The 144179-nt window shown below is 39.3% G+C and overlaps 4 protein-coding genes and 1 non-coding gene across 13 annotated transcripts in view; all 5 read right to left on the reverse strand.

Moving 5' to 3' along the window:
• Window positions 1–20556: 20556 nt before the first annotated feature.
• On the reverse strand, window positions 20557–28255 carry LOC144529777 (small ribosomal subunit protein eS17-like). The gene is given in 6 exon segments (XM_078269106.1): window positions 20557–20681; window positions 22423–22488; window positions 22701–22806; window positions 27065–27216; window positions 28077–28196; window positions 28199–28255. Coding segments are annotated over 6 exon segments (564 nt in total). The 5' UTR covers window positions 28241–28255; the 3' UTR covers window positions 20557–20603.
• A 5401-nt stretch (window positions 28256–33656) lies between these two features.
• csnk1g1 (casein kinase 1, gamma 1) lies at window positions 33657–73735 on the reverse strand. 2 transcript variants are annotated; one of them, XM_078269334.1, is made up of 14 exons: window positions 73522–73735; window positions 66054–66485; window positions 65292–65332; window positions 62299–62368; window positions 53192–53343; window positions 48480–48714; window positions 48278–48363; window positions 47742–47826; window positions 46377–46525; window positions 46157–46264; window positions 44644–44754; window positions 41127–41233; window positions 36097–36181; window positions 33657–35898 (listed from the first exon to the last, which is right to left on the reverse strand). In XM_078269334.1, the coding sequence occupies exons 2-13, from the start codon at window positions 66238–66240 to the stop codon at window positions 36127–36129; spliced, it is 1386 nt and encodes a 461-aa protein (XP_078125460.1). In that variant the 5' UTR covers window positions 66241–66485; window positions 73522–73735; the 3' UTR covers window positions 33657–35898; window positions 36097–36126. The 2 variants fall into 2 exon arrangements, with proteins under 2 accessions (XP_078125460.1, XP_078125536.1); XM_078269410.1 differs by lacking the exon at window positions 44644–44754 and having other exon boundaries at window positions 33657–36181; window positions 73522–73732.
• Window positions 73736–75014: 1279 nt separating this feature from the next.
• Window positions 75015–86287, reverse strand: LOC144529851 (sorting nexin-1-like). Its single transcript, XM_078269228.1, has 15 exons — window positions 86147–86287; window positions 84599–84749; window positions 83868–84007; window positions 83200–83266; window positions 82924–82967; window positions 82646–82787; window positions 82489–82567; window positions 82243–82318; window positions 81937–82050; window positions 81468–81561; window positions 81102–81307; window positions 80762–80905; window positions 80492–80572; window positions 76453–76524; window positions 75015–76220 (listed from the first exon to the last, which is right to left on the reverse strand). Exons 1-15 carry the CDS (start codon window positions 86255–86257, stop codon window positions 76170–76172), a joined length of 1572 nt encoding a protein of 523 aa, XP_078125354.1. The 5' UTR covers window positions 86258–86287; the 3' UTR covers window positions 75015–76169.
• Window positions 86288–90489: 4202 nt separating this feature from the next.
• neo1a (neogenin 1a) overlaps window positions 90490–144179 on the reverse strand; it is a 180698-nt gene continuing 127008 nt past the window's right edge. Inside the window, exons 8-28 of one of the 8 annotated variants that reach the window (XM_078269845.1) lie at window positions 128451–128619; window positions 127056–127210; window positions 123880–124028; window positions 121614–121752; window positions 120710–120759; window positions 118040–118184; window positions 113441–113551; window positions 113075–113269; window positions 111622–111717; window positions 107695–107927; window positions 103910–104048; window positions 101762–101869; window positions 101081–101275; window positions 98592–98657; window positions 97033–97171; window positions 96590–96834; window positions 95892–95984; window positions 95196–95366; window positions 94267–94554; window positions 93457–93593; window positions 90490–92889 (exon numbers count right to left, since the gene is read on the reverse strand). In XM_078269845.1, coding sequence (XP_078125971.1) covers window positions 92737–92889; window positions 93457–93593; window positions 94267–94554; window positions 95196–95366; window positions 95892–95984; window positions 96590–96834; window positions 97033–97171; window positions 98592–98657; window positions 101081–101275; window positions 101762–101869; window positions 103910–104048; window positions 107695–107927; window positions 111622–111717; window positions 113075–113269; window positions 113441–113551; window positions 118040–118184; window positions 120710–120759; window positions 121614–121752; window positions 123880–124028; window positions 127056–127210; window positions 128451–128619 — 3176 coding nt within the window. In that variant the 3' untranslated portion in view covers window positions 90490–92736. Of the gene's footprint in view, window positions 93025–93456; window positions 93594–94266; window positions 94555–95195; window positions 95367–95891; window positions 95985–96589; window positions 96835–97032; window positions 97172–98591; window positions 98658–101080; window positions 101276–101761; window positions 101870–103909; window positions 104049–107694; window positions 107928–111621; window positions 111718–113074; window positions 113270–113440; window positions 113552–118039; window positions 118185–120709; window positions 120760–121613; window positions 121753–123879; window positions 124029–127055; window positions 127211–128450; window positions 128686–144179 lie in introns of all 8 variants that reach the window. The other 7 variants (XM_078269607.1, XM_078269522.1, XM_078270084.1 and 4 more) reach the window with 7 other exon arrangements.
• Window positions 134363–134556, reverse strand: LOC144523379 (U2 spliceosomal RNA). The gene has a single exon (XR_013502494.1). It is a non-coding gene; the product is annotated as a U2 spliceosomal RNA (small nuclear RNA).

The following is a 144179-nucleotide window of genomic DNA, read 5'->3' on the forward strand; positions in this document are numbered from 1 at the left end:
AGTATAGTATGTCGAAAAAAGTGATAAAAAAGCCATAGTATAGTATGTCGAAAAAAGTGATAAAAAAAGCCATAGTATAGTATGTCGAAAAAAAAGTGATAAAAAAGCCATAGTATAGTATGTCGAGATAGTGATTATGAAAAAAAGCCATAGTATAGTATGTCGAAAAAAGTGATAAAAAAGCCATAGTATAGTATGTCGAAAAAAAGTGATAAAAAAGCCATAGTATAGTATGTCGAAAAAAGTGATAAAAAAGCCATAGTATAGTATGTCGAAAAAAAGTGATTAAAAAAGTATAGTATGTATGCAAAAAAAAAGATAAAAAAAGCCATAGTATAGTATGTCGAAAAAAGTGATTTAAAATAAGCCATAGTATAGTATGTCGAAGAAAGTGATAAAAAAGCCATAGTATAGTATGTCGAAGAAAGTGATAAAAAGCCATAGTATAGTATGTCGAAAAAAGTGATTAAAAAAGCCATAGTATAGTATGTCGAAAATAGTGATTAAAAAAAAGCCATAGTATAGTATGTCGAAAAAAGTGATAAAAAAGCCATAGTATAGTATGTCTGATAAAAAAGCCATAGTATAGTATGTCGAAAAAAAGTGATAAAAAAGCCATAGTATAGTATGTCGAGTGATAAAAAAAGCCATAGTATAGTATGTCGAAGAAAGTGATAAAAAAGCCATAGTATAGTATGTCGAAGAAAGTGATAAAAAGCCATAGTATAGTATGTTGAAAAAGTGATAAAAAAGGCATAGTATAGTATGTTGAAAAAATTATGAAAACGGCATAGTATAGTATGTCGAAAAAAAAATATAAAAACGGCATAGTATAGTATGTCGAAAAAAAGCCATAGTATAGTATGTCGAAAAAAAGTGATTAAAAAAAGCCATAGATATAGTATGTCGAAAAAAGTGATAAAAAGCCATAGTATAATATGTCGAAGAAAGTGATAAAAAGCCATAGCATAGTATGTCGAAAATAGTGACAAAAAAGCCATAGTATAGTATGTCGAAGAAAGTGATAAAAAAGCCATAGTATAGTATGTCGAAAATATTGATAAAAAAAGCCATAGTATAGTATGTCGAAAATAGTGATAAAAAAGCAACAGTATAGTATGTCGAAAAAAGCGATAATAAAGCCATTGTATAGTATGTCGAAAAAAGTGATGATGAAGTCATAGTATAGTATGTCGAAAAAAGTGATAAAAAAGCCATAGTATAGTATGTCAAAAAAGCCATAGTATAGTATGTCGAAAAAAAGCCCTAGCATAGAATGTCAAAAAAAGTGATAAAACAGCCATAGTATAGTATGTCGAAAAACATTTTAAAAAAGCCATAATATAGTATGTCAAAAAAGGTGATAAAAGAGCCATAGTATAGTATGTCGAAAAACGTGATGATAAAGCCAAAGTACAGTATGTCGAAAAAAGCCATAGTATAGTATGTCGAAAAAAGTGATAATAAAGCCATAGTATAGTATGTCGAAAAAAGTGATAAAAGTGCCATAGTATAGTATGTCGAAAAAATTGATAAAAAAGCCATAGTATAGTATGTTGAAAAAGCCACAGTATAGTATGTCGAAAAAAGCGATAATAAAGCCATGGTATAGTATGTCGAAAATATTGATTAAAAATAAAGCCATAGTATAGTATGTTGAAAAATAGAGATAAAAAAGCCATAGTATTGTATGTCGAAGAAAGTGATAAAAGCCATAGTATAGTATGTCGAAAATATTGATAAAAAAAAGCCATGGTATAGTATGTCGAAAAAAGTGATAAAAAAGCCATAGTATAATATGTTGAAAAAAGTGATAAAAAAGCCATAGTATAGTATGTCGAAAATAGTGATAAAAAAGCCATAGTAAAGTATGTCGAAAATAGTGATAAAAAAGCCATAGTATAGTATGTCGAAAATAGTGATAAAAAGCCATAGTATAGTATGTCGAAAAAAGTGATAAAAATACCATCGTATAGTATGTCGAAGAAAGTGATAAAAAGCCATAGTATAGTATGTCGAAAAAAGTGATAAAAAAGCCATAGTATTGTTTGTCGAAAAAAGTGATAAAAAGCCATAGTATAGTATGTCGAAAAAAGTGATAAAAAAGCCATAGTATAGTATGTCGAAGAAAGTGATAAAAAGCCATAGTATAGTATGTCGATAAAAGTGATAAAAAAAAGCCATAGTATAGTATGTCAAAAATAGTGATAAAGCCATAGTGTAGTATGTCGAAGAAAGTGATAAAAAAAAGCCATAGTATGTCGAAAAAAGTGATAAAAAAGCCATAGTATAGTATGTCGAAAATATTGATTAAAAAAAGCCATAGTATAGTATGTTGAAGAAAGTGATTTAAAAAAAGCCATAGTATTGTATGTCGAAAATAGTGATAAAAAAGCCATAGTAAAGTATGTCGAAAAATAGTGATAAAAAAGCCATAGTATAGTATGTCGAAAATAGTGATAAAAAAGCCATAGTATAGTATGTCGAAAATAGTGATAAAAAAGCCATAGTATAGTATGTCGAAGAAAGTGATCAAAAGCCATAGTATAGTATGTCGAAAATATTTATTAAAATAAGCATAGTATAGTATGTCGAAAATATTGATTAAAAAAAGCCATAGTATAGTATGTCGATAAAAGCGATAAAAAAAACCCATAGTAAAGTATGTCTAAAATAGTGATAAAAAAGCCATAGTATAGTATGTCGAAGAAAGTGATAAAAAAAAGCCATAGTATGTCGAAAATAGTGATAAAAAAACCATAGTATAGTATGTCGAAAATATTGATTAAAAAAAGCCATAGTATAGTATGTCGAAAATAGTGATAAAAAAGCCATAGTATAGTATGTCGAAGAAAATGATAAAAAGCCATAGTATTGTATGTCAACTAAAGTGATTAAAAAGCCATAGTATAATACGTCGAAAAAAGTGATAAAAAAGCCATAGTATATATAGTATGTTGAAAAAGTCTGAAAAGTTATAGTAAGGCATATACAAGCCATAGTATGGCAAAAAATGAGATATATATGTTCATAATTGGTGCTTTTATGTTTTTTAGAAGTGCTCAGTGTCTTGCTGAAGGATGAAAAAAGTGATAAAAAACGCCTTAGTATAGTATGTCGAAGAAAGTGATAAAAAGCCATAGTATAGTATGTCGAAAATAGTACTGTACATTTGATAAAAAAAGTCATAGTATAGTATGTCGAAAAAAGTGATAAAAAAGCCATAGTATAGTATGTTGAAGAAAGTTATAAAAAGCCATAATATAGTATGTGGAAGAAAGTGATAAAAAGCCATAGTATTGTATGTCGAAAAAGTCTGAAAAGTTATAGTAATTGCAAAAAGCCATATCAAAGCCATAGTATTGCAAAAAATGAGATGTATATATATATATATATGTGTGTATATATGTATGTGTGTGTGTATGTGTGTGTGTGTGTATGTATGTATGTATATATATATATATATATATATATATATATATATATATATATGTATATGTATATGTTCATAATTGGTGCTTTTATGTTTTTCAGCAGTGCTCAGTGTCTTGCTGAAGGATGAAAAAAGTGATAAAAAACGCCTTAGTATAGTATGTCAAAGAAAGTGATAAAAAAGCCATAGTATAGTATGTCAAAAAACGCTATAGTATAGTATGTCCTAAAAAAGTCATCAGAATCATCAGAATCAAAAGATTTATTGGCATTGTACAAAATGAACAACGAAATTTTTAGCAGTATTTCACCTAGTATCATAAATCTAAAATCTAACAGACAAGAAATAAATAGTAAAACAACAAATTAGAAAGAAATATACACACAACATTCATATACACACATAATTGGAAAGATATAGAGATATATATATATATATACACACACAAAAATAGAAAGAAATATACACACTAAAAGTACTTATTATTGCACATGGTCCGTATGTGAATGTGTGTGCGTGCGGGGGGGGGGGTGCTAGTGAGTTTTTTGTGTTCAGTGTGGTGATGGCTTTTGGACAGAAGCTGTTCCTGAGGCTGTTTGTCCTGGTCCTGATTGACCTGTAGAGCCTGCCAGAGGGCAGCGGGTCAAACGGGGGTAGGCAGGATGGGAGCAGTCTTTGATGATTGCCTTAGCTCTGCTGAGGCAGCGCAATTGATGTCCTTCAGGGAGGGGAGGATGCAGCCGATGATCCTCTGAGCGGTGTTGACCGCACACGGAGCTTCTTCCGTTCTGCCTCAGTGCAGTGTGAGAACCACGCCGTGATGCAGTACGTTAGGGTGCTCTCGGCGGTGGAGTACATACTATATGTATTAGTATAGATAGTATAGTATAGTATACATAAAAAAGTCATAGTATAGTATGTTGAAAAAAGTCATAGGATAGCATGTGGAAAAAGTAATCTTATACTAGTTGAAAAAATCATAAAAAGCCATAGTATAGTATGTCAAAAGGTTTTAGTATAGTATGTTGAAAAAAGCCATAGTATAGTATGTCAAAAAGTTTTTGTGTAGTATGTTGAAAAAAGTCATAAAAAAGTCATAGTATGTGAAAAAAGTCAGTATACTATGTTAAAAAGTCATGGTATACTATTTCGGAAAAAAAAGTTATAGTGTGTGTCCATCCATCCATCCATCTTCATCTGCTTATCCAGGGTCGGGTCGCGGGGGTAGCAGCTCCAGCAGGGGACCCCAAACTTCCCTTTCCCGGGCCACATTAACCAGCTCCGACTGGGGGATCCCGAGGCGTTCCCAGGCCAGGTTAGAGATATAATCCCTCCACCTAGTCCTGGGTCTCCCCCGAGGCCTCCTCCCAGCTGGACGTGCCTGGAACACCTCCCTAGGGAGGCGCCCAGGGGGCATCCTTACCAGATGCCCGAACCACCTCAACTGGCTCCTTTCGACGCAAAGGAGCAGCGGCTCTACTCCGAGCTCCTCACGGATAACTGAGCTTCTCACCCTATCTCTAAGGGAGACGCCAGCTACCCTCCTGAGGAAACCCATTTCGGCTGCTTGTACCCTGGATCTTGTTCTTTCGGTCATGACCCAGCCTTCATGACCATAGGTGAGGGTAGGAACAAAAACTGACCGGTAGATTGAGAGCTTTGCCTTCTGGCTCAGCTCTCTTTTCGTCACAACGGTGCGATAAATTGAATGTAATACCGCACCTGCTGTGCCGATTCTCCGACCAATCTCCCGCTCCATTGTCCCCTCACTGCGAACAAGACCCCCAAGGTACTTGAACTCCTTCACTTGGGGTAAGGACTCATTCCCCTACCTGGAGAAGGCACTCCATCGGTTTCCTGCTGAGAACCATGGCCTCCGATTTAGAGGTGCTGATCCTCATCCCAGCCGCTTCACACTCGGCTGCGAACCGATCCAGTGAGTGCTGAAGGTCACAGGCCGATGATGCCATCAGGACCACATCATCTGCAAAAAGCAGCGATGAGATCCCCAGCCCACCGAACTGCAACCCCTCTCCACTCCCGACTACGCCTCGATATCCTGTCCATAAATACTACAAACAGGATTGGTGACAAAGCGCAGCCCTGGCGGAGGCCAACTCTCACCTGAAACGAGTCCGACTTACTGCCGAGAACCCGGACACAGCTCTCGCTTTGGTCGTACAGAGATTGGATGGCCCTGAGAAGGGACCCTCACCCCCGTACTCCCGCAGCACCTCCCACAGTATCTCCCGGGGCACCCGGTCATACGCCTTCTCCAGATCCACAAAACACATGTAGACTGGTTGGGCATACTCCCAGGCTCCCTCCAGGATCCTTGCGAGAGTAAAGATCTGGTCCGTTGTTCCACGACCAGGACGGAATCCGCATTGTTCCTCTTCAACCTGAGATTCGACTATCGACCGAACCCTCCTTTCCAGCACCTTGGAGTAGACTTTACCGGGAGGCTGAGAAGTGTGATACCCCCTGTAATTGGCACACACCCTCTGGTCCCCCTTTTTAAAAAGGGGAACCACCACCCCGGTCTGCCACTCCTTAGGCACCGTCCCAGACTTCCACGCAATGTTGAAGAGGCGTGTCAACCAAGACAACCCCCTCCACACCCAGAGCTTTAAGCATTTCTGGACGGATCTCATCAATTCCTGGGGCTTTGCCACTGTGGAGTTGTTTAACTACCTCAGCAACCTCCACCAGGGAAATTGATGCCAATCCCCCTCATCCTCCAGCTCTGCCTCTACCATAGAGGGCGTATTAGTCGGATTTAGGAGTTCCTCAAAGTGCTCCTTCCACCGCCTCTATTACCTCCTCAGTTGAGGTCAACAGCGTCCCCATCCTTACTGTACACAGCTTGATGGTTCCCGCTTCCCCTCCTGAGGTGGCGTAACGGTTTTCCAGAAGCACCTTGGTGCCGACCGAAAGTCCTTCTCCATGTCTTCTCCGAACTTCTCCCACACACGCTGCTTTGCCTCTTTCACGGCAGAGGCTGCAGCCCTTCGGGCCCTTCGGTACCTTGCAACTGCCTCCGGAGTCGTCTGGGATAACATATCCCGGAAAGACTCCTTCTTCAGTCGGACGGCTTCCCCTGACCACCGGTGTCCACCACGGTGTTCGTGGGTTACCGCCCCTTGAGGCACCTAAGACCCTAAGACCACAGCTCCTCACCGCAGCTTCAGCAATGGAAACTTTGAACATTGTCCACTCGGGTTCAATGCCCCCCAGCCTCCACAGGGATGCACGAAAAGCTCCGCCGGAGGTGTGAGTTGAAAGTCTGTCGGACAGGGGCCTCCTCCAGACGTTCCCAATTTACCCCGCACTACCCGCTTTGGGCTTACCAGGTCTGTCCAGAGTCTTCCCCCACCCCCTGACCCAACTCACCACCAGATGGTGATCGGTTGACAGCTCCGCCCCTCTCTTCACCCGAGTGTCCAAAACATATGGCCTCAGATCAGATGAAACGATTATAAAATCGATCATTGACCTTTGGCCTAGGGTGCTCTGGTACCAAGTACACTTATGAACATCCCTATGTTCGAACATGGTGTTCGTTATAGACAATCCATGACTAGCACAGAAGTCCAACAACAAACAACCACTCTGGTTTAGATCAGGGAGGCCGTTCCTCCCAATCACGCCCTCTCCATGTGTCTCCATCATTACCCACGTGCGCGTTGAAGTCCCCCAGCAGAACTATGGAGTCCCCGACTGGAGCCCCATGCAGGACTCCACTCAAGGTCTCCAAGAAGGCCGAATACTCTGAACTCTTGTTTGGTGCATATGCACAAACAACAGTCAGAGTTTTCCCCCCCACAACCCGCAGGCGTAGGGAGGCGACCCTCTCGCCCACCGGGTTAAACTCCAACGTAGCGGCGCCAGCCGAGGGGCTTGTGAGTATCCCCACACCCGCCCGGCGCCTCACACCCTGGGCAACTCCGGAGAAGAAAAGAGTCCAACCCCTATCCAGGAGTATGGTTCCAGAACCAAGACTGTGCGTAGAGGTAAGCCCCACCAGATCTAACCGGTAGCGCTCCACCTCCCGCATAGTTCCGGCTCCTTCCCCACAGAGAGGTGACATTCCACGTCCCCCAGAGCCAGCCTCTGCTGCCCGGGTCTGGTCCGTCGAGGCCCCCTGACCTTCACTGCCACCCATATGGCAGCGCACCCGACCCCAGCGGTTCCTCCCACAGGTGGTGGGCCCATGGGATGGAGGGATGTCCGCCACGTAGCTTTTTCGGGCTGTGCCCGACCGGGCTCCGTGGCAAACCCGGCCACCAGACGCTCGCTGACGAGCCCTCCATCTGGGCCTGGCTCCAGACGGGGGCCCCGGGCTTCCTCCGGGCAGGGTCACTTCATCCCTTCCTCGATTTTTCATAGGATTTTTGAACCATTCTTTGTCTGGCCCCTCACCTGAGACCACTTTGCCTTGGGAGACCCTACCAGGAGCACAAAGCTCCAGACAACACAGCCCTCAGGTTCATAGGGACACACAAACCTCTCCACCACGATAAGGTGTGTATGTATATATATATATATATTATGAATTTTTTGTGACTTTTTTTAACATACTATACTATTTTTATATAGTCATAGTATGAAACATACTATACTATGACTTTTTATGATTTTTTTGACATATTATACTATGACTTTTTTCGACATACTATACTATGACTTTTTTTCCGACATATTATACTATGACTTTTTTTTCGACATACTATACTATGACTTTTTTTCGACATACTATACAATGACTTTTTTCAACATACTATACTGTGACTTCTTTGACATACTATACTCTGACTTTTTCAACATTCTTTACCATTGTTTCTGACACAAGTTTTTATTTTTTTCAATATACTTTACTGTGACTTTTTCGACATACTATATCTTGTTTCTGAATTTTTCGACACCCTATACTGTATTTTTTACGACTTTTTTTCGACATACTATACCATGACTTTTTCGACATACTATACTATGACTTTTTTTCCGACATACTATGACTTTTTTTCCGACATACGATACTATGTCTTTTTCGACATACTATAGATAAAACCTTTTGACATACTATACTATGACTTTTTCGACATACTATACTATGACTTTTTCGACATACTGTGACTTTTTCGACATACTATACTATGACTTTTTTTTCAACATAGTATACTATGACTTTTTTTCCCGACAGACTATACTATGACTTTTTTATGACTTTTTTCAACATGCTCCACTATGACTTTTTCGACATACTGTGACTTTTTCGACATACTATACTATGACTTTTTCGACATACTATACTATGACTTTTTTGAGATACTATACTATGACTTTTTTTTTCAGACATACTATACTATGACTTTTTGATGCCTTTTTTCAACATGCTCTACTATGAATTTTTTCGACATACTATGACTTTTTCGACATACTATACTATGAATTTTTTCGACATACTATACTATGACTTTTTCGACATACTATACTGTGACTTTTTTTAAGAACATACTATGCTATGCCTTTTTCGACATTCTTTACTATTGTTTCTGACTTTTTCGACATAAGTTTTTATTTTTTTCAATATACTTTACTGTGACTTTTTCGACATACTATACCTTGTTTCTGAATTTTTCGACATACTATACTGTCTTTTTTACGACTTTTTTTCGACATACTATACCATGACTTTTTCGACATACTATACTATGACTTTTTTTCCGACATACTATGACTTTTTTTTTCCGACATACGATACTATGACTTTTTCGACATACTATAGATAAAACCTTTTGACATACTATACTATGACTTTTTCGACATACTATACTATGACTTTTTTATGCCTTTTTTCAACATGCTCTACTATGACTTTTTTCGACATACTATACTATGACTTTTTCGACATACTATACTATGACTTTTTCGACATACTGTGACTTTTTCGACATACTATACTATGACTTTTTCGACATACTATACTATGACTTTTTTTTCGACATAGTATACTATGACTTTTTCGACATACTATACTATGACTTTTTTATGCCTTTTTTCAACATGCTCCACTATGACTTTTTTCGACATACTATACTATGACTTTTTCGACATACTATACTATGACTTTTTCGACATACTATACTATGACTTTTTTGAGATACTATACTATGACTTTTTTTTTCAGACATACTATACTATGACTTTTTGATGCCTTTTTTCAACATGCTCTACTATGACTTTTTTCGACATACTATGACTTTTTCGACATACTATACTATGACTTTTTCGACATACTATACTATGACTTTTTCGACATACTATACTGTGACTTTTTTTAAGAACATACTATGCTATGACTTTTTTGACATACTATGCTATGCCTTTTTCGACATTCTTTACTATTGCTTCTGACTTTTTCGACATAAAAGTTTTTATTTTTTTCAATATACTTTACTGTGACTTTTTCGACATACTATAGTATATGCTATGACTTTTTTGACATACTATGCTATGCCTTTTTCGACATTCTTTACTATTGCTTCTGACTTTTTCGACATAAAAGTTTTTATTTTTTTCAATATACTTTACTGTGACTTTTTCGACATACTATAGTATGACTTTTTCGACATACTATAGTATGACTTTTTCGACATACTATACTATGACTTTTTCGACATACTATACCATGACTTTTTTTCGACATACTATACTATGACTTTTTCGACATATTATACTGTGACTTTTTTTCCGACATACTATACTATGACTTTTTCGACATTCTTTAGTATTGTTTCGACATATAAGTTTTGATTTTTTTCAATATACTTTACTGCGACTTTTTCGACATACTATACCTTGTTTGTGAATTTTTCGACATCCTATACTGTCTTTTTTACGACTTTTTTTCGACATACTATACCATGACTTTTCCGACATACTATACTATGACTTTTTTATGCCTTTTTTCAACATGCTCTACTATGACTTTTTCGACATACTATACTATGACTTTTTTTCGACATACTATTCTATGACTTTTTTCCGACATACTATACTATGACTTTTTTGACATACTATTCTATGACTTTTTTTCCGACATACTATACTATGACTTTTTTTTTCCGACATACTATACTATGACTTTTTTATGCCTTTTTTCAACATGCTCTACTATAACTTTTTCCGACATACTATACTATGACTTTTTTTCCGACATACTATACTATGACTTTTTTGACATACTATACTATGACTTTTTCGACATATAAGTTTTTATTTTTTTCAATATAATTTACTGTGACTTTTTTCGACATACTATAGCTTGTTTCTGAATTTTTCGACATTCTATACTGTCTTTTTTACGACTTTTTTTCGACATACTATACCATGACTTTTTCGACATACTATAGTATGACTTTTTCGACATACTATAGTATGACTTTTTCGAAATACTATACTGACTTTTTTGACATACTATACTATGACTTTTTTATGCCTTTTTTCAACATGCTCTACTATGACTTTTTTCGACATACTATACTATGACTTTTTCGACATACTATACTATGACTTTTTTGTCATATTATACTATGACTTTTTCGACATACTATAGTATGACTTTTTCGACATACTATACTATGACTTTTTTGACATACTATTCTGACTTTTTTTTTCAGACATACTATACTATTTTTTTTATGCCTTTTTTCAACATGCTCTACTATGACTTTTTTCGACATACTATACTATGACTTTTTTGACATTCTTTACTATTGTTTCTGACTTTTTCGACATATGTTTTTATTTTTTTCAACATACTATACTATGACTTTTTTTTCGACATACTATACTATGACTTTTTTTTCGACATACTATACTATGACTTTTTTTTTCCGACACGCTATACTATGACTTTTTTCAACATACTATACTGTGACTTCTTTGACATAATATGCTATGATTTTTTTTTCGACGTACTATATTATGACTTTTTTTAGTACTTTTTTTTCGACATACTATACTATGACTTTTTCGACATTCTTTACTATTGTTTCTGACTTTTTCGACATAAGTTTTTATTTTTTTCAATATACTTTACTTTGACTTTTTCGACATACTATACCTTGTTTATGAATTTTTCGACATCCTATACTATGACTTTTTTGCCTTTTTTCAACATGCTCTACTATGACTTTTTTCGACATACTATACTATGACTTTTTCGACATACTATACTATGACTTTTTTCGACATACTATACTATGACTTTTTTGACATACTATTCTATGACTTTTTTTTCCGACATACTATACTATGACTTTTTTGACATACTATACTATGACTTTTTTCTCTGACATACTATACTATGACTTTTTTTTTTCCGACATACTATACTATGACTTTTTTGCCTTTTTTCAACATGCTCTACTATAACTTTTTCCGACATACTATACCATGACTTTTTCGACATACTATGACTTTTTTCGACATTCTTTACTATTGTTTCTGACTTTTTCGACATATAAGTTTTTATTTTTTTCAATATAATTTACTTTGACTTTTTCGACATACTATACCTTGTTTATGAATTTTTCGACATCCTATACTGTCTTTTTTATGACTTTTTACGACATACTATACCATGACTTTTCTGACATACTATACTATGACTTTTTCGACATACTATACCATGACTTTTTCGAAATACTATACTGACTTTTTGACATACTATACTATGACTTTTTATGCCTTTTTTCAACATACTCTACTATGACTTTTTTCGACATACTATACCATGACTTTTTCGACATACTATACTATGACTTTTTCGACATACTATACTATGACTTTTTCGACATACTATGACTTTTTCGACATACTATAGTATGACTTTTTCGACCTACTATACTATGACTTTTTTGACATACTATACTATGACTTTTTTTTCGACATACTATACTATTTTTTTTATGCCTTTTTTTCAACATGCTCTACTATGACTTTTTTCGATATACTATGACTTTTTTCGACATACTATACTATGACTTTTTCGACATTCTTTACTATTGTTTCTGACTTTTTCGACGTTTTTATTTTTTTCAATATACTTTACTGTGACTTTTTCTGTCTTTTTTGACTTTTTTTCGACATACTATACTATGACTTTTTCGACATACTATACTATGACTTTTTTTTCCCGACATACTATACTATGACTTTTTTCAACATACTATACTGTGACTTCGACATACTATACTGTCTTTTTTACGACTTTTTTTCGACATACTATACTATGACTTTTTCGACATACTATACTGTGACTTTCTTTTTCGACATACTATACCATTTTTTTTTCCGACGTACTATATCATGACTTTTTTTAGTACTTTGTTTTCAGCATACTATACTATGACTTTTTTTTCGACATACTATACTATGATTTTTTTTCCGACATACTATACTATGACTTTTTCGACATACTATACTATGACTTTTTCGACATTCTTTACTATTGTTTCTGACTTTTTCGACATATAAGTTTTTATTTTTTTCAATATACTTTACTGTGACTTTTTCGACATACTATACTCGGAATTTTTCGACATACTATAGTATGACTTTTTTTCGACATACTATACTATGACTTTTTTTTCCGACATACTATACTATGACTTTTTTAACATACTATACTGTGACTTCTTTGACATTCTATACTATGATTTTTTTTCGACGTACTATATCATGACTTGTTTTAGTACTTTTTTCGACATACTATACTATGACTTTTTCGACATACTATACTATGACTTTTTTTTGACATACTATACTATAACTTTTTTATGTCTTTTTTCGACATACTATACTATGACTTTTTTTCCGACATACTATACTGACTTTTTTTCCGACATACTATACTATGACTTTTTTGACATACTATACTGTGACTTTTTTGACATACTATACTGTGACTTTTTTTTTCCGACGTATTATATTATGACTTTTTTTAGTACTATAGTATGACTTTTTTGACATACTATACTATGACTTTTTTGACATACTATACTATGACTTTTTTTCGACATACTATACTATGACTTTTTTTTCCGACATACTATACTATGACTTTTTTATGCCTTTTCTCAACATGCTCTACTATGACTTTTTCCGACATACTATACCATGACTTTTTCGACATACTATACTATGACTTTTTTCGACATACTATACTATGGCTTTTTTACGACTTTTTTTCGACATACTATACCATGACTTTTTCGACATACTATACTAAGACTTTTTTCGACATACTATAGACTTGTTTCTGAATTTTAGACATTCTATACATCTTTTCTACGACTTTTTTCGACATACTATACTATGACTTTTTTTTCGACATACTATACTATGACTTTTTTACCTTTTTTCAACATACTCATACTATGACTTTTTCGACATACTATACTATGACTTTTTCGACATACTATACTATGGCTTTTGACATACTATACTATGACTTTTTTGACGTACTATACTATGACTTTTTTTTTTCAGACATACTATACTATTTTTTTGATGCCTTTTTTCAACATGCTCTACTATGACTTTTTTCGACATACTATACCATGACTTTTTCGACATACTATACTATGACTTTTTCGACATACTATACTATGACTTTTTCGACATACTATACTGTGACTTTTTTTAAGAACATACTATGCTATGACTTTTTTGACATACTATGCTATGCCTTTTTCGACATTCTTTACTATTGCTTCTGACTTTTTCGACATAAAAGTTTTTATTTTTTTCAATATACTTTACTGTGACTTTTTCGACATACTATAGTATGACTTTTTCGACATACTATAGTATGACTTTTTCGACATACTATACTATGACTTTTTCGACATACTATACTATGACTTTTTTGACATACTATACTATGACCTTTTTTTTCCGACATACTATACTATGACTTTTTCGACATTCTTTAGTATTGTTTCGACATATAAGTTTTGATTTTTTTCAATATACTTTACTGCGACTTTTTCGACATACTATACCTTGTTTGTGAATTTTTCGACATCCTATACTGTCTTTTTTAGGACTTTTTTTCAACATACTATGCCATGACTTTTCCGACATACTATACTATGACTTTTTTATGCCTTTTTTCGACATACTATACTATGACTTTTTTCGACATACTATACTATGACTTTTTTCGACATACTATGACTTTTTTCGACATACTATACTATGACTTTTTTTTCGACATACTATACTATGACTTTTTTTCGACATACTATACTATGACTTTTTTGACATACTATACTATGACTTTTACTTTTTTCTCGACATACTATACTATGACTTTTTTTTCCGACATACTATACTATGACTTTTTTATGCCTTTTTTCAACATGCTCTACTATGACTTTTTCGACATACTATACTATGACTTTTTTGAAATACTATTCTATGACTTTTTTTCCGACATACTATACTATGACTTTTTTCGACATTCTTTACTATTGTTTCTGACTTTTTCGACATATAAGTTTTTATTTTTTTCAATATAATTTACTGTGACTTTTTCGACATACTATAGCTTGTTTCTGAATTTTTCGACATTCTATACTGTCTTTTTTACGACTTTTTTTCGACATACTATACCATGACTTTTTCGACATACTATAGTATGACTTTTTTTCGACATACTATAGTATGACTTTTTTGAAATACTATACTGACTTTTTTTCGACATACTATACTATGACTTTTTTATGCCCTTTTTTCAACATACTATACTATGACTTTTTTTTCGACATACTATACTATGACTTTTTTCGACATACTATACTATGACTTTTTTTGACATATTATACTATGACTTTTTTTCGACATACTATACTATGACTTTTTTCGACATACTATACTGTATGACTTTTTCTATCATACTATACTATGACTTTTTGACATACTATACTATGACTTTTTTTCGACATACTATACTATGACTTTTTCGACATACTATACTATGACTTTTTATGACTTTTTTTTCAACATGCTCTACTATGACTTTTTTTTCGATATACTATACTATGACTTTTTTCGACATACTATATGACTTTTTTCTGACATACTATACTATGACTTTTTTTTCGACATACTATACTATGACTTTTTTTTCCGACATACTATACTATGACTTTTTTGACATACTATACTATGACTTTTTTTCCGACATACTATACTATGACTTTTTTGACATACTATACTATGACTTTTTTATGCCTTTTTTCAACATGCTATTCTATGACTTTTTCCGACATACTATACTATGACTTTTTTTCCGACATACTATACTATGACTTTTTTGACATACTATACTATGACTTTTTCGACATTCTTTACTATTGTTTCTGACTTTTTCGACATATAAGTTTTTATTTTTTTCAATATAATTTACTGTGACTTTTTGACATACTATAGCTTGTTTCTGAATTTTTCGACATTCTATACTGTCTTTTTTACGACTTTTTTTCGACATACTATACCATGACTTTTTCGACATACTATAGTATGACTTTTTCGACATACTATAGTATGACTTTTTCGAAATACTATACTGACTTTTTTGACATACTATACTATGACTTTTTTATGCCTTTTTTCAACATGCTCTACTATGACTTTTTTCGACATACTATACCATGACTTTTTCGACATACTATACTATGACTTTTTTCGACATACTATACTATGACTTTTTCGACATACTATGACTTTTTCGACATACTATAGTATGACTTTTTCGACATACTATACTATGACTTTTTTGACATACTATTGTGACTTTTTTTTTTCAGACATACTATACTATTTTTTTTATGCCTTTTTTCAACATGCTCTACTATGACTTTTTTCGATATACTATGACTTTTTTTTCGACATACTATAGTATGACTTTTTCGACATTCTTTACTATTGTTTCTGACTTTTTCGACATATGTTTTTATTTTTTTCAATATACTTTACTGTGACTTTTTCGACATACTATACTATGACTTTTTTCTCTGACATACTATACTATGACTTTTTTATCGACATATTATACTTTTTTTTCGACATACTATGACTTTTTTCCCGACATACTATACTATGACTTTTTTCAATATACTATACTGTGACTTCTTTGACATTCTATACTATGATTTTTTTTCGACATACTATATTATGACTTTTTTTAGTACTTTGTTTTCGACATACTATACTATGACTTTTTTTCCGACATACTATACTATGACTTTCTTCGACATACTATACTATGACTTTTTCGACATTCTTTACTATTGTTTCTGACTTTTTCGACATATGTTTTTATTTTTTTCAATATACTTTACTGTGACTTTTTCGACATACTATACCTTGTTTTGACTTTTTTCGACATACTATACTGTCTTTTTTTCGACATACTATACTATGACTTTTTTTTCGACATACTATACTATGACTTTTTTAACATACTATACTGTGACTTCTTTGACATTCTATACTATTTTTTTTTCGACTTACTATATCATGACTTGTTTTAGTACTTTGTTTTCGACATACTATACTATGACTTTTTTCGACATACTATACTATGACTTTTTTTCCGACATACTATAGTATGACTTTTTTTTTGACATACTATACTATGACTTTTTTATGCCTTTTTTCGACATACTATACTATGACCTTTTTTTTCCGACATACTATACTATGACTTTTTTGACATACTATACTGTGACTTTTTTTTCAACATACTATACTATGACTTTTTTTTCGACATACTATACTTTTTTTTTGACATGCTATACTATGACTTTTTTACGACTTTTTTTCGACATACTATACCATGACTTTTTTGACATACTATAGTATGACTTTTTTCTCTGACATACTATACTGTGATTTTTTTTCCCGACATACTATACTATGACTTTTTTTCGTACTATAGTATGACTTTTTTGACATACTATACTATGACTTTTTTGACATACTATACTATTTTTTTTATGCCTTTTTTTCAACATACTCTACTATGACTTTTTTTCGACATACTATACTATGACTTTTTTCGACATACTATACTATGACTTTTTTGACATACTATACTATGTTTCTGACTTTTTTCGACATACTGTACTTTTGATTTTTTTTCAATATACTTTACTGTGACTTTTTCGACATACTATACTATGACTTTTTTCGACATACTATACTATGACTTTTTTTTCGACATACTATACTATGACTTTTTTTTCGACATACTATACTATGACTTTTTTTTCGACATACTATACTATGACTTTTTTTCGACATACTATACTATGACTTTTTTTCGACATACTATACTGTGACTTCTTTTCGACATACTATACTATGACTTTTTTTTCGACATACTATACTATGACTTTTTTTAGTACTTTTTTTTCGACATACTATACTATGACTTTTTTTTCGACATACTATACTATGACTTTTTTTTCGACATACTATACTATGACTTTTTTTTTCGACATACTATACTGTGACTTTTTTTGACATACTATACTATTGTTTCTGACTTTTTCGACATACTATATTATGACTTTTTTTCAATATACTTTACTGTGACTTTTTCGACATACTATACTATGACTTTTTTTTTCGACATACTATACTATGACTTTTTTTCGACATACTATACTATGACTTTTTTTTCGACATACTATACTATGACTTTTTTCGACATACTATACTATGACTTTTTTCGACATTCTTTACTATTGTTTCTGACTTTTTCGACATATACTTTTTATTTTTTTTCAATATACTTTACTGTGACTTTTTTCGACATACTATACTATGACTTTTTTTCGACATACTATACTATGACTTTTTTTTCGACATACTATACTATGACTTTTTTTTCGACATACTATACTATGACTTTTTTTGACATGCTATACTATGACTTTTTTTTTCGACATACTATACTATGACTATGACTTTTTTTTCGACATACTATACCTTGTTTCGACTTTTTTTCGACATACTATACTATGACTTTTTTTCGACATACTATACTATGACTTTTTTTTCGACATACTATACTATGACTTTTTTTCGACATACTATACTATGACTTTTTTTGACATACTATACTATGACTTTTTTTTTCGACATACTATACTATGACTTTTTTTGACATACTATACTATGACTTTTTTTCGACATACTATACTATGACTTTTTTCGACATACTATACTATGACTTTTTTTTCGACATACTATACTATGACTTTTTTTATACTTTTTTTTTTGACATACTATACCTTGTTTCAGAATTTTTTCGACATACTATACTATGGCTTTTTTACGACTTTTTTTCGACATACTATACCATGACTTTTTCGACATACTATACTATGACTTTTTTTCCGACATACTATACTGACTTTTTTATGCCTTTTTTCAACATGCTCTACTATGACTTTTTCGACATACTATAGTATGACTTTTTTCGACATACTATACTATGACTTTTTTTTCCGACATACTATACTATGACTTTTTTCCGACATACTATGACTTCTTTGACATACTATACTATGATTTCTTTTTTCGACGTACTATATTATGACTTTTTTTAGTACTTTTTTTTCGACATACTATAACTTGTTTCTGAATTTTTCGACATCCTATACTGTCTTTTTTACGACTTTTTTTCGATATACTATACCTTGTTTCTGAATTTTTCTACATACTATACTGTCTTTTTTACGACTTTTTTTCGACATACTATACCATGACTTTTTCGACATACTATACTATGACTTTTTCGACATACTATACCATGACTTTTTCGACATACTATACTAAGACTTTTTTTCCGACATACTATACTGACTTTTTTGACATACTATACTATGACTTTTTTTCGACATACTATACTATGACTTTTTTGACATACTATACTATGACTTTTTTTTGACATGCTATACTATGACTTTTTTTTCGACATACTATACTATGACTTTTTTTTGTACTTTTTTTTGACATACTATACCTTGTTTCAGAATCTTTTCGACATACTATACTGTCTTTTTTATGACTTTTTTTCGACATACTATACCATGACTTTTTTGACATGCTATAGTATGACTTTTTCGACATACTATACTATGACTTTTCCGACATACTATACTATGACTTTTTCGACATACTATACTATGACTTTTTTTCAATATACTTTACTGTGACTTTTTCGACATACCATACCTTGTTTCTGAATTTTTCGACATCCTATACTGTCTTTTTTACGACTTTTTTTCGACATACTATACCATGACTTTTTCGACATACTATACTATGACTTTTTCGACATACTATACTGACTTTTTTGACATACTATAGTATGACTTTTTCGACATACTATACCATGACTTTTTCGACATACTATACTAAGACTTTTTTTCCGACATACTATACTGACTTTTTTATGCCTTTTTTCAACATGCTCTACTATGACTTTTTTCGACATACTATACTATGACTTTTTTTCCGACATATTATACTTGTGACTTCTTTGACATACTATACTGTGATTTTTTTTTCCGACGTACTATATTATGACTTTTTTTCGACATACTATACCTTGTTTCTGAATTTCTCGACATCCTATACTGTCTTTTTTTTTACGACTTTTTTTCGACTTACTATACTGTGACTTTTTTTTCGACGTACTATACCTTGTTTCTGAATTTTTCCGACGTACTATATTATGACTTTTGTACTTTTTTTTCGACATACTATACTACATATTTGTGAACGTACAAAAGAGTTTTTTGCTAAGAATCAACCTTAAAAAATTACACAATGTAGGTTTAAGTAAATGTAGTGGGATTCTTCGCTGTGGTCTCTGAGCCTTACTGCCTGTCAAGGTAATACAGGTAGACTGACCGTATCAGGTGACAATGAGCAAGGTTGGTTGACACCACTTTGTGGAATGCTCATGTAACGACTGTAATGTATCATTTAGGAAATAGTTTTCACTTCCTGGGTAAAAACTAAAGAAAAAACACTTTTTAATAATTATGTCTCTTTATTAGGAGGATTATTACACATGATTTTACAGTCCTCTTGGTGTTTTGAAGTTCATTCCAATAGTCGGCTGAGTAACTTGAAGGTTGGATAGGCCACTGAAATCCTACAAGAGGAAGAAAAATAATTAATTATTCAAGTAAATAAAGGGTAAAAAAACAGGAACATTAGTCATCACGTGGTTATTCATTTTGTAATAGGTTGTAGGGACGGGTTTTATTTTGTGTGGTGTGTAAAATAAAATACCAAAATGTTGTAAGTAAATAGGTTAGGAATTATTTTTACAACAAATACATTTTTTGTTATTACAGAGGGAAAGAACAGGAAAAAGGTATCGTTAGGTACTGGCACCGAATTTCAGGTATTGTACCGGTAAACCCAATATGGTTTATCGTTTCGTGAGCCGAGTGTCTAGTCACACCCCTAGTTCATACCTTAAAGTGACTATATGTAACAGTAAAAAGAACGCTATTTTTATATAGCTTTTAGTTAGACCTCTGTCCGAGTTTGATTTTTCCCGCGCGATCACAGAATTACGGTATTTGCGGCAGGTAGACGACGCTACAGTAACACATTCTGACAGGTCACAGATTTCTTTCTAACACCGGAAAGCCTGTGTTAGCGTATCCAGCCTTTTGAACCAGGTAAAAGGAAGCAAGAGATTTCTTTATATAGGACTAATGTTATTTTACAAGTTATCTGTTGTAGTTATGGCTGATACTGGGGACAGGGCCATTCACAGAAAAGACGGAAATTAAACCAAGACCTAAAAGCTAAAAAGGAAAGTGAAAGAGAAGAGGCAATAACGCGAGCCGATTGGGCTATCAACAGATGGAGACAATTATAGGATTGTAAATGATTCAAAACCCACCCCGAATTAGCCCTCAAGTATGTAATATGTCTATTTCATTCATAAAATAACTTTTAAAATGCGCGATCTGGTTGTACTTCAGTAGCCGACATTACGTTACGCCCCCCTTCCATTTAGCGCGGACACTTTTAGTCTGTGTTTGTGTTGGCCTACTATTTTCTTTTCCCTTATCCCCCTGGGAAGCGTCCGTGGGTTTCATGAAATGCACTATATTAATCTAAGTTATTATAACATTGGTTGCTACAACAAACTCTTAATGCTTTGGCTCGTAACACAGTCACAATGTTACCCGGTTTAGCTCACGAGACATCCAAAGTAGGCTAAGTTACCGTACGCAACACTTGAAATGCAACGATGCATCTGTAACTTATTCTTTTATTGTAAATGAATGATTTTCTGTCTGAGCAAAACATTAATCGCAACTGTATGATCCCGTAACGCTAACTCGGTGGGCAATACAGCACCGTAAAGAAAAGACCTTTACGACAGCAGGTGTGGTAAAAAACACTGCCGCTAGAATCAACACAAACTTTAATTCATATACTGTATATTTAAATGAGAATAGGTACTGCTCTGCTTTCAGAGAGGGTGAGCAAATTAACTTTTATGTAACTAGAATCATGTCATAAGCTTTTCTGATTGGGACGTTCTGACTTGTCAAACACAGGTGAACCTCATAACTAATTAATAATGTCTGCATTGTTATTGCTATTATGTGTTGTCGCCAAGGCACTGTGGAAACTGGCTCAATAAACAACCATTAAACAGCCATCATTAATGTCATAAGTTACACATGGAATTCCCTGTGCAATACACCTGTTATGTTTTATCTGAATAATATGTGAATGTGCTAAATGAACAAATTGGCTTTCCAAGTCAGAATGTCTGCCATGTAATGAGAATCTTCAGGTCTAGAACAAAAAACTAATTATCTGTCACTAATAAAAGCAGAAAAATACATGTGTTTTACACTTACCAGCATTTTGAGCATTTCCTTTGTGTCTGGATCCACCTCGATGAGCTCCTGGTCCAGTGCAGAAATCTGAAAGACGAAGTAAAGAAACAACATATTAGCTGTCTGAATTGTCTTTTCTAACAAGTTCAATTCAACTTGAAAGTTAAAAAGGTGTTGGGTTCCCACTGCCGGTTCCACCATTCATTATCAAACTGATTAAAAACGGCAAGATGTGCGTGATGTATTTAATGTCTCATGAAACAAAGTCACAAACGAGAAAGACAAGCATGTGAACAGACCTCTGGGACGTAGTTGTCCCTCCTCTCTCTCTCCTCCTCCTGCAGCTTGATGGAGATTCCTCTGACTGGGCCGCGCTGAATGCGCTTCATCAGGTGTGTCACATACCTGAGAGACAAACAGGAGCACATGATTATTACCAGCATAAGTAACACGTCAACAACAAAAGACGTTGACTGATAATTTAGAGTTTGCTTGATGTATTACAATTTTGATGATTGCCATTTACTGTAGCAAGTAAAAGATGGTTACGGATTACAAACTGCCAATTCTTTCTTCAGTTACATAGAATGAATCGATCACTTAGTTTATTAGCAATTTTAACACACAATTTTACTTGGACATTTCTAACAATTCAGTCATAAAAATCTGCAATATCGAAAACACTAGGGAATTGTTACTACACTTAATGACACTAAACTATGACATGCTGCTTTGTGGATGCTTTTATATAGGCCTCAGTGGTCCCTAATACTGTATCTGAAGTCTCTTTCCCGAAATTCAGCCTTGGTGCAGAATTACAGCCAATAGAGCCAGTCCCACAATGAGCTTTACTTAGTATTTATTAGTAGCTTAGTAGCTATTGAGGAGGAGAGGGGGGGCAAGGTGGAGGGTGGGGGTGTGGCCTTGACCAACTGCCATGCTTCGCTTGTTTTCAAGCCATGATGTCTCTCTCTCTCTTATTGGTGGGCCAAATTCTCTGGGCGGGCAAAGCAGAGAAAGGGGAGGTAACCTTCCTCCTTATGACATCATAAAGGGAAGATTCCAGATCGGCCCATCTGAGCTTTCATTTTCTCAAAGGCAGAGCAGGATACCCAAAGCTCGGTTTACACCTATCGCCATTTCTAGCCACTGGGGGACCATAGGCAGGCTGGGGGAACGCATATTAATGTTAAAAAACCCCATAAAGTGAAATTGTCATGCCATGGGACCTTTAATAGTAATGGTTATTGTGCAACAGCTCTCAAGTTCATTATACACAGATTAATCGATAAATAAATATTGTGACTCCCGTTCCTTGAAACAACGAATAAAATAGGATAACTTTCTATTAGTAACCACAATAACCAACCCAATTCATTCAGCATTTTGCAACATCAATTGAAAGCATAAAAAAAACAATCAACTCAGCAATAACCATCACTTTGTGGTGTGCCACAGTTTGAGAGTACAAAACCGCCAAAACAGATTAATTCAACTGAAGTGCTCTGCCTTCGATGTCTGCTGAGAAAGCACACGACTGACCTCACTTTAATAAAAACACATAAATAACGGCAACGCACTGTAATAAAGCTAAACCAAGAGGCCAGCACCTCTGTTTCTTCAGGACAAGCAACAGAACAGTTAAATGTAGCTTCTCAATAAAAAAATAAATAAAAAATCCGTTTCAAGAATAACTTAATTAAAAGTGGGGTAGAATGTTTACTTTGGATGAACAGCTGCAGGAGACTACAGCAGTCAGGTCCTCTCAGTGAATTTACTGCCTGCTGACTCACTTTGACATTTCTATGCACTTACTTCCCCGGACTACAATCATCATCAAACAACAGCGAGTCTTCATTTTGACATCAACCCTGAAGGCTCCGCAGGCAACAGCAAAGAGAACATTGGTACATTTTGACAGCTGACCTACGAAGACGCATGTCTGGAAAATGTGAGAGATGCATCTGGAGGACTGCAACATCCAGCTGTCTGAAAGTGGGAGTCAATCACTATGTTTCCATTCACACTCATCATAACGATTAAAGACATGTCTGGATCAACTATTTACACTTTCTAGTGATCTCTCAAACTCCATAAATAATTAAACTACTCTGGGCCGGAGTGTTCCAAGTAACCTTACCAAAAAGGCTCAGGGTGTTGGTATAATATGAAAGTGGCTGGTGGATTTAAGACTCAAAACAATAATTTACTACTGAATGAATCAAATCTAAACATATTTGTCAGTGGCTGGTTGAAGTTCACATTGTTAAAAATGTATTTCCCATCCTGGCATGGGCCACACCACTCACTTACGGTTTGATAAAGTACTAATTGGCCTTTCATTTTTTATTGCACTTACGATAACGAGGGTAGATGCCCTCAACTTAAGTCATCGTCATATTTACTGTCTCATCTCCTGTTTCTTCTGCATCTACCATCTGTCTGTCTGTGTGTGTGTGTGTGTGTGTGTGTGTGTGTGTGTGTGTGTCAGTCGCGGGGAGAACTGAGCAGCAGCCCTGCCCGCTGGGCAGAGAGCAGACAGGATTGAAACAGCAGCAGCTTTTAGCCAGTGACAAATCCATCTTTCAGGGTAATTAAGCTATGATCGAGCAACAACGGCAAGCACCACTGCTCTCTACTGCTGTGACAACCAGACAAATATTTTTAAGTCCACCATAAACCAGATCATGAGAGTAACAACATAGACTCTTGCTAAAGGTACTCCAAAATGACAGATGACCCTCCTCTGTTTAATGCTGCTTCTGCTGAAGATACCCTAATGTCACCATCCCATTAGAGGTGAACTTAAGAAGCTGAACCAGGCTGCAAACAAACACAATCACTTGTGCTGGACAAATCATGTACTGATAAAAATGTTAACACTTTATAATAAACATCACTAATAAATGGTCAATCGATAGGTAATTAAACGTTTGTAACGTCTGGTAACAATGAAATGGGGCTGAAACGATTCCTCGAGTAACTCGATGAATTTGATTACTAAAAAACCTTGTTTAATTAATGTTACTAACGTTCTATCGCTCACGGTGTTTCCGCACGCAGGATTATTACTGTCGCTGATGCTGCTTGCGACACATGCCATGAAGACTGATTACAAAATGAAGAAAGAGCGTAAATAGTGAGGGGCTAAGAGAAGAGACAGGCTGGAGAAAACAGAAAGTGTCCAAAGTTTGGAATCAGTTCAAACATAATTAAAACGAAAATTCTGTACAGTACTGCAAAATCAAACTAGCTTACCACAATAATAGCACAACGTCAATATCAACAGAAAACATCGAGTCATCCATTCCACAAAGCGGAGCCGACAAAAGTAAATCACAGAGTCGTATGGACGATGAAACTACCCCAAACACAACAACTAGCAAAAACAAAGGCAAGAAAATACGTAGAGGTGACAACAATTTGATCTAAAGAGCCGACTTGTTGACTATCCCTTCGGAAAAATAGCTGATTGTTGCGCACCATTTTCTCTCCCTCTCTCTCTTCACGGAGAAACAGCTGATCAACGATCTACTAGCATAAGTGTGACAGAGCTGTGTGACATTGTAATCAAATATATATGAAAATAGGGTGAGTATAACTAATATTTACATATAGGCCTATATACAGATCAGTCTCAGGTTGAAACTTGTAGTTCTGAAAGTTAAGTTGCCCAACTTAAGGTCATGTTTATGTATGTTTAATGTATGCCTTAGTTTGAGGTTGTTATTGCATTTCAGAAAATGTTTTCTTTAAAAACAATGTAATATGATGCATGATAAATGCACTTATTAATATGTTGATATTGTTAGAAATGTAGGCAATAGGAATTTGCTTTTTCCAAAAATTAAACCAAACTATTGAATATTATTGCGCTTCAATAAAACAAAAGTATTTCTTATCTGATTACTCGATTAATCGATGGAATAATCGGCAGAATACGCGATTACTAAAATAATCGATAGCTGCAGCCCTACAATGAAATTACTAATATTTTTACTAATTATAACTAATGCTTTAATGTATAACAGTTTATTGTTGCACATATTATTAACGTATTTGTATTAACAACCTTGTAAACCTTAAGAAATAGGTTGTAAACTGTCAGTAAACATTATTTGGATGCTATTATAAAGTTGCAACTGATTATAATACCTTGTTAATGATTAATAAATACCTTTGTAAAGCATCTAGAAACATTTAGAAAGCATTTATCAGTTCACAAATAATCAATAATCATCTCTTTATTGGATTACCATAAAATCATGGGGCCAAATAAATGTTTTATGATGCTTTATAAACACTTATTAATTCACTAATTATTATAAGCATTAGTGGGAACTTAATGTTGATAGATGGTTTAGAAAAACAATTAACCATTGACAAAGTATTAACTATTTATCTAAATGTATGAACTAATTATTTTATATTACACTAATGACGAAATAACATCAATTATAACATCTCACAAACGGTGAAAATAAACAGTGAAATGACAATTGACTAAAGTTTAATTAACCATAAGTTTACCATTTATTAATGAGGGTTATTATATAGTGTTACCGATACAACTGATGGAACGCCAGCTAGCAGGAGTGCATGTTTCTGCACTATGCACACTCCAAAATAAAAGGCAAACAGTTTTGAAATGGCACTAAGTTACCCTGCAATTTTGTTGCGCAGAGGCTTGCTGGGGATAATGGCGATCTCCTCGCACACCCTCTTGTTGGTGTGGAAGTCACTGCCCAGGCGTGTGTAGTATTTCTCAATGATGACCCTGGCGGCCTTCTTGACTGTCTTGGTCCTGACTCGCCCCTGGAGAGAAACCAAACAGAGATGCTTCAGTGTTCATACAACTGAGAAATATTTGCCTGATATCAGACAGAATTGTGTGGGCAGATTCAAAGCTCTGGACAGAGGCAAGAGAAATACAGTAACGAAACATTCCAGAAGAATATATTATGTGGAGGAAAGTCACATGTGTCTAGTTGATATGTATTGCACTGGACTGCACAGTATTGGTCAAACTGGGAATATTTTCAGCAGGAATGGTATTTCAGAAATCATTTAGCGATACCAAAGATCCTCTATACCGTCCCTGGCAATACCTTACTAATCAATTGTTTTGTACTTAACTATCACTGCTTCTTTGACAGCCAGACTAACAAAGTTTAATTTGCCACTAACTGTAGGCTAAATCTAAAGTAAATATCAACAGCCTGAAATGAAAGCGGTGCATTTCCACCAAATGTATCAACTTTATCACATGAAGTCACTGTACTGAAGTCAACTGTACTGCAGAGGGCATTTTACTGTAGTTGTGGTACTAAAGGTGCCTGGAAGTGTCCTCAAATCCGTTTAAAGGCTAAGAAAAATGCACATTAACAGCAATTTAATCACTGAATATCAGAAAATGAAGGCACACTTAGTGTACCCTGCCCTTGCGCTTAATGTTTTTCTGACCACCAAGTCATAGCACCATATATATATATATATATATATATATACACACACACAATTTTTAAGATAAAATGTTGAGTCAAACTGTCATTAAGATTTCAGGCTATTGGTTTTGAAAGGATACTCCCAGTAAAAAATCCTGAAATAATTGTAAAATTTGACTTGTAACGTACTATCATATAACACTTTAGTCCCCTAACGACGGTTACACTGACCGTTGAGAAGGCAATGATTTCCTCTGTAAACAACAGCGACGACAGGTGACATTTGAAAAGCAGAGAAAAACATAAACCGGCAGATACTTCATATGAAGAATTGTGTACAGGTGATATTCTTGGTTATGTTTTTGACCGTTTGGTTGCCAGTAACCTGCGAACATTTTAGCCCGTGTTTACACATATTCAACGCCACTAAAGTGCCATCTATTCCAGCGTTTGTAAACGTTGTGCCGTTTGTGTGCAGAGTGATGCTTGTAACCGCTTGATGGACGGACAGACAGTGAGGATTGAACAGGATTGTGAGGGCTGGTGAGGTGAAGTGTTCTCTGTGTTACCCACCATGTTGACTCGGACCGGTGGAAGAGAGGCACCGGATGTTCATACAGGAAGTTTATAGTTTTGACGCGCTGTCACACATCACCACCGCGGCCAGCAGCGACGACTACCGGCGGGAGGTGGATATGAAGATGGTGGATCAAGTTCTTACATCCTCTAGCTACATAAGTAAAAGAATGAATGTAAGAATGAAAAATCACTTACAAGCAAAAATTCCTGCATAGTGGCCAGGTTGGGTCAGTGGGTAGAGCAGGCACACATATACTGCCTGGATGCAGAAGTCCAGGGTTCGAATCTGACCTGTGACGATTTCCTGCATGTCTTCCCCCCCTTTATCACCTAGCTGTCCTGTCAAAAAATAAATAATGAAAGGCTGAAAAACCCCCCAAAAAATCAAAATAAAATCCCTGCATAAATCATTTTACGTACACTATCATTTAATGTACAGTAAGTATAACCATATTCTGGTGTATGCTGTTATAGTAGATTGTACATACTCTGACATACACTGTAGCCTGCTTATATGTAGTGTGTGTGTGTGTGTGTGTGTATATATATATATATATATATATACATACATATGTGTATGTATTATATAAATATATGTATGTATATATATGTATGTGTGTGTATATATATATATGTATATATATATATGTATGTATATATATGTATGTATGTATGTATATGTATATATATATATATATGTATGTGTGTATATATATATATGTGTATATATATATATATACACACATACATACATACATACATACATATATAAACTTAGCACAAAAGGTAAGGAAATTTATGTTTAGTAGATTATTTCTCTGTGGTAACAATGCTTTTTGGCAATAAATCTTATACCGTTGGAAAGCCTGTTTAGTTCCCTTTCAAATGGTTCCCCATTTGTAAGGAACATGCATTTGTGAGATGAGCAGCAGCGCTGAGTCTTTGGGTTGCGTGACACCATGAAAAATTAGCCAAATCTTCTCTGCCAATGCCAAACAGCTTATTCTGCCATTGACTCGTTTGGTGGATTGGATGATTGAAGTTTGAAGAAACAAGACATATTGGCAATTTAACAATTGATTCATTTCACAAACAGGAGCCTCAGTAGCGTGTGGAAGAACCAAACACAGCCACAGCAGCCTGGCACCTCCTCCTCATGCTGGTCACCAGCCTGGTCACACACTGCTGTGGGATGGCATCCCATTCTTCAACCAGCATTTGTCGCAAGTCAGCCAACGTGGTTGTGTTGGTCACTCTGGCACGAACAGCACGCCAAAGCTGATCCCACAAGTTTTCAATGGGGTTGAGGTCAGGACTGCTGGAGGCCATTCCATCCTCTCCACTCCCACATTCTGGAGGTAGTCTCTTATAAACCCCGCCCTGTGGGGGCGAGCGTTGTCATCTTGGAGGATAGAGTTCGGTCCCAGACTGTGGAGATATGGGATTGCCACTGGTTGCAGAATCTCATCTCTGTATCTCTCTGCATTGAGATTGCCTCCAATGATAACAAGCCTCGTTTTTCCAGTGAGGGATGCCGCCCCACACCATCACACTGCCTCCACCAAAAGGTGTTACTCTATCGGTGCAGCAATCAGCATAGCGTTCTCTGCGTCTTCTCCACACTTTGACCCTACGATCCAACTGCCATAGGCAGAATCATCCAATCCACCAAATGAGTCAATGGCAGAATAAGCTGTTTGGCATTGGCAGAGAAGATTTGGCAAATTTTTCATGGGCGCAACTCACATACTCAGCGCTGCAGCAAAGTCAGCATATACATGCTGACTTTGCTGCTACTAACAACACCACTGTGTCACCTCGCTTGAGACGCACAAGTTTAAGTACAACACTGCCCATGCATGTGTTGCCTTGTAATTTTGATTAATTGCTCTTATATACTTTCTATTTCTATATGACATACTCCTATTATTATTTTTTGCTTTTCTCTATTTATCCATACTTATTTTTCTGTCCTTACGCCGCTGCAACACCTGAATTTGCTCATCGTATCTTATGTAAACAAGTTGCAATAAAATGTATTCAATCTTCAAATGTGTTGTGTATTCATTGCATTACATATTTGTTTTCATATTGACATGTTTTAAATTAAATAAACAAAATCTATTTTTACATATAGTAGCTATATACAGCTATATTTAATAATGTGTAAAAAAAATATTTTAAGACAATATACAATAATGAATTTAAGTCTTATTCTGCAAAGAAACTATTAAGTACAACTGTTAAATACAGTAAGTGTTGTAGGAAATGTACAATATATTACCTCTGACATGTAACATGTAGTGGAACATTATTTGTGGACCCCAAAATGACGAGCAGCCAATCCTATACAATGCACTGACTTAAATCCTAGTTACTCACTACCCACCTCTGAAAAACGTGACCACACTCCTATATATATATATGTCCTATATATGTATAAAGTGTGTATTTCGCAAGAATTTAAAAATGACAAAACATTTATTTTTGACAATTTGAATCGATGTTTTTAAAAACCGGTGAAATGCAATTCCATGGGACTAAGATTATGTTAGCTTTAAGATGCTTTTGGAAACAAGGCTTTAGTGAAATTATGTCGTACATTTTTATCCCAATATTTACTTTTACTTATATTACTTGCATCAGCAGTTTTCAACCTGTGGGTCAGCTGTTTACTTTGTCTTACTTTTTTCTAAACTTTTTTAACTGTGAAAGACTGGATAGTTTAGCCTGACATGCCAGACCCACATCAAGGTGGCTGCAAATTACATTTGCTGCTGCTAGGGTGCATCTAGATTTCTAGGCTACTGTATAGTTAGACCTCATCCGGCCTCTAAAAAATATTCAAATAAAAAAAGAAATATATATATATATATCACAACTCACTGACATACTCTATGTAACCTGTGACAAGGGGACATTGCATTAATTTAGAGGCATGCACAATCTCACCATTGACTGTGGTAACTCATATTGGAGTGCAACATGTGCTGTACACATTTATATTAACTATGATAATACGTTATGTTGTTAAATTCCTAATAAAAGTGGAGAGAAAAATCCGAGAATATCCTGCAAACCCTGCAAAAGCCCCCTCCTCTCTGAAGTGTAAATACTGCCCCCAAACACTTCAAATCAGATCTTTCATTCACTCTGAAAACATCTAAGAAGTTCCAAAGGGTCAGACTGAAATCCTGACACAGGCACTGAGCATCCATGAAGACAAAATTAATCTACACTGAAATTAGTGTAAACTAGCTGGATTCATCCACTGTGTATATTTGCAAAATACAGTATACAGTATCTGCAGCAATTAATACAAAATTATCTTGAAAAAGGCATTCACACAAGGTGGAGAGATCATTTATTTTACATAAAAAAGGGTGCAAACTGGAGTTTCCCTTTAGGTGTGGAGGGAATAAAAAGTGATTTTATAAGGTTCATATGACACATTGTATTGTATGAATCCAAGGAGTGGAAAAAACACAACAAAAAAAACATAGGTATCTCAGATAAAAAGGACCTTTATCTTTCTGTAAATTAAAAATATGAAACCATAAAAAGAAGAAATGTGGGTCCTTCATTCTTGAAGCCCTTGACTAACTCATTCAAATACATTTTTGAAGTGACATTCATATTTCAACAATGTTTATTTACAGTTTTAAGATTTCTCTTAATCATAGCTCTGAAAAAAAGAAAAGAAAATCAATGCTGAGGGGGAGGATAAACTCTTGGAGCTGTACAATTTGATTTTCCACAGTCTGAGAGGAAAACAAAAATCAAAGAATACATATTTTATATCCCAACAGAAAGAAGAAAGAGTGTAATTGTGAACTCTGTACAATTTACAATTTTTCAAATAATCATCACAATATTGCAGTAAATGCCACCCTAAAACCTCTCCCTCAAAAGAAAAATATACAGTAAATCCAAGACAATTCTACAGTACAGCAACAAGGAAAAAGTGCCAGAGAACCCATAAAGACCTAAGCCATTCATTCACACTTTAACTGTCCTTTGCTTTGATTTACACAGCTTTGACACACAGGAATGTGACTTACACACAACCAAAGCTATAAAACACGAGTCTGACTGAAGTGAAGTATATCAGAAATAATGGGAACTGAAATGGAATGTGCTGTGAGAAGACATGAAAAAGTTATTCGTTTTACATGAGGACTGAAAGCCATAACGTCTCACTGACCCAACAGTATATGAGCTCTACAGGGGAGAAAATTCCCTGGAGAGAGAGAGAGAGAGACCGCTCACCGTCGTCTCCAGATAAGCCATGCAGCAGATACAAACCATACAGAGTACTCCTATATTGCTCTGTATGAGGCCCAGAGAGTAAAAAGTAAATACATTAGAGTAATATATCTATATCTACCATTTCAGCCGGGAGCTAAAGAGTTAGGTGACCCAGTTTAAGGAAGAAGCAGAGGTTGCAAAGATGACCAGTCACAAATCCAACTCCGAAATCATAAACTTGGTCGATAAAATGGTGTTGGTTTCAACATTAAAGGGGAAAGAAACGAACAGAAGCGACTCATAAAAACACTGCACCCCCCCCCCAACACTCTTTAACAACTCTGACAACACTTCCTGGTACTGAATTGAGCCACGTTGCTCTGCGATTTTTCAAAATGACAGTGGAAACGTCAAGGACACAAGGTGGAATGCGATGGTCAAAAAAAAACATTCAACTTCATATTTTCCTGGCACAGGTAAAAGGCATGGTCTAGTAGTAGTCTCAGGAATGGCACTCGGGGAATTCAGGGGGGACGCTGAAGGCTATATAGTCTGGATATCCATCTCACTACACAGAAATACTTTTCAACTTTTCTCAGGTAGCTGGGATGAAACAGCCGGGCGTGTCGCTAATGCTTTGTGGGGAGAATCCCAGGCAGCAGATGTCACAGGTTTGGTGTCCGAAATAATGAAGGGTTTCATCGACAACAGATGCATTACGGTGAATGTTTACCAGAGACTGAAAAGTGATTTTTACCTGCAAACCAACATCTAAACGGCAACTCCTCTGGGTGAAAACATGCCATCATTTACACCTGCTAGCACAGGACTCCCCAGGTTTGTCTCACAACCTGTCAAACACACTCAAGAGGCACCGAGACATCTCAAAGAAATTAATACCTGTCATTCGAATAGCCCATTTTCCCCACAATTCCCCTCAAATCCTGTGTGGAATTACTGTGATAATGACGAGAACATAAAAACAAACTTTAAAAAAGGTCCCGTAGACTTTCATATTCAAGTACTTTCAATAACACAATAACTTAGACCCTGGAGTAACTGACATGTCAGGGGTGAGAATAAACCAAAAGCTATACAGTGTAAATACACGCAACAAGCAGGTTTACATACTGATTCATTGAGATAGTCTACAACATTGCATTTCTAAAGATGATGGAGCAGGTCCACAAAATGCCAAATACAGAGTTGATTCATCTGGGACTGTGTGTGTGTGTGTGTGTGTGTGTCTGTGTGTGTGTGTGTGTCTGTGTGTGTGTGTGTGCGCGCAGAGAGGAAAGAAGGAAGGCGTCATGGCACAAAAAAGGAGTGGGCGGGGATAAAAGTAAATTTAAAGTGTATTCCCTGCACCCTATAGGGAAGGCCTAGCACACGAGGCAGCTACAATTAAAGTAATAAGCACGTTTAAAGTACAGTATTAAGAAGGCAGGGTCTTGTCAGGGAAAGCCGGGGTCAACAAATGTAGTGCAGTCATGGTCTTGAGCTTTTTGTTTTTTTGTTACCCTCTCTTTCCCCGTAAAACCATGGCTATTTGGAATGGAAAAACAAAACAAAATAAATTGCATTCAAAAAATTCACATTAGCAAGATATAAAATAAAAAAAAAAAAAAATAAAAAACACCTATGTACGTTAATTCACTCTCTGTTCGGAGGATAGGCAAGGTGACATTTCGAGGATATTGTTTCAAGGCAGTCCTCCATGACACTAAATAAAAAAATAAAAAAAAATAATAATAAAAAAAAATGGTATGGACTCCCTTATCCGCCCCCGCTCACGCCGACGTCGGGTTTTCTCTCTAGGCGTTGAGGAGAGGGGCCGGGGAGGGGTTTAGCAATTCAAACATCGCTTTGCAGCAACAGGGGTCCTCACAATGGACACGCAAGGGGCAGGGACTTCAACACCTTTACAGATTATTACACCAAACCTTCAATTTGGCATTGCTCTCTCTTGGGAATACATCCTCAGTGTTACAAGGGAAGTCATTAACTGCTCTGATACTAGCTGGGGAACAATCCACAATTTTGGGCTTTATTATACAGGTGACCTCAAAAAAATTGCACTGCAAACCTCACAACCATCATGCTGCCAACTTTATTTATCCATCTGGTGATGTGATGTGGTGGTCGACTGGTTGGGGTTAAGGCATTGGACAGTAGCTTTGAGAGGCTGCGATTTCATTTCCAAACGCATCGCGCCAGTTGCTCTCATCACTCCAAAGCAACATCCTCCAGTGTCTACTGGTGTAGAGACCATTATTAACCATCACATTAAGATCAAGAACATGTAAGACCCTCCCTTTCCTCTCATCTTAGTTTTGGTCTCACTTTTTTTTTTTTTTAAACATTGGTCTTAACTCCTTAACTGCAATTTCCTTCCCATGCGCATGACAGATTATATAAATGCTCCAAAGTCATTTACGTTTCTGTCCATACATTCAGTGTGTATGATTTAGAACTAGTAAGAAAACTGGTGGCAACCAAGAGATAAATAGCATAAATAGCATATCGTTTTTCAGCCCCGTGTACAAGTGTCAGGTCGCTGCTCATTATCACAAAGCCAACATGAGCAAAACTGCATGTGAGTCAAAAGAGACTGTAGTGTGTTTTAACTGCAGCATGGTTAAGGGGAGTGCTTTAACCAAGCAGCGTGAGCAGAAATCATCCTCAGAGAACACAGTGCAGGAGGCGTCTCTGGTCTTCTGGTCTCTCAGGCCCGGGTCCCAGTGCCAGGGTTGGCCTCTTTGGAGGAAAAAAAAGTGCAGGGGCCAAATGGCAGACTGATGCTCTTTGTGCCTGAAGATAGGCAGTTACGCTCTTGGCTTCCCGCGTGTTCAGGTTTACATTCAGTCCCACGTCAGGAATGACCAAAAGGGCTTTGTGTCCAAAATGAGTTCGCAAACTAACGACGGGCAAACCACTTTGAACTGGGACTTGACAGAGGGGAAATGAAAACATGATTTTGTGAGTCAAACAAAGACATCATAGTATGCAACAGGCTGAAGGTGGCAAGATTCCACAGGAAGATCTGTCTTCTCCTTTGCAATACCACAGAAGGGAAACAGGAGCATAAAGTCCACAACGAGGAGAGAAAAATACAAATGCTGGGTGTCTCGGGAAGAAAAAAAAAAAAAAAGAAAGTATCCTCTGCAGAATTCCAACAAAAAAGGTTTCCATTTGGACGACTGGCCTGCAAAACATTCCACCACATCTTGGAGGAGGAAAAAAAGAAGAAGAAAACATGAAAAGGGACTCCCATCAAAAGACACAAGCGTCTTGTACATCTCAACAAACCATTTTAACGGGTCCCTCCAGAGAGCATTTCAATCAAGATCTTTCAGTTGTCTCCCTCTTTAATTTCTGAATGGGACCTTATTGATTTCTGAAATCACAATCAACTGAGCCGGACCTTGGAGCGTTTCAGGCCGGTGGTGGATGATCATTTGTGCCTCGGCGTGTTCTTCTTCCGTTTTCGCTTGAAGAAGCAGCAGCACCTGCGGACAGAGACAGACATTAGACCGATATGTAGATGAGGGAGGCTTCAAATGAAGCAAAAGAAAGAAAAAAAGAAAAAAAAAGAATCTATATCTATCTATCTCTATATATATATATATATATATCTCTATATATATATTATATATATCTATATATATATCTATATATATCTATATATATATCTATATATATCTATATATATATATCTATATCTATATATATATATATATATATATCTATATATATATATATATATATATATATATATATATATATATATATATATATATATCTATATATATATATATATTTCAAATCAAACTTTCAAATCTGAGCAGATATACGTTTTTGGGATCATAATAGTGTGAACTGCAGCTGGCAAAAGATTACTAGGATACAAGATGGATGCATTGTCATCCACCAAGTGTTTGCATGGTTCTGCAGCTCCCACAGACAAATGGCAGAGGGGACTCAACTACAAAGTGCTGCAATGAAGGCAACATTTCTCCTATGCAAAACAATGGAGCAGTGCACATAGAGCACAAGACAGGGTGAGCCTAAATGGTCGATAGAACATACGAAGACAAGAAAAAAAAAAAGCTGTGGATCAAGACATAGGACAGTGACTGGGTACTCTTAGATTAATTCGTTAATAACGAATAATGGTGCACCATGCAACAAGGGTTAAGAGACCTTTAATCTGAAGCCAAATGTGCTGCTAAAAGAGTGATATCCGATTTTTTTTATTTGTTGTTTTCAGAGGTGATCCAGAATGAAACTCTGCAGAATTTAGCTTTTTTTTTTTTTTCTTGGGGTGGAGATGTGTTAAAATTATGTTTTTCTTTTAAATCTGCGGAAAACCTGGGGGAAATCTGCTTTTACAGATTCTGTCTGGCCCTGCTGATTTCTTACAAATGTTACAGGGGTACATAAAAGATGATTGAGTTAACTTGTATCAAAGTACTTGTATATTCTTTTTGCACTGATGTGACATCAAGTTTTAAGTTAGTATGCCTGCTCACGTCGCTCACATGGCAGCACTGTTTACAGTATTTTTTACTCATCTGTCACTGAACGACATCGGGCGGCGGTGACATAAAAGTAGAAAAGGGCAGAGACTTGATAGTACACATAGTAGACAATGTTCTCAGGGGTATATGGCACTACTGTACCAGTGAGAGTCTACTTAAAATGTGTAAATAACTCCACTGAGCCCCAGCCTAGGCTGGTCCACTCCCTGTCCCATGAGTCTGATGTGGACGAGCAGAGAGGGACTCACCACAGGTTGAGCATTTTCACGCAGCTACAGAAGAAGAGAGAGGAAACAGTGTAAAGAGAAAAGAAAGATAGATTAATACAGCAAGACTAAGATGATGGGACTGGGCACATGCCACACAAACATGCACACAAACGGGACACCAACAGGACACCGGTGGACACAGAGAGGGAACTTTTGAGGTTAAAGGAGAAAAGATCACAGGAAAGGTTATAGAACATCTACTATGCAGCTATTTTCCCTGTGTTAGCAGAGTTAAGGAGCCCATTTAGGATGGAAGGTGGGTTCATTATTTCGGTAACACTTTACTTGACGGTATCTACATAAGAGTGACATGACACTGTCATAAACACATGACATTGTCATGACACATGAACCCTAACCCTAACTCCAACCCTAACTTGTCATGACAAAAAAACGAATGACATTTAATGGCAGAAGCGTTATGTCATAAACGTTTATGACTGTTATAATGTTTATGACACATTCATGACACTGTCATGTCACTCTTATGTAGAGACCTTCAAATAAAGTGTAACCATTATTTCTTGCAGAATTCCTGGCTATGAGGATGTTACAGTATCAAAATAGGCTGTGTAAGGTAGGCTACATTTGCAATAAGAATGTGCAATTAACCTTTTTAAAAAAAATTAATCTTTTCTGCTTGCTGAATCAAATAAAAATCAATAGCTCATATGATTTAACTGTCTAGTTTCTAATGTTTCCTAATGTCAGACATCGAATGCCCGTCTCCATCCTGATAAAGGTTGTTGGACAACGATGGAAATTGCAAGATAGTTGACCCAACTGACCCAACTTTCCAGATGGGAAAAGGGCATTTAACAACTTTGAATGCACCACGACGCTGTAAATTACCAGTTTCATTGAACGATGCGATTAATACGATTAAAAAAAAAATTACGCATTATGCGATTAAGGGAAGCGTTAATGCTGACAGCCCTAGTAATAAGTCCTTTCAAAGTTGTTAGTAACTACTTTTTGCAGCTGATTAAAAGGGAAAGAGTAGGTGGAGGAAACGGGGATCGCTAACAGCGCTAATGGCAACACTGCAAACAGAGCATTAGTTAGCTCCACGGTTAGCTCACTCACCGGGGCAACCTGGCTTCCGCCGGAGAGCCGTGCTCATCAGCGGTAAAGTTAACTGTCCTGACTGGGAGGCAGGCAGGCAACCTCTGTATGAGTAGCCGTGTAGTAAGCAGAGTAATAAGCAGGATAATGCAGAGGAGCCAGTCATTATTGCGAATTATGTTGATATGGCCCTAAAATAATATCACGATATTTCAGGGTATATCTGCGATAATGATATTCTTATTGATATGACAAAATACTAAACAATGTTTTATTATTAATTTCAAGAACATACAAATGCAAAAACTTTACTGTACGGTTGTAAAATTGTACTTTAATATTTCAGCATAAATGTTAGTTTTCCATTAAATATTCAGTAAAAACTAACTTTGTTAACAGTAAGTACGAGTGAGATTCAGATTCTGTTTAAAATATAAGTACATAGTACAACAAATTAACAGGCAATCGCGTCAACAAGTCAGACTATTGGCATTATCATATAAATTTTTTCGTATCATATTAAAAAGTATACCGCTATTATCGTGAACGATATATGGCACAGCTCTAATTTAAAAAGGTATAAAGTAGTGTACAGCTGGAAGAAGCATAAACGTATAATATGATTTTAATAACTTTAGATTATAGAAATACTGAACCAAAATTCTGAGTGAGTTCAACCTGATCCTGCACAGACTGAAATTTGTGTTATAGTTTGACAATCGGAGACCAATTTCAGCCTATGAATGATAATTAAAAAGATGAAAGAGCATGTAGCATTTATTTAACACAGGAACCTGATATTCCCTAAAGAAGGCAAAACATTAATTAAATTGCATCAGACGCATGATTTGCATTCATTACTTCATGTCTTTGTATCAAACTTGTCTGACGAGGTATCAAAGAGACCGGCAGTAAATTAAACACCCCAATCAGCGTATCAATTGTGTGAATGGAGACAACAGGAGCAAGGCCTGTCATCTGGGCAGAAATAGAAAGGAGAGCAGATTAAAGTGAACCTCTGGGAGATCCATGAGGAGAATCGCAGAAGGGAATCTTTTTTTTGGAGAGGGTGGGACTGAAGCTAAATACATTGACAGATTTTTTTATGTCAACATATAGAAGATGTATTTGGACAGATTGTGCAATAAACAGATTAACAGTTTTATTTTGTTTTAAACAAAACATACAGCTCACAACATTCATTTACCTTTTTATGATGTTTTGCTTCTGGAATAATTTCCCCTCATTTTAAAATGGTCAGCTGGCCCATTACCTTCTCAATAGACCACTTATTCAGCACTGACTTTCAATTTAAAATCAGCTAAAGTATTTTTTTTGGGAAACCTCCATATTAAAACACACAGTTGAAAACAAACACATTTGGTAGAACCAATACAAATGCCACTGTTTTGATTGTGTACCAATTTTTGCATAATTTGACACCCAGTATTTATAGGGGCAAAAGCCATTTATCTGCCAACCAGAACGCACACAACCCAAACTAGGCCCACTTTGATAATATTTTACATTTACAAATTTTCGGCAAAAAGAGTATTTCAACGGGCCACGGTAGAGCCATAATAATAAATGTTTCCACCACAGCCTCACAACAGGGAATAACTGTGCTGACCTGCACTATTGAGGTCCTGCTTGGTAACAGAGTGTCTTGGCATGTGTAGTTCTCAGTACTCTCACGTTTGTACTTTTATCAAACAAAAAACCGGCCTCACTCTTCTTCACACCTGTAATATCTAACAGCCTCATTTTCAACCAGTAGGTACTTATTTTCTCCATTAATATGTATTTTTTCTCTCAGCGAGTTGTGCCTCCGAAGAGCTCTTCTCAGCTCTTTTCAGTCAGCTGAACCTCGTGACATTCAGTTTTAGTACAGTGGGTTTAGCTGGTGCTACCAGCTCTAAGATAAAGTAATTGAAACCAATGCTGATGCCTGGGGGTTCCATGTTTTTTTTCCCCCCACCCATGTTTGCCTCTCAGGGAGATAAGGGAGTGACTGATACGATGAAATAATGTGCATAATTTTGTACATGTGACTAAGTTACCACATGGGAAATGTGGTGTGATCTCAACTGGCTGCTACCACGATACACTGACAGAATCTGCTTTGCGTTGATCATTGCTGGTACTGTTAGACATGATGATCGGCTTGATCAACGGTGGAGTATTTCTTTAAGATGGTCAGGCTGCTAGAAGATAAAATAACATCCTCAGTCGCTGCCAGTGTGGCCTGTGTTTGGGGTTGACTGCTGAGGCAGGCTACATGTATGAAAAACTGAATTAACGCCGACTGAGAAGTTAGTATACATGGGCTTTCTTTCTTCAGGTTGAATTGAGGGAACAACATAAAGATAGGCAGCAGTCATGATCAAAAACCCTCACAGTCAGACAGAAGATAAGGAGGGGCAGTAGTAGGATGACAGCTGAGGGATGTCACAATTCAACAGCATAGCAAAAAGTGGCGTGAGAGAGAGAGAGAGAGAGAGAGGTAGAAAGGAAGAGCCGAAGGAGAGAAAGCAACAAATGGATATGGAGGAGAGGTGTGGCAGGTGTATGACACATACTTGGCCTCGTCGACCACTTCCACCTCTGCCTGAGCTGCAATGGGCTGCGTGGAATGGACGGCCAGTGGGTCGTCTGCATTCAGCTCCCCGTTGGTCGAGCTGACCACCTGTGGCACAGACAGGGGTGTTAAGACATTGGGAAGAATCAAAGTGAAAAACTCTTCCTGCTGGAGAGTTTCTCTGGTTAAAAACTAATGCATGAATGATGCTTTACCAATTCACTTTTCTTTTATTGTCTTCTCTATGGAATACAGCAGCAAAGAAGAACAATACATCAATAACAAAAAAAGCACATTGTGTTGTATTAACTACTCTTTGTTGCTTCCATTTTGTATCCATAGCCGCTCTGATTGTCCGTGTGTCCCCCCCTTATTTAAAGCAAACTTCGAAAACTTAAAAAGTTAGTCCCAATGGGCAACAAGAGATGGGTAGAGGACTGTAACAATTATGCAGTGGGATATCAGTTAACTGCAAAATCTTCATATTAATGACAATTTCAACAAATCTGATTTATTTATGTGAACTTCAAGCTCATTTCTGTTTAAAAAGGTGTAATAATCAAAGCTTTCATTTACAGTATGTTTAAATCTTACTTTTATATCTGCAGGGAGCAAATAGGACTGCTCGTCTATATGAATCTAAATTATTTCAATGGTTTTGAAATTTACTTTCCAGTACGACAGCGTATTAGGGCAATTATAGTAAAAAAAAAAAAATAATAATTATGGAGCCGGGGGAAGGGGGTTATATTTCTAGAAGATGTAACCAGGGATATCCTTATCTGTCCATTGCATTGTAGTTCCGGACACTGGGTCAGGAATAGGAGGGGGGGAGGTTCTTTCAGGTGTTATAGTATAGTAACTCTATTAACCAGCAGCAGAGGCAGATCAGGTGTGGGGAGTGTGCCAAACACATTTCTGGTAATTTTGTGGCCAGGCTTCCTTGGTGCACGAGTGGAACACTTGGGCACAGGGTGGGATCAGAAAAAAGGCATAGGTGGGTGCATTAGAGGCTGTGGCAATCATGGCTTATCACATTCACCAAAGGAGCTCTCCCTGTCATGACGCACTGAAAGTTTGGGAATCTTTAAGATTTCTTTCCACGGAGGAAAGTTATTGTCTGGGACTTGGGACGGATCCCATATCATGTTGCAGAGGGAACAGATACCTGCTGCCTTCAGATGGCTGTAAAGACAAGGAAAGGAATAACAGTAATAATGGCACCAGAGAACACGAGTGTTGATATTTACATGTTAAAAAGAACCCTTTCAAGCACCTGCAAGGTAGCAAAAACTACACAAAACAGCCCAATTCACGGCAATGTCTCAAAACAAGTCAGAATGCTTATGCTAATATGGCGATTCTGGGCAAAAATCACTAGTATTTCTTTGTTGCTTAATCCGATTGCAATAAATTATGATAAGGTCATCAACTGCAGGCATAGTACATGGTAAGCCCCGGCATCTGCAGTGATCCTGAAGCAATGTGGTTCTTTGAAATAAAATGTGTTTTTCTCTCTCGTAAATGTATGACTTTAATCACGGAATATTAACCCCCTCCCCCGGCTCCCCTACAACGGCCGTCGTATTCCAGTCCGTTTGCCAGTATATAAGAAAACTTTGTAAAAATATAAACCTTTATTAAAATCAAATAGACATACTGTAGATGAAAACACACCAAACAAACAAACTGCCACTGACAGATACCAACTGTACAAAGGAAAGCTATTGATCGCATACCTGTAGAAGAAATTGCATTTTAATTATTGTACAAATGTGTTTTGTCTGCATAGGTGTATACAGTGTACGCATTTGTTAATCTCAGCAATCCTAACATCATTCAGTTCCATTCATGATGCAACAGTGTCGATAAATCTCCTGGAGATGAAGTTGCTAGACATGCGATTGTTGAAATGACTTGTTTATTTTCATTACTGCATCTACCATAACCCATTCAACTTTGCACAGATATATCAGAACTGTTTTGGAGGAGACGAGGTGCAAGATGAGAGTTATGTGTCTGCTGGAGGTGCTGGAGCTACTACAAGCGGGCTATTCTTTGGGTTCAACTCTGTGTCATTTTATGACACTGACTTTATATAAAAAAAATAGATACATTTTGGTATGAAGTGATGTGAATTAAAATGACATTTGTTTTCTTTGGACTTCCACAGCATTGTGTTTAGGATGCCTTCTTCATTATCTGCTATTTTTCTAGCAAGATATTCTGAATTACCCCACAAATTAAAGACTTTCTGGGGAAAGTATGAGTGTGTTAACAGCAACGGTGTTGGCATGAATATCCATGAATGGTCAATATTCATCCTGCTGTATACAGAAACTATTTTAACCATCTTTATATAACCATATAAAATAACAGAGTCTAACCTATAGGTAATGGTATTTTGTAAGCCAACAGTGTAACAACTAAGCTCTGCTACCTCTGTTGATCTTGCGGCCATCATCTTGCACACTGAAGCATTTCCTCTACCTTTCAAGACGGCACCCTGCACTTAAAGAGTCCAATCAGTGCCGGAGAGACATGTTTCTGTCAGTGGGAAACAACCAGGAGACACGGTCCACGTATGAAGCCAACATACAATAGTTGTTACATGGGTACCTACTGATGTATGGCAATTTTTAAATCTCCACACCGTTACAACATGAATAGCAGTGAATGGCATTTAGTAGAATAGCCAGAGATCTAGGAAAGCCTACACTGTACACGCCTATGCAAACAGAGCCTGTTACAGATAGGGACAATCTTGGGTAATATAGAGTGGTAAAAATTACACCAGGATGTACCTTTAGGCATAATGGCCCTTTATGACTAAAGATCATGCATTTAGCCGACTAAGCCAGGTCAACCCTGCCATGCAAGAGGCTTCTTGATCTTGCAAGGAATGTCCAAGCGCCATGAGGAGTTGTAGGACCTAAGATCAAAAATGCCACAGCCAGGGCTGCTGTTTATAAAGCTAAATCATATTTTCACCATCTGGGGTGGGTGGCACCAGATGACATGCATATGGTGGTGCAGAAAAATAACATTTCCCAGCCAGGGGTAAAAGGGGTGGGGGAGGTATATGGTTGTAGATCTGTCTCACACACACAATGCTAAAATACTAAATAAATGTGTCCTGGTAAAAAGTCTGGGCTCTACTATTGTGCATTTACTTTACTAATCAGAAATACCTATAAACATTCTGGAAATAACATTCTTTTCGGATCAATTATGAGCTGTACTTTCATTAGGTTTTCTAAGGCTTAATAACAATAAAAGATATTTAGGGCGATAGTGCAATTTGATCTCTTCTGCATGTCTTAAAGTGTATAAAATAGCCTTAGGTTAATAATAGCAACCATTTCTGAAATGCAGAATTACCATTTGAAAATGACAAACCTTTCGTTAGTTTTTTTTTTTTACATATTAGTTATTATTCTGGATTAGATCCTATGAGACAGATCTGACTCCATAGAGGTCGGGTGGGGGTTGTGGTTGACCAGGTGAGGGGTGTATACCTGCACTGAGCCCCCGTGCCTATCCGCTGCCAGGTGGGAGGTCAGATAGGAGGAGTTTGCTTGGCGTGTGGGCTGCACCTCCCATGCTCCTCGTCGATCTGAGACCGCTGTCTGCTCAGGAGTCGGGGGCGTCGGTGATGGGAGGGGAAGTGGGATTGGGTGGGGGGGAGGGGTGCGATGGGAGAGGGTGGGGGTGGTGATGGAATAATTGTGTTAGGAAAGATGGATATTTGGGTGTGCGAGGCCAGGTACCATGCAAAGCAGCATGAGAAATGGAGAAGAAGAAAAAAATAAAAAATGTAACAAAATAAAAAAGAAAATCAAAACAAGGCTTCAGCCAAAGAACTTAACAAGAAACTAACGAGCCTGGAGCCAAATGAAGGTACGCTCGTACATCTCAAATTGTGGGGCTCTATTTACATTTAAAGCTATAGTGCGTAGTTCCTGTCTCACCCATGAGGAATTCTAAGTAATGACAACAAAACTGTTGGCGCATCCACATGTCACAAGCCTTCGTTGATCGTGCAAGCCCCCCCCTCCTCCTCGCAGTTGCTAGTAGCCAAGGAGGACACGGAGGATAAAAAAACCCCCTGTGTATTGGGTTTCTGCGCGCGAAAGTCGCCGGACGACACCAGTTTCTGAACATAGCCATACTGAGAGATACAGAGAGTCGTAATTAGCTTGGTATCAACTCATTTGGCAATGGCTCGAATGTAACGGATGTTCATTAATATCAAAACGTTACGCACTAAAGCTTTAAATAACACACAAATGAAACCTAAATGATTGAACAAGGTCTTTAACCTTTTATAAATACTTTTTCAACGAAACAAGCCAATTGTTTGACGAGTCCTCTTTGTAACAGCAATTAACAACAGCGATCACAGCAGAAGTGTTTACACAAACACAATGTAGAGTACATTCAGCAGTGAACTCACTGAAAACACTGCAACTTTGCACCATAGCTCTGAAACCGCAAAATGAAACATGTTTAAGAGTGAACTGCAGTCCCATGGAAATGTTGGCCAGAAATCCCATTAATCAAACACCTGCAGGTGAGAACATGTGCTCAGGTTGTCAGCAACCTGAGAACCTGAGCACATGTTCTCACCTGTTCCATCTGGTAAAGAAATCAAATAATTCCTCCCTCACCATTTTATTTCAATGTATGTGAATAATTAAAAAGCATTATCTCAGTTATCGTCATTTTTGTGGGCTGCTGTCAATCAGAAATATTTCTGATCTAAAATACTTGTCGATAGTTGACCAAAACAAGCATATAGAAAGAATTGGGATTGATGGTTTCAAAACCATGAATCTGTTTTAACATATATTTGACAAATTCGTAGGAAGCTAACGCTTTGTGGACAACTTTGCAAGCAGGGGGATGTGTGTGTACCTCATACATACATTTCAGGATCTAATGCAACCCTTCCTTATTTTCACTGGGGGAAAAAAGCCCGACAAAAACACACACACACTTGCCCACTACTCAAAACAAAACCTGGTGTACCTGATTTCGAATTGGTTGGTGCTGTGAGGGCCGTTCTCTGTGAGGATGGCTCTCTCTCGTCACAGCAGATGCTCCAGAGTCTATATGGACAGACCCCACTGGTGTGGGCTGAGGTGAATAATCATCAGTTAAATGCTGTGCAGTCATGCAGCTTACTAAAAAAAATAAATTGTTGACTGACTTAAAACACATTTGTTAGTAGTTTATGTGCATTACTTACTATCTGCCTGCCAACCCAGTCGTAAGTGTAGTCAAAGGTGTATCCTTTTCGCTCAAACAGTTCAGTGAACAGAGTTCGCAGATATTCATAGTCTGGCTTTTCAAAGAAGTCCAACCGTCTCACATATCGCAGGTAGGTGGCCATCTCCTCTGAATTAAACAAATATACATATAAAAAAAATGGTTTAACTTTTAAAATGGGTACGATAATTCTAATTATTAAAGTGCTCATATTATGCTCAGTTTCAGGTTCATAATTGTATTTAGAGTTTGTACCAGAATAGGTTTGTGTGGTTTAACTTTCAGAAAACACCACGTTTGTTTGGTTCTTTTCACCTTGTGTGTTGAGCTCTCTGTTTTAGCTACAGAGTGAGACATCACACTTCTGTTCCATCTTTGTTGGGAGTCGCACATGCACAGTAAGTACTCCTAGCTTGTCAGTTGCAGAGTATGAGGGCGTGCCATGCTAGCAGCTAGGCGAGCATTATAACGCGCTACAAAGTGACGCACGTTCGTCACGGAAATAAAGGCTGGACTACAATAGAGCTGTTTGGAGCAGTTTGTGAACAGTGTTTTCTGTTGGAGATGGTAAGTCCCTTTGGGGTGGACTTTGGGCTTTTTCACAGATATATACAGTGTTTCCTTTAGGATTTTTTTTTAGCAGTGGGGACAGGTCTGTCCGAACAACACACCCTCCTCACCCCCGCCGCCAAATGTTTTACGTATGAAACGGAGCACTTCACTGCAACACAAACAAATACATTTATTCACCTCTATTCACACACAATTAGACATATTTTCAGTTGTGATTGAACTGTATTTTTTGAGGAACTATAGGGCACTTAACATCTACAACAGGTCTACACTTAGAACGGACCCACCGCGGTGACGTTTTTGGTGGAGCTGTTCGTTTAATAGTCGACTCGGAAGAAAGCGAATGTTTTGACAATAAACTACATCAACACAACAGTATGTGGAGTTAAACTGGACGGGCCCAATAACCTCTGAATAGTTCTACTTGTTGTTAAATTGCAATGTGAGCGGCAGCCAATGGGGGCTGCATTATGTCGGCAGGATAATTTAAAAGGCAACCGCAATTACATCTTTTGTACAGCCGTATTTCTGATACCGTGGTGGCAGAAATTTTGCCATGGTGGGCCGCCACTACAAAATCAACATAGAGGAAACACTGTATATAACACAATAAAGGAAAGGGGAAAAGGCAAAAAGCATAATATGAGCACTTCATAACATTTTATTTGAAAATGTGCGCACAGAAAGATCAAATCACAACCAATCTCAAATGTGATCATTTTCAAGCTTTACAGCCTCATCCATAAATTCATTCCAGCTATAATCAGTTTACCTGGGAAGTTCTCACAGAGGACCTCGATGGGAGTGTTTCGTTTTGTGTCTCCAATCTTCTGGTATCGTTCCTTCAACGTATCGGCCTTCAGTAGAATGAAAACAGAAAGACATATGAATCCATTCGGAGCATTAATCAGAATATAAGAAAACTCTTTCTTAATGCAGCCTGCTAAAAAGCAAATCTTTAATCCTAACTGTACAGTCTACTGGATTACACAACGTGATAATTAGTTCTTTGCTTCCTATTTCCATTTGGTTTTAGCAAACACTGATAACTGAGGTCTTTATATTTACATTCTCTCACTTGTAATAATACTGAATTTGGACTTAGTACAAAACTGACTTTCAACACATTCTGAAATCGTTCATAAACTGCAAATAAAACAATGATACTGATCTGTTTATCAGACCACAATGTCAGGGTTGCCATGAAATCATGTCAGCTCTCAGATGTTTTTTTTTTTTTTTAAATGATAAATGTTTTTCTACATAGACTAAAACTGATTTTGTAACACTTCCATGTACTTGGCATACCTTTAGTCCTTGCCACGGTAGACTCCCGCGAAGGAAATACATGAACATGTGGCCTAAGGCCTCCAGGTCATCTCGCCGGCTTTGCTCTATATCGATAGATTTGATAACATTTAACTGAGAAACTTCAAGAATAAAAGCACCAAACCACATGAACATGTCAGAACACGACCGAACCAAAACAAAGCTATGAACCTAATCTTACCTTTGCCTAAATGTGTATTGATGGACATATATCGGGCAGTGCCAGTCAAGCTCTTATGCTCCCTGTATGGAATGTGTTTTTTGGTCTCAGGGTCGATGTACTCTTTGGCCAGACCAAAGTCTATGATGTGGATGATGTGTTCCTTTTTATTTCCTTGCCGTCCGATGAGAAAGTTTTCAGGTTTTACATCTCTATAGATGAGGTTTTTAGAGTGCACATACTCCATTCGAGAAATCTGAGGAGAAAGAATACAGCAGAGTCAGCAAACAGAAACGTTGACAAAAATTTGAAATAATCAAAAAAGCAGGCCACAAAGTGTGCAAAACAGGAATCAATGTATCAGAATCCAAAATACAATGAAAGTCGACTGCTGCATTATGTCAATGTTTTCAAGAGCATAGTATTTCATAAGGAATTGATGTCAGCATTATTACATACTAAAAGGGGCACTCCACTGATATGCCACATGTAAATCAGTGTACTAGTCAGGGGAGGGAGCTTTGTCAAGTCTGAGAAAATGACATAAGTGACATCACCTGAGTCATTTCAGCTCAGACAGTACAAATGTATAACAGAAACCCTGCAGATGTTGTGGCCGGGTTGGGTCAGTGGGTAGAGCAGGCGCACATATACAGTACTTAGGTTTATGCCTCGACGCAGAGGTCCAAGGTTTGAATCCGACCTGTGACGATTTCCTGCATGTCTTCCTTCTCTCCCCTTTCTCACCTAGCTGTCCTGTCAAATAAAGGCGAAAAAGCCCAAAAAAAGAATCTTGAAAAAAAAAAGAAAGAAACCCTGTAGATGTGAAGATATCCTCGTCAGGGAAGGTCTCATGAAAGACGCAACTGAGTTGTATTATGGGAAATGTAGGATCCAGTGTTTCACCCATACAGTAAACAAAAGTCAGGAGATCTTGGCCTCTGCAACATCAATTTTTTTTTACTTTTTTGTTTTATGCCTCCGTGCCGGCGACAGATATCTTAGGAACGCTTTGAGGAATTTCTTCCAATTTGGCACAATCGTCCACTTGGACTCAAGGATAAACTAAGATTGTGGAGGCCAAAGGTCAAAGTCACTGCAACCTTGAGATATCCACCGTTGCAGACCAATTTCCAATATCGGAATGAAATCATGAGAGTCTTGCTAGAGTTGGGGGAGGGGGGGGTCGCTCCCATCGTCTAAATCGTTTGGTGTAAGGTGGTCATAAAACTCTGTCCAAGTCTTTTCAAGTCTTTTTCCCGTCTTGGCGTTGCGACAAAATCAAATGTGTTTGATATTATCCTAATTTTAAGTCTTGGTAGTGAAGTTAAATCATGTAACCATTGTCAACAACTAATTGATTGGAAAACCTTGTCCATGCTTTTCTGTTCAGTAAGCTTGACTACTGCAACAGTGTCTCTTTTAGGTCTCCATAATAATCTATTACAGCTACAGCTGATCCAGAACGCTGCTGCTCGAGTCCTCACGAAGACCAAGAAAGTGGATCACATTACTCTAGTTCTAAGGTCTTCACACTGGCTTCTTCGCTCTCAAAAATTTATTTAAAAATAATACTATTGGTTTATAAAGCCCTGGTTTAGGGTTAAAAAATAAATGCTTTCTGTTTGAAGCTGCCTTTTATTAAAAATCAAGTTTTTTTCCATTTCTTACACTGCACTATAACTTTTATTCTTGTATTTTATACCTTAGTCTTATTCGATTTTAGCTTGTTTTTATCTTCTATTCTCTTTAATGAATGTTTTTAATTGCTCTTTAATGTTTTATGCAAAGCATTTTGAATTTCCTTGTTGCTGAAATGTGCTCTATAAATAAAGTTGCCTTTCCTTACCCTGAAACACTTATCTTTTTTCTACTTTTTGGCACAAGTGAGTGATGATAAGACAACAAGAGCAGCTCTTATTGTGGTGTCACTCACTTGTGCCAAAAAATAAAGAGGAAGAACTACGTGAATACAGAGATATTGGCTGAGATGCATGCTTTAGCAACTCTCTGTTCTGCAACATCATGCTTATGTTGTGCTGTTTTGTAGGTTTCCTTACGAATTTGCAGGGGCTATCTGCATTACAAGAGCACTGCAGATTTTATGCTGACAAAATGAAATGCTAGAAATTTTGAGATGTCTGAGGCGCCTAAAAGACTGGGGAAAACACCCTCTGAGCCACTCAGACTCAATGAGATTCAGTGATGGCTTTGCTCTTTTTGACAGCCTACATGACTCTGATCAATAGTATGTGTATACTGACAGATTGCTAATTTGCAGACTCTGCACTGGTAGTCGACCTGCTCCATGGAACTCTGTAAGCAGCATAAAAATAATGTATATATTGTTGGGCTGAATGTACCCAAACACTGTAAAACAGCTATGCAGTTTATTGAATATAGTACATTATTTTGTACTAGGCTTTGTGGGACATATGTTAAAGGTGCAATATGTAATATAAATACTGTATTAAACCCAAACACGACCACAATGTGTGATCAGGTATTAAGGAAACATGCCAAGTTGAAATACTTTTTGACACCAATGCTAAAGCCAGCGTTTTCTCCTTTGAAATTTCCGTTCTGTGACAGAATGTCTGTTTGTGTTTGGCCTGTGTTTTGTTATGAACTGCCCATTTTGACAGCCCCTCCGGGTTGCCAGATAAACCTGTAAAAAACGTAAACCCAGCGCGCTACAGCCATGAAAGCAGCAAACAAAAGTACGGGATCAAGAGATAAATTCTGCCCAACCTAAAAAACCTTGGCATGTTTATAAACAGTTGCATGACCAGAGACGGAATAAAACCTGGGTAAATGTTGTAAAAATATGTATTTGAAAGACGGAGACAGCTTCGAGCCCAAAAGGACGCAGCGTTGGCTAATTTCCTCCTGAACATTAGTTTCAGGCTAATTTATCACGGCTACTAGGGACGGGCATTTTCAGTCATTTCAACATTCATGTACTCACATTGACTTATAGAGTACTCAAGTTAGTTATTTTCAAAAACAATTGAGACACAGCCGGTGAAGTGACCCCGACTGGTCCTGGCTAAAGCCGCCATGCTAACACGCGATAACTGCTAACGTTACCGGAGGACCAGGCAAGCGGGCCACGGCTGTTTACAACCACCGACATACCTATGACAGATACCGCAAGTTTGACAACCGTGTAGCTTGTTCAGCAGCCGTAGCCGACAAACTGTGAGTACGTTTAAGCCGAGAAAGGGTGTCTGTCCGTCGGGTAGAGAGGACGGCGAGGCTGTGGTGTTTTTAGCGACAGTTGCCCTAATTTTAAGCTGAGAAAGTGGGTCTGTCAGTCGGGTAGAGAGGACGGCGAAGCTGTGGTGTTTTTAGCGGATTTTGCCGTCATTTTAAGCCAAGAAAGTGTGTCAGTCAGTCGAGTAGAGAGGACGGCGAAGCCGTGGTGTTTTTAAATGTCTGTCGCTGTAATTTCAAGCCGAGAAAGGGTGTTTGTCCGTCCAGTAGAGAGGATGGCCAGGCTGTGGTGTTTCCGTGAGCTCCGCATGAGCACAGGCTTTTATGACTGTCAATATAGCCAGCATCTAACATTAGCTGCTGCGCTGTGCTGTGGAGTAATGTCTGGCTATGTGAGACTAGCATCTAGCAACATTGTTGAATGCTGTGTTCTCAACCTGGCAACCTCTATGAACTTCGAGTCTGGGGAGGAGGGGCTGGGGGAGACTACTCTCTCCAGTATTTAGAATTTTCCACTTCTGCTATTTGCTGTTATATAACAGTTCACACTAAGTAATGAGTTTGGACAAAAGGCATTCCATGAGTGCTGATATACAGTATAACATTACTGGGCCTTTTAACTATACTATGGATCACTCCTCTTTACAAGTGTTCTAACCGTTAATTACATCAAGGGTCATTAGCCTACCTATCTCAGATAGTAACAAACTTTGCACCGCAAAGTAAGGATGTTAATGGTTAACCGTTTAACAGACGATAAGAATCTTGACCTGATGGAAACAAAATAAAAAATAAAATAAAAAGCAATTTTAAAAAAAGTTTGTTGCATGGTAAAAGAAAAATAGGCTATACAATCTTAACTGCTACTTAACCTGCTAGTGCAAACCTTGCACTAGAAAGTTGGGTTCTAAGCTTTTTTTTCTGCTAAATTCATGACGACTGCTGAGCGGCGCTCGCAACCACACATGCCACCAAAGCAACTGCCGTGTTGCTTTCCTTTAATTAAGCAACATCAACGCTGTTGTACTGAATATCATCACGACTCTGATTACCTTCGGCACTCTGCCTAGTGCCTAGGACTGAACAACAAAATAAACAATAGCACTCCCTCTTGTGTGATACTGCTTAATAAAAAGGAAACAACACAGGCTCCATCTTGAGCGTGAAAGTTCATTTTTGTCCTCAAAGACAGTTTGCAAAAGCCTCTTAACTCTAGGTCCACTTTTTTGCTCATATGTCAACTGAGTAAAGTTTGAGTTGTAAACTGAACAAACGCCACTTGCTAAGAAAGAATGAGATGTGCTTGAAAGCTCCAGCAAAAACAAACGAGACAGGTAGACTATGTGTTTAAAAAGAAATGGTCAAAGTTTCTCCATCTGTTTCACATCAAAAGCCATCCAGTGATTCAGGGGGCAGAATACTTTCAAAACCCTGGACGGCTTTTATTGTCAAACACGTGCACAAAGTGTTCAGTTTTATACTAACATTTCGCCAGCCAGTCACCAGTCTGAACTCACCAGCTGAATAGCTATCATTAAGACCGTCTTCAGTGAAAAGGTCCTGTCACAAAGGTCAAAGAGGTCCTCTAGACTTGGGCCCAGCAGCTCCAGAACCATGGCATTGTATTTCCCACAGGGTCCAAAGTAAAACACCTGGGGCACGCCTTCAGCTGAAACACAAGGAGAAAAAAATTAGACTTACAAGAGACAAATATCCCAAATCAGTGGACACACCTGTACTAATCCTTACATTTAGTAATCCCAAGTCTTTATTGTTTAACTACGTGCATCCAAAATATGCAAGATCATTGTAAATATCTTAGATAGCAAACTGTTGGAGTAAAAGCAACTACTAACTAGTAGCTAGTTGCTTTTCCTTCAACAGTAGTAGTAGTAGTAGTAGTAGAAGATGAAAAAAGTAGAATATGCCTTCGATGTTTTCCAGTTAGTGTTTCCTCTGTATTGATATTAGCGCGGCGGCCCACCACGGTAAGATTTCTCTCAAGCGAACTGTCATCCGCTCTCTCTCCCCTTTAGGGTCGTTCTCTTAATACATCCATGTTTAGGATGAGCAACTGGAACAGTGACAGGACGTCATCACTCGCGAAGTCATGGCAACCAAATAAACAGCAGGGCGAGTACTACTTGTCACCGAATCTTAGGCAAAGTGACAAACGGCGACGAAAGCCGCGACATGAAATCTGCACTCGCGGAGGTCCTGTGAAATATGACAGATAGAGTTTATTGGAAAATAGAATTGTGGACACGGAATTTGATGAATTTACTATTTATCAGACCCCAGATGAGACAAAAAGCTAACGTTAGCGAACGCTGCGGTGACGGTCCCTCTGCCTTTGACTCCCCGTTGCAGGAGAACGCTGTATTCCTCCGACACGCCGTATTAACGTTACGGTTTTAAAACCGTTTTCCAGGCTACGTTTTTCAGCGGTATGCACACCGCTCAAAACCAGCGAATGAAAAACGTAGCTAGTAATGTTCACTCAGCGTTTTGTTTTGTTGTTAAACTGTGTGTAAAATGAGCGGTGACGTTAAATCACCCTACGGTAACGTCTATTTGCTGGATGGTTTCAAGGTAAGTTATATGTATATACTACTGGACATTAAGACTATTAGGGAGGCAAAAGTGTTTTTTATTCCCGTCGCCCTTGACTAATGATATTTCTAAGTTAGGTCTAAAGTGAACCATAACAGGCCTCAAGCTGGTCTGGAGGAGGGGCATCACAAGGTTACTGAGAACAGAGAAAGCTGCTAGGTAAACATTTACCCTGATGTAAAATACAACACAGTGCCCACAAATTACACTGTGTCACTCCTCTACTGCAGGCTGAAAACTAATCTTTTTACTCCCTTATATCACATCCTCCCAACTGAATCATATCCTCTTTGCTCTATTCACTCTAATTGCTCCAAAATCCTTTCCATCTGTCACCTTGGCTCTTATTTCACTTCTTGTCACAGTGCAGTTTAGTGTTGTGTGGTCAGTCTAATGCAACAGTAGTAATGGTAGGACCGGTGCTCTGACCCTTATACTTCATATGGGTTGTTTGTAATGCTGGCGATCTGGGAATTAAAGCCCCTCGTACTGTTAAAAATTGTAAACGTAAGGTGATGGCAGGGTGTGAACCGTTTTAACTGTCCCTTTATTCCTGCAGTTTTTCATGAAATTAGACAGATGGCACACAAAGGGGATTTCTAAATTTATAACAAAAGCCTTATTATCCTGCACACACAGTATAACATTCTAATAAATCTAATCTAGTGTTTTGCAGGAAGTTTCATGCAAATGCAACTCCTACTTATTTAGAATTGTTATTGTATCACCAAAAAAGAATACAGAGTCATATCTGTATTCTTTTATTGTCTTCCTGACCAAGTCCTGAACGTTACTTTCAAAGAACAGGAAATCAGGTCAAACTGTTTATTGCCTTCGGGGGAAGCACAATTCAAAGTTTGCCTTTGCTTAGTGCTAGTCAGAGTCCTATTAAAAAAGGTCCCCTCATACTCAAGAAACGTCAAAGAAATGCTGGAGATTCAATCACACAGAACTTTATCAGACTGCTTCAGCTGTGTAAAATATTATTAATTGCCTAGAAGTTAAAAGAAGAAAGATGTCCCCGTTCCTAAATCCCGTCCTTTAAAGGGGTGATAGAATGATTATATAGGGTATTTCACACTGTTCCTTAAGGTCTCCTAATAGGGTATGTAACATTGGTTGGGCTGAAAATTGCTCGAGTGCTATTTTATGGGTCCTTAACTACCCTGTGAATATGGCCCTATTTGTAACAAGAGCTTTTCTTCCAAATATGGTATGCTCATGAATATTTAGATGAGCTACGCGCTGATTGGTTTGAGCGAACCACATACACATCCATTGGAGACTAGACAGCAGGTAGCATAGATAGCATATTTCAGACACTGCAAAGTTATACATCGTTTGTCTGCTATTTCGTTATTAAATTCACTTCTGAGACTTTTTTATGCGAGAAATCAACTATATTAAGCTCAAATATGGGCCGTTTTACAAAGATTGATGGCTAATTGCAAATTTGGTAAGACGTGTCGGACTTTAGGAGCTCCACACAGTCTGACGAGAAAACGGCAACCTCCATACCCAGTTAAAGTCACCGTTTCTCGGTTACTGGACTACCGGGGCGCGGGGCTCCGCAGAGCTGGCTGACTGCCAGCTGCCGGCATAACTAGAGTATATTTACAGTTTAAAATTTTGTCACGCCACTTATATAACATATACCCCAAGGTCTTATAAAGCTAACAATGGTGTCCGATTTCAATTTAATGCATTTTTGTGAACATTAGGGATTTCGTTAGCTGCTACTGTTTTTCTACATTTTGTAGTCCAGTAACCCAGAAACGGTGACTTTTCGCGGGTATGGAGTGCCGCGGGCTTCCCTTCGTGACGGAGATCCAGCTAGCTCACCGCGAGCCTGGAGTCTATGAAGTAGGACACGCCGGGCGGCGAGGCAGCACTGGCCGCTGTCATGTAGCCTGTTGAGCTCCTGCTGAACTGCGACCCTGGGATTTTGAGCTTCTATGTATGTCCTATTTACCCACCGAACTGTCGTTATTCAACTATGACAAGGTAAAATTGGTTTTGCATTCTATCACCCCTTTAACATTGATTATCTGCAGATTCTGAAATAAGAAAGACTCTTTGGGAGCTTTACTGTATACATAGTAGCTTTGTTTCTCTTGCGTTTATACTCTGTGATGTGTGTATGTTTGAACCAGGGCTGTCAAAATTAACCCGTTAATGCAACTTCCTTTTAACGGCACTTTTTTTTTTTAAACGCGTGATTAACGCATGCATGTTCTGTGATTTCACTCCGTAGTTTGGGAAATCACGAAGCTGCAGCAGTAACGTTGTGAACAGTGTTGCCAACTTGCCGACTATCTCGCTAGATTTAGCGACTTTTCAGGCCCTCTTCAATATATATTTATTTATGTACTGTATATGAGGTGCATATATGTACATGTTATCATATTTGCCATTGTTCCTCACCTGTAAATGGAGGATATTTAAAAAAAGATTTAAATCTGCATTCATTGATTGTTTTGGCCACATGGTGGCTGTGCATTAAGCTGTAAACACAACATTGACATATCATCCCCTTATAAAGTTGATACGGTGAATATGAGAAATAGAGCGGCATTGGAATACATTTGGAGTCAAATGTTTACTTTCTTTCTAGCTTTGTTGTGGTCTTCACCAACTCTTGAGGAAATTGTCTGGCTTCTCAGCTGCTAAATGCTCCAATATGTTCACCAGCTAGCCCCTAACTTCTGTCTAACATCTGCCTGTAATTTTTGCTGGGCAAGTAAGTATTGTACTGTAGATTTATCAGCGTGAGAGTGAACCAAAACAGTTAAGTTGCTGGCCTTAAAACCAAAACAATAAGTAACTGAACTGAACTTTGCGGTCACTATGAGTAACCCATTTCACATTACACGTAATCATTTGATCAATTGTTAACATAAAATATTGATTAGATTGATTCTGTACTAAACTATTTCTAATTTTCTTTTTAGTAACTCCCTAGACGAGAGCTGGTACATTAAAGAAATCTTCAAGCCTGTACATGGACTGAGATGTACTATATCTCAGTCCATGTACAGGCTTGAAGATTTCTTTTCCTCTGGACACATACAGGTGAAAATGTTGGACAGTCTGCCAGCCCACAATATACTGTATTGGTTGTGTGCTCAGTTCATTCATGTTTTGTGTGCCACGATGAAGGGGACGGCTCTAAGACATGAGTTTGAACAATAAAGTTTGGTAAAGGGACCAAATTGCCATCATAAACATTTCATTTTGCATTCATATTCATATTTAAGCAGAGACTGATAATGAGAAAACTAAATACTAATACTGATGTAGTGTATTCACATATTTATAATGAATATGCTGCTGAAGACATTTGACTTGCCAGCTGGGTAATAAGAAATCCACTGCAGCATGAAAGGTCGCATTAATGCTGTCAGCTAGCATATGGACATGTAGGAGTCATGCTGTGCTCCATCTTGTGTTTCTGGACACCATTATGTAGTTCTGTGGGTTGCTAATTGTACCATAGGAATGAGTGACTAGAAACCCCGGGAGCCTGTGGGAGGCCTAAAAATGCGTCAGATTGAAGATGTGCTGTAAATAAGTGGATAAACAGTCATTCAAATGAAAACAAGGTTGGTCAAGCTTTTTACTAGCAAAGGGAAACAGGGGATAGCAGAATGATCATTATCTACAGCAAAACGGTCCTCATATAAGATCAAATGTGTGTGTCCTGTACGGCAAAGTATACTCTAAATTGTACAGGAAGACTCTTTAAAGACTTTAAAACTACCACTTTTGTAGGTACCCATTTTGACTTCTCACATCCAATTTTCTTAAAAATAATGAGAGCAATTCCTGGGTGTAGTTTTAACTCTTCAAGACATTTCTACAGTGCTTCAAGCAAGTAAACGGTATGTGGCATAGACAAACAAAGACAGCCGTCTGAGCAGAACAGCACTGGCTACATTTTTTTTTTTTTTTTTTCTCTATTAGAGCAATATTTTTAATATATAAGCTTCTAATAGGCTGCTGATTGTTACATGTTTGAATTTCAGTATTTCATGCTGGGTATGATGTCTGCTCAAACCTTACAGACTTGACACATTCTCCAGACATACTATACTTATTTTAATAAACTCAATAAACTAAGTGTATACTATGCAGTTGTATTATGTAGTAAAAATACAAATATTGGATCAAGATATATCCGTATGTCATTACTCAGAGCGGCAGGCCTGTGATCAGAAAAGAACTACAAAAGGTTTTATGCAGCCTTTCACAAATGTATCAGTTCTCCCAGCCATTAAATAAAAGTCTGTCGGGTGTAAAAGGATAATAACACATTTCCCTATGCATTTGTGTAATCTAATAGGAGGTGCTGGCTGCAGTCCTTTACAACAAAAAGGGGAATAAGAGAAATGTGGGATGAATGAATATGACTATATGAATTTGGTTAGAAGCCCGACTGAAAGGCACTCGCCCAAATCTCCCTGCCCATGACTTTCTATGTGTGCAAAAATAAAAATATATATATATATTTTAATTTAAAAATTACTATAGTATTAGTACAAATGCTAATTGGTTTCTTTTGCACCAATAATTTGTAGACCTATTTCATTGTATTATAAGATTCTTAATGCCAGAGCAACACCATGCCACCTCACAAGGGCTATGCTCAACAAAATGTTACGGAAAGAGAAATGGCGATTTCTTTGAGGGTGTCGGTAACATCAAGTACGTTGTTTTGAATAATGGAAGAAAACATGACAGAAATGATGTTGGGATTACTGTGCGGTGCCTGTATGTGTGGAGTTTGCATGTTCTCCTCGGTCCTGTGTGGGTTTCCTCCCACAGTCCAAAGGAATGCACGTTAGGTGAATTCGTGACTCTATTAATTAAACTGTAGGTGTGAATGTGTTTTTCTTACTATATATATATGCCTGTCAGTTCAGGGATAGACCAGTCACCTGTCCAGGGTGTACCCCACCATTCACCAGGTCTCTAGTCAGTATAGAGATTGGTGGATGGATGGATTTTTGCATTGTAAGTTTATGTCAAGTGTGTGCAAAAATTGTGTCATGAAAGTGGATACTTAGAATAAGGAGACAGGCAAACTGCAGCGGCTCTGCAGAATAATCAATGTCTCAAAAAGTCTACTAGAACGCAGCTCTCTAGTTTCTCAAGTCCTATTTTTTCACTCAAAGTAAAACATTGTCGGAGAGAGATGTGTTCGCATTAGTGGGAACAGACATCCAGGATAAGTCTGCCGGCCTTTCTTTACATGTTTGTAAAATCTAGTAAGTTGTGTCACGGTGGGAAATGTTTACTTTGGATCACAATGGTCACAGAGCTGGTGTATCGTTTCATGAGGAGGTCTGATTTCAAATCCCTTTAACAGCTCAATCGTGTCCACCCACCCTTGAACAAACCCTCTTGATCTTCAAAAAAAAACAAAAACATTTTGTCCTCAAAATAATGCCTGCTGTCTTGTAAAACCAAAGCAGCAACGAAACAGTTATTGACTGCACTGATAAATATTCTCACATAGTATCTGGAAGAAGATGCTTAATGCCTAATTGAAACATCCTTATTAATATTCAGTGACGGTTGGTAATGCAAGAGATCCAACACCTGATTGAGCATCTGATTTAAACCACATTCATTTATTTTGTGTGTCACACAGACACCGTGACAACCACATTGGCTGAGAGGAATGTGGCCCAGCACACAGCCAAGAAGAAATGAGGTCACGTTATCCCATCTGGAGGAGAGGACAGAGGCAGGTTAGTACTAAGAAAGGCAGACCCACTCTCTAAATATTTAATGACTTTCCGCATGGTTGGCCTTTTCCAGCCCTTGCCTTCGCAAAACAATAGCCATTATATTCCCAGTCTGGTTATCATATATGCATGTAGAGCTCTAAAAAGCACATCAACAGCCATACATCACAAAAACCTGGCTTTATTTTCCATGCCAAACAATGACTGATGCCATCCCTAAACTGTGACAGCGTGGTTTAGGAACATCTTAATTAATATATTCACAAGCAACATGATCAAACAAATCTCTCTTATCAATCTCTAGCTCCATTTAAGGTGTATTCATGACTGCCAACGTAATGTATACTTTATTATTTTAACCATTTTACCAGAAGAGCAACGAACTATTACATTTTTTTCCTTCTATTGTTCCATTGTTTCTAGCGTTCCTACATATTTCCTCTGGTTCGAAGACAAAAAAAAAAAGTTTGCCCTTAATTTATTTCTCTGTTGTAGTCATTTAATCCTCACAAGATCCTTGTCACTGGTTGCCGTGACAAGGATGCGTCAGCAGACCTTGACTAATCTTTCATGACGAACTGATAAATTCTCAGGGAAGCAGAGTTAAGGGAAGAGAAGTCGAGAAGCAACTATTATTGTATCGTCTTTAATTATGAACACAAAATAAAGTGCAAAGGGCACAATTTCAGAAAAGAAAAGGTCATGAGTTATGTCAGCGTTTGTGCCGTTAGTGTTGTAATCACTATTCAACACCATGAGAAACTGTCGCAACTGGCCATTATGAATCATTTAAAAACGTATTAAAAATAAAACAGTGAATTGTAGGATATACCATGGTACACAGGTAAGATATCAGGAAAAACTACATTTGACAGTGGAGTCATTTGGGCTTGGCTGAAAGCAAACAACATCAGAACTAATAAAGGAGTGCTAGATTAGACACTTGTGTTGCACTAAAATGAATCAGCAGTCATATTGGCTGAAATGACCATGAAGTGATTGGTTATCTGACATCTGCTAAAATTTATGGCATGCATATTAAATATATAAAATAATTAAAGACCATCTGGTGACATGTACAAAGTATAAGTGCTAAACTTTGACCACATGAACTAGCTTTATGCGGTGACGGTACCTTTGGTCATCCATTTACGGATGCTTTAATAAAACAACAAAAGGCTATTTAAATAACTGAATTCCTTTGCTACAAGCAGCACAGTGAGCATGTATAAGCCTGCTTCATACTGAAGAGGTCAAACCTCACATTTCTTAAGTGCAAATATAATCAATATTTTATTTTATGAGATGATTCAGATGGAATCGTAATTTTTTGAAACGATTCCAAGTAGGAATCGGTTCTCGATGACCAACCCTACCGATCACCCTCACCACCCCCCCCCCCCCCCCACTGGTCCAACAGAGGAGCACCTCTCTAAGAGGCTCCGACAGCTTCGATGTTGCACGGACCGCTACAAGAAATCATTCCTACCACAGGCACTACAACTTTTTAACACTTCAGCACAGAGTGTTAGATAAGACTCATAGACATCACAACCGCACTAAGTGCACCTTGCACGATAGATTTATCTACAGCTTTATCAATACTAGTTTAACAGTTGTACATTTTTATTCCCAATATATATATTTTAAATTATTTCGTGTATATTCTGTATGTGTGCCTGCCATCCATCCATCCATCCCTCCCTCCCTCCCTCCCTCCATCCATCCCTCCCAGGTGTTGGACTTCATTAGCGTGCTTTATGGAATGGGCCTCTGGACATTGGACATGTGCATTAAGTCTACAGCAGACAGTAAACCTAATATACATATAGAACATAATACTGTGTGCAAAACCGCCTGCATATTCTGCCTAGATAACAACAAGGAAGTCTTTTCAGTGGATCAGAAAAAAAAAAAAACATCAGCTGCTGCATCGGTGTTGTGGGTGTATAAGAAGCTTTGTGTCAACACATTTCATATTGAATTGCACCCCTGGCAAGTCTATTGTCAAGCAAGGTCACTGTTCAACACACTCTCTTAGGCACATAGGCACTGACGAACTCACGTACACAAAATCCTGGAGATTAAAATAAGTAGCTGACCCAGCTTAATATCAATACGTAACCTGAGTGGAGTAATCACTTGTTGTGGAAATGATGCAATCTTCTGGGCTGATCTTCCAAAAACAGTCAAATCATTGTCATGCAGTCACACAAAAACAAAACTACCCTGAGGTCTTGCAAACACATCTGTGACCTTACCTGTAGTTCCCAGTGTTTTGTAGAACCGGTACTCTAAATGCAACTGCGGTGCCCTCGACTTCACTGGTTCCTACACAGTGGACAGATCCAAACCAGTAATCAGTTAATGACAAGAACCTCACAAACTGGAATAAAACAGTGAAAAGAAAGAAAGAGAAAACACACCTAAAATCATAATTGTACTGTCTTTTTTTTCTCTCTATCCAACTGAATGTGAGGACAGAATTTGGGATGACCTAGGAAAACCCTCCCATCGTGTAAAACCAGGTCGACCAAACTAACTGGCACTGGCAGCACAAACGTCGTCAGCGATGTGGATTTGGGTGTCAGTTTTGCACAAACATCAACAGCAACTCTTTCTTCTTACAAAAGGTTTAAACATGTAGCCTAAATGATGTCCCGTCAGCTCAAATTTTTCTCCTCCTCCAAAAACTTTGTTAGAGAAGACAGCCGATGACTCCATTATCTCAGTCATCGTAAAAAGTTACCATCCGTCTCTCCATTTTACAGGTTTTGTGCCGGGCTACTTCTGAAACTTAGGTCTTTCCCCAAAGTTACACTCCACCTAAACTTCCCACTAAATTGTTCAATAATAATCTAGTCAAAAGGGACAATCAGAAGTAAGCTGGAAAACAATTTCCTGATAAAACTGACCTGGGTGTAAACTAAAGATACAGTGCGTCCACGTCCGTCATTTCATCCCAGTTCACTGATGTTTTGGTTCTCAATACCCATTTAATAAAACAAAAATGTAATGTAAAAAAAACTATTTGGCTTATTAAACGTAATACTATTGTAGCTACTGTATTTACTACTCTCTAGTGAGCAATAATAAAAGCATGAGTCATGATTTCCAGTCCAGCAACCACTGGAAAGACACACATCCCCAAGCAGCTACACCTCGTTCACATTTCTCACTAAAACCAGAACAGTTCAGTGTAACAACCACCCCACTGTGCCACCCAAGCATAACCTGAGAGTCATATCTGGAAATCAAAGGCAAATGGCAATGAAAAACATGCAATTTGTGTCTAATTGAAGCTTAATAACAGCTTCCCTGTCTGAACACAGCACTGTCATTAAAGTGACTATATAACTTTTAAAATGTTTCTGAAACGGTGTAATATTCTATCTGATGATCATAAATGACCTGCAACAGCAAACGAGACTAACAGTGAAAAGAACGGTATTTTTATTAATGCCTTTGCCCGGGTCCGATTTTTCGAGCAAAGTCACAAAATGATTTACGGCAGGTAGACGGCGCTACAGAGCACACATTCTGACGGGTCACAGATTTTGGCGAAACACAAGCCTGCGTTATATGCAGGTAAAATGTGGCAGGAGAGTTCTTTGTTAGGGTGTGCAAAAAAATAAATAAATAAATAAAAATAAAATATCGACTCACATTCTAATCGCAATTCAAGTTCTACCAATTCAAAATCGATTCATAGAATTCCAAAAATCTATTATCTATTTATTTTTTTTAATTGTATGTCTACTGCAATCACAGGTGAAAAGTAACTACATTTACATACTGTGAATCGTTTTTTTGAATCGAGAATCGTTTTTGAATCGAAAATCGATACTGGGGCCATCACACACACAAAAAAAAAGGAAATAAACGAAGAACAACTAAAAGCTAAAAGCTGAAAGTGAAATATGGCGGGCGAAAACCCGAGTCACACTCGGTTGGGCTTTCAACAGATGGAGACGATTACAGGACTGTAAATAGAGAAGGGGATCGTTCATTTTTATTGATATTGGTACCATTTGAGACTGCTTAACAATCCAAGTCTTTAGCGATACTATTAACAACACTTTTCTATTATTTGCTAAAAAGACGAGACGACAGATTCTTAACCTTAACAGAACTATTATTGCTTTTATTGCAAAAACTGTGTTTGATTTCTTCTGTCTCTGTCGCTGTTTCAACGAGCTGATCAAGCGGTCCACAGAGCGGCAGCCAATCCGACTATGTTCTGAATGACTTGCGGTGGGGAGGCCAGTCTTTACCTATGGTCTTTACGCACACTGTGCTCGGAAATCATTTTTCCGGTTCGCCCACGTATCTATTTTTATATACCTACCTAACTATATCTATTTATTTTTATCTTTATACGATCCACTAGTCTCGATAGCATTACCGATAAGCTCGGACCTTATCGATTTCCGGGTTTTGAGGAATTTGGGAGCGGGTCCTTAATAGAACCAGGTCTCGAGACACATCCCTAATTGTTAATGATTCAAAACCAACCCTGAATAGGCCCTCAGGTATACATGTCTATTTCATTCATAAAATAACTTTAGATTGCGCGATTTGGTTGTACGTCAGTAGCCGACATTAAATGACATCCCCCTTCCATTTAGCGCGGACGTTTTATTCCTTTCAGTCCGTGTTTGTGTTGGCCTACTATTTTCTAGTCTCTCGTCCCCCTGTACTTGTGTAAAGCGTCCTTGGGTTTCATGAAATGCCCTAAATAAATCAAAGTTATTATTATTATTATTATTATGTTGGTTGCTACAACAAACTCAGACAGTGATAACATTACCCGGTTTAGCTCACAATACATCCAAAGTAGACTAAGTTCCCGTATGCAACACTTGAAATGCAACGATGCATCTGTAACGTATTCTCTTATTGTAAATGAATAATTCTCTGTCTGAGCAAAACATTCAACGCAACTATATGAGGCGCCGGTAACGCTAACTCGGTAATACGGTGGGCAATACAGCACCGTAAAGAAAAGACCTTTACGACAGCAAGTGTGGTAAAAAATACTACCACTTTCATCAGAAGGGGCCGCTGGACTCAACACAAACTGAAAGTTACATATAGCCACTTTAAATAATTTTAGTAACATTTTCGATGCATCACTAAAATCAAGTACACCAAGTTATGCATCTGTGTAGCTGTATTTTATCTATCATGTTGCAGAGGATCTTTACATCAGCAGAGGTGGGGAATTGAGCAGAGAAACAAAGTGTGCACTTACCAGTTTAATAGCTACATACTCGTTGGTGTAGAGATTTTTACCTGAAATAAGACAGGGAAGATGGCTTAGATGGCTTTAAAAAGAAAGTACACCATTTAAGGCTTTACAAGAGGTTCACCAGGGAATAGGCAACTCTGTAACTGATTGTGTCTGATTGAGTGGAGATTTGTTATTTACATTTCTTGCAAATTTTGCAAGATCCATGTATAAAAAGGTCTATAACAAAAAAAAATAATTATCCAATAGCGTTCCTTTTTTCCCAACTCTACTGTGAATATACTAATACTAATAAAACAGCCCTAAAAAATGGTGTTGTCATGGAAGTTATAATGTTCTGTTTGTATTCATTTGTTTTAAGAGGTTTTGGTTATTTTGGAGGCTACAATTTACAGTGCTGCTGTGGAATTGTACTGCATTATACTGAGAGATGTTTTTTAGTCTACCCTGATTTAATCGGGTGGACAAAACTTAAAAAAAACTTCTCAGTATAATGCAAAACAATTCAAGACTACCACAAACTACAACCTTCAAATGAGCATAAAGTTGAATCGACACCTCTCTAAAACAGTTTAAATTAACAATGCATTACTATCGTATAAGACTTAGTATAAGATTAGTTTTGGTTAGGTGAACCTTATAAACTGGCAACTGACTGTAGTTACACACAGAACCATTAAGAAGTGCTGTAAAAAAAAACGTCCACATTCACTCGTCAGTTATTATGTCTTGAACCATTTTACACAAGATTTAGAGTCAACTTACCAAGCTTCAATTCACCAAAGTTTCCACAGCCGATCTTTTTGCCCACACGAAAGTTTGGCCCCACCATGAGAACCCCAGATGAGCTGGAGGAGCCAGATGGTCGGGACGAGTGTCCGCTGCGGCTTCCCTGGGAAACTTTAGTGCTCCTGGCGGGCCGCTCGCCATATTTATCTCTCTGTTGATCCATGGTGTGAGCAACACAGGTCAGCAGGGGCCTGGAAAGATGTACAAAAAGGCCTCCTGGGCCGGGCCCACCACAGCCACAGCCCTGGTCACTGGCAGTGCCTGGATGGCACAGTCACTGTCATGAGACCAAACCTGGTACAGCTAACTGACACTCCTCCCCCGTCCTCACCCTGTCACCTCTAACAGTTGTTGAACAGACTGATCTCTGGCCTCAACATCTGTCACAGGAAGGAGAAGGTGGAGGACCTGTAGCAAACACAAGATACGACAAAGCCATTAACTTTCCACAGAGAGCAGCACATTGAACGTGGTTTTGTGGTCCTAAGGTGTTGTCTCCAATGTTAATCTAATCAAGTCCTGCAAACAAAACTGGGTTTAAGGGCGCCCAGATAGCTCAGTTGGTAGAGCGGGCGCACACATGTAGAGGTTTAGTCCTCGATGCAGCGGGCCCAGGTTCGACTCCGACCTGCGGCCCTTTGCTGCATGTCATTCCCCCCTCTCTCTCCCCTTTCTTGTCTTCAGCTGTCCTGTCAAATAAAGGCCTAAAATGCCCAAAAGATAATCTTTAAAAGAACACACTACCAGTAGGCTTGCAGACTGGTCATTTTCCAGTGAGCTTCTTTTTAGCAAAAGCTGACAGTCAAATGAACATTTAAATTACCATTCCAAACACTGGCAAATTGAAAACACTGGCACTGCAAATACCATTTAAAGTAGTTCCACATTGAAGACATTTAGCCACTTAAAATTTCCTGAAAAACATGCCTCCCTACCTCAAGATTTAAAGTAACGCAACACAATATAGTACAGTAAACCAGAAATTGGAATTGAATTAAGTTTATTTAATAATGGTCCAGTGCTTTGGTTGTGGGCAATGGCAAGAGTAAGGTAGATATTTTGCCATTTAAAGTTCCACTACTGTCAATATCATGTAAGAAAAAAAGTGCAGTGTTTTTTTTCTAAATTTAACTTCATAACACAAGTTTTACTCATATTTGAAGGTCATGAGTCATATAAAACGCTCAATGTTTACTAGTAAACGGTGCTAAATGAGGACAGGACTGGCTTACTGTAACAGAGCTGCTGAGCTGAAGAGATAGTCATCAAGTCACAGTGGTCACAGAAAGCACCAGTAAACAGTTCTAACATCAACACAAACGTCATAGTTTGAGATCATGAATGCATCTAAGGGGCCCATCCATATGGAGCCGCTTTTGGGTGCCAACGCACATTTTTTAGCATCGTTTAGGCCCCTCGTCCACACAAATCCAGTAAACGCACTGCCTGAAAACACACTTTTTTGAAACCTTGTCCCAGGGTGAAAAAATTCGAAAACGGCTCTCTTTTGGCTTCGTCTGGATGGTGAAGCCGGATATTTATCGTATCGATGATGTCATCGCCACACCCCTCGCCCTCTTACCCGCAGTCCCGCACTAGCGCGCTGCAATCATGTCCGATGGCAGACAGAATTGCAAAATAAAAAGCAATCCAACAGCACATTATACAATGTAAACAAAGACATGTTTCCTTGCGGAGGCCTTTATAAAATGAGTGGTTATTATAGTCCATGATGTATTAAGCGAACGTCAGTCTAGCTAGTCATGTTATGGTGAATTTCTGTAACAGAAACAGCGGCGCCTATTAGGCCTGGAATATGAAGTAGCGCGTTGAGTCATGTACACCTGGATCCGTATGGATGCAAAAATCCTTGAAACGAATCCAGGGAAGACGGGTAAAAAAAAAAAAGATCGTTTTGGTACGTGTGGACGTGGGCTAAGACTCTCCACCACCCACAGCTAGAGCCTGGCAGACAATGACAGCAGGGAATATTATGTCAACAATTACATAAAGCTACATCTGCTCGCAAGGACACCGTAGCTTAACTTGATAGACACTGGTCGGATTTCATCAAGTGCTCAGAAAAATAACTCAGTAAAAGCAGTTTAGTGTAAGATTCAAAAATCACTTAGAAATAAGAAGTACGTTTTATCAACTGCAGGCCTCTTTTCTCAGATTACCAGTTCCATTAATTAGCCACTCAAAAATGCATGTTAAAAAAAAAACAGCTACTAATGATTTCATGACAACGCTGTAATTCCCGAGCATGGAAAGGCTGCTGCTGAAAAGTATTTGTGTGTGGGCTTTCGGATGACTCATGCTGAGTATTGCCTGCACACATCTCAGCATCAAAGACAGCTAGTTTGCTCTCAAGGGCAACTGTGCACTGTTGCTATTACATAAAACCAGGAACAGAACAACATGGCTATAAAAACAGGTTTGCAGCAACGACAAATGGTGAGCAGTTACAGTTTCCATTGTGCAAACAACATTTGTAGGCCAGTCCAATCCAGTGCGAACCAGTGTTTATATAAGCTCGGCTAGGTGTTTCCCCCGATTGAAGACCATCTTCACACACAAACTCTGTGGTGGGCGCAGGATAATAAACACACACTCATTATTCCCTGGACGCTGCTGCTGTTCACCAGACCGTGTATGCTAAACACAGCTTGCAACTTTATTCAAAGTTACTACTACAATAATAATGTTACACTGAAGATTCAAGTGTGGTTTTAAGGAAGAGAGGCATGATTGATTCTAACTGGTCAGCAGACACTGAGGTGTCACATTGATGTCATTTGTTATTTCCACTCATGTGCTTTTGGGTGTAAATTAAGTCTGATCAAATATTTCAAAATGTTGTTATCCACAATAATTATGCTAAAGTCTACCCCATCTTAAAATCTTTTGATTTGAGACATGAGTCTCAAGGCCAGTTTTAGTCCAGTTTGTTTGGAGCAAATGATATGCCAGCTTACTTTTAAGGTGTTTTCACATTAAATTCAGAGTATGAGAATATCACATTATAACAAATACCACAAAACTGAATGTGCAGTTTCTTTGCCTGTTTTATGCATTTGTCAGTTGTATTACTAGGAAGATTACCACATCTACACTGTATTTCAAACATGTTCAGACATGCCTGAGGATTACGGGGAAAAATGAACATCAAAGTGGGACAAGAACTGAATTCATACTACATAAAGCAGCAAAACGACACTTCATAAAAGGGCAGCAAAACAACTGAAACCTTTGCTTTTTAAAAGGTGCATCACACTATATGCTGTAATGAGCCCCTAGGTATGATTTAACTACTTGTGTATCCTTTTCCAGTGATTCCTTTAGGATTGTATTTAGCAGTGGGGGCAGGTCTGTACGAACAACAACATTGGGCCCAATAACCTCTGAATAGTTCTACTTGTTGTTAAATTGCAATGTGAGTGACAGCCAACGGGGTGTGGGGGGGGTGGGGGGGCATTATGTCGGCAGGATAATTTAAAAGGCAACCGCGACTACATTTTTTGTGCAGCCCTATTTCTGATACCGTGGTGGCAGAAATTTTGCCATGGTGGGCCGCCACTACAAAATCAACATAGAGGAAACACTGGTTTCATCTGGTTATTGATACATACAGTGGATGTGTTGTGTGTTCATTTTTGAATGAATGAATAAATAAATAAATAATATATATATACATACACACACAATTTATTGAAAAAAGCTTAACAAAAAGTAGTTAAGAGTCTTGCCACCCCATTGTCATCTCAATTTTTTTTAGAACAGGAGAGTCGCAACAACATCTTGTTTTATTTAGCTTCAGGGGTGGACAAAGTAATATCTACTGCTGCAAAATGTAAAGACATCCACTATAATAGTCCCATTATAATACAGCATTTGTAAACGTTCAATTTCAGCTGAAATTATGCAACTCTTTAGTATTTTTTTAGGACATACTAAGTGGTGGTGGTGTTGTGTATGGCATTATTTTAGAAGGTGTCCCTGTAGTTTTGTTTACCTCGTGTTTGTAAAAGGGATTTACAAAATAAATGTTATGGAGCAACTATGTGTAAATCCGCATCAGCTGACCGCCCAATTAATTAAGTGAACAACAAGCAATCCACTGGACTGTTAAACGTTCTGTGGTCGCTACAAATGGCTTCTTCAGTTTTGATGCAACAAGGGGAATCCCCGGCCTTTATCCCTGTGGAGGCACCATGTCTCCTGATAGAAGACATGTTTGAGGACACACACCTTTTGGCATCCTATAAACGTAAGGTAAAGGTAATTTTGATTCTCAGAAGGAGAAGACATAAAAGGAAATTATAAATTAAAATCCCACTACAGATTTAGCATCTTAACCCTTTTCTTTCCATTTTGTTCAACAATTCTTTGACAGCAACAAATACTGCAAACAAATAATGTTGGTTTGGCCAGGCTTGCTAAAAATCTGTTTTGCAAATATAGCATTTTGCCCTCGTCCACTTTGGTAAAATATGTGCAAACATTTAAAGCCACTGGGGGATAATTTGTGATTTTGGGCTATATAAATAAAACTGACTTGACATAAAAAAAATAAAAAAAACATATGAGATGGTCTCAAATTAGAACGTCCTGATATAATCAATATGCATGCCCTATTAAAAGGAACTGATATTGTCAGAGCTGCATGACTACCAGGAATCAAACACCTCAGAAACAGTCTTCTCCAGGTGAGAGTGCAAAGTGCAACATTTGGGCTGATGAGCATGTTGAAGAAATGCTGAGGTAGTGTTCAGTTGTTGTTCTGTCTTTTCTTGAATGTCATACCGTAGTTTTGAAGTGGAAACTTAGTTGGGTTTGTGCTGGACTAGAGTAGATAGGTGGTAAATGTAGCTGCCTGTTTAATGGTGGTAGAGGCCTGGATTTATGATGGCACTGTGTGATGTTTGATATAGTGCTCATTTGCATAAAGGCATTTCATTTGACTCTGCCTTGGCCTGTCGGAGTACTTAAAGAATAGTAACATCATTATGTGCATTGATTAATTACACCTATTAAACATTAAATGCAAGACATAGTTTACATTTTTAAAATGTATACCGGTACATTTGATTGTCATTCCTTTTGCTTCCTGAAAATTTGCACTCATAATTTAATAGATGAGCTACAATTGGGCACAAACCATGTGTAAAAACTAATATATAATACCATTGTATATTTTGAACAATCACACGCTGTCATTCGGTTCAAATATAACTGCCTATCTCTACCGTGAGGATATCCCACTGATTTGAATGAAAAATTTCAGGCTGAAAACATCGCCAGACTATTTCATTGTATAGTTCTGGTCCTACTGGAAATGATGAAGCAGGAAGTTGATGTTATGACAGTATTATTTTCACAATGCTGTTATAATATCCAAGTGAAATGCGGAGGAAGCATCAAAGCATACACATTAGTGTTTAATCCCTGGCACAAAGTCAAAGCAGCAAGGCAGACTGACAAAAAAGTGGCAAAAGGCCGGTAATCAAAAACTAAACATTTCAAGAGTTTAGGAAAGTTTATGTAACTGGTTAATAGCTGGTTTTAAAATCCGGCATTATTCACTGGTACATCCCCTTAAGTAGGCTAACACACTGTGGTGCCATTGAAAATGTATTTGAGACTCCCGAAACCTTGATTACAGTCCATACATTCTGCCTGTCAAAATATCTTGAGAAACTGAGATGCTTATAGCTTATTAGCATCTATTAAAAAAGCCGTTTGTTGACCTCTTTTCATTTTTACAGATACATAAAGGCTCTGAGTGGAGTGATTAACCTTCAGTGGAAAGATCAGCCTGAGAGGGGGGCCTGCCAATAATGCTGACTCCTACTGTGGCAATGCCAGCCAACAGCTGCCTCTCTCTCCTTAAAGCCAGCTCTTATAAACTATAACTGGTGGGAGTTTAGATTATCCAGTTTTCCTTCTCCATCAATTCATAGAGAACACCGCATTTAGATAAACACACGACAGTTGTGTGCAGTGCACCCACATCCATGACAATGATCTAATTTTTCCAGAGTTAAAAAAAAAAGCTAAAAATCTTACAAATACTGCATGATCAGCAAAAATATATTCAATTTTGTAAAGACAACTTATAGCTTACTTGGACTTTACTGAGGTGGTCTACATTCTGTAGATAATTAACTGCACATATGATGACGGATAAGCCATTGACCCCAGCTTTGTCATGTCAATAATTACCTGCAAAACCTGCAAAATAATAATAAGCAAATGTTCTAATTATACATGAATGAAATGCACACACAAAAAATGTTTACTTTAATGTAGATGTTCCTAAGTTGAGGCCTGTAAACAGTGAGTTTGTTCAGGCTTGCATTTAGTGAAGTTCATGAACAGAACACAAACTATTTCATCCAAGCCTTTCCTTAAGTGGAACTCTTTTAAAAAAGGAAGCAGTAATTTATTATGGCTCCACATAGACCTAGTTTGGGCAAATGTCCAGCTAGTAACATATACAGTATTTCAATAAAATTACTTCACAAGTGGTTTGCACCACTCTCTTATAGCCCTGTGCCATTTAGTGGAAAATGACCCCAACCAATTATTTAAATAGATGAAGGGTAACTGAATACTCGATTGATTCAATAATAAGCCATCTTTGCAGCCGATGAAGGGACATTTGCATTGAGACTACCGTATCTAACAGTATGCGTATTTGACCAAGAGTAAAGAACATTTGCACATTGGGAGGTAACGTTACACCTGACAAAATCAGAATATCTTGCAACCAGTTAGCTTCAATTCAACTCTGCCCACTGGGACCAGGCTGAGGAGGGGCCTTAGTTAAATGCATTTCATATTCTGTGCCATCCTGTCTTTGCATCCGTTACCTTGCACTGAGAAGCAGCTGTAACCTACGGTTGTAACACTTTGTACGTGAGGAAGTGTTTTGTAGAGGCAGCTAAGGCTAATATAAAGACGACCGATCCTTTGTAAGCGGGCCCTCCGGTTAAATCAAAACAAGGAAGCGAGTTGTACGCCAACGTTTCCTGGACAAAGCCTAACATTAGTGATGGTCACATCGATTAACTAGCTAGCCGTTAGCCAAGTTAGCTTTCCAGCTTGCTAAAGGAAAACCTGACTGACCAGCCACGAAGCTAACGTTAGCCAAACATTACTTAGCCAGAGTGACTGCTCTGGTTTTAAACGTATTCAGCTAAAAATCGCTACACAGACATGTTCTTATTAATCATAATATTGGGCCACATAATTGACACCAAATAAAGCAACCCGACTCCTTGCTTGGCGTTAACGCCTTAGCTGGTGGCTAGCTGACAGCTGGACCGAGCGCAACAAGGAAATTAGCTCCGTTAGCAACGAAAATATTAGCTAACAACCAAAAAGCTTACTATGAAATGTTGCTTTGCTAGCTCGTCGCAAACAGACACAACAGTCTTACCTTCGCTGTGATTAATCCAGACGATCAGGATACGGCTTGTGTATGTGTCACGCCAAAATGTTACACGACTGCCCGAGCGGAGCTGAATGTAATGTTAAAGCTTTTTGGTGTTACTTGTTGTGACTGATGGTTCACGCTAACAGCAGAGTGTCTGTCGTTAGTTAGCAGCTCTCTCCTTCTTCGCTGCTTGTGAAAGGTTCGAACCCACCGGATGTACAAAGACGGCACCGCCCGCTTTACAACGCACACTTTCCGGGTCAGTTTTTTTTAATTTTTTTTAAACTTAGATTTATTTATTTTTTTATTTGTTGGGGCATTTCTGCCTTTATTGGATAGGAAAGCTGAGTTATGAAAGGGGGGAGAGAGAGGGGAAAACCGTCACAGGTCGGACTCGAACCCTAGACCTTCTGCGTCAAAGAAGATGGTATATAATGAACCTCTGCATATGTGCGCCCGCTCTACCAACTGAGCTAACCGGCCACACTTTCCGGGTCAGTACTGATACAGGCTAATTCAGACATTACGTTTAACTATTCAAAGTAGCTCAAACCGCACTTAGTGGTGGAGGGAGTACAGTGGAGAGAGTACATTTACTCAAATAATGTTGTTTTGAGGTACTTGTACCTTGCTTGAGTAATAGTAGTAGAGGAAGTATTCAGATGTTTTACTAACTGTACTAATACCACATTGTAAAAAAAAACAAAAAAACTCTCTTACAAGTAAAAGGCCTGCATTGAGAATGTTATTTAAGTAAAAGTATAATTAGAAAAATATATTAAAGTATTAAAAGTAAAAGTACTCAATGCAGAAAAATCACCCTTGTGACCGTACCCTTATACAATATATTATAGATTATTATTATTACTCATGCATTAATGTTAAAGCAGGTTGTAGTTGGTTGAAGTAGAGCTAACTACTATTTTGTATAGAACTGCAACTAATGATTATTTTTTTTATTATGGATTAACCTGCTGATTTTTTTCTCCATTAATTGATTGACTGTTTGGTTTATAAAAGCTCTTAAATAGCAACAAATGCTGTCACAATTAACCAGAGCCCAAAGTGACCCCTTTACACAACACCGGAACTAAACAGAGCTGAATTAGCACATGTTCACTCAGAAGGAATCACTTCACATGGGTAGGCACTTGTAATGACATTTCAAACATGTTAAGAGGCTAAAAACACGTTTAAAACTTGCCCTGTTTCAGCCTCCTGGATGCAAACTGTAGCAGGAGGATAACACGGTGTAGGCAACACTGATTGTTTTTTCGTTTTTCTCGCCACTGACAGCAATCCAAATTTACAAACAACCGAGCTACGAGTTGAAATCGACCGGAATTCTCCTTTAATAATACCTACAATTTCTGGAAAAGACACAAATTGATTTTCATTGCAAGAGGGCCTTTGTTGTTTTTCTAATTTATCCATGCTACTGAACTGAAATGGGAAATCCCAACAAATGTACAAAAAAACATTAAAACCAGGGCCCCAAAGCTTAACCAATCATATTTATTTTGTACATCTTTTAAGTGTTTCCAGGAAAATTTGTGTGCCAATGCAAGGTGGTTACAAAAATAAAGTACATTCTTACGTAAAGATGACATGAAAGAAAAACTACTCTTACAAATGCTGAATAAGAAAATAAAGGGACCATATCACTTGAATGTCTGTGCTTTTTTGTCATCGTTAAACTAATTCATCAAAAAATGTATGGTCACTAATAATATATGACAGTAATTTTATGATTCAATTAAAGTACTGTACATGTGTACATACATGTCAATAGTCATTTATAGACAGTAAACAATCTCTGCAGCAGTTCCAGATGAGTTTGTGCCTCAATCTCTGATACAAGAAATCTAAGTACTTAAAACTGTTGTCAGAAATTGATATATATAATAAACATGATTCTAGCAAATACATCATTGTAGAAAATACCAACAAAAGCAGTGATTACATTTTCTCAACTTGCACTCATGGTAACTTTAGATTTCTTTTATCATGTTGTAACAACTCTGACAAGCCTGTAACCTTGTCAAATCTGAGTTTGAATATGATTTCTATGATCTAATATGCAGTGTGTGATACATTAACAATGTGCTAATACTCCTGGTAAATTAGCTCAGTCAGCAATAGTGGCATTTTATTAAAAAACAGCTTTTCCAACTGTACAATGCATTTTAGTGCATCAAAACATTATCTGACATGCATCCATCAACATAAGCTGTTAAGAGACTGGAATGACTTACATACGTCTATCTTCTAATGTAAACTATAGACAAGGTTACTCTAGGGAAGTACCTCAGTGTTAACACTTTATTAAAGTTTAAGCAAGAAACATCAATTAACGCGCCTTTGACAGTGGGTTCCAAATAGTAAGACCAGATTAATCTACTGCTTTATACCATCTTTAAGTCAAGAACATAAACAAGGAATTATGCCAAAAAAAATGTTGTGTAAATGCGGCATCTTGTTATATCAAAGAACTGTACAAGGTAAGAGAATACACTATGATTAAAAAGACAAAAGAGAAAAAAAATGGATGGAAGTTTCTTGTGTGTTTCAAAATTGTCCTCTCAGTTTGTGGTCAAGAGGTAAAGTGTTCAAAAAAGGCAGTTGGGGTCTTTAAACAGTCTCCCTCTTCATTAAGCTATTGCCTTTGCCTCAGGCAGGAACGCCTCCCAAAACTTTACAAGCTGGAACACAATCAGAACGAGAAGAATAAAAAGACGGTTAAAGTGTGTTTGAGTGATCACTCAATAGTTCAATAAATACTAACTGTAACCAATATTTAAACGTCAGTATCATAATACAAATAATAAAAAATGAAATGTTTAGTTAAAAAGGTACACTTTGGTACCCGTGAATAAAGCAAAGCGTACAAAGTGTACATGATGAATATAATAACTGATATAATTAAATATGTACCCGTTGTTGAGACTGCAGCATTGCCTCCAAATATTTGACTATCTGGCTCCTGAAGTCCTTGGCTTTTTCTTTCTGAAAAGACAAAAGTGTTGTCACAACTCAAGCTCTTTAAAGATGTAGTAGGTAAGACTTATAAAACTAACTTTCTGTCATATTTGCTGAAACTGACCCTATGTTCCAGTAGAACTACATGAAGCAGGTTATTTACAAAAAATCCGGCTCCTCTGGTACCACCTACAGCCTGTAGTGTGATTTGCAAAAACCCACCGCTCCCTGTTCAGATGCACCAATCACGGCCGGGGGGGGGGGTGTCTAACTGCGTGTCAATCACTGCTCATGCACAGGCATTCATTCTCCCTTATGGGGGGAGGGGCTTAGGAGACCGTTTTGGGCTTTAGCAGAAAGGGGGGGAGGGACTGAGAAGTTGTCGATGTTCACATGTTTTGGCTAAGTCCTGGATCTTCACAATCCTACCTACGGCACCTTTAATGGAAAAGCAAGTAGTAGGAATTTCTAGCAGAACTACACCTACTTCCAAGGTGCTCGGAGCAGAAATGGGGACTCGAGTCTGAGACTTGGACTCGAGTGCACAACAGTGTCAGTAAGCTAACAGCTACAGTACATGCAAGGTGTGTGGCACCAAGATAAATGATGCCGGATCAACAACGTCGGACTTCATCAGGCATCTCAAAACGCACCCAGATAGGTCAGTCACTCACACGCTAATGTGAAAAGAGACGTTACATTTAGCATATATCGTCACAGGTAACAAGCTAACCATCACAAAGTGTTGTGTTAATGCTGGGAACAGACACATTGTATCTTATAGTTAGTAGGTGCTGAGGCTCAGACATCCATGGCGCACAGGAGGCGGGACGCACAAATCTATCTCCCCAGGAACAAACGCTGTGTCGGGGGGGAGGCAAACTCATGTGATGCGTAATTGATCCCGTGGATGATTTGTAGGCTATTAAGTGAACAAGGTGTACCCGGTCCACCAAACACTGGCCGTCTTGACTGTCTTAATTCTGCACATATTTCTGTTACTGTAGTCCTATTTACTATTTCATTATTTCATCCATGCGTGGCGCAGCGGATCCGTGCGCACTGTCACCTGCCGTGGAGACGCTGGCCTCACTAACCTCTCCTCCTCTGAGTCGGGTCTCCCTCGTGCTGGACTCAGTTTCACTGAGCGTACTAACACTTAGAAAATAAATGGCATTACATCAGTGAGTTCATACTGCTTATTGTGCGTAATTTGGACTGACACTGAGATGCATGTTGTTCTGTAACTGGTGTGGCGCTGCCACTATTCTCTTGACTTCCACTTTGACATTAGACATTTTTTTGAGTGAAAGAGACATTACATTTAGCATATATCACCACAGGTAACAAGCTAACCATCGCTAAGTGTTGTGCTAATGCTGGGAACATGCAAATTGACTTGAGACTTGACTTGGACTTGCAAAAAATGACTTGTGAACATCTCTGGCTCGGAGTAGGGAAATAGTCTGATAGTCTAATAGTTTTTATTGTGGCATTCATCAGGGTCATCGTATATGAAATACACATATTTTAATAAATATCATATACATACTATGAGCCTAACAGATTTCTGTGTTTAAAAATATAAAGAGCTACCATCTACCTTTAGCCAACTCACCAGACTGGAGATGTGATGCCTCAGAAGACTATTTTAAATGTAGGATCTGGAAAGATGTGACCTTTCTGTCTTTTACAGATTTGCTGTTACTCTAATGAAGACACAATTTATGTCAAAACGTTAGTTGCGTTAAAAGTAGGGATGCACCGATCTGACTTTCTAAGTCCCGATACCGATGCCTGGGTTTTGTGTATCGGTCGATACCGATCCCATACCGTTGTTGAATTAATAATAAACTGTATACCTTCCACCTTATACCTTCCTTCCACCATGTGGAAGAGACTAAAGGCACCAGACTTTCCTAACTGAACATTACTTTCCTAAATAAGACAAAATAACAGATGTAATGTAGTGACTTCTTATTTATTTGTACACTCAACTCTTCCAGCATGCGACACACGTGCGACAGAGGGGAAACAAAACTGGATCGGCCCGTGGATCTGTTAATTTTTCCGATCCCCGATCCAGCTATTTTGTCAAAATCGGGACCGATATCTGATCTTAAAGGGGTGATAGAATGCAAAATCGATTTTACCTTGTCATAGTTGAATAACGACAGTTTGGTGGGTAAATAGGACATATATAGAACCTCAAAATCCCACAAATACCCCTATCCTCTGCAAATCTCACATTTTGAAACTGCCGCTGAAAACGGGCGAATCTCAACAAAGCTGGAAGCTGACGTCAGCATCCCAACTCCTAGTCTTTGTCACGCCCCAACATTTGCATAGGCTACACCACTGACCTGAGGTGAGCTTAGTCTTCTGAATCTAGCTAGGTCATGCAGATCTCCAGAGGTCCGCTATTGAATTACTAAATTCACTTTTTTATGTGAGAAATCAACTATGTAGAGGTCAAATATGGGCCGTTTTACGAAAATTGATGGCTAATTGCAAATTTTGTCCGACTGTGTCGCAGTTCAGCAGGAGCTCAACAGGCTACGTGACAGCGGCCGGTGCTGCCTCGCCGCCCGGCCTGTCCTACTTCATAGACTCTGGCTCGCTGTGAGCTAGCTGGATCTCCGTCACGAAGGGAAGCCTGCGGCACTCCATACCCGCGCAAAGTCACCGGTTCTGGGTTACTGGACTACAAAATGCCGAGGCCCTGATAAATTGAAATCGGACACCATTGTTAGCTTTATAAGACCTTGGGGTAGATGTTATCTAAGTGGCGTGACGAAATTCAAACTGTAAATATACTTTAATTATGCCGAAAGTGAAGCTTACTAGCTGCGATCCGTAAACATAGGAATGGAGGGACAGTCGCAGCTAACGAAACCCCTAATGTTCACAATAATTCATTACATTCAAATCGGAAACCATTGTTAGCTTTATAAGACCTTGGGGTACATGTTATGTAAGTGGCGTGATGAAATTCAAACTGTAAATATACGAAAGTTATGCCTAAAGTGTAGCAACGATCTTTTCCCATAGGATTAAATGGGACACACAGTCTAGCTTGCAGCTCCGGAGCTCTGTGGAGCCCCGGTAGTCCAGTAACCGAGAAACGGTGACTTTCACTGGGTATGGAGGTTGTCGCTTTCTCGTCAGACTGTGTGGAGCTCCTAAAGTCCGACACGTCTTACTAAATTTGCAATTAGCCATACATTTTCGTAAAACGGCCCATATTTGAGCTTTATATAGTTGATTTCTCGCATAAAAAAGTCTCAGAAGTGAATTTAATAACGAAATAGCACGACAAACAATGTATAACTTTGCAGTGTCTGAAATATGAGACCTGCTGTCTCATCTCCAATGTGTTTCTATGGGGTTCGCTCAAACCAATCAGCGCGCAGCTCATCTAAATATTCATGAGCATACCATATTTGGAAGAAAAGCTCTTGTTCCAAATAGAGCCATATTCACAGGGTAGTTAAGGGCCTAATAAAATAGCATTTGGGCAATTTTTAGCCCAACCAATGTTACATACCCTATTAGGAGACCTTAAGGAACAGTGTGAAATACCCTATATAATCATTCTATCACCCCTTTAATATCGGATCGGTGCACCCCTAGTTAAAAGCTCATACTATAACCACGTGCTCCAGATCTCATCTGTCCAGATAAGATGAGATATTTTAAGTTAAGTTGGCTGATGCATAAAGACTCCTTGTGAAATGTAATGTGCTTGATGATGACCCTGATGAAGGCCTCTAACCGAAACGTGTTGGTCCCACAATGAAGTTGTTCTTTATACTTCAAGTGCTAATGGAAAAGCCACGTCCAGAAGGTCAATGATATAGTGCCTATAAAAAAGTATCCACTTGCTCTGTTGATCACTGTTGAAGAAAGTCACATTAAATCCGCTTTGATCAAAAGTTGTAGTGAGACGATAAAATATTCAAACTTTTTACGTTTTGTGACAACATAAACCTACCTCAAACCTGAGAACCTCCTTGCGTACAGTCATACCAATCCTGTCGAAATCTCTCTCGTGCTGAGTAACCCTCGCCTCCCACTGAGGACAAACATGAGGAGGAAAACACAAAACAATGAATGTCTTGATATTTTACAATCACTCAATCAACCAACCAACCAACCAATCAATTACACAAACAAATAAATACAATTTCAGTGAAATGTACAATGTATGCATTAAAAAACAGTAATTGTGCTGCAGCAGCTGTGCGGTCACTGTGTCTGTTACCTCAGTGATCTCTTCTTTGGCCTGCTGGAGTTTGTCCGGCTTGTTTGCCCACAGCAGCTTGGCCTCGGCCTCTCTCTTCTTCTGGAGTGTGCTCTGAGCCTCCTGCCATCGCTGCCACGCCCGCACACGCTGGTCAAAACACCCCTGTGGACAGTCAACACTTGATCAGGCCACTTACCAAACAGAGAAAAGGTAGCACACTTGCATTAGAAGAGTGACATACTGTAGACATAATAAAGATTATTAAAGAGTGCCCTTACTGCTGTATTTATGTTGCTCTGACAAAAGTCAGATCTTTACTTCCTCCTACTGTAAAACCATTTTGCAGCTGTAAACTTACGCGCATAGCACCCAGCAGGCGAATGTAGTCGCCCAGAAGCTCTGCAAAGATGAAGAAGTCACTGGCTGCCTGCTCCTGATGCAGCTGCTCCATCTTGTCCTCCACCTCTGCCAGCTGGGACAGGGCCCGCGACAAGGCTGTGTTGTCCTCAGAGTTTCCCAACATGGCCATACTTTTGGCAAATACTGCCGTGCTCCCACACAGCTCTGGGTATGGAAACAGAAAACCTTTTTTTTTCAGTTTGCTTGTTTCACCCTAAAAGACCAGACAGCTGGACTGTACTCTTCCGTTTCCTCAGTTTTAAACAATGTGATAAAAAGAAATTGTGCAGACAAAGACAAGTCAAGAAAGGAAGACGTAGCTCACCCTTTCTGTGGTTGACCAGGGAGTCGACCACCACCTGAAGCTTCCTCAACTGCTGCTCCTCGTTCTCCACCTCCTGGAACTTGTCCTCAAACCACTGAGATACACAGTAAAAAATATCAACAAAAGACCCACAATCAAACAACCTCATCATGCCTAGAAAGGCCTGTCTGTCTGAATTTCAAATAAGGCAGTTACAAAAGCACAATGCATTGGGATTAAAAATAGAACCAATATAATGAAACCATGAATAATTAGTGGAGTTTCAGTTCAACTGAAAAAAAATTCTTTTCTATCCTACTTTTGGATATTAATTGCGTCGCCGTTTAAATACTCTGGTGCCTCCACTGACCTATCACTATATCCAACAACGGATTTTTAGAATTCTATGGCAAAATTGTAAAATGTATCTCCATATGCAGGCCACTTGCACATCAGTCTCCTAAAAACACTTCATGTGGGGTCCCCTTACAGTGTCAGACTCGTTCATCTTGATGGTCATCTTGTTGACAGCATCTGATGCTTTATTGATCATTTTGAGAAAGCCAGCTCCACTCAGCGCCTGAGTACTCACTGCCCTGGGTAGCTGAAAAAACACACACACACACACACACACACACACACACACACACACACACACACACACACACACACACACACACACACACACACACACACACACACACACACACACGGCTCAAAAGTTATTCTCAAGAATCTTAAGTAATTATCCAGCTTATTGCTACGAGAAATTCTTTTTATATCTTAAAATACCCACCTCCTCTTTCTCCAAGAACTCACGGACGTCAGGATCTTGTAGTAACGATGGGTGAGCCACTACTCTCTGAAGATACCTACAAAAAAAAACATAGTGACCGCAAGATAAAGTGAGTTAAGAAGCAGTGGTGCCCAAAAACAAAACAAAAAAGGCATGGATAGAAATACAGTTTAAAAAGGCCCAGTATGAATATCAGCTATAATCTCATTAATAACGTCGCTGTATCAAACATGTATGGATCCTTGCCTCTCCAGAGCTGCTCTTCGTCTCTCCACAAACTCTACTGATGACGGGTCGTCCATTCCCACCTTCACTTTGGTCATTCCTGTTGGTCCAAATGACAGTCACAAAAGAGACCAAAAAAAAGACAAAAACAAAAACCAAACACATACTTAAGACCCACCTACGACACTTTTCTCGGGTGGCGGTGGAATGATGCAGCCGTGGAGCGACTGCTTAACTGACAGCTTCTCATAAAGACCCAGGAAGTCACTGTAACGCCTCCTCACAGAGAAGGTTTTACTCCTGAAAATGGCCAAGGAGGTCTGAAAGTAGAGACGGCGGCAGAGAACTTGAAAAAGTAAATACTTAGAAGTAGGAGTGAAGATTTAGACATATTCGCAGTTTTAGAAGCAATGTAAAAATATATATATATGTATCAACACAAGCTTTACTACAGACCCTGGTGGATACTTTGTAGGCCACATATGCATTCATGCCATCTCCTAGTAGGACAGAAACATTGGAGATACATTAAAGATGAGAATGAATTACTGCAGGTTTCAGTCTGAAATGAATGTGTCAGTGCATTTAAAGGCTACATTAAAATAAGCTAACTATGCAATGTTATAATTAATCAGCTACTTCCCAAATAATAACATCTGAATGAACTATGAAATTATAGAGAGCGGTATCATAGTTTTAACAAACAAAAGTATGAAAAATAAAGAGACTGACCAATCTTCTCGGGGTTGGTGACCGCAACATCCACATCAAAACTATCCTTGGATTCTTCCTCCTCCAACTGCAATTAACGAGAAGAACACAACTGGTTGTAACAGACCGGTTAGTTGGGGATTACACAGTAGGCATTACAAAAGCATTAGTCTATATTGACAACGTTCCACTTCCGGGATTGTTCAGGTGCCGCCGGAAATTCTGCCGGATGTCCCTCTTTTTAGGCCGGATGTCCCACGCCTTCCCCTTCCTTTGTGTTGGCATTCTACATCCATGTTCTTTACTCTGGTCCATTTCTGAGGACTATGGTTAACTGCTCCTCAGATCTCTGCAGGGTAAATCCAGACAGCTAGCTAGACTATCTGTCCAATCTGAGTTTCCTGTTGCACGACTAAAACAACTTCTGAACGTACACGTTCCACCAAAACAAGTTCCTTCCTGAGGCTATTTTGCAGAGACGCCGTCATTGTGTCCGGGGCTTAGCGCAGCCCAAGGTGATTGCAATTGGTTTAAAGAAACCAAAAAATCAGCCAATAAATCAGAGCAAGTTTTTCTTCCATCCCGGAATGTTGTGTGAACTAACTGGATCCTCCTCCTCCGCAGCACTGTGGAGGAGGGTCTGACAATGCGAGACTACAAAAGCATGCATTCACAGTTACGCCATTTACCTGCTCCAAGGATGTGGGCTGCATGGCTGCAGGGCTCCGAGTGAAGGAGGAGGCGGGACGAGGGCCAGAGGAGGTGGAGAGCTCCTTCCGGGCGGAGCTGCCAGGTGTGTCTGTGCTCAGCTCAACATGTGCCTCTTCATCTAAAAAGAAAAGAAACACAGATGACTAAAGTGTACCTCAGACAGGATCACACAATATCACCACAACCGATTTATCCAGTGCACTGCTGCTTTGGAAATTATTACTTTACAGTACAAAAGCTGCAGTTTACACTACGTGACAAATTCATTTTGACAACTTTTTAATAAATGGTGTGTATAAGACTTTTTCAATTCACTCACTACAAACAGATTAATCCACGCACAATGAAATTCCACAAAAACGTATTTCAACCTCTTTTATTATAACTATTTAGTTTTTTTGTTGACTAAACAACAATAGTGGTTTAATCGATGACCAGTAGTCTGTGGTTGCAGCCCCACTTCAAGCCCAAACTGAGATGACATCATCTGTTAAGTGTTTAGTACACCTTGTGACGAATAAACTGAGCTTGGTGTGTAAAATCAAAGAAATGCCCCTCTAAGATCTGCATAAAAATAGTCTAGCGTGTCTTAGGCTTAAAATAAACTACTTCACAAGACTTAATTCTTTTTAGGAGCTGGAAGCAAAATTACCGTAAAAGTGAGTGGGATAAAATGGACATAAATTGTTGGTAGAAAATGTCTCCTAACCAGCAAACAGGTCGTTGTCATCATCAGAGTGAACTCCGTTGGATTTGACAGTTGTGCTGCTGGCCTCCTCCTCCTCACTGAACAGATCCGGAGGTTCTTCATTGACATTGTCCGGCTGAGAAACTCCTCGACTCACAGCCATAGGGTTACTCTGAAGACCAGACAGGAAAGACATGTAGTAAATGAACCACAGAAAGACAACAAAAACATGTAAGTCAAATGTAACATACGTAGTATATTTAATTGTGATGGCATTTCTCACTATTTTCAGAATTTTTACAAACCATCCTTCAAACCGATCATTAATCGAGCAGATTAATCCATTATTTTCATTATGCATTAATCTGATAATTATTTTCAGAAAGTAGTGAGAAATGCAGTCATAACCCAATCTTTTTTTCATGATAAATAATAAAATAATAAAATAAATTGTTTCAGCTGTACTTATATATATATATATATATATATATATATATATATATATATATATATATATGTGTGTACAAAAAAAATATGTACATATACATATATACACACACACATATATATATATATATATATATATATACTGTTGGGTAGCAGAAAACTTTTTATATACTCTTATTTTTTTCTAATGCAAAAATCCTAATTTGTAAAGTAACTAAAGCTGTCAAATAATTGTAAAGAGGACTGTACTTAAGTACAGCACTTGAGTAATCATATATAACGTTAGTAGAACAGCAGTCACAGGGGCCATTTTTTCTGCATTGAGCGCACTTTTGACCTTTTACTTTTAATACTTTATGTACATTTTGCTGATTTGATACTTTTTGTACTTTTACTTAAGTAACATTTTCAGTGCAGGATTTTTACTTGTACAATAGTATTCTGAGTACTTCTTCCAGCATCGGTAAATACACAAACAGAAGGGGTGACATGGCATGGTAGGAACTGTCTTGTCTCATGAATGGTTTACAGCCACAGATAAGACAGATAAGATGGATTTGGGGGGGTCATTTGAGCCAGACATTAGCAATAAAATGAACTTCCTGACAAAAATATATACGAGCCATTGAACCGGCCAAAATGTATTTTCCTAGGATGGCGAAGGGAAATTTCGCACTGCTCTCTCTCTGATTGACTAAAACTCGTTGTCTGCTCTAGTTGAGTTGGTTAGGTTTAAGCAAGATGAATGAGATTGGCCAGGGTTCGGGTAAGAATGCCAGGCTAAGCCAATCAGAGGCAGAGTAGGGCAGGACATATCTTCGCAATCATGGGGGAAAGAAATACACACAAACCGGAAATCGAAACAGGAGCATCTTTAACCACCAGCGTAAAAAAAGGCCCAAACTTACTAGTTACGAATAAAACCTGCTCAAATTAACTTCGACTAACTTTATGAACGAAATTCGTTGCTTTTTTATTCAAAACATGACCTCCCTGTCAGTGGCTCCAGGTTATTTTGGCTGCAGGTCAGATCAGATAAAGAGGCTGGCTCCCTGTCTCGCTTACTTAATGCACAAACACGTTATAATTCATAAGAATGAGCTGTAAACATATTTTACTGACGAATATGTCCTCTCCCTCGTCGCTGTCTCCATCTGCCATGTCAGACGGTCCGGCTCCCGGCTCCTCTGTGGCAGAGAAAGGAGGAGGAATCCGATCCGAGCTGGCCGCCATATTCCGTGTTGTGAGAGGGACTGACGTAGACGGAAGTTGCAGGAGCGAGGAAACGTCTGCAGCGACACCTTCTGGCCGCCGAGCAACACGACAGCGTAAAGACAGCATTTACTTTTTTAGAATATTTTTTACAAAATAATTTTTTTTAATTTTAATTTTTACAAAATAATTAAAAAAATAATAGAATAAAGGACCCAGAACCTTATCCCTATTAGTACAGTATGAAGACCTTCCTATAAAGGGAATATATATATATTAGGGAATTATTCACAGAAATTATTAATGAAAAATTCTTTTTGGTGTTGCTTTAGGGCAGTGTGCAGCATGAAGCAGTTTTGTTTTTCCTCACATCATTCCATGTGAGCAGTGGTGGAAAGTAACAAAGTACATTTACTCAAGTACTGTACTATTTTGTTATGTTTCTTGGCTGTGGAGACTGCTGTTCTCTGGACTAACAGCTGCTATGAAACAGCAAATAGAGTCACATTTAAATTGAGGAATAAACTGTGCTTTATAACAGAGATTACAGTATACTGTATCTGTTTCCTTTCATTAAAGGTCCTATGACATGCTGCTGCTTTTCTATAGGCCTCAGTGGTCCCCTAATACTGTATCTGAAGTCTCTTTCCTGAAATTCAGCCTTGGTGCAGAATTACAGCCACTAGAGCCAGTCCCACAATGAGCTTTACTTAGGATGTGCCATTTCTGTGTCTGTAGCTTTAAATGCTATTGAGGAGGAGAGGGGGGGGGGGGCAAGGTGGAGAGTGGGGGTGTGGCCTTGACCAACTGCCACTTTGCTCATTTGAAAGCCATGATGTCTCTCTCTTTCTCGTGGGCGGGCCAAATTCTCTGGGCGGGCAAAGCAGAGAAAGGGGAGGTAACCTTCCTCCTTATGACATCATAAAGAGAAGATTCCAGATCGGCCCATCTGAGCTTTCATTTTCTCAAAGGCAGAGCAGGATACCCAGGGCTCGGTTTACACCTATCGCCATTTCTAGCCACTGGGGGACCATAGGCAGGCTGGGGGAACTCATATTAATGTTAAAAAATATCATAAAGTGAAATTTTCATGCCATGGGACCTTTAATTGACCTTACCTTCATTCACAGACTTCATTCTCTGCAACTTACCTGATATTTACTTTATTGATACTTTTCCCAGTGTAGTGAAGTGAAGCCATCTCATAAGCATAAACTTTTCTATTTCACATAATACAACAAGATGCCAAATGTATCAGAATAGTGAGAGAACACGTTTGTGCCAGCGTGTAGAAACTGACTCATTTTTACTGTCAGTTGATCTTTACAGCATTTCCAGAAATCTTTGTGTACTTAAACTCAGTTGTCCATGTCAGCGTTTTAAAATGTCACCGTTTATTCAAACGTGTTGCAGATTAATTTAATATCACGCCACATTTTGTGTGAAATTAAAACCAACTCTCGGCCAAATGCTGAGTGAGTCAGTTGCTTCAGCAACTCGAGCAGAAAGCCAGTTTCTGATGATAGTAACAAAACCAAAGCTGGAAATCTGATTAAACGGTTACTGGTTGACCAAACCTCACCTTCATGCTGCAGTGTACATATAAACCTATGAAGAGGTTAGTCAGTCAATGTGAGAGTAGTCTAAAAAAAAAACAACGTAACATAACAAGAAGTGAGTTAAGAGTATTTCAGCTGTAAACTACAATTATGGAATGGGCTTTTAAGAATGTGTGACTGTACAAACAATGACTCATTAACTGAATACAGTCTTTATCTGAAATACGACGTCTGTGTACAAAAGAGGCTTTTATTCTTAAACTACGTCAGGCTGAAAATCTCTAAAATGACAGCTGTCCTTTTGTTTGGTTTTCTCATTCAGGGCAATTTAAACCAAACCCAAAGAAATCCTTGACTTTTAGGGCTTGGCTAACAATTATCTTCATTATTGAATAATCTTGTGACATTTTCTCAAATCAATGAATTGTTTGTGTAATCCATAAAACTTCAGAAAATAGTTAACATTTTGAAAATTTAAATTGCTTATTTTTGTCTGAGCAACACCCAAAGACATCCAGTATATACTGTAGATTTTGGATTGTGTATTACTGTTAACTTATTTCTGTACAGTGGTGGAAGAAGTACACAGATCTTTCCTAGCAATACCACAGTGTAGAAATACTCTGTTACAAATAAAAATCCTACATTCAAAATCATACTTATGTAAAAGTACATATTAACATCAAAATATACTTTAAGTAAAAATACTCCTTATGCAGAATAGCCCTTTTTGGAATCCTATCTATTAAATCCCTTGATTATAATTATGAACCCATTAATGGGTTCATAATTAATGGGTTCATCATTTCAATTTCAAAGCTGGTAAAGGTGGAGCTACTTTCAACTACTTTATATACTGCTGGGTACCTTAAAGCGATAGTTTATTTTTTTTTAAAGATTTTTTTGGGGCATTTGAAGGCCTTTATTTGATAGGACAGCTGAAGACATGAAAGGGGGAATGACGAGGAGTAACCCTCTATATATGGGCGCCCGCTCTACCAACTGAGGTATCCGGGCGCCCTTAAAGGGATAGTTTGAATATTTTGAAGTGGGGCTGTATGAGGTATCATAGTCAGTGTATTAGCTACAGTAGATGGCAGACACCATGCCCCCAGTTTGGAAAAGCAGGCAGGAGTACCGACACAGAAGCTAAGCAATGTTCTGCTGTGGATGGGGGCAGCATTTTTATTTATTTATTTTTTTTTCTCCGTAAACCTATATTTTTTATATTTTCACCACTTTATCTTGCCGTCACACAGCCATTTCCTTTGGCACTACATTTTCTCAACTGTAGAACGTCTGTATTCCTACGCAGAAGCGCAGCTGTGCAGGCAACTGCAGAACACCGCAGATAAGCTGTTTGGGGTCGACTTTCAACGGTTTGCGGAAGAAACAACAAATACAAGAAAATGTAAATGCTGCCCCCATCCACAGCAGTACATTGCTTAGCTTATGTGTCCGTACTGCGGCCTGTTCTCCAAACTGGGGGCGTGCCGACCGCCATCTACTGTAGCTAATACACTGACTATGGATATGTACCTCATACAACCCTACTTCAAAATATCCAAACTAACCCTTTAATCCATAATAACACATCAAAGTGTAAAAAAAATGGATGTGTTGTGCTATTTTGTATTACAATCTGAATCTGAAAAGTAACTAGTAACTAAAGTAATCAAATGTAGTGGATTAAAAAGTAATCGTAACACTTTACTTGACGGTATCTACATAAGAGTGACATGACACTGTCATGAACTTATGACACTGTCATGACACATGAACCCTAACCCTAACCGTGCAGAGCTACCTGGCTGTGCGACATTTCTGACGCGCCACTTTATTCCTATGGGTGACATCAAGCGACTTTAACGCGCCCGCAAAGCATCCCGGGAAGGCGGCGCTGCATTTGAAAAATGCGCATCAAAAAAGCTGGCCGATGCCCATCTTTATGCAAATTAATCCATTGAACGTGACGCGACTATCCAGTACAAGTAGAGCACAGGGGAGACTGGGGGAAGCCTCTCTAAATCTGACGAAAATCTTTCAAACTGACCTTTGTCGATCTAAAATGAAGACAGATTCAGCAACTGCACGGCCTATTTCTCGCCTAAAATGTTTTCAGAAACACGTTTCGGTGAACTATTTTTGTAAAATACGAGATCGTATTCCGAACGAGCCTCCATTATGGTTGCTTTTGAAATATGGGAGTAGCCAGACCCATGTGACGCGTTCATCCAATCAGCTGCCGGTCAAGGGCGTGGAGCATCAACCATGGATGTATTAAGAGAACGCCCATCAACGTACAAATGAGGGGAGGGGTCGCGTCACCACGCTTCAGTCGTGTCGCCAAAGTGGATGCGCACTGTGACTAACCCTAACCATAACTTGTCATGACGAAAACCTGAATGACACTTAATAAAAGAAGTGTTATGTCATAAACGTTTATGACTTGTTTATAATGTTTATGACACGTTCACGACAGTGTCATGTCACTCTTACTTTCAAGTAAAGTGTAACCAAAGTAACATATTGTAGAGCACAGTAACTAGTAAATTAGTAAAGTACCTTAAAATTGTACTTAAGTACAGTACTTGTAAATGTACTTAGTTACATTCCACCACTGCACTTCAGTAATCAAATGCTAATGTTTATACCTGACGGGCATCCTGATCACGTTTGATTTAGACGAGCAGAAACATTTACTTTGTTAGTATTCATAATAGTTTGTATACACAATGTATAGGAGCACCAATAAAAAAACATCTTTTTTTTCCAAACATTTTTTCGACATTTTTTAAAAAGCCACAGATTCTTTTTTCTACAGAAAGCAAAGAAAGCTCTGTACATGAACAAGCAACAACAGAATTCCTCATCATGAGCTGCGAAGTAAACAACTCAGCTGCTCAAATTCATACCATCTCTGAAGCAAAATAAACAACAAAAAAAACAAAAAAAACATAAAAAACAAGACCAGCTGCCTGCTGCTTACCTAGGACACTACGTTACACAAACAGCTTTTTGATATTTAAAACACAAGATATGTAAGAAATGTACTTTTCAAAAGTTGTGAAAAAGTGCAATACAGGTTCAACTGTTTACAACTCAATAGATTTTTCCCAAATGAAGTCCGGTCCTTTTTCTCCCCCCCCCCCCTCTTTTGTTTTCAAACATGTTTTTTTTCCCCAAAACTTGTTCCTTGTTTGGATCCATAGTTTAAAATCTCTTACAGTTATATTGACATTCATGACGATGTACATTAATGAGAAACATGGTATTCACAAAAGTAGAGCAAATTACTGACAAATTTCTTTGGGTAAGAGGGTAATGAAAAACTAGTTTCTTAGATGAACTTTTTTTTTTTTTTTTTTTTTACATTGGATTTGTGTATTGAACAAGCTTCTTTTTTTTTTTTTTTTTCTTCATACAAAAACTACCATGTAAAAAAAATCTGGGAGTCCCATTCAAAAGGCCAACATCTTTGCATCTTTGTAAAGGAACCAGGAGTATTTGATGGAGTACAGCTGGGAAGAAAAACAGCAAACACACGCCGCTGTGGGAGAATGCACACGTGGTTCAGCAGTACGGACGTCTGAAACCAAATATTGGTTTTTGGATACGACACACACACACATTCGATCGAACTTCTCGTATAAAAGATAACTCGTCTTTTGCAGGTGATTGATTGATTGGTTGGTTGGTTGATTGATTGATTGACTGGGTGCCATGTGAGGTTTCCTTTTTTTTTTTTTTTTTTTTTTTTTTTTTTTTTTTTAGGAGGGGTGGGGTCAGCGCCCTGAGTCCTAGGTACCCCTGACCTGTAAGGAGACACTGTCAAGTCCCACAGAACTAACACAGAAACGGCCATGGCAGTGCATGACGGCACAACTCCGAGCGACATCCGCGAAGAGCTGAGACGCCTCGACTGTCCAACATACAAACACGTTGGTAAGGCTTTTAAAACGGAGCTCCCACAACAAACAAAAGACTGAAAAAGAAGATGTTTTAATGTACAAAGGGGGCAACACAATGCCAACGAACAATGTACTGTAAAACACACCAGGCTTCTCTCCCCTTTTGATATGAAAAACTGAGCTTCAGGACTAACTTGTAATCCCACTTTCATCTCAAATAAAAAATAAAGAAACAATGGGAAACATCAAAAGAATGAGGCAGTTTAAAAAAAAACAAAAAAAAACATATGTACATGTTTATAAGGATATGTGTGTAGAAAAATAATACAATAACATAGAAAATAATAAAAAGTAATGGAACAATATATGACACAAGGGGATAAAAACAGAAAAAAATGACCACGTTTATGAATAATGTTGGCTTGTAAAGGTGGGGGGGAGGGGCTGATATCCAATGTTCACTTCACTGAAACGGCCCAATAGATATACAAAATGCACAAAGAAAACACTAATCAAACCAACACTGTGTGTAGACTGCGCTGCATGAGCACCAACATCAAAACCAGCATATTTTTGGACTTTCTCCTTTTGACTTGACATTGAATCAACCGTTCCGAACATTCACCACAAAAAAACCTACCGTACGTATTTTTTGCTGAGGAAAAAAAAAAAAATTCACAATCTTCCGGTTGATAGCGACCAATGTTTTAAAGTTCATTGTCTCTGAGAATGATTCTTCATTAAAAGATGAAGCGCGTCACGTTTTCTTCCTTCTCATGGCAATCTCCTTCCTGAGACTGAGCAAGGTAAGCCGAAAAAAAAAGTTCCTAAGTTCCAGTCTGGAGTTTGTTTCGTTTTTCTCTGCAGGGGGACGTGAGAGTTTTCTTGGGCACAAGAAGCCATTTTCGTGTCCACCAGCCTTTTGGCTCCCAAGGATCATGTTTTGGTGTGTTTGTTTTGACTTTTGAGAGTGTGTGACTTTCTGTGTGTACGTGTGAGAGAAAGTGTGCGTGTAGGCGTGTGTGCATGCTCATGGCGCTGTGGTGATGGCGTTCAGGTCCTTCATGAGGCCCTCGAGGTGGGCCATCTCCTCGGTCAGCTCGTCGGGCTCGTAGCTCTGAGGGAGAGGAACAGGGTTACTGCGAGGGGCGGGGGAGGGGCAGGGGGCGAGGGAAGCAAGCACCTGGAGGGAGGGAGGGAGGGAGGGAGGAAGGAAGGAGAAGAGAGGAAAGGAGAGGAGGAGAGGGTCAGTCTTTCACAGAGGATAGGGGGAGTCGTATGGGTGGGGTGAGGCGAGCTGGGGGATGGGTCAATGGTACTGAAGCGTCATAATCAATAAAAAACAAAAAAAAGAGGCCGCAGATGAAAGCACAACATCCAATGTCAACAGCCAATCAAGGAATGGGAGATTAAATGGTGAAAATGAAATCATTCCAGTTATGGGTTAAGATCAGATGTTAGAAGTTAAATAAATTGATCAAAAGGCAGTGGCATTAAAAAAAAAAAAAAAAATGGTGAGATTGAAGTTGGAAAGAATAAAAAGAGAGAAAGAACAAACAGAAAATGTTGTTAAAATCAATGTCCCGTGGAAAGTAACTGTATAATCCAGTGCTCAAAGGAAACATGGATTTTGAAGGAATGTGTGATTGGTATCGTTTTTGAAAGACAAGAATATTAAATATTTCCCACCATTAGACCTGGCAAAAAGACTGCATTGCTACAAGCAGCCAGTGTGGGGCGCTATACTCACGCTGTCTACATCTTCCAGCATCTTGCTGGTCTCTGGCACATCAGGGGCGTTGGGCACAGTGACGACCATCGGTGTTCGTGTCCTTCCTAGCGTTCCAATACAGGCTGTTTTAACAACGTGGGGGTGAGTAGGAGGCCCTGAATGGGACGAATGCACGCAAACACACGACAGTCAGCGAAGGCAACAAATGACACGTTGAAATGAAAACCTGCTCTCTGCAAGAGTGAATACATAAACCTTGAGTCACTTTCTCATAAGTGGACTACATGTCAAATTGCCCCGTCATGTGAGGAGCTTGGACTTTGTTCCCACAAGTTTGACCAAAATCAACAAAATCCCACTATAACTGCAAAAACCAACAATGAATTGCTACTAACAAGCGTTGTATGCATATTCAAACTCCGATACAGCGTGTTCTTCTCTCTGTGCTATAGAGCTCTTTTGTCCAAACATTTTACAAATACACTTAATGACACACGTTCCTTCATTACCATGAAAACCACACACTGTAATTTGTTTAGACTCAATCCCACATACACCGTCCTGCTGCAGGAAATACTCACGAGACCAGACAAAATGACATCACTTTACTGTAACGTAGCCTTTAAAAACCAGGAAAAGACAACACTTAAGCCCTATTACGATATTACGTTGGGTAAGCAAGACCCTACTTTTTATTATCATATTACAATCGTAATTACAATATCCAAAATCTAAGACGATATCTAGTCTCAAATCACGATATCGATATAATATCGATATATTGCCCAGCCCTAGTGTATGTGTGTGTGTGTGTGTGTTTCTGCTCACCGGTCTGAGCGAGCAGGGGGGTGCTGGGCAGGGCAGGCGACTCGTATGATGGATGGCTGGTGCCTGGGATTGCAGGTACGCCGAAGCTCTTGAGTGGGTGGGCGTGGGCGTGCGGGTGGGCCGAGCGGTGGGGGGGCAGGTTGCTGGAGTAGCTGGGCTCCTCCTCTGTGGTGGTGGAGCCGTGGTAGCTGCCCTCAGGGTCGGCCAGGATCTCCGAGGGGCAGGAGGCCTGGGAAGAGGCGGCGGCTGGAGGGAGGGGCTCTGAGCTGGGGGTATTCCTCACAGACTCTGGAGGGGGGGCAGAGGGGAGTTAAGGAGAGACAATGAGCAGATGGGTTTACAACTTTTACATTCACAGGAATCACCAACCAGCTTCATACAGTCCTTTTTATATACTGTATTACAGATGATTATTTTAATCCCACAGATATTGGGAAACCTCCAACTTCTATATGACTGAAAAAATACCCACCGTTAGTTGATGAAAAAAAATGAACCGTTAGTTGCAGCCCTACAATGCACACATATATTCTTGTCTTTCTGGCCCATTTTTATAGTCAACAATCAAAAACAATTCTGTAAGATAACTGTGACAAATATCTATCACATAATTCGAAACAGCATACTTTGTGTACTAAGTACCCAAACTCAAGTAAAATATGTTATTAAATGCAACCAGCAAAGTGTTAGTATTTTTACTTTGACAATCTAAATGATAATCCATATTTTTTGTCAATTGAACAGTTGAGCCCCCAACTGTTCATGTGGAGTAGAAGAGAGCATAATAAAAAACATATTTCAGAAGGCAAGGGGGTCAGAGAAAAGGGGTTAGTAACTCAAATAAAATATGAATGTAGCAATATGGCAGCAGCATGTGAATGAATGAGCAAATGATTCACTGATGAATGAATATGACAGCACTGTCTCACCTGTAGAGTCCACCCTGTCTAGATGGGAGATGGGGGTGGCACATGCGTGCGGGCGTGGGTGCCCGCTGCCCTGGTGGTAGAGGTAGCTGCGTGTTGGCGACGCCAAGCTCCCCATGTGATAATGGTGGTGATGGTTATCAAGGGAATGGATGGGGTGAGCACTAATCACAGCTGTGAATGGACATGGACACCCACAAACACACGACACGATGTTTAACAAGCTGTAATAATGATGAATGATGTGGAAGTATTGCTGGTGAGATGTATACATGCAGATTTCTGTAATAAACACACTAGAATATTCTCTCTCTCAGTCACTCAGTCAAATGTTTATCGGTGTTTTAAGCCCCCCGACGTCTCTAGGATTAGGCAATGGTTATGGTCAGGGTTAGGGTTAGGTGCCTTGAAGTCAACGGTCTCGGCGCTGCCTGGAAGGAGACGTTGAGGGCTTAAAATCGAGCCAGTCAAATGAACATTTTGTAGGAAGCATGACATGGATTGGTTCTCTTGATTAGACAAACAATAGCATGACACACACACATATATATATATATATATATATATTTGGGAATTGGTAATTTGTTAAAAACAATAATTTTGCTGTAATTAACACATTTTAGGCAAAAATTTTCCAAATCAAATGCTCAATATTTGTGGATTATGACTCACTTATCACACTCACACACACACACTTACGCTGAGGCGGCTGTGCATCAAAAGGCATCATCATTTTAGGCCTCATCCCTCGTCGGCCTGCTAGTGTAGACATGCTGTCCTCTGATTCGTGGCCTAAAAGGTACGGTGGAAACCAGCCAATCAGAAAGAGCTCCTACTCTACTGTTCTTTTTTTTTTTTTTTTGTTAATGATCCATCTGTAGACCTCAGGATCCTTAATCAATTTTACATCATTGGGTTTTGATTGCATTTCTAAATGTCACTGTCACACTCAGCATTCTTTTGCTGTGAACTAATTATATTGAGTGGATTCGCTGTACTTGCAGAAAGTTGTTGTAGTGGCAGTGTGTGCTTGCTATAGCACTGTGATCATGAAATGGACATTATGTATGGAAAAGCATGAAATGTTTTGCATGATAACCACAGAAAAAGACAACAGCAAACACAAGTGTTGACCTGTGAAACAAAAAAACCATGCCAATCTCTTCCAGACTCCTGCAGACATCACCCTGGAAGTAAACTTGAGGATATTAACACATTTCCTGACTAAAAAATGTTTTTTTAGTCAAGCTCCCAAAGTATACTTTCCTGTCTGCCAGCCAAACTCAAGAAGTTTGCTCAGTGTTATTATGCATATCAGACAGCAAGGGTGAAATTTCACTTTGATCTCTTTCCCGTAACATTCAATTTTAAGTCTTCCCCCCTTGGGCAAGACTGACCACGGTAGGAGTTGCGCCGCTGCTGCAGGTGGGGGTTGCTATCCAGGCCGCTATCAGCCGGCGTGATGTCCTGCGAGGTGCGGGGGATGGGCGTTTCTGTCATGACTGGGTTGGGATCTGGCGACTTGTCCATGGGTTTAAGCTCCAGCCTCTCATGGTGAATCCAAAGATCAGGTGGCTTCAGGTCTTTGGAGTTTCCCTTGTATTTGTGAGAGCCGTTTGTGGACTTTGAGGCAGCCCGCTTTCTGCAGGTGAGAAGACATAGGTAACGATGAAAGCCTGACCTTTTTTTATAGAGAGATCTACAAGCAAGGAGGGACACAGGAGGGAGCTGAGCTGTAGATTAGTGAACACAGAGTTAGAAGATGTATTTTAGAAATAGTACGGAGAACTAAGAAACAAAAAGAGGACAACGGAGGTAAAAGTGTGACTGAGCTACTTACTTTTTCTGGTGGGACGTGGTTCGCCGTGTGCACAGGAAGGCCCCCACCACCACTACGATGATGGTGAAGGCTCCCACTGAGATGATGATGACAATGACCAGGATGTGACTTTCACTGTTGCCTCCAACCTCTGATTTACCTCAAGAGGAAAAAGACTGGATTAGTCTTTAAAGGTCCCATGGCATGACATTTTACTTTATGAGGTTTTTTAACATTAATATGCATTCCCCCAGCCTGCCTATGGTCCCCCAGTGGCTAGAAATGGTGATAGATGTAAACCGAGCCCTGGGTATCCTGCTCTGCCTTTGAGAAAATGAAAGCTCAGATGGGCCGATCTGGAATCTTCCCTTTATGATGTCATAAGGAGGAAGGTTACCTCCCCTTTCTCTGCTTTGCCCGCCCAGAGAATTTGGCCCGCCCATGAGAAAGAGAGAGACATCATGGCTTTCAAACGAGCAAAGTGGCAGTTGGTCAAGGCCACACCCCCACTCTCCACCTTGCCCCCCCCTCTCCTCCTCAATAGCTACAGACACAGAAATGGCACATCCTAAGTAAAGCTCATTGTGGGACTGGCTCTAGTGGCTGTAATTCTGCACCAAGGCTGAATTTCGGGAAAGAGACTTCAGATACAGTATTAGGGGACCACTAAGGCCTATATAAAAGCATCCAAAGAGCACCATGTCATGGGACCTTTAAAAGACACTGGTGAGTCACTGATAGAGGAACATGCCAACCAACTACAGGAAAAAAATTCAAAATTGCAAATTTCTAAATGCAGTGTCATGAAAAAAAAGGGACTAATTTCCAACTTTCCAGACTGATCTCATGAAGTGGTGTATGTATGACACGCAAATTTGTATGCCATTTTTGGCGTGTTATCAAGACGCATACTCGCTTTTTAGTGTGTTTATCAACACAGTTTGGCCTCCATTGACTTACATTACCTTGCGATTGCGTGTGAATTTACGCTGTAGCGAGTAGTATGAAAGGGGGAGAATCTGCATAGGGAGGTTGGTCGCGGTGGTGGATGGGTCAAACAACACAGGACTTTCACCCAGGGGACGTTTGTGTCACGTTTCCTAAAGTCAACCGTCGCTTTCTTCTTTTCCTAAACCCAACCCCGTTCTTCTTTTCCTAAACCCAACCCGCGTGTCACGTTTCCTAAACCCAACCGTAGCTTTCTTCTTTTATTAACCCAACCGGTTCTTCTTTTCCTGAACCCAACCCGTCTGCTGTATACGGCGCGCAAAATGCGTACGGATAACACGCCACTTGGCTTTAGAAAGCGGCATGTATGTTTACGCGATAACACGGCAAGTGGTGTGTATGTTTACGACCGCCGTATACAGCGTAGACATACACGCGGATAGCTCAAAACGCGTACACATAACACACCACTTGGCTTAAGAAAGTGGGCGTGTATGTTTATGCGAAGTCATGATGTCATGATGAACTTTCTGGACACAATCAGATCATGATTTTAGTTGCTGTAGTGTCTCACTGATTGACTGATAGCTGAACAGAACTGTTAAAGAAAGCACGTGAGAGCAAAATCTTACCAACAGTCCCAGGGTCCTGTGGGTTTGGGTTGCCTGAAGGCCCATGCTTCGGTGGAACATTTGAGGCTGATTCAAAATGGAAAAAAAAGATGTTTTACTGAAACTCTCCTTAAGTGTTTTCATGGCCTCTTCTGCTGTCACGTTATTATTCCTCTGTCAAACGTTCATGTGATACATTATAATGTGAACATTTCTACAAGCACAAACAGATTTTAGTCGATCATGCAGCCCAAGTTTTCATCAGTCCAGAAGATGGTAAACTCTAGAAAGAGAGACACGCAAGGTGCAGAGTCAGCAGTGAAAGACAAAGTGTGGAGGGGGAGTTTACCTTGGTCATTAGCCATTTTGTCAGAGGACTCAGCTTAACAGGCCAAAGGAGAGCAGGGAGGGAGAGACAATAAAAAGCAAAAAACAGGTTAGCCGAAAAGAGCAGCGTGGGAGACAGAATTAAAGCGAGAGATGGGAGTTGTGAGGAGGACAGAAACTAGAAGAATGAGAACCAAACCGCAAGAGTGTACTGCAGACACAGCCAAACTGACATTAAGAGCAAAGTATCTCAGTAAAGATTATAAATAGTATCCTACAAACGGTACAATAAAACACATACTGCTTTAAGTAAAATACTTTACTAAACATCCCATGAGTAAAAATGTCATTAAAGAGGATTCAGCCCTGGACAGAAAAATATTCAGATAAAAACAAAATAAGGTGTATGTATCACCACCGACCTGAAATGGCTTAAATTCAGAGTTGGGTGCAAATTTGCTGATCAGACTTTGCAGTAATTTGGTCGTCCCCAACCAATAAACAAGGCGTGGGAAACATGCCTGTCGCAGCTCTCGAAAGACTATCTCACAACAACAACATCATCAGGTGAATTTGTCAGATACGTGTTAAGTAGAAAATGTATTTAAGCCAGGACATCCTGGTGCTGTGTTGGCCAATCGCATACACACAAGCACACATTCCTAGGGTTGGGTACCGAAACCCGGTTCCACTATGGATCCGGTTCCTACGCAAACGGTAGTATTCGGACCGCATTAGAACGCAAATTTCGGTTCCGACTGAAATATTTTCCCTCTGTCGCTCCAGACAGCGGCAGACTCTTTTTTTTCCTTTCTCCCTTTTCTGCCGAGTGGCGCACGTGCCCGTTCGCGGTTTGAGGCGCGTGTCCGCGCTATTCTCGGACATGCACTCTACTGTCACAGCTAATAGACGGCTTTTAGTACACGCTCCGAAACTGATGTAAAAATATCACACTTTCTCTGTAGTCTACCGTTAGCTAGCTACCGTAATGTAGGCTACTTTTAAAATAACATATTTTCCCTCTGGGCTCACCAAAACGGACATAAAGGCATATTAACCATTCACTGACTGCACGTGATCGTTAGTAAAGATATTACACTTGCTCTGCTATCGTTCAGGACAAGACCCTGTAGCCTGGTGGTGGGGGAGTGCGCCCTTTCAAACTCCTCCCTGTGTGTCCAGGCCTCTTGGACACCACCTGAGAGAGTTTCCTCCTGTGCAGGACATGCCATACGTCAGGAGAGGTGTAGTATCTCGCCAGAGAAGGCTAATATGATCATTTTTCTGCAAAAGAACTGCTAAAGTTTTAAGCTGGTTGGCATACCAACTCAACATTTATTTTGTTGTTACTTGTTGCTGGTGTAACTGTTATTTGTTAAATTATTGTAGTTATGTGTTAGGTGACTTAGGTTTACTTATTATATATTTAAGTACTTTAAAACATTAATACATTGTTAAATTTAAATCATTTTCAATAAAAAAATAAAAAAAACTCCATAAAAGAGCCTCTCTTTGATTTTTCAGTTTTCAGTTTTTCAAGAATCAGTTTAGGAATCGGAATCATTTTAAAAGTACCGGTTCGGCATCGGAATCATAATAATTCAAACGGTACCCAACCCTACACATTCCTGGTGGATGACTTTGTGATGTGAAGCTCGTAGTTTAACTGTTCACCTTCGTCGTGATGAAAAGATAAAATACTTCCCTGTGCCATCCTTTTATAGAGCTGTAAAATCCTGGCTGTTTGTTGTGCAGTGTTTTTAAAAGCTTTAAATGCATTCATCTGTTACTCCAAATGGACTTGCTGCATTGCATTTCATTGTCAGTGCCTTAAACAACACGCCTCCACCGTGCCTTGTAATAACGTTTGCAGTCTGAATTCCCGCTAATGAAGCTGTTATGGCATGCATATCGTTTCAGCAAACAGCTGCAAACACGGAGCAAAATTAGCATTCATTTGGAGTTGTGTTTACGGACTACCTGACTAATGTAAATCCAATATTCATTCTCTCTCTATTTAGCTCTTTTGGGAGTTCCACTCCAGAACAACTCTTGAAGTGATAGGTGGGATTAGATACTTCTAAGTATTAAATCTTTCTCGAAGGGGCAAAAGGGTGGCTCCAATTTCATTGTACCATTTGTCCTTATCATGTTCCCATCTTATCTTGTTTTCCAAAACTTACTCTTTGGAGTGCGGAAATGTACGGCCTCAGACATGGGGCCCATGCCCTTTGAGTTCCGGGCCTGGATCTTGAAGTAGTAGGTGGTGTCCAGCGTCAGATCCTGGATCTGGTGGGTCAGGCGGTTACCCACCACTGGTTCAATAACCCAGTCATGGACCTCAGCGTTCACATCTGTACTGTAGTAGATGATATAGCCTACAACAGGGAAGAAAGAGAGAGAGACAAATCCGTTAAGACTCAGTGGCTTTGATGCTGAATAGATCAACTACAAAAAATAAGATCAACTACAATATCGTTGTGCTACTTCTTCCAAGTCAAACTGCACAATCAGAGGCATGTGTTGTACGTTTCATTGGGTTTTTACATTTCACTGCATTATATCTCCTATTGGCAAAACCGTTTAAGCCTGCAGTCTCCGATCACTACTGCATACAAAGTCGGCGGAAAAAGTGCAAGGGATTTTTCTTTTGAAATTTGACATACGGAATCATTTTGTGTAGATCAATTATCCACCTTAATGTGATTCAATTAGTCAACAAGATAGAAGTCAGAAACACCAGATTTGTTTGTCTTTTTGTTTTGTTATAGCTAGGGAGGGATATATAGGTAGAACCTGAGTCTAGATCTATCTGTGAGACCAGAACATACAGTATGTAACAGACAAGAGAGACTGAGACTCACCAGTGATCTTTCCATTGGCCTCAGAGGGAGGCTGCCAGTTGACAATTATGGTGCGAGGTTTGTTCTCTTTGCTCACCACGGTCACGTCTTTCGGGGAGGAGCTGGGAACTGTGGGGTGAGGGGTGATTGGTCATTTGTTGTGTTATTAAGTTCAGAAAAAAAGGTCAAGATGGCACGAGGTTTGTATAGTTTTATATTTAACAACATGGTGCACTCACAAGATATGAGTAAACTGTGTGTATGTGCGTGTGTGTGTGTTTGCATGTGTGGTGGGCAGCTTAGCACATGTTGTTTGGATATTGTGTGTGCATTGAATGTGTCTATGACCGCCGTCAAAACTGACGACACAAAGTTTATGACTTGTTTACACACGTGCGTTTATGACCCCGTAGATACTTATGAAATGAACCCCTGGCTGGGCAGAAATGAAAAACTGTCTGTTCTCCTCACCTCTTAATAAAAACAACAACAAGTCCAATAAATCTCAATCCAATACCGCCTATAAAGACGCCGTTTCAAAGAAAATTAGTTTTAGAACATTAAAAAAAAGTTTGTTTTTAATGTTCGGTTTATTGTCAGGCAACGTTTAGCTCAGCAGTTACAACTTACAATGATGTATGGGCTCTGACACTTTAGTATCTGCAGTATTGGGTATGCAGCATTGCAGGAATCTTAGATAAATACTGAGGGGGATTGTATATTTTCAATACAGAACGGCCAATGGATTTTAAAGGACTATATGCCGCTATGGTGACAGCACTATAAGTCATTTTAACACCGATACAGTAAATTTATGCAATTTGGATCCAGCGGACTCAGGGGGGACAGTAATCATACTGTCATCCCTCAGATATTGTGCCAAGCAAAAGGTAACACTGAGTTTAACAGTAATGGAATAATAAACCAAAACAAAATGTATTTTGTTCTATAAACTTGAAACCATAAAAGAGTCAGGTCTCAGTTTACATCCTCACCAGGCCAAGGTTCTGCAAATCAAAAACAACGTCAACAACTAATTGGTTTTAACACAAAACTGCATTTGTATTCTTGTTTTCAATGGCGTATTTTGCGTGAAAGCAGGGTTAGTCCAACCTACTCTCAGTGAGCAGAGCAGTGCTGAAATTATATTGGCCAATCGCCAAATTTGCTGCAGGTTTCCTCAATTTCCCTTGCAGCTAGTGTAAGGCAGGGGTGTCAAACTCAACTCCCCGAAGGGCCACACTAGAAAATGCGAATCACATCAAGGGCCAGACATGTAGAGTTTATTACTTTTATGTCATGGGAAAAGTCTAATATCTTTGACTGTATTATTACATGTCTCATATACATGTAGTCTTCTCACTTACAGTTTGGTCGACAAAAATGTCGAAGAAAATGCCAAAACCATTTGGAAAAAGCGTCAAAAATATCGGAAAAAAAAAACGTTGTGAAAAGTGACAAAAAGTAGGTGGGCCAAAATGTATTGTGAACCTAAATGCATATAGGGGCTAGATCAAAATTAGCAAGGGGCCGGATTTGGCCCGTGGGCCTTGAGTTTGACAGTTTGTGGTGTAAGGGCTCCTGCACACTGCCTGCGTGGCGCGAGCGTGGCAGTTGCGTGGCGTTTTCTATGTCTTTGCACACCAGAAACATGTCTGACGCGGCGTTTTCTGCTGCTAGCCTTGTCTGTACACATGTATGTTTGCCATAAACATATACTGATTTGATTACAGCAAAGACAACGTCGGCAGTATTGACGGCAAAATAGGCTACAGAATATTTCAAACATCAAAATGTAATTTATTAAATGTATTCGTGTCAAAATGATATATAAACATCTTTTTGTATTCTATTTTGTCTGGAAGTGCTTCCAACACGCTTGCGGCTCGAGCCGCGCCTGAGACGTGCAGCCAGTGTGCAGGAGCTCTAAGATCTACTAATAAACACCTTTTGTATTATTATGGTTACATGGTTATATACTGTGCAGTGACAGCTTGATTTTCAGGTCAGTCCTCTCCTTCCATTTAGGCTGCAAAAAGTGAAATGTTACTCCCAGCCAGCCAGGGGCTTATTACACTGGACATATTGTTTATGTCTTTGTGATGTAACTTTTGTGTGTGTGTGTGTGTGTGTGTGTGTGTGTGTGTGTGTGTGTGTGTGCGCTCCTACTGGTCTCAAAGGTGGTGCCCTGTGCAGTCATGCTCCACGTGCTGGTGCGGCGCCCTTTGGTGACCATGACAGAGAACTCGTACAGCGTGTTGGGCTTCAGACCCGTCACCATGTGGTTCAGGCTAGTGGTGTTAGCCATCTGGTGAGAGACAGGCAAACACACACAATAAACAAGAATTCTGTTTGTTGATTACATTCACTGAACACTGATGGAGTCTCCGGGAAGTCAAAAGTAGTTTGTCAGCAATGACAATAAACTCATTTTTAACCCCGCTAACAATTATTTTTTTTACAATCCATTAGTCTGCTGATTATTTTCTCGATTGATCGATTCATATTTTAGTTGATGAAACGTCAAAAGAAATCACAAACCTTCATATGTCTTGTTTTCTCTGACTAACACTCCAAAAGATAAACATATGAAGTTTGCTATCAGATAAGACAAAAAAGCAACAAATCCTGTTATAAGTGAATGTTTTACACTTTTGTTTGAAAAATCATTGAAACAATTATTCCATTATTGAAACAGTTGTCATTCATTTCATCGACTAGACACAATAATCATTAACACACTCACTACTCTGAGTGTTGTGCACACACTGACCACTGAGTGGAACCAGAACTGCAAATATTTCGTGATGCTCAGTCATGTTGGGTATGAAAATATAGTGCCACACAAAGACAAGTGTAGCCATTATGAATACACAGTAAAACCAAATACAGGTTTACTACCATCAAGAATAGTTGCACCAGGGGTGTATTTCACATGCATATGACTTTATACTTTTTAAATTAGTCAGCAAATGAAAACATCTTGAGATATGTAAACTTTCATCTTGATATTTGCTGGCCTGAGCTGGCAGGCTTGCTCTGGATCGCAGCAGGAGCAAGTCAGGTTCGCCGGTCTCTAACAGCCCTATCTATAACGTTGCGTGCTATGACAAAAGTGCAGTTCTCCGGTGGGGGCTGTCAAACAGAGGGCAGTGGGATAGGAAAAGAAAACACTCTGTTCTTAAGAGACATGCTGCCAGTTTTAGAGCAGTCGCCTCTTCAATAATGTACAAGCTTGTCTGGCTAGACTCGCTCTAAGAGTGAAGAGGACATGGTGAACAGCGGCGTTACAGTGAAGGCATCCCTGTTGGTTAGACCGGTCTCAAGATATACAGGATGTAGTTTTCAGAGTGAAGAATCCACTGATAAAGAACACCAGGAAATACCTAACAGACTTGTTAATATATTGAATTTGGTTCATTTGACAGAAACATAATGACTGTCACAGTGAGAGAATCAAACCAATTTGAGCATCAAGCAGCAATACTTGACTGCTGAGTCTGTGTGTGTGTGTGTGTGTGTGTGTGTGTGTGTGTGTGTATGTGTGTGTGTACTTCTGAGTTGGCTAAATGAAGAATGCAGATCTACAGACTCTTTTCTAGTTCTCAGTTTATCTCGTCCTTGAATTATTTATCAGTAGACGTAGGCCTTTATCGGAGCTGTGCTCGCTCACAGGATTGCATACATGCACGGAGCCATAAACACGAATGCATGCAGTAGTATTTGGAGGGATGTAATAATTGAGCTGCAGGTTAGGAATCAGAAGCTGAATCTCAAACACCTTGTTTTAGGCTCAGCTCTCTACGTGACTCACTACAGATATTTACTCTATTTAACGCTTTAGTGCATAACTTTTTGATATGAATGAACTTCTGTTACATTCAAGCCATTGCCAATTGAGTTGCTACAAAGCTAATTAAGGCTATTAAGATTGTCAGCTCCACACAATTCTCTCTGTATTTCTCAGTATGGCTGTGTTCAGAAGATTGTGGCGTCTGGCGACTTTCCCGCGCAGAAAACCGAGTGAAGATAATTACCTCTACTGAGGAGTGCATCGTGTTTTTTTTAATCCTCCGTGTCCTCCTTGGCTACTAGCAACTGCGTGGAGGAAGGGGGGGGGGAGGCTTGTATCATGTGGACATGCTGACAGTTTTGTTGTCGTTACTTAGCATTCCTCATGGGAACACATTACACTCATGACTTCTTCTCAAATGTAAGGATTTCTGCTTATTTTGTTCTATACTACTGTAAATTGAATACTTTTGGGTTTTGGACTGTTTGTCAGAAATAAAACGAGCAATCTGAAGGCCTTGGGCTGTGGAAAATTGTTATTTTCATTGTTCACTACTTTCTGACATTTTATAGACTAAATCAATTAATGAAGAATATAATAGCGATATTAAAGTTGTATTAAACTACTCAAAGAGTATGCGGAAAAAGGTTGTTGATTGACTTCTTTATTACAACAACACAAGTTTGGCTGCACTGTAAACAGCTACAACAGTTGCTCCTCTGTATTTCTTTTTATTTAAATCTTTTTTTTTAAAGAATATTTTTTTGCCAGTTTTTTGCCTTTACTGGACAGTCAGGAGTGAAAAGGGAAAACAGGAAACATGCAACAAGACCCTTCTCTTCTGCTGTATTACCAACAAAGTAGCTGCTTAACAAGTGTTTGCTGTGGTATTAAACCACACTAGCATTGTTAGCATAACAAACACTGTTAGCATTGATGTTGCCAAATCAACCAGGACGGTGATCTTAAGAAATATAACCTTTATAGCTTATGAAAATAATGCTTACTTGCAGTCAGTAAAAAGAACTAGAGCTGCAACGATTAATCGATTAGTTGTCAACTATTAAATTATTTGCCAACTGTTTTGATAATCGATTAGTCGGTTCGAGTAATTTTTTAAGACAAAAGTAAAAATTCTCTGATTCCAGCCTCTTAAATGTGAATATTTTGTAGTTTCTTCTCTCCTCTGTGACAGTAAACTGAATATCTTTGAGTTGGGGACAAAACAAGACATTTGAGGACGTCATCTTGGGCTTTTGGGAAACACTGAGCCACATTTTTCACCATTTTCAGACATTTTAGAGACCAAACAACTAATCGATTAATCGAGAAAAAAATCAACAGATTAATCAACTATGAAAATAATCCTTAGTTGCAGTCAGTAAAAAGAACCTATAGCATAATACACCATAGCGAGGCCTTTAAAGTTTAATTAAACCACTGTATCTACAAATGATACAGATGGCCTTGTAGAGTTGTGCAGTCAGACAACCTTTAACAGGAATGCAGAGCAAAGAGAATTTCATTCGACCTACTCTACATCCTCATGATCAACTATAATAGCAGTCTTGTTAATATCTTGTAAATTAAAATGTTTGAATTGGTTAAGTTCTGTTGACCTGACCCTGTGAACTCATACTCAACCAAAAACCATGTTGAGAGGAAGACTAATGCTGCAACACAAAATTCCGAGGAAGAATTTCTTAATTTCTTCAACCTTTTTTTTTCTTTTTTTTCTTTTTTTTCAAAGGTTGGATGATATAGATTATTGCTCAGTTACAAACATCAGCATTATGTTGCCACTGTTCTTGGGAATTTCCAGCACATCAATACATCTCTCTGGTAAGTGTAGGCGTAAAAGGGAAGCACAAAGTCCCACTGCACCGAAATACGCAGATATCGCACTGTATTAAATGAAGGTGTATCCCCAAAGTTTGATTAGAATAAAATGATTTGAGTTGTACTTTAGTGAATCACACCGAGTTGTTAACAACTTATTTGAGCTAAAAGGTGCCGAGCTAAACTGGAGCTTCTATTCTTGGAGAAATCCTCCTCAATTAAATTACCAGTGCGAATTTCAGGCCTTTTGAATCTAATCATTTTAAGAAATCTACTTCCTGAATTGAACATACATGTAAAACCGTGAACAAGAATCTCTTACCTTCACTTTAGTGTTGGCAGGGATGTTGGTCTTCCAGCGCACTGTGTAGAAGCGGTTATCTGTGATCTTTTGGTTCTTGGGCAGCGAGTTGTCAGCCCAGGTCACCTTGATGGTGTCGTGGCTCAGCACGGAGGCCTGAACACCCACGGGTGGCATCATGGGAGAGGGGTCTGGTACTGGGGTGTATGGAGCATGGAAGAGTTCGTACAGGTCAACATCGGGGTCTATGGGGTCTGCACGTCAGGCAGGAAACCCGCATGCATGCACACAAATTAAGATGGGCAAAATTAAAACATAAAGACAAGCGTGGCGGATCAGACAGTGGATACAAAACAGGATGCAGGGAGCAACGAACAGAAGAAATTAAGATTAATGAGTTAAAATGAAGAAGTGGGAGGGAGAATAAGTGCAACAAGGATGGGATTGGGAAGGGTGAAGAAAAAGAGAGAGAAGATTCTATTAGAAAAACAGACACCGACCTCTACAATAAGACAAATCTACAGACCTGGCTGCTATATAGAAGCTACTGTACAGTATGTGGTGTTCTATCAACAGCTACTGTAGCACTACAGAGAGAGAAAGAGGAAGTGATTCTCTATTCATAAGAAAGGATTACAGTAAATGGAAAACTAGGCTGAAGGCAGATACCCACAATCCTACAGTCAACTTTTCATTTTTCATTTCGCTCTTGTAAGTGTTGACTCACTCTTTTCAGAGAGAGGCAATACTGAAATGTGTTTCAAAAGGTTTACATCACGGAGCTTTTCATTCAACATTTGAATGTCAAGTGGATAGACTGGACACTGAATGCACTGGGACATTTTTCTTTTTGCAGAATAACCTCAGCGAGCTGCATCACGTCCTTGAAAACTATAGAAAGAATACAGAGGCTTTAAGTAACGATGCCTGCAGGCATGGAAGAAGGTTACGGACAAGTGGTGGCTGTGGTTGGATGTGTAAGTTGCCGAGTGCTGCTTCTGTTCTGAGGCTCAGTTTGGTTGAGTGAAAAGCTTGTGGCGAAGGTTTCCTCTTTTAATCAATATTAGAAAGTGACGTGCATCACTCCTATCGTGAGGATACGATAAGAAGCGAGTTACAATCCTAATCCTCAAACCTAGTTTGGATTCATAACAACTCCATTTTTTTGTTTACGTGTTGTGTGCTACTGTGTTGTATGTTTTATTTAGTACCTAACAATGTAGCATAATGCCCTCCTGTATGATAGCTTCATTATTTTGTTATTGCTGTACATGTTTAAATTATTTAAATACATTTTAAACAGTATTTTTTTTATATGCATCTATTCAGCAAATAAGTACTGAATTAAATTTTAAAATCTAGTGGTATTCACCTAGCCCAGTCCAGCACTTATTAACTCTGCATATGATAAATGGCATTAAGTATATATTGTAACAACAACCTGTTGCAGCAATAGTGTGTATATGTGCTCGACGAAGAACACTTGAGTGTGTTTATGTGCAATGTGCCTGCCTATTACACCCCATAAAACTCAGCGTGAGTGTGTATGAGAGGGACAGAGGAGCTCAAAACAAGCAGCTTCTGGCCAGGATATTGAAGGAGAAATGCTTCAAGATGGCCTGCTGGCCGCTGGTTTCACTGTTCTGTCCTTGGTGTAGTTGTGATGGAAGGAAAAGCTTTGGTCAGTCACCCACGATGACACTCCTCTTCGACCACTTGTTGGTCTTCTCCTCTACACCGCGCTCCATTTGACACCTCTTTGTACTGAGCTGCTTTCATTACGGTATATTCCCAAGACTGAGTCAGAGTGTGTTTGTGTGTGTGTGTGTGTGTGTGTGTGTGTGTGTGTGTGTGTGCATGACAAAAATCTGAGAATTTATTTAGTCGTGGAGAGGCACTGAGGATTTTGGAAGGAGCATGCAAACGCCATTTACTACATTAACCAGTAGAAAACACTGCAGGAAAGAGGCCGACTTGCCCTTGTAACATTATGTTACAGATAGGGGTGCAAGCCCTCATTCGCTGCTCTTCAGTTAAGACGTCATATTATTATAACATATTCAACCTAGCACTCTCTCAACCAAAGTTCACAAAGTTTTTCCGCAGTTTTTTTTTCTTCTTTTTTTTTTTTTTTGGAAAAGTAAAAGTACTATGTAGGTCAGCTCGTCTTTTTAATCCTCGCTTGAACAAACTGGCAGGAAGGGAACGCGCCCCAGAGGATTCAGCAGCAGACGATGGTGGTGGGCTTTGGTTCTGCTTTGAGCGGAAACGTTTGGATCTGACGAAGGGTTGCCAAAGCCACCACAGGGGGTCGGGTATGTGTGCAGCGCTGTGTGTGAGTGAGTGTTAGGAAGAGAGAGCGTCATAGAGAGAAGTGAACATATGACAGTGTGCGGGTGTGTGCGAACCCCCCGCGAAGCATGTTGACACGATTCATGTCATCCAGCATCCCTCCCCCTCTCAAGCTCAATGATGCAATGGTGCTGCGGCAGAGACAAACTGGCGTGATCAAGGCTGAGCGGGGGAGGTGGGAGGCTGGATGACGGAGGAGGCAGGTGCAGCCCACATTCTGGGACACTCCAGGGAACAGGGGCTGGCTGTCTTCTGACACTGTCACATAAACTGTGTGAACTCAGCTAATGTGCAGCCTAACTGGCAGTGTTTTACCACTTTAAGATCATTTGTCAAGCCTGCCGAATCAAGACTTAAGTTATACTTCTAATTGTTAACAGGGTTGTGATCTGAGGCTTAAAGAAGTAGAGACTGTCGAGCTGGCAGGCAAACTGGATCGTCCATATTGTTTCAAGTTGTTTCATTGTAATGAACACAGATGCGCAAAGTTAACATCACAGACGACAATGTACAGTCCGACTAATTGTGGCCAAGACACTGTATGTATTGAGCTAGATATTTTACATTTGAAAAGTAAACTTGTCAATGCTCTCTGGTAGATAAACTGTAATGGTTACTCTGTTTCTAAATTACTTCAACTAACTACTTCAAACAGTATCTTTGGCATTTCTGTCAGCTGATCGTACTGCTACTTTTTGTTACTTATTGACAGATACATGAATATACATACATTTGTTGGGCTCTACTACAAAGTATGCAAAAAATATATATTTAGACCTGTTCAGACTTATTAAATTAGTGCGCTATAATCCAGTGTGTAGATACTTTTTTTCCTTTACTATCCTGCATCTGCCGCAAATGAAAGATTGGATGTGCACAAAACGACCCTTCTGTATGCAGTATGTTCTCCAATAATATTTCTGTCCATTCTTTGTGGTTGGATATCTGTTCCAGCAACATATGGGAATCATATTCCCTTACAACTGAGGACAAGTGGTAATCTCAGAGCTAAATATTTTGAAGATATGATTAAAAAGAGACTCAAGTATACTGGGAGCCATTAAGGAGAGATATAATTTGAGTAGTGAGACACCCCGATGATCTATTATCTCTTTGGTAATTTGGAGTCGAGAATCATTCTGCCTGATAATCATCTCAGGTTAGAGAGAGCGAAGATAAATGTCAGTAGAAGACTACGGCCATACAGTGTGAGTATATATCCCATAATACTGTATGGGGCTCAGGGGCAGATGCATAGACTGTGTAAGTGAAGCCAAAACATCTCAACCCCCTTGCGGTTGGTCGGGCGGGTGAATGGGCGGGGCTTTGATACCGTGGCTCCACCGCCCGATCACTACCGTGCTCCAAAATAACAAGATGGTGGCGCCTATATCCATGATATGTTGGTGTTTTGTACAGTGGGAGGAAGTTAAAAATTGTAAACATTTTTTACAGTCTAGCATGTGGCTTCCGTTGTGTATGAGCAAAAGAGATTTAAGTTGCCACCATTTGCAGCGTATACAAATGTAAGAAATTATGTATCCAGGTAAGGAGGGAGCAGATTTAAGTGTAGATTTAGATGTGTGTAGTTCATACCTGACTGTTGTCTGGTTACGGCACTCTCATACACAGGAATCCCCTCACCCACGTTATTGTAGGCCTTCAGTGTGATCACATAGTGGGAGCTGGGGTCTGAGAGAGAGAGAGAGAGAGAGAGAGAGAGGTTTGAGACAGAGTGTGGTGAGACAGGAAGAGCGAGATAAATTAGATATATCCCACCATCTAATCAAGCCAAAACTCTCGAGACTCTCGACTCATAATTGCGATATTGGCCAGAATGAATACAATTTGAATACAATTATTCCTCTTACTGTGATTGTAATAAAGGCTTCAATTATGCACATTTAGATATTTTTGCAACAATTCCTCCTCCAAATCTCTCCATTTCCTAAGATTATTTTGAACTCATGATCCATTTCTATACCCCTTCCCGAAGCTTTGATTACTGTAGGATTACTGTTGGTGAGTAATTATACCATTAATAATAACCAACAACACATAATGACCTATCAAAACAACAAAATTGTAATTTCTTATGGAACAAAATGTGTGTCTTGCTTTTCATCAGAGCGAAATCCGCGCTTACTACCTTAATGAGAACTATAAAAACTGTGATTTCTCGAGTTTTATCAAGAAATGGTTTCATCTAAAATTATAAAGTTAATGTGAACAACAATTTGTGTCAGTTTCTCGAAGGTTTTGATACTACGCAGAAAATGGCACTCATTTGCTTTGATGACAGCAAGAATTAAAATCACAAATACAAGTTTGTGTTATTTAAACATTTAAGATTATTGTGGCTCCATTGGGCCAATCTGTATAATTAGTGGCTGTGGTGGAGAAGATCTCATTAATTCTGTAAATACTTACTACGAGGCACAGATGAATTGCTTCATATTTTGTGTGTGTGTGTGGGCTTGTTTAACTATATTCGTGGGGTCCAAAAACTGGGAGTCCAGTATACTTGTGGGGTCCTGACAGCTTTGTGGGGCCAAAATGCTGGACCCCACAACTTTAAAGGGCTGTTTGAGGGTTAAGACTTGGTTTTAGGATTAGGGTTAGAATTAGGTTATGGTTAGGGTAAGGGTTAAGGTTAGGCATTTAGTTGTGATGGTTAAGGTTAGGGTAAGGGGCTAGGGAATGCATTATGTCAATGACGGGTCCCCACAAAGATAGTGCCACATACCTGTGTGTGTGTTTATGTGTGTTTGTGTGTGTGTGTGTGTGTGTGTGTGTGTGTGTGTGTGTGTGTGTGTGTGTGTGTGTGTGTGTGTGTGTGTGTGTGTGTTTGGTCATTTATAATTAAAATGTCAAAGAACCAGTCAGTTATATTTTCAAGTAAGACAATTACAGCAGTGTTTTAAATGCTGGCAAAGATTCATTCGTCTCAAATCAATATCTCAGTAAAAAAAACAAAAACAACACAAGCATTGCACTATTTTGATAAATATGTACCAATACAGGATGAATAACAGTGGTTTATTCTTACCGAGGTTCTCTATAGTGTAGTAGCGCTGCTTGTAGTCCACTTTGATGGTCTGAGCATGGGGACTGCCGATACCATAGCCGATGGTGTAACCACGCACCACAATGTCCTGGTTCTCTGGCGGCGTCCAGCTCACCACGATGCTGTTGATCAGCGGCCGGACATGGAGAGAGCTGGGCTGGTCTGGCACACGGGATTCTGGCGAAAGAAATGCAGGAAAAACTTAACGTAGAGTCCTTCAATTCCAGAGAGACAATACTGTACTGTTAATTAAATGCTGAAAAAGACAAAAAGCAGTAAAAAGACTGGACAAATAAAGGCAAAATCTGGTTCTGGTCTGTATGAATAGAGTACAGCGGAGGTTTTTACCATCCAGGTCGCTCTCAAACGTCTCTGCTGTGGTCCACTCTGTGGCAGGTCCCGTGCCGTTCACCGTCACGGCAGACACCCGGAAGGAGTATTCTGTCCCACGCTCTAGACCTGGACAGACAACACAAGCCCGGTCAGATTCAAAGCACAGGTATTCAGACTGAGCTGTAAACTACATTTCAAGCAGCAATACAATTTATTTCATTAAAACTCCACTCCATTTTTAAAAACCTGATTTTATTGTATAACTCACTGGTGCTCTCTCCTTGGCTGGTCAATTTGGGTTTCGAGTTGCGGACGCTATAAATATTTTGAAAGCACAAATATTTTAAACAGATGCCCGATACTTTTCCGCACAATTTAAGGAGAAAATCTATAAGCATGCCTGGGGAAGGATAAAGTAAAGGTTTCTGTAGTGCAAATAACTTACTTTTCCACTCAATATCATGGAAGTGATATAGATCTTTATATATATATTGATATGATATTTATATGATTTTTTTTTTTTTACCATTGACTAACTTGTTTTTGTGGGTAAAAATGGGACAAATTTATTTGCCGTTAAGAAGTGTTATCACAAGGGTGATGAGATGGTGGAGTGGAAGGACGTGCATGAGTGAGCTCTGCACTCGGGCCTGTCTGTCTAAGTTATATTGAACTTAATTTACATTGGAATGATCCATTGAAAAGGATATCTAAGATACGAACCAACTGTTTTGAAACTGGGCTGAACATTATACTTTCGGAAGCCGCAGGAGTGTGTTTTTGGAACTCTGCGCTGCGCGAAAAGTTTGACCGCGAGTGGAACAATGGCAGGTGAAAACACAATGGAAACTATACTCCGCGCAATCGAAGACAGCAAACGGGAGGTTCTCTCAAATATCCAAGCACTAGACAAGAAAGTAAATCAGCTTGACACTGCTATGAACAACTTGTCACAGCAAAATATAGAAATGCAACATCAGAATGGTTATATCTTGTATGGAAGTTGAGGAGGTGATAGGCACTTTAGCATCTGGAAAGGCCTGTGGACCAGATGGTCTCCCCCCAGAGATTTATAAAACATTTAAAAGGTATTCTCTCTCCCCTAATTACTAGAATGTTTAAACACTCTTTGTCAATCAAAAAGCTTCCTCAATCATTGCAATTGGCTACAATTAATATGATATTAAAGGAAAACAAAGACCCAGAATATCCTGAATCCTATAGACCAATAAGTATTCAAAACACAGACTGTAAAATTTTAGCTAAACTTCTTGCTACTAGGATTAATTATATTATACCAAAAATTGTGGGACATGACCAGACTGGCTTTGTCCAAAACAGGCAATCATATTCAAACATTAGGAGATTATTAGGCATTTTACAGTATGTTAAAATCCAGAAACTTAATGCATTGGTGGTATCTTTAGATGCTGAAAAAGCATTTGAACATATAGAGTGGGAGTATTTGTTTAAAACTTTAAAAAGGAGTATGCTTTTGGAGACGGGTTTATTGAATGGGTTAAATTGTTATATTCTGCACCACAAGCATCAGTTTCTATTATGGGGGTAATGTCTTCTCCTTTCTCTATAAGTAAAGGTACCAAACAAGGATGCCCTTTATCTCCTTTATTGTTTGCATTAGCAATGGAACCTTTGGCGGAGAGGATTAGATCTAGTTCCTTTGTTGCTGGTATTCAAACTAAAAAACAAATACACAAGATTTCACTGTATGCAGATGATGTTCTTTTATTTTTGAACAATCCCATTTCCTCCGTCTCAGCTGTTGTCCAGATAATAAATGAGTTTGGGGTGTTCTCTGGCTATAAAGTCAACTATGGAAAATCATTAGCTTTACCGCTAGGGAACTTGACTTGTTCTGACCTATCGGGTTACATTCCTTTTCAGTTGTCTCCTCATGGGTTTAGATACTTGGGAATTAATGTCTGCTGTAATTTTGATGATATGGTAAAAATGAATTTAGACCCAGTGGTGAATGAAATTAGAAAAAATCTTCAAAGATGGAATCCTTTGTTAATATCATTACTTGGCAGAGTTGCCATTATTAAGATGAATGTCTTACCCAGGCTATTCTATCCATTGCAGATGCTACCCAATTATGTCCCAGTTAAGTTTTTTAAATCACTACATAGTTTGATAAGTAAATTTGTATGGAAGGGCAAGCGCCCAAGATTTAAATTGGAGAAACTGCAGTTACCAAGGGACAAAGGGGGGTTAGCACTGCCAAATATAATGTATTATCACTGGGCCTCACAAAAAAGATATATTACTGAATGGTTAAATAATGATGCTAATTCCACATTTCTGGATTTGGAAAATATCGGATGTGAACCGGTTTTGTCAGACATGCCCTTTATAAATAATGCAATCTCACTACAGGGAATGAAAGATAATTTTATTGTTAGAAATACCCTTAAAACATGGAATCAAGTACGTAGACACTTTGGGATTAAAAATCAATTCTCTGCTCTGGCGCCTATTGTTTGCAATCCTGACTTTGAATTATCTTATTTAGATGTGGTTTTAAAACATTGAACGATGCTGGTATCTCTCAAATACAAGACCTGATCTCAGATGGGATTTTAAAATTTTTCTCTCAACTCAGAACTGAATTTGAGCTCCCTCAAACACAATTTTTCCGTTATTTACAGCTTAGGAGTTATATCCATTCTATACCAACATATATGAGTGGCTTGAATACGAATCCGCTTGAAAATATACTATTAAAAGCTTCTTCTTTAAAGAAGAAAGTATTGAGTTATATTTACTCTCAAATGTTTGTCAATATCCCTACGATCAATAGTGAAACTTCTTGGGGTGAAGATTTTAGTTCCCAACTGGATGAGGGGATGTGGAAAAGGATCTTGTTGAATGCAAAGAAAATTACATGCTCTAATAAATCCTATGAGACTCAATATAAGATTATCCACAGACTGCATGTTACCCCTGCTATTCGATGTAAATATGACTCTATGCGCTCATCATTATGTGTGAAATGTAAAAATAGCTGTGGCACTTATGGACATCTAATGTGGTCATGTCCAAGAATCTCAAGTTTTTGGTTATCGGTCCAAAACGAGATTAAGAACATTTTTGGGCTTGATATTCCACTAAATCTATACCATTTTGTACTGGGACTGGATACCAATTGTGATCGTAGGTACAGGTACATTCTTAGAGTCACTTTGTATGCTGCACGCCTCACAATACTACATAAATGGTTAGACGAAGATCCTCCTAATATTACAATGTGGTATGAATGTGTGTGTATGTATATATATATATATATATATATATATATATATATATATATAAAAATGTTTTCCCCCTTTATGTGACTGTCTGTTTATGTCTGGTATCACTTGTGGTTTCTTGTATTGTCTCAAATAAAAAAGAAGTGTTAAAAATAAAAGTGTGTAATAGCAGCCAGCAAAAAAAGTACAACACTAAGGCGCTAAGAAGAGTAGAAAAAAAACTTTTGGAGTCTGGATTTTTGTTCACATTTTAAAGTCCCCTTCAGAAAGAGCCGTTCCACTGCTGGTTGCAGCCGTTGGTATTCACAAAAGAGGGGGAACGCCTGCTGACAAAATGATGTGTTGCTGTATTAATTTGCTGTAGGAATTTTCATCGTCGTCATATTGCTCCATTTGCAAGCTACACGCTAATCCTGTAGTCTTTTCTCTCTGTACCCACTATTCTGGGCCACCCTTGGGGGTAGCTTCTGAGGACTGCCTAACTATCCGTGCCTCCAAGGCTACAACATCTCCTTGTAAACGCTTTTGAACCAACAAACACCCCTCCTCTGTTTCACCCCCCAGAAAGTTCTAAAAAAACCAAAATCATCTTTTAAGTGTATATTCTCTTTGATGCAGCACACAGCGTGAGGCCTGGCCACTTGAAAGTTTCTGAGACAACATCTAATATTAATCATTGCTGTGTGTCTCTGGTGATATTGTGCATATTTTGGTGGTGGCAGCGGGTAACGTTCGGGTACAGTAAGACATGTAACTCCATCTCAAAGTATTATAAAATGCAGATGTTGACTAAATAAACAGACTTACAGCCACACTGACTCCAAACAACATATCAGACTTCTGTCTTCAGTCTCAAGATCAAGATTTTAAATACTGTAGCATGTCCGAATTAGCCAACAGTATCTAAGATACATACAGCAGAGATAAAACGGAGTCTGATAGCATAAAGGTTTTGATGTAGGACCTATATTAAGCATCAAAAGGGAACATTGGGATTTGGTGCTCCCTAAGAACAAAAAAAAGAAGAGTTTTCTTTCTGGATCCACCATTTTAAAATGATGTTCAACAATTATAAATATATATAATATAACTATATAGAAAGAGTTGGAGATCGTCTATTGACCTGAATATAATACTGCTGTAGACAAGCTGTGCTATCAGTCAATGGCACAAATTACTCACAGCGATAGGAGTAGCAAAGGTGAAATTTGACCACAAGAGTTGACTCAAGATGCTTTTAAAATGCATTTTAAAGCCAGGTGTGAACTGCTGTCCAGTCCATCGCTACACAAACTGGATGTAAAGTGCTTGGTCTAAACTGAGAAACTTGAGTGCCCTTTACCGTCGATGAGCTTGTAAAGCTGGGTGCCTCCGGTGGTCTCGGCCGCTTCACTCCTCCGGGATCCTTTCCGGTATCTGATCTTGTAGCCGGTGATCTCCCCATTCTGGCCGTTAAGGGGCGGGGGCTGCCACCGAAGCATGATGCCCTAAGGAATGAAAAAAATGAAGGTGGATGAAACAAAAACCTACGTTTAGCACACATGGGACCGTCTGGTTTCGGGCCTGCAGCTGTAAAGGTGACCTCGTGGCTTAGCAGGTATCATCACACCTTGGCATACAGTAGGTGTTTGTGTTCACGTAGCTCTGCAGGGTTTACGGACAGAAATACTGTCTCACCTGCCCCTCCCCATCTCCTCCTGACAGCAGCGCAAATGGGAGGGCTCCACAAAAACAAACACCCCTCTGAGCATGGGTGACGCAGTGCAGATTGACGCAATTAGGACAAAATAAACAACTGAAGGAGGTGTCCTGATGAGTGGGTGTGTGCATGTGGTCAGGTAAACCCTGCAGAGACTCGGAAGGCACAGAGATGAATGCAGGATGTTTTCTGGCAGGCCCGCGCTGCACTGTTGTGGGATTCCTGCATTTTGAGTTTTTGTGTGTGTGTGTGTTTAAAGAGATAGGTGGGGGGTAGCCCAGCATGGGAGAAGAGTTAATTAACGCTTCCCCACTGTCACACTGATTCACAAAAGCCTGAATACACTTAGAGGGCACATGCACGTTGCTCCCCAGCCAAGTCAAGGGAATTGCGCAAATTAAATTTGTGTTAAGTGTGTTCACTTATTCCATTTTTCTTATTACACTATCGGTCCCAACTCGTTATTTCTCCCTTCTTCTCTCTATTCATGGAACCTGTTTAATTGACTTTTGGAAAACCACCGGGAAAAGGTGCCAAAAGGGAGAAAAAAAGGTGCAAAATAAGATCACAAAAACATGATTTTCAGGTTGCCTTGCAGGTAGAAGATGTGTGGTTCTGCTTGACAAGGCCCACAAGAGGAGACTGAATATTAAATGCATGCTAATTAGTTTTTTTCTCCCCCTAGTTCCATTTGGCTGGGCGTATCAAACAACTAATTGCATAAATGCTTTGTATCTATAGACGTACCAGGATTATTGACTTAATCAGTGTTTACATTCAGAATTAAACAATGACAACAAAGACAAAATTTAGAGGACTAATTTCAATAATGGTTAGTAATGAAGGATGCCAGATGTTTGTTTCATAGCTTTAAATGGGGGGTTTTCTGGGTCTAATTGGGGAGGGAGAGCTGGATGTACTCTCCATTCAAAAAACAATTCCCCTAAAATTCCTATCCTCTCCACGGAGCATCTCCTCTTCATTTTACTCTTAACATTAGCATGAGCGTGCTTTCTCTCCGCAAATCTCAGCTGAGCATCCCTCAGCATGGGTGGCCAGTTCTCACTCAAGCTGGGAGTGTGTGATAGGATTGTCTACCAGTTTTTTTAGTTTTTTTCTCTAGTTTTCTTTGACAGTTCTCTCTCAAACGGGTTCTGCATCGACCAGCAAAGGGCTAAAAGTGCCGGCTGCTGGTTTAGTAGTCAATGCGTGCGCCCCGAGGTTTTTCCGTATCTTCTTGTCTTTGCTGCTCTCGGTTTGCACTTGCTGTCTCACATGTCATGAGTGAGAAACATCTTTTTTTCAAATTTAATCCATCACTAGGGTTGGAAGTATACAATCAACAGGCCTACAGCTCTCCGTTTGAAGATCAAAATGGCTAAAGGGACAGGCAGCTGAGGCCGGTTTCCTGTTTTAATAAGGAGCCTGTTGTGAAGTGCCTGCAGCCACCTCAGCAGGCTTATCTAATCAGTGAGTGTCACGCAACAACTACAGTACGTTGTTATACATCTGATATAACAATCACACTTAAAAAGAGTTTGAGACAACTGGAGTTGGGCCAGACAAATCTGATACAGTTAACTGAGAAATTCAATCTAGATAAAAGAAGTCTCCCTTTCAAACACTTAAATCTGTTATACATTTATTGGGTCTCTTAGAAAACATGCTAACCAACAGGGTGAAATGGCGGTTGCCAGGGTAGCTTTGAACATAGCATCCCAATCAGCACTGATTTGTCAATGTATAGGTCAAAAGACACCTAGGCATCTAGGTTAACTGGGCTTATTTAATTCAAATGTGAACATTCTGAGCGTTGTCTTAACGTCCTTAGTATTATTTTTAGTGCGTCTACATCTCCCAGGCTAATATTGTGCCGTATCCATTTGAATTTGAGCCACAGGCTTGTTTGCCAGTTACTGTACAGACGGAGAGTGATACAGAGCATAAAACCCTCTGACAGGCGAGTCTCCTGCCGATGGGAGGATCGATGAGGGTTCACACACCCTCTTAACCAGCTGGGCCTAAAGGCGTCTGACACAGCTAATCACACAGAGAAACAACGGCGTTCTGGCCTGCAGGCTACGTGCTGTATTTGTTCAACTGTTTGTGTGTGCAAAGAGTGAGGGTTTGTGGATTTGGTGATGCGGCTACACGCGCTGTGGACCAGACAGTCTAGCTGCAAGCAGTTTAGGTGCATTTCTCATTTGTATGTTGCATCCGAGGGAGTGTGTGCAACAACCGTCAAAGCTTTTCATTCCTTAAAAAAAAAGAAGAAAAATCTACACCAGTTACAGGTCCTGCAAACTGTCTTACCTTTGAGTTCTGAACCTCCAGAGTGAGGTTTTGAGGAGGAGCACTTGGTACTGTAAAACAAATGAAAAGAATTTCTTCAGTGTGAAACAAAACTGAACACAGAAATTAGATTAGATAATCAAATAAATCCACTTGTTGATTTACAGAAATGTAATTGACAACTATTTTTGAAAGGGATTTTTTAAGTAAAAATGCCAGCAATCCCCTAGCACCGTAGCCTGGGAAAACCCTGACGAACTTCCGGCAAATTTGAGATTTGCTCTGCAAGTCCGTCTGGCCAAGAGCCCATTCAAGCCCATTTCCAATTTTTCCAAATTGAGGCACCAATCACAACCGTTGAGGCGGGCTTTACACGATGACCACAGCGCAGCGACGGCGAGCAGCTTTCTGTTTACATCCAACAGGGCTGTGAATGAACCTTCCCCAGACCCACTCTCAGTTACAACTGAGAAGGGTCTGGTGTCAACCAGGCTACTAGTACCAGCTTCTAAATTGTGAATATATGCTTTTCTCTGCATTATGTGATAGCAAACTGAATAATTAAGGTTTGGGTGAGTTAGTCTAAAAAAAACAAACAGGCAATTTGATATCATCACCTTGGGCTCTGGGATATTGTGATTTTTCACATTTCTGACATAAAATTTGTTATAGACAAAAGATGAATTGATTGATGGAGAAAATAATTGGCATGTTGATAACTGCAACTAAAACAATTGTTAATCAACCGCAAAGTAAAAATTAGTAAGAGTGAAATGTGTCTTGCTGGATCTACATTGACAGCACACTGTAGACTATTTAACATTCATCCATCACATGTCACACAGGTATATTGATGTTCAAGTAAATTAGGGAATGTTAAACCAAAAGCAGTCTTGGTAGATATTCTCTTCATCGACCAACTGACCGTCAGACAACGTGCGAACGACGATGTCGTCGGTGGAGACGCCTGGGCCATGCTTGTTGTTGGCCACCACGCGGAAACTGTACTCGGTGTTCTTCTTCAGCCCAGTCATGGTGTGGGACTGACCATCTACTTCAACGTCCTGAAAGAGAGGGAGAGGAGAACGTCACTTTAAAATCTAAAACAGAGTTGTGCGACTACAAATACAAACGTCTTCAAATTGGACATTTACAGATTTCAAGACGTAATTTAAGTATACCTTCATAGGTGAATGGGCTTGTTGGCAACTTAAAGTGCTCATATTATGCTTTTTGGCTTTTTCCCTTTCCTTTATAGTGTTATATATCTTTTTTGTGCACGTTATAGGTTTACAAAGTGAAAAAGCCGAAAGTCCACCCCAAAGGCACTTTACCATCTCCAACAGAAAACATGCGTGGCACGCCCTCATACTCTGCTTCTGACTGGCTAGTAGTCCTTACCTAGCTGCTGCACATGTGCGACTCCCAACAAAGATGGAACAGAAGTGAGATGTCTCACTCTGTAGCTAAAACAGAGAGCTCAACACACAGGGTGAAAAGAGGAGCTGCAGCAATGTGCAGTACAACAAAAATATGGTGTTTTTTGAAAATTAAACCATGTAAACCTATTCTGGTACAACCTCTAAATACAATTATGAACCTGAAAATGAGCATAATATGAGCACTTTAATATGTGAAGACAAGATGAGAATTAAACAAATGATATAAAGTTTAAATGGAAAAAGGAAAAATGTTTTATTGTTAAAAAGGTTAACTGAAGAAAATAGACAAAACATACACTGATTTGAGTATTTCCCTACTGACATTTTGTAATTTTAGCATTCACGTTTGATACAGGCACAAATATGATGTAAATGAGACAGTTCCAGTAGACTTACAACCCAAGCAATCTCTCAAATATGGCAAAGCTACAAAACGTGATTTCATCATTCAATCTAACGTTGTTTGTAATTCTGTGTAAAAATGTCATCTTCCATTGAGAAACAAATCATGCCGCCTGTGATCACGACTTTTTGCTTTACAAATTGGGCACGTGCCAGCGTTACTTCAAGCCAATTTGCATTCAGCTCTCTGCCTGTGACATTTTGAGTAAAATGTGGGGACTTCGTGGAAATCTAATCTTGCCTCCAGAGCGGTCCAATCACAACCTCTGAACTCGGGGCAGAAGATGGCCTGTGACCATATCACCCTCAAAAATGCATCATAGGTTGTCCCCGACTTCTCCGTCCTTAAATATTTCATGTCCTTTCAGCACTGCATCTTTCTAACTTCATCTCTGCCCTGTCCCTTTCCTTCACCTCTTTCTTTCTTTTCATCCCTCTCTTCATCTCTTGCCTTTTTCACCTCATCTCTGGCTCTCTTCTCCAGGGAGCTGAGGCATCATTACTCAGTGTGCTGGCCGACATTTCATCCATTATCATATTAAAGGCTTTTTAATGCCTCACTGGCTTGCACACTGCTACTGCTGCGGTGGACTCTATATCTAACCAGCTAAATTCCACTCTTGTGACAGAGTTAGACCTGCAGAGAACAACTTGGTGAATCATATCGGCTTTCTTTTTGGACAAAACGTGTTTTTGTGTGTGATGCATAATAAAGAGTGTGGCTAAAAAGCAGTACAAAGAGTCTTTTGGCAAATGATTAGGAACTCCTTAGCTCATCACAACTTACATTAGGCTACGCAGTCATATTCTTTTATCTAATGAACCCTGCAAAAGCAAGTGTCAGCTACATACAGTAAGTAAATATAAAGTAGTAAAAGGTCTGAGCGTGTGAGTAGTGAGACATAAACTGCATGTTTCTGTCCAACTTTTAATAATATGTCATCAATAAAAATGAAGGCAAAACACACAAGGAAACGCCGCAATGTTTGGCTGAGGCAGTATCATCGTTTCAGCTCTTCTCAAGAAAATGTATGTTATTCTGAAAGCATATCCAGATTTCACTCCATTTTCCGGGTTTATTTAATTTTTGGGTAATTTATTTTATTTTCAATCTATCTTAACGTCTTTCCACGTCAAGCTTCTTTATTATTTTGTTTCTGAAACTGTAGTTCTGTGTGAAGCACTTTATAACTTCATTTTGAAATATTATCTACTATAAAAGTAAAAAAAAAGTCATTCTGGAGCAACTGTCACCAAAACCTGTGTATGTAGAGAGATGTATTTAGATACCTGAAAACCTTTCTGCTATCATAAACTACAGCTGAGTGAGTGAGGACCACATCCTACCTGTTCGTTGCCAAAGCTTTTGTCTGTGTAGTACAACTTGTAGGTGAGCATGTCTCCATTGCCAGTGAGGGGTTTGTCCCAGCTGAGAGAGACAGAGGTCGGCGTGTTCGACACCGCCTGCAGGTTAGGAGCAGGGCCGGGCACTTGGACTGAAGCAGGAGAGCAGAAATTAGAAAAAGAGATCAAACCTCACAATTTTGTTTTGTTTCATCTTGAGCCCTCTCCATTTTTGATGCTACATCTGGAAGACAGGAACTCAATTTAGCAATGTCCAGTGATTGCTGCCAAAAAACACATTTCTTGGCTACTTCAAAGCCACATTTCCCCCGTGTTAGCAAGAGCTTAGATTAGAGACGGCTCAGTCCCCTCTGTACTGGGCTGCCAGCCATGATGATTTGCTTGTTATTCCCACGACAAACAAACTGAAGGTGTGCCTCAACAAAAACATCAATGTGCATCTTTCATTCCACCAACTTGCCTCAAGCTTCTATTCAGTGTGGTAGACAGTTTATCATATTGTGTCTGGCTATACAACATAGGGGCCAGGATTAGACAGAGCGAGTGTATTATAATGTGTCAGCTCTAGTTTTTGTAAGAAGAATAGAGGAGGGCAGAAATGTCAGTCTTCAGTGTTTGGCAATGTGGTATACTCTCTTGAAAGTAGTGGAAGTATTGGTCTACCTTTAAAATTGGCTGTGTGTTGTTTTTATAGTGAAGATTAAATCCTTTAAGCTTTACGTAAGCTCTGACATCTTATGTATAACAAGTGAGAACATAAACATAGTAGAAGTTTATGTGAACTTGTCCAATTACTTTACATCCCCTGAGAATAGGGGACTGTGGATAAGCAGGGCTACTATTTCTACACTGTTCACCTGATGCAAATGTAAACACGCTTAAATTAAAGCTGACAGTCAGCACTTTAACCTCTAAGTAAATATTTAATTTAATATCCAGTGCGCTGGAAGACAGAGCTAACATTACAAAATATGTATGACTGCACTAATAAGTTGTGACTGCACTGTATACAGCATTTGTCAGTAAGTATATGTACAGTGACGTTTCTTGTTTGGCATAATGGATTTAAAATGAAACAATGACTATAAGGTTAAAGTGCTGACTGTCAGACACAGATATATGTCTGTACTGTATGTATGTATGTATGTATTTATGCATGCATGCATGCATGCATGCATGCATGTATATATATATATATATATATATATATATATATATATATATATATATATATGCTTCTTTAGCTGCAGGTGTTCCTGACAGAAGAGAGAAACTCCCATTTTCCAGTTCCAAGTTCCAACCATTGACCTGCACATTGTGTCTGATGACATGGATTGTGTCTGATGACATTGTGTCTTACATGGATTCAAGGTTTTCTAAACAAAAGTTATCATCAAAAGATGGCGCAAATCCGACCTTTCGCGAGTTGGGGAGCGCAATGTTCCTTACCGTGTATTACGGTAGGAAAGGCAAAGACATTTCTCTGTTCTCAGCTGAGGTAGACACATTAACGTTACAGCTGCAGTGTTTACCATTGCACATTAGCCTAGCAGCTAGCAGAGTTTCCTTCCGTTTATAGCTTTAGCCCGATAAAACGGCACGTTGAATTTCAACCTGCATGCACGTAGCATGTTTCGTAGCCTAAAACAGAGCGGCTTATATCGGTAGAGAGAGCAACAAGTTGGCAGACTGCCGAGTGACCGAGTCGCCCTCTCGGCTCTCCGTCTGCTCAGCTGCTAGACGGGCTGCGCTCGGGCTGCAACATGTTGTAAGGTTTAAGCCGATGTTTTTTCGGGGGTAACTCCATTCACTTTACCGGCAGTACTGACAATAGATAAAGCCACCGTGTCTTGAGAAGCTCTAGCTTGTTGTTTTCTTGTTCACTTTTACTCACTTTACATCGGGCACTGACGTCACTCACTTAAGGCACCCTGCCATTCTCGCTCTAACTTACGCTACTCTCGTAAGGGGGTTGTGGTATACCGCAAAAAATACGTACCGCCCCAGCCCTAGGCATGGGTTTGAGTGTGTGTGCCTGCGTGCCTGCGTGTGTGCGTGCCTGCGTGCGTGTGTGTGTGTGTGTGTGTGTGTGTGTGTACACAGGTGTATCAACCTAGTCTCTGAGGAGAGATAATACGGTGCAGCGCTGCGTGCACATGCCTGACACTCAGATGCATGTCAAAAGTTTAAGCTCCAATTCGTAGCATGTTCTGACACTAAAAGTGCACACACACGACAGAGATATACTGCACAGTTACAGGCGGGCTCCACTGCTATCTCCACGGGTGGCTAGGCGCCTGCTGGCAGGCATTGAGGTGTAGTGGTGTGTGTGTGTGTGTGTGTGTGTGTGTGTGTGTGTGTGTGTGGATCCGTCCGCCCTCCAACCAAGGACACAGGTAGAGAAACGGCGGCTGACCTACAAAGTGACAGTGACTGAGCTGTAGCTGAGCCAGAAGGTGAGGCACATCCACCCGGACAGTGTGCTGGGAAATCCCCATCACAGCACTTACAAATGTGGGTGAAATTGAGTGATTTGGAGCAGCAGCCATAGGGAAGCCAAACCACTCAAACACAAAGACAAAAGAAAGACGTAGAGAACCACTTTGTCCCCTCTCCCCTCACTAATTCATACGTGCCCTCCGCTCAAAACATCCTAATGAGCGTCTGTACAGCATCCCTGTGCAGACTAGACGAGGGTAATGCTTATGAAAAAACCTGGGATACTAATTTCAGACATTCACTACTCAGGTAGACATGGCTTAAAGCAACACACACAGAGGGATTATAGTAAATGCTGGGGCATAAACAAGAAGAAGCTTATAAGAAGAAAACGCTGCATTTCTCTGGTATCTCTGCTGTTGGGTGGTCTGCCTTAACGCACAGCACCAAACAGCCTCCTCTATGTGTGTGTGTGTGTGTGTGTGTGTGTGTGTGTGTGTGTGTGTGTGGTGTCTCTGTTTGAAGTGAGCGTATGCTGTGTGTGTGTGAATATTTGTTTGTGGAAATGTTTATTTGCACATTTGTGTGCTCCTTTTGAGTGCATCCTGTTTGCGTCAGTGTGCCAGTGTGAGCATGTTTCCAACAGTTCACCTTTATGTGTACATGTCCTATTTACTGAGCACAAATGAATGAATGTTTGTGTGCGCGTGTGTCTTTACCTTCAGCCTGGGTGGCCACTTTGAGCGCTGCAGAGCTCTCTCCCTGGCCGTTGCTGTTGTGGGCCACGACCCTGAAGCGATATTTGGTGTCTGGCATGAGGTTCTGGATGGTGACCTGCATCTCCCCTGGACGGCTGGTATTCACTACTCGCTCCCTGATGTGGACACAGACAGACAGACAGACAGACAGACAGACAGACAGACAGACAGACACACACACACACACAGCAGAACATCTTAATAACGCTAATGTCTTTTATTAAAAACATGTTACATATTATACGTGAGAACATAATTGAAAGGTTTAGTGTACTACAAAAAGTGTTGGGTATTTAATTGTATTCGTATTGCCTGGTACACACTATACAGTTATATATGATTGTGTATTGTACAGTACTTGTAACATCTTGGTAATAGACATAAGTGTGCGTATTTGCTGCTTTATGCAAGGCACGTTGCAAGATTATTGATTCATCTTTTAATTTATTTTTCAATTAACAGGTCAATCATGTATTCTATGAAATGTCATAACATCGTGTAAACGCCACTCAAATCTTCCCAGAGACCGAGTTAACAGCTTGCTTTGATTTGTCAAAGCAGCGGACCAAAACTCAAAGACATTTAATCAACAGTGATATAAACCTGAGGAAGCAGTAATTCCTCACATTTGGGAAGCTGGAAACAGTTTATGGTTGATAAATGATTCAAATTACTATTTTTTTTTTTTTTTGCCCATAAACTAATCAATTAATAAAGTAATTGACTAATGATAAGCATATAGGCACACATCTGTCTATGGTAAGAAACAGCATAGTTAGTTTAAGGCAAAATAGCACATGTACAACCACACTGTGTTTTTTGTAAATAGTACTCTACGCTCCATGCATTTGCACATATAGTAACGCATACATTTGCATCTCAAGCTCTAGCGTAAAGAGTAAGCGTTAGAGTAAAACAGTTTTTTTTTTTTTAAGCCACTTCTGAAAATGCCTTACAGCTTCTTTTACAGGAAAACATCAAAAGAAGCCAAAACGATAAAGAGAAATTGTGAAGAAATCCTCTCAGCAATTTCCTTCTCGGTCATACACAGTAAATCCTCTACACATGAAGATGGGGGAAATTATCGCACAGCCACTTAAAAAAAATGGTTTTGTGTTTTGTTGGGTTTTGTTTATACTTCGATGTTAAAAAATATTCCGTTGAGGAAGGAAGTTTGTTTTTAATTAATTACCACTTACTGCTATGATAAGTGCTTTAACTGTTTTAATTAGATATTTTCAGAGTGGGCTGAGACTCCTGCACAAGAATGTATGTATATTAGTGCCCTGCTGACTCCAGCAGTGATGCATGTATTAGTACCCTCCTGGCAGTACTACAGTTTAGTGTGTGTACTACCTGCTAGTGCCCTCCTGGCTGTAGAAAACGGAGTAGGTTATGTCGTCTCCATGGGGTTCGGCTGGCGGGCGCCAGGTCAGCTTGATGAAGCGGGTGGAAACCAACGAAGCTACAACGTCTCGGGGGGCAGAGGGGGTGGGCCCTGCTGGACTGGCTACACCTCCAGAGCCTGGCGTTACATGGTCAGTAGTGTTAGGAGTCAGTGAGGGGGGAGGGAAAGAGGGCAGGGCTACATCTTTGGGTTGGGAGGAGGGAGGGAGGGAGGGAGGGATGGCAAGTTGGGTGCAGCGAGGCAGTGAGGGGCAGGAGACAGCAGCGGCGTGGGAGGGGATGAGAGAAATATCACGCAGAGGCGTCCGAAAGGTACAGGTCGAGGAGAGGAAAGGAGATGAAATGGAAATGACAGTGAAACGGGAAGGAAGGAAGGAAACAAAAAAAAAAAAAGAAGAAAAAACAAAATAACAACCACGTAACAAAAAAAACCTTTTGGCGTGACAAGTAACCACAGAAATAAAACACTTCTACTACACTCACAAAGCTGACAAATAAAAGCACAATACAAGGGGGGACTACACATGCAGATCTACACACAGCTCTCTAATGTAAGGGTAGTGGGAGCAGAACATAGCATCATACATTTAATTTTCATAGACGGCCTTCCCGCCAATCATTTGTGATTTAAAATGATTGGGTAGCATTTTTGTGGCATGTCAAACAGAGGTAGACTTTGTTTTGACGGGGACAAAGCCACCTTCTAGCCCCTGAAATGCACACAAGAAAACCGTCTATGTTTTCAGGGAATTAAACCGTTTTATTTCAGACAAAGTAAAACAATTAAAGACTAACCCAACCCCTGAATAGGTTTATTCTGAAGTCTAGATTCTCTCGACTAACACACCAGATGATGTTTTTTTTTTTTTTTTTTTTAAAAACACTTTTGCTGTCACATTCCACAGGTTAGCCACAGAAATGTTGGTGATTTCATTTGGTGGTTATTTTTGAAGTTTTTTTGGAGGAACGATCTGCGGTCAGACTCAGCGTGATCTGCTTTCCATTTGCCTGGCAAGTGGGTGAAATGAAACCATACGGAAAGAATGTCAAGTCTGTATGACATTTCCATTTGTTTACAGGTCAAGGAAATTGACTTGAGGGCAAAACTAAAATACGGAAAAGGAGCAAGGAAAGCGGGGCGTACAAGTGGTGTATTATTACCAGAGAAATTGTTTTGAAATACAAAGCGGCTGTTGGAATCATTGTCCGTCATGGCATGTGGACTAACCACTAACCCGGCTGTCAGTATTTGTTTGCATTTCAAATTCCCAGAGTTCACAGACTTTTGTGATTGGAGAGATATGAAGGATTTGCTGCTATTTGGTCCACATACATTCTTTCACTCTTACACACACACACACACATGCTGGAATTCACCTTTATGTTTATGTGTCTTCTTTACTAAGCACATATAAATGAACGTTTGTGTGTGTGTGTGTGTGTGTTTTTGTGTTGTGTTGGCTCGGTACCTCAGCGCCTTGAATTTGAAATGAAAGAATGATTTATGAGGTTAAAATGCTGACTATGCTCTGCCATCTCAGATTATTTGACACAAACCTAAAACAAAAAAACTAAATCAATTCATCATAAGGTTTGGTTGCAAAAGTCGATGTCTGGCTGGAGCTACAACTGAGAGATGGAGCAGACACATCTTTACTTCTTGCTTATTTCAGGGGATTTTTGCCTTCAGTCTGGTCTTAAGCGAGTAAGACTCAGATGGATTGAGTGACTGGTGTGGCCAGTCAAGATCATTCCTGTTACCTTGTCTGTATGTTCAGGGAAATAATATTGGGGGACTAATGTATACACAGGGCTAGAACTCCTACACTATACCGAATATGGATGACAACAACCTCAAACAACCTAAAAGCTGGAAGTCAACACTTGTATGTATTTTAAATATTTGTTCTTGTATTCTATCTTATTGTGTGACTGATATTTTGCTGCTGTAACACTGTAATTTCCTATTTTTGGGATCTCTCTCTCGCTCTCTCTCTCACCTCAAAGCCACGGTTTCATTTCAAATCCAGTTGGCTGAAGTGGAGCCAAAAACAAAAGAAAACATCATTGTCCTAATACTCTCTGAGTGCAGTGTAAATTACCAGATGCTGTACAATTATCCTCATTTATAATCTCTCACACAAACACACACACACACACACACACACAAACACACACACACACACACACACACCCCATCACTACATAACCATAGAAGGCTCACAGGATGAACAAAAGCTTGAAGACTGTTTGTTGATGAGGAAGCACTTCCTGCATTACTAAAATGTGAACACAGAAGAGAACACAATCCAAGGAACATACATAGTGGATTATATGTAGTGAGAATACACAGCAAATACTGTCACAAATTAGTATTAGGCCCCTTCTGTACTCAACAACTTCAAGCTGTGCTCCAGCTCACAAATAAGATAAGACATATCGCCTATAGTCTAACATATGGAAGGCTTGACAGTTATCGGCAAATACCCAGATTTCCCTTTAAAGCCCTTTTACCTTCCCTTTAAATGAGAAAACACTTGGACATATGTAACTGTAAAAGAAGGACAGGATCCCAAATGTATCCAAAATGTGTTTCATGTTAGTCAGGTTTACATCGTCTGGAGTTGAGCCACCGCTTGTTGACTGAGATAGAAGAATAAGACATGACAAAAGTGGAGCCAAGCTCTTGAATATGTACTGTATGTAGACATACAGTATTTAGAGAGTGTTCACTTTGGCTTTGTTGCTACAGGCGTACTGAACTGTTGTAGATGAATCATTTTAAAGCAAAACAAGTAGAGCTTGGAGTGCTGCTATAGAGAGAACGGTATCTCAGAGGCCAGAGAGGGAAACAGGTCACACTGCTTTAATTCTCTCAGTAAATGTGTCCAGTGTGGATCTCAGAACAAAGGAACCGAGAAAAGAGGTTGGATGGAGCCAATACAATGAGGAATACCACACTTCACTGTCAGGTCAGACAAAGAGATACAGTAAAGACGGCTGAGAAATGCATTGTGGGATAGGCAAAGGACCATTAGATGTAGTTTCCATCTTTATACACCTTGTCAGCTGTAGGTAATTGACATGCTGGGCAGTTTTCTGTGTCCTGACAATCTGTCTTGTACATGCATGCCTAAAATTGTTACTGTAAGGAGGTGTCAGCCTCCCACTGCCACTGCCAAGCTCTATTCATAGCTGATTAATAGTGCCATTAGTCTCTGTGCCAGAGGTAATGAATGGCTGGCATTAAGGCGTAATGAGGAAGGTTACTCTAGATCTGCATAATGAATCTGGGAAACCAATACGCACAACAGTCAAGACAAAGACATGCATAGCAAAGCATTCATCTTAATATTCAATGGAAGCCAAAGACCTTTTTGAAATTAAAATAATTGGAGTAGCATTAAAGTTCTGATTAAAGCCTTAAACTTTTATGTTGTGCTGCTAACTTCATAATCCTTTGCTGTGCTCCCCAGTGAGTGTAGCTGTAAAGTTACGGCAAGTAGTTTTTTCATCATCTGGTCTGAGTACAAAGATAAGAGAGCCTACCTCACTGGCTCAGACTACTCACCTCCACCAAGAGAGCATACATCTACTGAACGCAGATATCTGCCAGAAGGACCCACAGCACTGTAACTACAGATAGCCTTTTCAGAAGGAATTCAACAAGCCATGCCAGGCCTTTGCTAAATGGATTTTCTCAGAACTAGTTTCCATGTCTAATGTGGTTGGGTAATGATGACTGGCATAAAAGACAGATCCAGCACAATGCTAATGGTCCATTACTTGTATCTGCCATAGAATGAACAGAGCAAGAATGAACAATGTACTCAAAAAGCCGAGTCCAGAGCTTTCAAAAAAACCAACACAAAGCAGACTGTCGGATTCAAACTGGAAGTCTTTGTCATTGATACGAACATGCACCATGTCATAGATTCCTTCTGAACAAAGTCAGAAATGCACAGACACTTTCAGTACGCTTCAACTGCTCTTATTGGTTCTTATCGGTAAATGTGGTGGAAAACTGTTGGTTCCTAAGAACAGCAACTGACAACTATGGCTGCTTCCTTTCTTCTTTTTTTTTTTACCCCTCACTCTCTTTCAAGATAAAACCGGAAAGATGAGCAAGCCTGACAGCTCATGACATTAGAACAGCTCCTTAATGCACTGACAAAAGAAACACAGTCAGAAAGAGAAGACAAAGTAAGAGGTGACGAGAGAAATGGGGGAGTGTGAGTAAAAGGCTGACCAAGCATGTTTTTTTTTTTTTTTTTTGTTCTCTTCGTTTCCTCTCAACTAACTTGTCGAGAACAATAATAAACTCAATTTTTAACACAGTTTTCAACACTTACAGAGTGCTTTACAAGCAATACAACAATAAATGAAAAGCAATTATATGAACAATAAACATGCGAGTCATTCATCAACAAAGGATAAAAGTGCTTTGTGCACAAGGAGAAATAATTAAATCCCTGCCAATTTCACCACAGGGGCACCCCTTGTTAGGGACATAAGATTTCCCTTTTAGACCTTTCCTGCACTTCGTATTGTTACACCTTATCACTGGCCGAGGGGAAACCGACTGAGATACAGTATCAGATTGGTGCAGCATATCAGTAACTGCACACATTCCCTCTCGCTGTCATAATCAGAGACAGTCAAGATTAAAGTGCAGCTCGAACCTCACAAAGCCTTAAACTGACGAGGTGTTCCAGCTCTCTGACATAGTCTCGGACTCATTCTCCAAAAATGTCAAACAGCAGGCAGTCAACGCTTCCTCCCTCTCACTTTCTAGGGCACGTTCGCTACGATGGAAAACTTTTTTGAAATCTGGCACGTTCCCCGGGAGAGAAATAAGCTTTTGTTAATTAAAAGAAATACATAACAATCCCCCCAAAAAATGAATGTTCTCCTCATTGAGTGGTTGAAATATTCTTTCTGGAACAAGCTTTAGTTGATGCTGATTTAGATGCTGATGGTGGGGACAGAGTGGACACATCAAAGTCAGGCCAATTAAGAGAACTAACTTTGAGAGCTATGACTCGTATGGTCGTAATGGTACAGATTATTGAAAATGTGGGACAGCTGTTACTACTGATGCTGCAGGCTTCACAACGCAGAAAGTGTGCAGGTCAACATTCTGACAAAAACAGCATAACACAGCTCGTCTGCCTCATTAAGCACAGACCATAAATGCTGTTATAAAAGGGTTTGGAGTGGGTCACAGATGTATTTATGTCTCCGTGCTCCCTAAACACTCCTGCGGTGGCAGAGACAAAGTGGAGTGTGAGAGGACCCATCTGATCGATTCATGAGCGTCCTGGATGCCATGTGGTGATGCTACAAATGCTTTAGTAGGATGGTCGGTCGGTCCATCCCTCCCTCTCCCTCCCTCCTCTCTCTCTCTCTCTCTCTCTCTCTATCTATCTATCTGGCGGCTGACCTCTAAAATTTTGAGTGAGTTCTTGTTTAACAACTACAAAAGCTGTCCCTTTGAAACCCTGCAGAAATTTCCTCTTAAATGGCAGTTTGTTTTCAATTTTACTATATTTGTCTTGCTGTTCACATCCAAAAATCAACATTCTCAAATTCCCTGAGGGCCTACATAAACAACAATGTTTTGGATGGGATTGGCATCCACTCTAGGCCCTCCGGCAATTTACTTTCTGGTCATTTTTATTACATTACATAATTACATGTCATTTAGCTGACGCTTTTATCCAAAGTGACTTACGAGCAACTATGGGTTAAGTGTCTTGCTCAGGGACACATTGGTTGATGTATCGCAGTGGGAATTGAACCCAGATCTCCCACACCAAAGGCACGTGTCATATCCACTGCCCCATCACCGCCACGTCGAAGAAGGGTGCACCGTTCCCGGCGGAGCTGCAATACCGCCTGAGTCGATGTGCGAGTGAATGGAGCAAACCCATTTTTCAACTCCCATTGCTAAAAATCCATTTAATATGATATCCCATCATAGAGGACATATCAGATATTAAACTGATAAGAACAGATACTACACTTGATCTTAGCCAAAAGGCAGAGAAGCGATTAACATAATTTAGTTTTCATTAAAAATGTGACAATCCCGGCTCTGGGTTCTCAAAATAAACATTACAGACAGGGGTTTTAATGTGTGGGAATGTGTAAAATGCCACATACATTCTACTGAGACTAACCACAGATCTCAACACATAGGGGAAAACTAACGGCCCTATTTGGAAATGACGACAGTAATTGAATGGGGTCGGGTACATCAATAATTAATCATCCACTGTGTGTACATACAGCGTCCCTTCACCATCAAACACATGTACCCCCTTGATCCTTGAGCCACTGGTGAGTTAATTTGGGTGTGATTGCTTTGTTCCCCTGAACGCCTTGCTTCAACACACACACACACACACACACACACACTTGCAGAAACATGCACGCTCGTGGGGCCAACAGCTGCTTGCCCAGACTCTGTATGCAAATGAAGATATGTGACTCTCCCTACCACTTTGACAAATCTGCATCATATGCATCACGTGCTCCACATGCTGGCTGGGAGAGGAAAGCGAAGCCTCTTGGGCTCGCCTTTCAAGCAGATCAAAACAGCGAGTGATGCTGCACATCTTCAGAGCATTTCGCCACTATTGTCCAAGACCAGAAATAAGCTTTTCTCTCTGCAATGCCTCGCTTTGTATCTTATTACTTTGGAGGTACACAAATACAATTCAACCTTTCCAGGGGAACAGAGCAAGCGCGGGATGAAGTGATTGATTTCAGAGAAAGCTTGTGTAGCAGTGTGTATGTGTGTTTACATGCACTTGCAACATGCTATGTATAAAGTGAGTGGAGCTGAACAACGAGGGAAAGGGCTGAAAAGGTCAAATAGGATGTTTGCAGAAATGGGAGCAGCTGCACACCCCTTGGGAGACTCACTAACAAACAGGCCAGCTAATCAGACTCCTACCAATAAAGCAGCCTCCATGGGTTGGACCCACTGAGAATCCGCTATCGCACGATGCTAGCAGGCAGCAGGATGCCCACAACCCACTGTGATGTTACTCACTATTCTACTTTTAGCTTATGGAAACTGGGAGGCTCAGTGGAGAAAAGGCGGGGGGGCTGCTAACAGGAAAAATAAAAGCTCCAGCTTTGGTGGCTCCAGCTTTGGTGGCGCCGCTTACAGGGGTCAGCTGCCTGCAGCTAAGGGAAGGGTGTGAAGGGAAAGTGATGTTTTTGTGCCATGTGGTACTTCCAATTACTGCACCCAGAGGACTGCCCAAGTCCAAAAACATCAGATCGGCATCCTGAATGAGTGTGTTGGAGGCGGATGGTGTTTTATTGTAAATAAGGGCACGTTTTAGTGAGGTGTGCAAAACAGACCGTCAGGAAAAAGGCAGATCTTTCACACATACATATACCTAAAACTGGTGTTATTAACAAGACTGACCTTCAAAAAAACAGCACTGACGCAGGCACTGAAGGTCACTTTTTAACCTTTATTTGGCTTTCCTGTGCAAAACAAGAGCAAAATAGCCCCATAACATTTTGCAGTTAGCACTTGGGCGACAGACCATTTATAAATGAGGCAAAGCCTTTCACTGCGGTAGAGTAAATACAACCCATAGAAAAGTTCAGGTTGTGCCGAGAGCCTCAGCACTCACACACACACACACGTTACCCTAACCTTAACCATCACAACTAAATGCCTAACCTTAACCCTTACCCTCACTCTAACCATAACCTAATTCTAACCCTAATCCTAAAACCAAGTCTTAACCCTCAAACAGCCCTTTAACCTTGTGGGGTCCAGCATTTCGGGCCCCACAAGGCTGTGCAGACCCCACAAGTACACTGTATTCCGTCGTTTTTGGACCCCACAAATATAGTAAAACAAGCACACACACACACACACACACACACACACACACACACACACACACACACACCTGAGAGACAGAGCCACAACACAAACACTTACTTTGTCATCAGCGGCTGAATAAACGGCGACTCGGTGGAGGCTGATTTCAGCTCTTCACAATCAATTTTGGCAACGATCCCTCTGATCAACTTCCTACACCCCCCAGTGAGGGAACACATTCACTAATCACTAACATGATGTATGTATGCATACCAAACAGATTCAGTGTGTGTATTTCAGTCAAGACCCTGTGTGCACATTTTAGGGCTTTATCCCCAAATTTGAATCTCAATATATTTTGCCACGAGGAAGAATTTAGTGGGATATGTTCAGATTTACATATAATTAATATTCTCCATCAAACGCCGCTGATTTGTTTTTAATATTCTCTTTTCATGATCACAAGATGCAAGACACAAAATGTTCTAAATAAAACAACAATATTATCATATCTCTTTAATCAACCATATTCCACCAATAGCAAATAATACTCCAGACTGCAAGTTAAGATACGATACTTATAATTATAATAGTGTACAGAACCTGCAGCTGTAGCTGTTAAAGAACAAGAACATTTGGAGTTGATTGATGTTTTTTTTTTTAGTGGAAAAGGATTCAACTACTTTTTCGGGGGCAATTTTATCCCCAGTTGCACTTTATTAGTTTGTGCTTAGTGCCAACAACAGACTCCTCTCCCCCGTTTAGGCTTCTTATCGCCGTTTCTGCTGCATCCCACTAATGGGATGTTCATTATAATATAATGTTGACTTTAGAAAATTGCAATTTTGAAAATAAACAACACCACAAACAGCAGCCTTAAAAATAACAGTAACACTTGAAGGTATCTACATAAGAGTGACATGACACTGTCATGAACGCATGACAATGTCATGACACATGAACCCTAACCCTAACTTGTCATGACAAAAACCGAATGACACTTACTAAAAGAAGCGTTATGTCAAACGTTTATGACTTGTTTATAATGTTTATTACACGTTCATGACAGTGTCATGTCACTCTTATGTAGATACCTTCAAGTAAAGTGTAACCAAAATGACCATAGCGTTGAATTGACACCTCTCCAACAGAGATTGAACAATACAAAATTCATGAAAGTAGTAATTGTTGCAGGATGCCTGCAATGGATTGCATTATGCTGTCAAGTTTTCCTGTCAGGCATTTTGTCCACCGCCCTACTGCAGTCACTTGTGTACATCTAGTACAGGCATGTCCAAAGTCCCGCCAGAGTCATATGTTGTAAGCTTAAATGTTAACAAACTTTGCATTACACATAATAAGTCATGTTTAAAAGGAGATTAAGATTTTTATCAACTTCAAGTTAAAAGGTATTCCATACAGTGTGTTTGGTTATCCGACTACAGATGTAAAAGTAAGGCAGAATTGTTTTTGGTTGGTTTTTTATATTTGTTTACGCCTGAGTGGCGTTGATTTGGTTACCTTGCCATTTAAAAAGATAATGGTGACAATGAAAATAAAAATGGTTATAAATCAGTGCATTTGTATGTAACTTTTATTGTTTAAAAAAATGTCAGAAGGGACAATTGGTCCCCGGGCATCTTCACATTATCAAATCTGGCGCTCAAAAAGTTTGGACATGGGCGCCCGTATAGCTCAGTTGGTAGAGCGGGCGCCCATATATAGAGGTTTTACTCCTCGACGCAGCGGGCCCGGGTTGGACTCCGACCTGCGGCCCTTTGTTGCATGTCATTCCCACTCTCTCTCCCCTTTCATGTCTTCAGTCTTCAAAATCTTTAAAAAAAAAAAAAAAATAAGTTTGGACACTCCTGATCTACTATATGACAACGATGCAGTAGGAAACAAAGAGAGTCAAGGCAAGCGAAAGTGGCCTTGACATCACGATTGCCGACTTGAACGAACAATGACAACGATTTAGTTGGATTAATCAGTAAACATGATCAGTTTGTGTCCCTGTGATGTCATGAAGCCTTCGTAAAGGCCATCACCAGACAGGAAAAGAAGCGTGACCATATGTGTGCATGCATGTTTGTCCCAGCAGTACATGACATGTTGTTTAACGGTCACATTTTCACACTGGTGCCTGCTGTTGAAGGTACACTTACGACGCAGACTGTGCCAACAGAAAACGTGGTGCGCTGCCCTGCGCTGTGCTGTGCTGACACATTCACATGCTCACAACATTACACATTCATTCCTGCTGGCCCAGCCATGACCCTGCTAGCAGATGATGGAGCACACCATATTCCCTGAAGTGAGCCTGAGCTTTTATTCAGTACCGGTAGAGTCTGACTGGAGGAAGGGTCTTTTAGCAGCCTATTCGCACTTCCTGATTTGAACAGGGAATAAGGGTGGTGTTGGGGTGTAGTGGAAGGATACCCTGTCTGTGGCTTGTCTGCTACAAATGTGTTAGGGGGATTCTTTTTTTTAACATTACTTTTTATTGCTCTGCCTACTCAAACTTGACTGAACCCATTTCTTTGCCGTTTATTCATGATCTAGTTACATTTTATATTATATGTATTCACAATAGAGTGAATTTTCTTTCCTCAACACCAGAAAGAGGCGCTACTAGTATACCACACTGACAGCAGCACTGGCACAGCAGAGGCCTCCTTATTATTCCTTAGTATCTCTCTTTATCGTTCTCTTTACTTTCAATTCAGCATCAATTCAAGTACTAAGTGAATGATTTGTATCAGAAGAGGACGCCATTAAGATGAATTTCTACATAAAATCCTTCCTGCTGGCATGTCTACGCAACAATGGGTCTAGGCTGCTGTGTTCCCGTCTCTAATGTGTATCAGCAGCCCGTGTGGAAATAATAGCCTCTTTCCGACCGGAGGGATTTTTTGCAGTTCCTAGAACCCTTTTTTTCTCGTGTTCCGACTGGACCAATTTGGGGATTATTAAGGTCCTCTGACCGCAGTTCCTGTAACTCTTTCAGCTCCTACTTCAGGGCAGGGGCTTTTTCCTTTTCCACATAGGAACTCATAGTGACCTAGCAACGTCTGAAACACAAACAGTACATATTCTTCACTGTCTGTTGCAATTCGCCTATGTATGCTAACTCATAAAACATCACGCATTCAACCAGCTAATTGTTAACGCTAGTTAAAAACGTACCCATCGTTTCGTTTGCCTGTTGCACTCTGCTCTTCTATCTTCCATCATATTAATTAGGATCATATTACGCTGGAGCCTTCGTCTTCTGTGTTTCTCTGTTAAGTACTCCAGCCTAGTCTTTAAACGCCGCCGTTCGAACTCCGTTACGAGGATCCTATGAAGACCGTTGCCTTGCTTGCGTCACTCCCTTACCCCTCCTACCAGTCCCTATGGCCACTTGGCCAGTGCGAATGCAATTGGAAAAAACCGGTTTTGGGGGAGAGTAGTTAGTAGAACTGTTTATAAGTGGACTGTTCCTATAACTACGATTCTGTAACTACTTGGTCGGAAAGAGGTTAATTACTGCTTGTTACAAATGATACAATATGATTTCAATATCTGAAATCTGTTTGTGTTGTGTTTGTGTTGCAAATTTGATGCAGATATGAGTTCTGCTCAGAAAATGCATCTCTCTTTGAGGCTTAGTACAACATTTTGTACATATGGTGGAAGAGTTTGGAGCTTTCTCTGCTTTTTGTAGCTCAGAGTGTAGTAGAATTGCTTCTGGCAACCAGGTCCATAACATCTTTCTTTGGCTGGGTTGTGATCAGTTTATAGTCAGCCGGCTGTAATGGCAGTGGTCTATTTATCTGTATTTTTTTATGTTGTGGTTGTTTCTTGCCAATAGTTTTCTTGCTGGTTAATATTTTTATTTAAGTGGCTGCAGACAATTAAAATGTAGCTACCTTCATCATTCTTATTCTAGTATTTTTTTGTTTATTCATGCCTTTACATAAATATGTATATATTCATTTTGTCTCACTTGAAAACCATTGTTGCATAATATATGTTATTATACCAACAGTACAGAACCTTACACGTTGCCTCTAATTAATTTGTCTTCACGGGCAAGATTAAACTTCCACTTCATTTGGTTTTCTGTGTTGTAAATTAGTGACATCTAAATAAAACTTTTCTAGTTTTTTTTTCTGAATTTCGGGATCCTCTCTGAGACATAATCTTTATTAGTGTGTTAACTGTCTTGGCCCAGATCAGAGTGAATGAGAGTCAGCGCTTGTATCTACTTTTGGTTGTTAACGGTAGCGTGAAGTCATCCGCAAATACTGCAGGAGACTCTGTGCCATTTCACAGCGAGGTCTGGTGCTCAAGTCTGCTGTAATTAATTGATTTACTAATGAAGTTACGGTATGTGCGACTCTCTGAATAAGCCTTCCAGTATCTTCCTGTGTCTGTTGTACTTTGTCAAGCTGCAGCTTTGGGGACAGCACATGTCACGTGTCAGTTTATCGTGCCAGCCCTCCTGATGCCTGCACTCAGAAATACACAGAGTGGTGGAGGGAGAGGGAAACCAGCAGACACACTGAGCACTCAGGCAGTGATGAGGCATCTCCATCTCTCAGTGGGGGTCGAGTACCTCTGATGGGAGGGGGAGGACAGGACTCTTCTGTTTGCTGCCACAGGTCTAAGAGGGGGAGGAGGGAAAACTAATGGCACCGTGGCTGGATAAAGGGGAAGATAAAGGGAGAGGAGGAGGGATAGAGGTAGAAGGAGGGAAGCAGAGAGAAAGGGAAGGAGAAAGAGATGAAAGAGAGAGAGAGGGATCGAGGTAGGCTGCTTGCCTGTTTAAGCTTGGGATTCGACAAAAGCTTGAATAAATGCATTTGCATCAGAAATAGCTTGTCATCTTTCTTTCTCCATGAAACCACCTGAATAATAGCTAGGAAAACATGCAGCTGTGTTGCACAGCATCAAGCATCGACTGATGTTTTAAAAAAAAAAATTTTTTATTGGGTTATCTTTTACCTAAGGTTGAAAATAACTAAGTGAAATGCCTCCCTTTCATTCATCTCAATGAAATTAACCTGCAACGGTCGCGCCTAAAGTAGCCTGACAGCTCAGAGCTTGTACACCCAAACAAGCTTTCAGGCTCTCTAGTGAAGTACTTGGCTTGGGCACTAGGAGGCAAAATGTCCAAACATTATTCATGTGAGCTGTGGGAATGGAGAGAAGAGGAGAGATGGAGGAACAGACAAACTCAGACAGAGGAGTATTTTCATATCAAAGCCAGCACGGCATATGGAAGGAGCAAAAATAAGTATTCAGATGCAAATGGAAGTGCATCTCTTGAATTTATGCAAACATAAAATAAAAATAAAATAAAAACACGCACTTAAGGGCATACAGCAAAGTAAGTGCATCCACTTCTCTTTTGTTTGCCAATTTTAAATGCAGATCTGTCTGCATTTTTCATTTTAAGCTTTTACAGTAGGTGCTTGAATGTTAAAACTGCGGTTTTTGACAAGTGGGCATCTAGTAAAAATTCCTAGGCTCGTACGTATGTGGCCTTGGGTTTGTCATTGTTAAAATGAGAATACATGATGCTGAAAAAACATGCAGTGGCTGATTCTAAAATGTAAATGCTATATGCAGGTCTCCACTTCTAGAAGGCAACAACGCCAGCTATCCTTAAAACTAATATTTCTTTAATCTCTGCTCTGGATCTTAAAAGAACTACACAAAAAGCAACCTGACTGCAAAAAACGGGCATACATTTTAGTTTGCCACCTTATCAAACTTCAAACACAGTCGCGGTCTTTGTACTGTATATGGGAAGATGACAATCATATAAACAAGTGCTTTGTCTAGGCGTGCACAACTTCAAAGTTGAAAAACGTGACCCATTTCCTCTCCAAGCTGTAATTGCAGCCTACTACAGTATCACGCATCAATGCTTCACATAATCATGTGCCTGGAAAAGGCAGACAATTGTTGCTGCACTACGTCTATAGATGACACGTGACGACAATCCCTTAAATAGCATATTCTCTGCAGCTGACTAACCTCCCTCACAATCATTTTGACAATAAGGTCTACATGTCGACAGCAAACACATAAAACCGCCCGCAGGGAATCATCATGATGGCTATTAGTGGTTATATTTATATATTTAGTGTGGAAAGCATGGCCCAATCTGCTAGGAATTTGATAATTTAATACAGTATGCATTCGTTAAATCAAACTTGTTAGTGAGGACATTTCCTGACCGATTCCAACTACGCATCTGGGCTGGATTTAATACAATTGACTTAAGTAATCTTAAAATGTATATTCTTTCTGAGAAAAAAAAAAAAAAAACTTTAAACATACATATAATTCTATGTGAGAAAGTATTTAGTATTCATACCAAATGAAATGATTGCTTTCCTTCTAAGTACTAACTAACTACTGTAGTACCACTACACAAACTTCCAGCTCTTCAAAAAGATTACGTCTGAATGTGGCAGTTTTACATGGCACTTACTTGGCCGGCAGTACACTGCATAATTAGGTCCACTTTTGGAATTTGTGCTCCTATTTACCCACATCTGTTTGCAACTAGTTGACCCATATTGCACATGGCTGTGGAATGTCCAGGAAAATTGTTTGAGACTGCAATCAACGGTCCTATTTTTGACCAAAAAAGAGAAGATTGCTGAAGCAAAATGAAAAAAACTTTGAGGAAAAAGCTTTTTTTTCCCCTATTCTGCAGAAGTTTGTCCTTGTACTAACCCATTGTTACATACTGTACAGGAGTTCAAAGCCAAAGTTATTGATATAAATAACTGTCAAGATGCCGTACCGTACATATGCTAACAGCTGACCTTTTTCCATTCCAAACACCCCCAAGTGGGAATCATCAGTGGAGCCACATTTAACTGCAGCTGGCAGTGTCAAGATGCAAAGATTAGGAACACTAATGAATATTAGCCAACGTGCAGCCACTGAGTGTTTAGATGCAGGTCACCCCCATTGATTTCCCTGTTGGGTGAAGACAACTTTATCCCTGTGGCAAGTCCCTGGCTTATCTCCCCCGCCTGCAAGGCAGCCGACAGACACACAGGGTGTTCTCTGGCCCCGTTTCAGGATGATTCAAGCGTGGCAGGTGTGAGCGGGACACCTGACTAAGGCACAACACACAGTGGCAGCAATGAGCAGGAGGAGTGTTTGTGAAAGACTGGGTTAGGAAGTGGACAAAGATGCCCAGCTGTGATGGGGTAGCCATATAGGGGGAATGTTCAAGCCACCACAATTAACACAAAGCCCAGTGTTTGGACTATCACAGAGAGCAGGTGGCTGGGAAATACAAGAAGAGAGAAAGTGTGAGGAAGTGGGGAAAAAGGTGGCAGATGGCTGTAGAATTGGATGTGTCCAGGAGGAAAGAGAGAAGAACGCAACAAAGGAGAGACTCTCAGGAGAGAGATACAACTCTACTAGAACTTAAAGCGATTATTATTATTTATCTCACATCACAGAGTCGTAGCCACAAAACACTATTAGCTGTAGAAAATGAGCTGATTTCAAACATGTTCTCATTGATTCACTATTGCACCTCTGAGAGAGGAAATTACTTTGATACAGTGAAGCGAGCGTTTGTGGAGATAGCTGCAGTGGATGTCTGTACAAGCACAAAACGTCAATAATGTACAGGAAGACTAAACAGCATTACTGCGACTTTGTTATTTTCTAGAGCAATCATCTGAGACTCAGATGATGACTGGATAATAAGCTGATGAATCAACAGGATACTTATCTGGTGGTAAGTGTGTTTGGATTAGTATTACTGTGACAAAGACTGAGGTACACACTCAGAAAAGTAA

The sequence above is a fragment of the Sander vitreus genome, chromosome 1 (assembly GCF_031162955.1).
Source record: "Sander vitreus isolate 19-12246 chromosome 1, sanVit1, whole genome shotgun sequence".
Classification (NCBI taxonomy): Eukaryota; Metazoa; Chordata; class Actinopteri; order Perciformes; family Percidae; genus Sander; species Sander vitreus.

Excerpts from the sequence above, each read along its gene's own strand:
- csnk1g1 (XM_078269334.1), bottom strand. The coding sequence starts at position 66,240 with ATGGATCAACAGAGAGATAAATATGGCGAGCGGCCCGCCAGGAGCACT. Across the intron at positions 62,369-65,291 it reads AGTATGTAGCTATTAAACTG|GAACCAGTGAAGTCGAGGGC; the intron begins GTAAGTGCACAC and ends TCCACTGTGTAG. Across the intron at positions 48,364-48,479 it reads CAATACACATTTAGGCAAAG|AGCAAAGCCGGCGAGATGAC; the intron begins GTAAGATTAGGT and ends CTATCGATATAG.
- LOC144529851 (XM_078269228.1), bottom strand. The coding sequence starts at position 86,257 with ATGGCGGCCAGCTCGGATCGGATTCCTCCTCCTTTCTCTGCCACAGAG. Across the intron at positions 82,568-82,645 it reads ACCCGAGAAAAGTGTCGTAG|GAATGACCAAAGTGAAGGTG; the intron begins GTGGGTCTTAAG and ends TTGGACCAACAG. Across the intron at positions 76,525-80,491 it reads AGGAGGTTCTCAGGTTTGAG|AAAGAAAAAGCCAAGGACTT; the intron begins GTAGGTTTATGT and ends TTGTCTTTTCAG.